Source organism: Talpa occidentalis, unplaced genomic scaffold (genome assembly GCF_014898055.3).
Source record: "Talpa occidentalis isolate TD23 unplaced genomic scaffold, MPIMG_talOcc4v2.1 talOcc4.14, whole genome shotgun sequence".
Classification (NCBI taxonomy): Eukaryota; Metazoa; Chordata; class Mammalia; order Eulipotyphla; family Talpidae; genus Talpa; species Talpa occidentalis.
Genome location: NW_023601433.1, coordinates 28,425,326 through 28,567,015, shown reverse-complemented (window position 1 = coordinate 28,567,015; position 141,690 = coordinate 28,425,326). Strand labels below are relative to the sequence as shown.

At 50.0% G+C, this 141,690-nt stretch overlaps 1 protein-coding gene, 3 pseudogenes and 10 gene segments (V, D, J or C); all 14 read right to left on the bottom strand.

Moving 5' to 3' along the window:
• Positions 1-12,173: 12,173 nt before the first annotated feature.
• On the bottom strand, positions 12,174-14,030 carry LOC119244109 (26S proteasome regulatory subunit 6B-like; annotated as a pseudogene).
• Positions 14,031-48,496: 34,466 nt separating this feature from the next.
• Positions 48,497-51,024, bottom strand: LOC119244108 (immunoglobulin lambda constant 2-like). The segment is given in 3 exon segments: positions 48,497-48,831; positions 50,113-50,164; positions 51,010-51,024. Coding segments are annotated over 3 exon segments (387 nt in total).
• A 1,096-nt stretch (positions 51,025-52,120) lies between these two features.
• On the bottom strand, positions 52,121-54,138 carry LOC119244107 (immunoglobulin lambda constant 2-like). The segment is given in 3 exon segments: positions 52,121-52,549; positions 53,837-53,946; positions 54,092-54,138. Coding segments are annotated over 3 exon segments (477 nt in total).
• Positions 54,139-57,444: 3,306 nt separating this feature from the next.
• On the bottom strand, positions 57,445-59,402 carry LOC119244106 (immunoglobulin lambda constant 1-like). The segment is given in 2 exon segments: positions 57,445-57,860; positions 59,270-59,402. Coding segments are annotated over 2 exon segments (453 nt in total).
• Positions 59,403-60,747: 1,345 nt separating this feature from the next.
• On the bottom strand, positions 60,748-62,730 carry LOC119244105 (immunoglobulin lambda constant 1-like). The segment is given in 3 exon segments: positions 60,748-61,072; positions 62,498-62,549; positions 62,689-62,730. Coding segments are annotated over 3 exon segments (414 nt in total).
• Positions 62,731-64,136: 1,406 nt separating this feature from the next.
• Positions 64,137-66,177, bottom strand: LOC119244104 (immunoglobulin lambda constant 2-like). The segment is given in 3 exon segments: positions 64,137-64,581; positions 65,866-65,917; positions 66,004-66,177. Coding segments are annotated over 3 exon segments (546 nt in total).
• A 1,817-nt stretch (positions 66,178-67,994) lies between these two features.
• LOC119244103 (immunoglobulin lambda constant 2-like) lies at positions 67,995-72,222 on the bottom strand. The segment is given in 3 exon segments: positions 67,995-68,314; positions 69,594-69,703; positions 72,125-72,222. Coding segments are annotated over 3 exon segments (528 nt in total).
• Positions 72,223-72,954: 732 nt separating this feature from the next.
• On the bottom strand, positions 72,955-76,478 carry LOC119244101 (immunoglobulin lambda constant 2-like). The segment is given in 3 exon segments: positions 72,955-73,424; positions 74,700-74,751; positions 76,425-76,478. Coding segments are annotated over 3 exon segments (426 nt in total).
• Positions 76,479-76,815: 337 nt separating this feature from the next.
• Positions 76,816-123,947, bottom strand: LOC119244483 (immunoglobulin lambda-1 light chain-like). The gene is made up of 5 exons (XM_054694879.1): positions 123,902-123,947; positions 123,249-123,536; positions 90,491-90,508; positions 88,083-88,106; positions 76,816-77,150 (listed from the first exon to the last, which is right to left on the bottom strand). Exons 1-5 carry the CDS (start codon positions 123,945-123,947, stop codon positions 76,831-76,833), a joined length of 696 nt encoding a protein of 231 aa, XP_054550854.1. The 3' UTR covers positions 76,816-76,830.
• On the bottom strand, positions 81,953-83,804 carry LOC119244914 (immunoglobulin lambda constant 1-like). The segment is given in 2 exon segments: positions 81,953-82,272; positions 83,675-83,804. Coding segments are annotated over 2 exon segments (450 nt in total).
• On the bottom strand, positions 102,166-102,960 carry LOC129145752 (immunoglobulin lambda variable 3-9-like). The segment is given in 2 exon segments: positions 102,166-102,535; positions 102,915-102,960. Coding segments are annotated over 2 exon segments (360 nt in total).
• On the bottom strand, positions 114,978-115,698 carry LOC119244486 (immunoglobulin lambda variable 3-9-like). The segment is given in 2 exon segments: positions 114,978-115,282; positions 115,653-115,698. Coding segments are annotated over 2 exon segments (351 nt in total).
• Positions 123,948-132,364: 8,417 nt separating the features above from the next.
• On the bottom strand, positions 132,365-132,956 carry LOC129145689 (immunoglobulin lambda variable 4-3-like; annotated as a pseudogene).
• A 7,606-nt stretch (positions 132,957-140,562) lies between these two features.
• The window catches only part of LOC129145688 (immunoglobulin lambda variable 3-25-like), a 2,234-nt pseudogene continuing 1,106 nt past the window's right edge, over positions 140,563-141,690 (bottom strand).

Genomic DNA, 141,690 nt, shown 5'->3' with positions numbered 1-141,690 from the left:
AAGAGACATTACATAAATTAAAAAGCATTTCTAAATTGATTCATAGCCCAAAGCATTTTTCAGATTTTTCTAGTATTTTTGCCATAGATTTACATAAATAACATAACTAATTACAATTTAAATCCTTGATACGTTGACTCATGTTAGGAGAATGTGTGAAACAGTTATTATTAATTCGTATTATGAAAATCAATATCAATATCAATATCATTTTGGATACTGGCCAGATAGGTTATGTTAGAAAAGAAGGAGGTCATGAGTATCAGACTGAAGCAGACTTTATTTAGCAAAGTCTTGGCTCCAGCACAGTGAGAGTCCGGTGAGTCCGGTGAGAGATTGGGGACACAATTGTAGGGTCGGGCTGCTTCCGGGATTTTTTGGAGCATGGGGTAGGGGTGGGGGGGTGGGTGGGGGACGGTGTGTGGGGTGTGGGGGGAATGGGGAGGTGTGGGGGGTTGGGGAGTGGGCTGCTGGAATTCTCCACTGCCATCAGCTTATCTCTGGTTTCTCAGCGCCTAGCCATGCAGGTTTACGATGCTCTTCAGGTTACAAATAAGTATTTCCTTTCCTTGACTCTTCCAATTTAGCTCATTCATGTACAGTACATATTAGAGAGAAATGTAAGTGCCATTTTTTCCTTACTTAATATTCAACAACCTTGCTTTTTGTTGCAAGAACATCTGGAATTGTAATTTATATTATAGTATTTCTTTGTAAAAGTTACCAAGATTCAACCAATGAGCACTGGCAGAAGCACATCATCAAATTCCATCATCAGATTCAGTTGCATAAAATGGTGATGATTCATATTATTTGCACATATATATTGAATGATTTTAACAACTGTAACCAGCCATGACACCGAATTTTAGGGCAAGAGAGAGCTCTTAGGGTCAGAATAAAAAAGTAAAAGCCTTGGAGGAAAAGGAAGTCTCCAGAGATTAGGGCAACAAATTCCAAAGGGAACTAATCAAACACTCCAGGACTAGGGACAACACGACATTGACATTCCATAACAAGGATGATAATGAAAAAGGATGTTAAGGGCTGGGCCACAGACTCTTAATTCTGGGCACAGAGACATTAAGGCAGGGTGAGTGAGACCACCGAGAACTAGCCAATCACAGAGAGACTGGTGGAGGTTTAGATTAGGGAAGAAAGGTTTATATTCCGTGAGGCATGACTCCCTTCATCTCCCTTGCCCCTCCACCTGCCTGGGAGTCCCACTTTCTTTCTGTTCCTTTTCTCCTTAATAAACCTTTTCTTTCTCTAAGCAAATTTGCCTCTTCTCGCTTGCTTGCCTGAACGTTAGCGAAGTTCCTGCTGCAGCTTCATGAGACACCTGGTACCCGTGGTGGCCTAGTGGCTGGGACTCAGCACTTCCACTGCAGCCTGGGATCCGTTCCTGGCTGGGAGACTAGGCCTGAAAACCTGAAACTACAGTATCAATACCTTTCATAGTTTGCTGCAAAGATTAAGCAAAAATGTTTTAATGTTATCACAGAGTGGAATATAACAATATAGGAAACATCAGCTCGTTTTCAAGTACCATTAAAACTGGGACTTTGACCTAATATAAGTGGAGCACTGTCAGGGATGATAAAAAGTATTTTTTAATATTTAACCAAAATTCTTCTTTGATAAATGGAAAAGCTTAAAAATATCAACCTACAAATTTGATATTTTAGGTCATGAATTGGTAACATTTCTTTATATGTTTGATGTCCTTAGAGACAAAATAGGTTCAAAATATTGAGTTTCACATCACAAGGCTCAACTAAATATTAAAAAATGTGTTTGGAAATATTTAAATTTTGAATCCATTCTTTTTTTGGGCATTGTTAGACAGGTCTTATATCCCATGGGAAATTGTTTTGAGGTTTAGTTGAAAATAGTTTTGCTTTTTATAAAATCCTGTTTTGAGGACATTTTTCAAAATTTTTAAATAAATTTTTATAACTGAGATAATTCTTTTGTCATCTTTTCATCTAAAATATTTTTCTTTTTAGAGCAAGAATTCAAGTTCTTTTAAAGCTTGCCAAAGCTATAAACTCAAATTCTGTTAAAAATCATGAAATTATTTTGGACATTTATTTCTACTTCAAGCAACTAAGAAAGTATAGTTCACTGTTGTTATTGAAAATTCATCTTAATACTGTTCACTTTATTATCTTTAGTAACTGCCTTCATATACTCGACCAATAGCTCTAACATAACATGATTAAAAAAGCCATGATTAAAAAAGCCATGAAATACATTTTTGTTTCCATAACCACTTCAGTTTCCTATTGATTATTGTTAACAAGGTATATCTTTTTCTATCCTTTGACATTCAGCCTTTTGTGTCTACATATTTCAAGTGAAATTTTTATGTCCAATGTCTGCTTGAATTTTGCTTTTTCATTTAATCAGATAATCTACTATTAAGGAGTGGGTCTGGATCATTTAAATTTAATGTGAGTATTGACATGGTTGTGTTAGAATATACCATCATGCTATTTGTTTTTTATTTGTCCCATGTGTTCTTTTTTTCTCCTTCTTTTGGGATAAATTGTGTGTGTGTGTGTGTTTGTGTGTGTGTGTGTGTGATTATGTATGTGTGTGCACCCACACCCATGTACTTTCATTTCATTTCCACTGATGGTTTATTTCTTATACCGCCTTGTTTTATTTCAGTATTTGCTTTAAGGTTTATGGTATATATTTCTAATTTATTTTCATTTACCTTCAAGTGATATTATTGCACTTTACATACAGCATCAGAAGTTTATGACAGTATGCTTTCATTTCTCCCTTCCTAACCTTTGCCATATTGTTGTCATACATGAACTTTACATGTGTGATATATTTTACATTTTTAATTTATAACTGTTGTTTCCCTTTTAAACATTTTATTGTCCTTTAAAAACACTTAAATAATCATAAAAAAGTCTTTTTATTTTCCCATGTAGTCACCATCTGGCATTTTTCTTTCCCATGTGTGGTTCCCAATTTCCACCTTGTGTTATTTTTCCTCTGCTTGAATGACTTCCTTTAACATTTCTTGCATTGCTAGTTTGCTGGTAACACATTTTTCAGCCTTTATATGTGTGAAAAATCTTTACTTCTTGAAAGATATTTTTTACTAGGCAAAGAATTCTAGGATAACATTTTTTTTCATTTAATAATTTAAAGATTTTCCCCAATGTCTTTTAGTTTGTACTGATTCTGATGAGAAATCTGCTACCACCCTTATTGCTGTTTCTCTGTACATAACACATATTTTTTCTTCTGGCAACTTTTATGATTTGCTCTTGAATGAGCTGGTTTAAGAAATGTGATGATTATGATGTGACATGATTTTTAAAAGTGTTTTTGTGATGATGGTTTGTTGAACATCTTAATATGTGGGTAAATAGTTTTAATCAAATTAAGAAAAATTGCGGCTACATTTTTAAATGTGTTCCCTTCCTCCCCACCTCCAGAGACTCTAAATACATGTGTATTAGACAACCTGAAGTTATCCAACAGGTCACTGAGTTATGCTTATCCAGGATATGGCACAGATTTACCTTGATGTTTTCTTTTAAGAGGATTCTAGTTTTAGCTATTAAATCAAGACTTTTGGCCTGTTTTAAATGAATATTTGTATGTGTTCGGATTTAATGTTTAAGTGTTTGAATATATTGTTTCCCCAGCATTGCTTGTTGAAAATTGTTTCTTTTCTTGCTGAATTGTTTTGGCACCTTTATCAAAAAACAATTGACCATAGAAGTGTGAGTTTATTCCTGTACTTTTATTTTTTTTTTTTTTAAGATTTATTTTTATTTTATTTATTTATTCAAGCACTGGGTACAGTCAGAAGCGCGGGAGGGTGAGAGAATTCACCAGAGCCAGAGCGGGGAGCAGAGCAGGCAGAAGGACCGAAGTACACTGCTGAGGGGAGCAGCGGGCGGCAGGAGAGGTCTGCGCGCCATGTGGGACCCTCCTCTGGTGGCCGGGGAGCAGCCGGGGATCGAACCAGCACTGCAGAGGCTGCGGGCAGCTTCGCAACCCAGCGCTCAACCGCTGCGCCAACTGGGAGGCCCTTATTCCCGTACTTTTAATTCTGTTCAATTGGTCTGTGTGTCTATCTCCCTGTCAGTGCTTTGTAGTAAGTTTTATTTTATTTATTTTTGAACCAAATTTTATTGGTTTACCATTCATTTACAAAATTATATATTTTCAGGTGTACAACATCATACCCGATATGTGTCCATGGTTCACTCGCCCACCACCAAAGTTTTTGTGCCATTATACTATTATAACAGGGTGGTGCCCAGGAAAAGGGGAGGTTCCAGGCTCCCTGCCTCACCCCAAGAAGGGTGGAGCTGAGCAGGGAGGAGAAGAAGGTGGAGAGGAGACTGGAGAAGAAAGGAAGCAGGATGGAGAGCCAGAAGGAGACCTGAAGGAGGCACATGGAGCAGAGAGAACTGTGAAGAAGCTGCAATGGCTTCTTGGTCCTGGACTGGTTGAAATAGATGTGGATGAGAGATCCGTGGGGAGGTGACAATGATAGCTTTTATCTTGACTTTGATTTTGCTCTTTTTTCTCCCAGTCTTGTCTGGCTGTTTCTGATCCTTTTCTGTGGGTCCCTGCCTGGAGGTGCTTTAGACTGTGGCAGGCTTTGGGGCCTTGTGCTGGGCCAATCCCGTTTGGGTGGACTTTTACCCACAAGGGGATGGGTAGCCTTGGGTGCTGATTTAGAAACTATATTCTTTCTGTATTGTTCACTAATTGTATTAAAGTTCCTTTCCATTCAAGGTCTTTTATGTTTTGTCTTGATGTGGCAGATGGTGGAAACTATTTAGACAGGCAGTTTTGAGGGTTCTGGGGTGCCCCTCTCCCTGCCCTGTAATGCTATCACATTGACCTCCTTCACCCTTTCTCTCTACTCCCCTTCCCCTTCAACTCTGGTAACCAACATATTTTTCAGAGTCTAAAAGTTATTTTTGTTTTGTTCTGTCTGTTTGGTTTTGGTTGTTTATATTCCACAAATGAATGAAACCATCTAGTAATTGTCTTTTACTTTATGACTTTTTTTTTAAGATTTATTTATTTATGCACACAAGAACTGGGGTAGAGGTCAGAGGTGTGGGAGGTGAGAGGATTCACCAGAGACAGAGTGGGGAACAGAACAGGCAGACTGACTGAAATACACTGCTGAGGGGAGCAGTGGGCGAGTCAGGAGAGGTCTGCTGTGTCATGTGGGTAGCTCCCTGGCGGGGGATCAAACTCGCGTTGCAGTGGCTGAGGATAGCTTCATAGGTTGCATCTTAACCTCTCGCGCCACCCGGGAGGCCCTACTTTATGACTTTTTCACTTTGTAAAATTACCTTAAATCCCATCCATATTGTCACAAAAGGCAAGATTTCATCTTCTTAAAAAACTGAGCAGTATTTATTGCATATATATGCCACAACTTCTTTATTCAGTCACCTGTTGATGAGCACTTAAATTGACTCATATTGTGGCTGTTGTGAATAATGCTGCTGTGAACATAGGGGTGTATCTTTTCATATTAGTATTTTCATGTTCTTCAGATAAATACCTAGGAGTACTGAGGGATCATATGGTATTCCCATTTTTGGCTTTTAAAAATTTTTCCATACTGTTTCCACAGAGGCTACACCAATTTACATTCCCACCAGCAGGGAATGAGAGTTCCTTTCTCTCTACACCCTTAATAACACTTGTTGTTTCTGGTCTTTGTGCTATAAATCATTCTCACAGGTGTGGGGTGATATTTCATTGTGGTTTTGATTTGCATTTCCCTTGTAATAAATGATGCTGAACATTTTTTCATGCAACTGTGGGCTATCTGTATGTCTTCTTTGGAGAAGTATTTATTAAGATCCTTTGCCTATTGACTTTTTTGTTGTTGAGTTCTTTATATATATATATTTTATTTTTAAAAATTTATTTATTTTTTATTCTTACAATGTTTGCTTTCTGTTCTCTGGTGTAGTCCCCATAGAATTTCTACCACCAATTCACCTGTGCACCATCACCATAGTCCCTTGTGCTCTTCCCTCCCTGTTTTGATCCCTCTCCTCCCTCCTCCCCCATAGAATGTCTCTGATTTATAGTTGTCTTGTTTATTTTCATTTTGTTTTGTTGTTATTATCATTTCCCCCCCTTGATCCCTTATATTCCTCCTGTATGTGAATCCATCCGGTATTTTTCTTTTTCCTTCTGTCTTATTTAACTGAGCATACTCCCTTCAAGTTCCATCCATGAAACAACATTTTTAAAAAAAAATTTATTTATTTATTTTAAAGATTTATTTATTTATTTATACAAGCACTGGGTATAGTCGGAAGCGAGGGAGGGTGAGAGAATTCACCAGAGCCAGAGTGGGGATCAGAACAGGGAGACTGACAAAATACATTGCTGAGGGGAGCAGCAGGCGCTGCAGGAGAGGTCTGCACGCCATGTGGGACCCTCACTGGTGGCCTGGGATGGAACCGGTGCTGCAGAGGCTGCGGGCAACGTCGCAGCCCAGTGCTCAACTGCTTCGCCACAAGGGGAGGCCCCAAAATTTGTTTATTTATATATATTTTACATCATTGTTCATTTTTAAACAATGTTTGCTTTTCTTTTTTCCTGTTCAGGTGGAGTCCCCATAGAATTTCCCTCCACCTTTATATATTTTGAAAGTTAACCCCTTGTCAGATGTATGATATGCAAATATATTTTTTCATTTAGTAGGTTGCTTTTTTTCATTTTTGTGGTGGTTACTTTTGCTACACCAAAGTTTTTTAATCTGATATAGTTCAATTTGTTTATTTTTGCTTTTGCAGTAGGAGTTGTATTCCTAACTATAGTTCTGAAATAAATGCCCAAAGTATATGACCTGTTTTCTTGCATGTATTTTATTGTTTTAGGTCTTAATCCAAATCTTTAGCCAATTTTAAATTAATTTTTATGTAGGTATTATTTTGCTTTTCTCTCCTTTACCTATAACTATTTGTTGATGAGGCTTTTCTTCCTACATTGTATGGTTTTGCTCTTTTGTTATAGAGTAACTGTCCAGATGTGTGTTGATTTATTTCTGGGCTCTCAATTCTATTTCATTGATCTGTTTTTTTTTTTTAAAGATTTATTTATTTATGCATACAAGAACTGGGGGACGGGCTAGAGGTGTGGACAGTGAGAGGATTCACCAGAGACAATGGGGAACAGAACAGGCAGGTTGACTGAAATACACTGCTGAGGGGAGCAGCAGGTGAGACAGGAGAGGTCTGCCATGACATGCGGTATCTCCTTGGCCTGCCGGGAATTGAACCGATGCTGCAGGCACTGGTCTGTTTTTCTTTAGTACTATACTGGTTTGGTTACTATTACTTTGCTTTATAGTTTGAAGTCAGGGAGATTTTATTGCCACTTATCTTATTTTTTCTCACAATTGCTTTGTTTACACAGGGCTTTTTATGGTTCCACACAAATTTCTGTTGTTATATTTTCTTGAACAATGTCATTGGTAATTGATAGGTCTTGTGTTGAATATATAAATTGCTTTAGGTAATATGGCCATTTTAACAATGTTTATTCTTCTAATACATGACCATGGGCTATTTTCCCATTTTTTTGTATACTCCCCTATTTCTTTTAATATGTCTTGTTGATCTCAGTGTGTAGTTTCTTTACTTCCTTTATTTTTTTATTTTTTATTTTTTTAATATTTATTTTTATTTGTTTATGCATTCAAGAACTGGGGTGAGAGGATTCACAAGACACAGAGCAGGGAACAGAACAGGCAGATTCTACTGAAATTCACTGCTGAGGGGAGCAGCGGGCAAGACAGGACAGGTCTGCTGCGCCATGTGGGTCTGCTCACTGGCTAGGGGATCAAACTCACGAACAGTGGCTGGACTTTAACCCCTGCATCATCAGGGAGGCCCTGAATAAGATTTTTTAAAAAGATTTATTTATTTATGCATAGAAAGCCAGAGATGGGGGAGGTGAGAGGATTCACCAGAGACAGTGTAGGAAACAGAACAGGCAGAACTGAAGTACACTGCTGAGGGGAGCAGCGGGCAAGTCAGGAGAGGTCTGTTGCACCATGTGGGTTGCTCCCTGGCCGACTGGGGATCGAACTCATGCTACTGAGGCTGTGGATTGCTTCATAGTGCGGTGCTTAGCCCCTTGCACCACCCGGGAGGCCCCTGTCTCTCAGCTCCATGTGCTCCCTCCAGGTCTCCTTCTGGCTCCATCCTGCTTCCTTCCTTCCTCAGTCTCCTCTCTACTTCTTTTATTAAGCTTGTGTCCAGCTATTTTTATCTTTTTTGATGTGATTATAAGTGTCCTCTTAATTTCTTTTTTCTCTAATTCATTGTGTATAGAAATGAACCAGACTTTTGGATATTGATTATATTGCCTGCTATTACATTTACTATTCTAGGAATATTTTGGTGGAACCTTTAAGATTTTCTATGTGTATTATTATCATGTCTTCTGCAAACAGTGATAGTTTTATTTCACTTTTTCCCATTTGGACTCCTTTATATCCTTTCATACCTAATTGCTCCGTGACTTCCAAAACTATGTTGAATAGTAGTTGTGAGAGTGGACATTCTTACTTGTTCTTGTTCTTAGGCAAAAGCTTTCAGTTTTTCACCACTGAGTATGAATTTAGCTGTAGGTTTGTTATAGATGACCTTTATTATTAGTTTCCTTTTATTCCCAGTTTATTGAAAATTTTTATCATAAATGGATACTGAATATTGTCAATTTTTTTCAGCGCCTCTTGATATGCTCATGTAATTTGTATCTTTCTTTTTGTTGATGTTGTGGATTAATTTATTGATTTCCATTTCTTGAGTTTCCTTTTATTCCCGAAATGAAGTCCACTTGATCATGATTTATAATTCTTTTAATCTGTGATTGGATTCGATTTGCCAAGGTTTTGTTGAGGATATTTTCATCAGATATTGCTCTATGGTTTGTTTGTTTGTTTTTGGTGCTGCCCTTGCCTAGTCTTGGGATCAGGATAATGTTGGCTTCATAAAATGTGTTCAGGAGCTTTACTCATTTTTTGATGTTTTGCAAGAGTTTGAGAAAGATGCGTATCATGTTGTTAGGAAAGTGGATGCTCGTGGGTCGGGGTGTGTACGCTGGTTGAAGAATAACAGCTGCCAGGCCAAACGTGAGAGCAAGCAAGTGTGGATTTATTGAAGCAAGAGGAAAGAACTCCTGACAGCAGGAGGGGGTCAAGGGAGGATGCCCGTTTTATTCCAGGTCTGTCTATGACTATATCCTGTCAGATTTTCTGTCGCTCAATGTGCCAGACTATTGATTAGGTACTAGGTGATCAGGAAGTTTCTTGGTGGTTGTTTCTTTTGTTTCCTAATTATCCTGTAACTGAATCTTATCTAGGTGGTGACTAGCTCAGCAATCTCTCAGTAAAACACTTCTATTTTCCTGGGAGCTGTTTTGTTCCTTCTGTGCCTATATTGTTTAATCACTGTCTTGTATCTCAGCCTTTCCCATACCCCAAGTTTGCCTGGTCTCAGCTCCTCTCCATGTCTTCATAGAAAGTTTAGTAGAGGCCACTTGTGAGGTTTCCTGGTCCTGGGCTTTTGTTCTTAGGGAGATTTTTGGTTACAATTTTGATTTTTGTACTTGTGATTGTTCTGTTTAAGCTATTTTGCTCTGATTCAGTGTGAAAGTTTGTATGATTCTAGAAATTTGTCCATTTCTTCTAGGTTGTCTGATTTATCTGTGTATTTATATGTCAATAGTAGCCTCTTCTGAACCTTTGTATTTATGCAGTGTCTGTTATAACAGATACTCTTTCAGCGCTGATTCTTGTTATTGGGGTTTGCTTTCTTTTTGTTAGTGAGCCTAGTGAATGGTTTATTAATTTTGTTTTTCCTTTCAAAGGACTAACTCTTGGTTTCTTGATCTTTTGTATAATCTCTTTGGGTCCTATTCATTTATTTGCACTGCAATTTTTATTTCTTCTTACTGACTTTGGTTTCAAGTTTTTCTTTATCTAGTTCCTTCACATATAACTAGGTTAAATTGCTCATATGAAAATTTTCTTTTTACTGATGTGGATCTGTATTGCTATTAACTTCCCTCCTAATATCACATTTGCTATATCCTATAGGATCTTGTCTCTTCGTTTTCATTGGTCTTGAGATGCTTTTTTATTTCTCTTTTGATTTCTTCATCGACACAAAGAGATAGTACTTCATAGATAGATTCAATTATATTTAGTCATTTGCTGGAATAGATTTTGAGTCAGTGTTTGCGGTTTGTTCTGTTTGAGATTAATTTTCTTTCCCTGATTGTTTCTGGTACCAGCTGATCTAGGATTTAGCTTGCATCTCTAAGAAGCTACAAACTCCTCTTAATTGCTTTTCACCACAAGCTTCATTGTTTTTAAATTGCCTTTAAGTTTGAGCACTCTGTTGCAAAGGAAAGCAAGTTCATCTGGGGAGGGTTTCAGATCTCTTTGTTTTGCCCACCTTTCTTTTTGTTTTATCCTGTCTTTCTTCCTGGGCAAAGTCTGAGTTGTAGGTGTAGGGCTGAGTGACACTATCTCTGAGGGACAGCCCTGCATTAGGACCTGGACACTCAGTCAGGGGCCCTTGGTTTTCTTGGCTTGGCTCTCCCAACATAGAATCGCCACTTTATAAATGAACCTGTATTTTCAGAGTGCCTCCCCCAAGGTGGAGTTTGGTTCATAAATGAAGGCTGAGCAGTAGAGAGCCCCCAGCTCTATTCATACCCATCTGAAATTTAGCTATTGCTGCAGGTTGTGTGTGTGTGTTATTTATATATTCTTGACAATTTTTAAAATATTTTGTATTGTTAGTTATAGTCACTTATACAAGCGTATATATATATAATAAAAATATTTTTTTAAATCAGTTTTGCAGTGGACCAGGTCTGTGGAGCATTCTAGAAGTACAACTCTCCCCTTTCGCAATTGGCTGGATGTGCATACATACCAAGTGGATGCTTACACTAATTCCCACTACAGAAAGACTCACAGATAAAAGCACCAGTGAGTAAAACCGTTTTTAATTAAACTTTTTTTTGTGCACACATTAGTTTGTAGAATGAAACTCTTCTTATTGTGACAGGGTAATCCCCAGGGAAAGGGGAGTTTCCAGGTTCCCTGCCCCATCCCAAGGAAGGGTGGAACTGAGCAGTCTAGAGAAGACTAAAAGAAGGAAGAAGATCAAGAAGAGGACCTGGAGGAGGCACATGGAGCAGAGACATGTGAAGAAGATGTGCTTGCTTCTAGCCTTGGACTTATCACAGGGATTTGGTGACATGGAGGGAGACTTTGAAAGAGACAGAGATGTGGGTGTGGGGAGGCTGGCAATGGCAGCCTTTACCTTGACTTGTGTTTTGATTTTGTTCCTTTCCTTCCAGACTTACCTGGCCTCTTCTGCCCCTTTCCTCTGTGTCCCCACCAGAAGGTGCCTTGGGCTTGTGGCAGGCTTTTGGTCCTCAGCAGTCCTGCTTTGGGCCAACCCTGTTTGGATGGACATTTGCCCATAAGGGGATGGATAACTTTGGGTGTTTTATGTGGAAACTATATTATCTATTCTTTCTCTTCTCTCCTTTCTATTGCACACTAATTGTATTAAAGTTATTTTCTATTGAAGATCTTACACACTAGAGTATGTTTTGATGTGGAAGATGGCAAACCCATTTAGAAGCAAGCAGGTTTGGGGGGCCCTAGGATGCCCCTTCTCTTGCTTGGTAACATTATCATGAACTTAAATGTCCTGAGCCCTTTTGAGGTAAGAAGTACTCTTAACCTAGTTAGCTCCTAAGGCGGTCTTTTAGAATTGAATGGGCTCCACCCCATTGGAAGACGGGACTGCGGGGGAACAAGCTACCTAGTTGTACGTGCCAGCTTCCTCGTGGCATTCATGCCCCCTGGTGGGCAAGTTTTGTGCAGCCTGCCTTGAGCCAGGTTAGGTTTAGTGGTCTCTGGTGCCCTCTAGTGATGAAACATCTCTGCCTGGTGTCATTTCATCACATTTAAGTTGTGAAAAGTGATGTTTTAAAAGTGATACAATCTTGGGGGAATAAACCAATCCTGGGTAAAGAGAAAAGAGAACTTGGTTTAGGGAGAAAATTGGGGGAGGTGAGAGGGGTCTCTGGCCCCTGTGGCTGGTGGTAAGGGATCACCTATAAAACTCCTGCTCCTGCCCCTCCTTGATGACAATCTTGTCAGCACGCTCCAAGTCCTTGGCCTGATAATGTAGCAGTTCTCATGGATGGCCAGCATTCCACTCTCCTGACTGATGGAGTTGATATGGGCTCCTGAAACCTGCCTGGGCTGGGCCTTGAAATCCTCCAAGTGAACGTTCTCAGAGAGAACGTTCATCAACTTGCTGGTGATAGTGGAGAAACTCAGTTTCTTCTGGTGGTGGTCTGGAGGTGGAAATTCTATTTTGGGGTCAAGGCATCCTGGTCACAGCAGGCAGGATCCAGGGTATCTGCCCTTTTTGTCTCCACAATCACCTTGATTGACACTGTCATTCTGGCGAATCCATCCAACTGATTTAGCAGCTTCAGAAGAGAGCTCTGAACCACCCTGCCTCTGTCTGGGCATTGAATTTCTTGGTGGTGATGGCCTCCATCTCACCTATGAAGATAATTGTGGGTGCATTCTCCTTGGCCAGGTGGAACACATCCCAGGCCCTGGTCTGTGGTTGAGTGGTGGCCTTCACCAGGAGGCGCCAGTACTTGAGGATGCCTAGGGGTATCCATGCAGAACTGTTTGCAGAGCTCAAAGTACCTAAGCAGGTGCTCCCCAGCCTCCTGTGCCTCCTGCTTTTGGATGTCCATGCCCCCCAGGTCTGCTTACATCACTCTAGTGTGAGCTGAGCATCATGATGTTGCACCCGACCCGGGAAGCAGAACAACCACCAGGGCATTGCTGTGCTTATGGGGGGCCACGAGGCATTGAACTTGAGAACTCCCAAGCAGTGTTGCTTAGTGATGGAAGCTAAGAGTAGGATATTTTGGGAAGGAGGCATTACAAGACCAGAAACTGGCTCACATGGGGTCAGAAGCTGGAGGTAGGGGTAGAAGTGATTAAGATACTCATTAAACAAGCTATATAGAAAAGTAAAGTATCAGAGATGCAGACTGAGGTGCTGACCAGGTGGAGATATGGAGCTTGGGGGCCACTGTAAAAGAATGACTGGTCCTTCCAAAGTGACCTGGTCAAACCAAATATAGAAAACATCCTTAGGTACCAACCCTAGAAATAATTAATTTAAAAGCAGTTAACAATCCCACAAGGGAGTGAGCTCCTCCCAGAGAGAACACTACAGCAGTGCAATTCTGCCCTGCAAGGGGCAGCAGCCCTCCTCCCCGCCTGTGACCATGCATGAGCTTCTCTTCTCTGACCTCCTTTTGCAAAGTAGCAGTAGCAGCAACTCCCTCCCAAGGCTGTGGCCACGCAGGCCTCTCTTCTAACAAACCCGTCCCTTTCAGGGGCAGCTCTTGCTGCCTGCTTGTGTCTGTGCAAGAGGCCTTTTCATCCCTTCTCTTTTTATAACAAACCTGCCCTTTTGAATATAATTAAATTTCTCTGCCTCGTGGGAAAACTCACCTGGGAAAACTTGCTGTGTGATACTGAAAGGGGTGCTCTGATGACACTTTTCTCAGAGGTAACTCACCATCAGTGAGGATGTGCAGCATAGCAGCTGGAGCCTGTGACGGAGCCCACAAAGGCTGAATTCTGACCCGCGGCCTCCAGGAAGTGCCGATGACCAGTGGCATGCTCTGGGTTCTCTCCATCTTCTCTTGGGCATGAAGGAATTCCTTCTTCAGGTTCTTTTGCTCACACCCCACATCCTCCGTCCTCCTCCTGCACCTCTTGCTGCCGCTTCTTGTAGCAGCTGTGCAGGTCCGCCAGGTCCTCTGGCCCAGGGCCCTGAAAGGACAGGTCAGTTGGGCTGTGACATAGATGGTGCTGGGACCTCATCCCCAGCTTTCTCCTCACTATGGAGGATGCCCATCTCTTCCATAAGGACTGGCTTCCAAATTGGCTTCTGTGTTGGAATAAATTTCTTTCTTTATTAATTTTTTTACTTTTCACATCATTGTTCATTTTTAAACAATATTTGCTTCCCCCGACCCCCCCCCCCAGGTGTAGTCCCCATAGAGTTTCCTTTACCAATGCACCCGTGCACCATCACCTCAGTCCCCTGTGCTCCTCCCTCCCTCCCTCTCATCCCTCTCCCGCACCCTCCCCTGCAGGATGACTCTGGTTTATAATTGTCTGTTTTTGCTTTGTTGTGTTTTGTACTGTTATTATTTTTTTTACACTGATGTCTTATTTGGTTCCCCTATATTCCTGCTATAGGTGAAACCATCCGATATTTTTCCTTTTCCTTCTGGCTTTGGAATAAATTTCTTGATTAGATGCAGGACTATGAGGAATGCCATGACGATGCCTAAAGCATCTCAATTCTCTAGGGAAGTATTTCAAGCAAATCCACAGCCAGAATTTGTACCTCTTCCATGATGGGAGGGGCAATGGACTCAATCTGCCACCAGGTGGCGGCTGGTCCTCTAGGGGAGAGCGCTATGTAGAGGGTTTCTTTGGGCCTTAGCTCTCGACTGATTAACCAGTAGGTGGTAGCAGTAGCCAATTTGGCCTTCATAAGGAGGAAAACCATGTAGAATTCATAGCTAGTCTCGCCTGCCACCATGGCTTTATGTTTATGAACCCTTTAGGCAAACACTGGGATGTGGGGTATGTCATTTTTGTCCACCTGATTACTGAGCCCTTCTCTACAGTGTGTTTGAATGCCACTGGGTGACATGTAATGCAAATATCTCCACATGTTGTCCATTCCAGAAGGTCCAGCCTTATACCTCTTCCCACGCTCCCTTGTCATGTATTTTCAAATACTGATTGTTGATCCGTCCCTGACTTAGTCTAGTTGGACTGCCATAACTAAATGTCATAGGCTGAGTGGCCAAAAAACCCAGATACTTATTTCTTACAGCTCTACAGGCTGGGAAGTCTGAGATAGAAGTGCCAGCGGATATGGCTCCCAGTGAGGCTCTGCTTCCTGACTTGCTGCTGGCTGCCTTCTCACTGTGCCATATTTTCCTTGGCGTGTGATTGTAGAGAAAGAAAGGAGGGGATCTCTACCCCTTCTTATAAAGGCTCCAGTTGCATCATGAGGACTCCCTCCTGACCTCATCTAAAACTAATTACTTCCCAAAGGCCCCATTTCCAAATACCATCATGTTAGTGGTAAGGGCTTCAACGTTTGGATTTGGGGAGGATATTAAACATTCAGCCAATAACACTGATCATCTGGTCATACCTCTGGTAATTCCTCTGAATCACGTTTCTTGCTTTCTCTGAATCCAGGCCAAGCAGACCTGAAATGTACCTCGCAATCTTCTGCCTCCCAGAGATCGCGCCTTCACTGCTGTCCTTCAGGGTCCCCCCTGAGGAGACCTGCGGAGTTGCAGCTGGCCACTTTCAGGAGGTCTCTCCTGCTGGAGACCAGGCTCAAGACCTGCTCATTCTTTGGATGTGCCCTGAGCAGGGGTGAGGCCCTGCTCTGCTAGAGTCATTTTGTCTCCTGGGATATTAGTCAGTGAGGGGATGAGGGTCGAATAGAGAGAATCTAGAGAAACAGAGCTAGGGCTCTTGGTTCAGGTGGCCCTGAGTGACCCAGGTCTAGATTGCCACTCTTTTGAGTCAATAATTCCTACTTTGAGGCCATTTTTTTGGTGTGGCCTGCAGGATCATCACTGACAGACACTGTCTATGACAGGTGCCTACACACACAATCTGGAAGCATAGAGAAGGGCCTGATAATTCTATGCTACCTCAAATACTGAAAAGGCCAGAAAATTCCATTATACTAAGGCCACTGACTGAAATGTAAGATGATCAGACATGACTCTGGAACAACATAAATGGTTAGTACACATTTCCCAAATAAATATTGTTGGAAGAAAGCCATTTAAAGGGAACCCCCATGTCCAGAAATGGTTGACTAGGTTGTTTAGCTCAGTCAAAAGTAAATGGATGGAAAAAAGAGATCCTGAAATTCTGACCCAAAAGAAAGCTGATATCAATGTCAGATTTAAAATCTTTATGGCTGGGGCCTCCTTGGTGGCCTAGGGATTATGTCTCATTGCTACCACCATGATGGCCTGAGTTCGATCCCTGGCCAGGGAGTTAACCCATATGGCACAGCAGACCTCTTCTGTCTCACCCGCTGCTCCCCTCAACAGCATATTTCAGTAGATCTGCCTATTTTGTTCCCCACTCTGGTGATCCTCTCATCACCCCCCAATCACTGGCCTATACCCTAGTTCTTCTATGCAAAAATAAATAAATAAAATATTTAAAAAAATAAAATCTTTATGGTTAAGAAGTATTATTTGAAATTACTTGAAGAAGAAAATAGCAGATTGGAAGACTTCATTGACTTGACATAGTGGACTTAAATACAGAACATCCATCCAGAGTTACAGTATGTATATTCCCTTCAAGAAGAAAAGGAACATTGACAAATGTGACCATATATTGGGTCAAAAATCAATCCTAAACAAATTAGAAAGGTCATCCAGCATGTGCTCTGTAGGCAAAACATTAGAAACCAATAAGAAACTGGGAATCAGTAACAAAGAGTACTAGAAATCCTCACGTTTGGAAATAAAGAAATAGGCTCAAAACAGTTTAGAGAAGCACTCACATTGAAAAGTATACAATATTTTGAGTGAAATAATAGCAAAACAACCACATAAAAACTTTGTGGGCTACAGCTAACATAGTACATGGGTGGGAATTAATATTTTTCCCCCTAAGTACTACATTATATTATGATGTTAAAAGGTATATAGAAATTTTATAGAAAATAAAAAGATTAAAAATTAATCAGCTAAGCATATATGTCAGAAAGCTGGAAAACAACAAAATAATCTTGAGGAAAATAGAACAAAGGAAAGAAAATAAGAACAAATATTAAAGAAATAAATATCAAACATCTAGTGGGGGTATTTAAACAAGAAAGCAGGGAGTTGATTCCTTTATGATTCAAACAAAATGGAAGAAAAAAGAAGACAAAAGTTACCCTTATCTAGAATGAAAAAGGGGACATTTTCACAGATATGGAATACCTCCAAATATAATGAGAAACTCTGGTAATAGAATGATGCCAATAATTTGAGACAAAATGAGAATATTCCTGGAAAAATATCATCAAACATATATATTTGACTCAAGAAGAAATTGAGACACTTGAGTCTTCTAAAGGTGTTGAATCAGTTGTCAAAAACCTTCCCACAAAGAAAACTGGTTCACATAGCTTCACTGGCAAGTAATTCCAATCTTATACAAATTCCTCCAGAGAACAAAACAATTCTTTCAGAGAATAATGTCTCATATTTGTGATGCTAAAAGCACTTCCATTATGAAACTGACAAGGACAGGGGAAAGGATTACAGCTCTTTCTCACTCAGGAATATAGATGCAAGCATTCTAAACAAAATACTAGCACACCAAATTCAGCTGTTGTGCAAGATCGTAGAAAATGGACAAGTCTGGTTCATGCTTTTCAAGAATGCACTTATTGTTTCAACATTAGGAAACACTGACACCAATTTGCAGCATTAAAAAAGAAAAGTCTTATAAAAATGCAGAAAAGGCGTTGAATAAAATCCAACAAATGACTTTTTAAAAGCCTCTTATCATACAAGGACTATAAGAGAGCTTTTTTAATCTAGTAAGGGAATCTTTAAAGAAAACTATAGCAAGCATCATTTCATAATGAAATGTTTAAAAGCATCCCTTTGTGACAAGACTAGGATGCCCATTTTCCTCGCTGCTGTTGCAATGGATCTAGAGTGGTTCTAGAGTACCACTCTAGGGGAGGTAAGGGAAAGATATGAAATGATGTATAAGAATTGAGAAGAGGCAGCAGTCCCTCTGCCCACCTGTGACTATGCAGGTGCCTCTTTTCACCAACTCTCTCCCTCTGCAGGGCAGCAGCCTTCCTGCCTGCCTGTGACCTGTTCCATGTGGGGACATCTCTTCACTGACCTCCCTCAGCAGAGGCAGCTCTCCTCAAGGCCTCCCACTTGTAACCATGCAGGCCACTCTCAGCAAACCTGCCCCTTTTGGGCAGCTCTTCCTGCCCGCTTGTGTCTATGCAAGTGTCTTTTATTCTTCAGTCCCTTTTCTAATAAGCCTGTTCTTTAAATAAAAAAAAAAAGAATTGAGAAGATGGGACAAAGTCACCATTCACAGATGATGTGTTTATGTACGTAGCATATCACACAGACTGTATGATAGAATCTATTGAAAAGTGTAGCAAATTCACCAGGTCCAACTTCAAATAATGAAACTCACCGATAACCTCTATGTATTAGCACATGAATAGAAAGTAACATTAAGGATGCTATTTACAATTGCATTAAAATTATCAGTTAACTAGGTAGGGATTGATCTACCTCGTCCAAGTTGTTTATGGGAAAAATTATACTTCATTGACAATTATTATTATTGTTGTTTTCCTGGCCCACCCCCCAATGACAATTATTAAAATCTCTTAATGGGAGAGAGAGGATATTCACCTATCAGTATGGTAAAGATGTTGGTTCTCCCAAAAAATGATTGGTAAATTCCATGAGAACTGGTCCAAAGCACATAAATTCTCTACCCTTTGTTTTTGGTGGTAGAAACTCAGATTCTCTGACAGAGAAGAGTGCTTTCTTCCTTCTTGGTCATCTTGACAGCTTCAAGGTCAAGACCAAAAGGACCTAGTTCATTGTCATCCATTCAGTAACCTGCCTCCCTCCCTGCCCAGAAATGGGTAGCCCTGCTCTTCCTCCACAACTGACGTGGTGACCTGGAGGGGTCTCTGCGATGGGCACACTCCAAACCCAGCTTTTGCCCAGAGTATGGATCATATGTGTGGCCCTCCAAGGGATCCCTGGGATCACTGTGGGTCACTCTGACCTGTATCCCTCTAACCTTCCAATCTTGCCCTGGTTCTGGGACTCACCTCATTTGCCTTTGCTCCCGGGCTCTCTGTCCCCTCAATAGAGGGGATGCTGGGAGAGGCCTCAGTGCCCACAGACCCAGAGGAGTGGGGACCAGGCGGTGAACTGACTTAGGTAACTCCTGATACCAGTAGGGAAACTGAGGCTCAGAGTCCAGGGTCACACCAGGTAGGAGCCAAGGAAGTGGAGTTTAGTGACCTCCAAGTGATGCCCTTCAGTTTTACCTGAATTCTGAGTGCTCAGAGGATTGTGCACTGCTGGGGACCACAATATCTGAGCATCACCCACACCGAGAAGGACATGGGGAATGGGAATGTGGCCCACTGCTGGACTGTGAATTGCCCCCACTGCTCTGGAGAGTGAGCTGCAGTAAACTTGAACATAGATGTCCTGTGTCCATCCAGGTCTAGAAGTGCTGGTGCGCCTGGGGATGCACAGGTGTTCACTGGACTGTGTTTGTGAAAGAAGAACTAAGACTGGCCAGTACCATGCTGTCCAGTCACACCTGGATCCATCCTGCTCTATCTATGTAAGTGATTGGATCCTGGTCATAGAGGTGCACGTGTAGAAGGAAAACCTTATGTTGACATGATATGGTTCCATTCAGGTACATTTGAAACTTGGAACAAAGCTCTAGTTCTTAGCATCATCTGAGATTTACCTGCTAGCTCATTCTCCTGCCTCCCTACTCCCATCCCTTCCAGGGATCTGGCCACACTGGTCTCCTATCTGTTCCTGCAACTTGTCAGATACATTCCACCTCAGGGCCTTTGCACTTGCTGTTCCTTCTGCTGGCAGCACTCCTTCCGGGCCACCTCTTCACTTGTCCACCTCTCCACTGGTTCTCTCCCTCTCCTCAAGGGAACCCTCTCCTGACCATCTGCCCATCAAAACTAACATTCTCTCTTACCTTAACCTCTTCCTTTTTCTAAAGAATTAATCACACCAATTATTATAGCTTAAGAAGTTGCTTACCCTGGCCCGTGTCACCCACTGTAACTTTGCTCTAGGACTTGGTCTCTGAGATTACTGTCACGTGCCCAGGGTTTAAAACAGCACCAGACTTCAGAGCTAATGGGTCTAGCTGTGGAATGAATGGCCCTTCCATGAAGGAGGGTGCTCCTGGGACTGGTGGGGCGTAGGGGGACACTGGAAATTGGCTTGGCCAGTTTTTCTTCTCTTAGTAAAATGTCTGAGCTAGTTGATGACAGGCTGCCAGGTGTGGCTTCTGTGGGCAGTCGTGTTCTGCCTGCCTGTGCCAGCATTCTTGGCATTCTGCATTTCAGCAAAGCCCAGCCCTCTCCCCTCCTAACATCCCAGACATCTAGATAGAGGAGAACTGTCTCAGGAACTTGCTGGTTTGTAAATTCCTCTTCCTCAAGACTGCTTCTTCTCTCCTGACGAGCCATGCAGCCTGTGTGGAAGGGAGATGGAGGTGCAACACCTCCCCCCAGCCTCTCTCTGTGACAGGGTCCAGCCTCTGGGTTCCCATTGTACTCTGGGAGTTGGAATAACTTAGAATATGAGTTGGGGACCAGGATTCCGCCACTTACCTGCTGTGTGACCTTGACTGAATGACATCCACATAGCCCTTCTCCACCTCCACCTCCTTTCCCCTCCCTGTGGAAGGAGAAAATGATCTTTGACTTATGCATTTGGGATTTTCGGTGAATGATCCCGATACTGTGACCTTTAGAGAAATTATGGCAGTGGCCACTAGAGGGCACTGGCAGCACTTTGGTGTGTGCACCTTGGGGGGTGTGTGTGAGTGTGAGTTGTGTGGTAAGAGTGAATATGTGTGAACAAGTATGAGTGTGAGCATGTGTCAGTTTGCGTGGCGGGTGGGGGAGAAGCAAGGTACAGGGACACTTGGGACACAGGCCAGAATGCCTCCCTGTGGCCCACAGGGGACGGTTAGGTGAGGGTGGTGACATCCTGTGTGGGTGACATCCTGCTGGGTGTGCAGTGACTGTCTGTCAGGGCTCCTGACAGTTTAGCCATCTTGTCTCCCCAAGTCTGCGCACAGGTCGAGCTCCTCTTCTCAGATTGGGCCTGAGCCCCTTGGGCTGGGACAGAGCTTGGGGTGGGACCTGGCCTGTCAGAAGGACGTGGGTCTGGGGTGAGTATGGGGTGTGGGGCATTGGGGTCACTCTTATTCCTGAGGCATGGAAGGAGGGGTGTCTTGAGGGGATGACTTCTCCCCTAAGACTCTGTATTCTTCATTTTCAAGACAAATAAGCACCAGGTTCCATTCCTGTGGGACCCCTCATCTGCTCAGGGTGATCTGGCCAAGATCCACCTATGGAGAGATCTCACAGGGTTTCCTGCTCCTGGGTGTGCTGTCCTAACCTGCTTCTCAGTTGGGGTTGTGGGTGGGAAGCTGAGAGACTGGGCTGTGATGTTCAGTCTTGAATGTGCTTCAATTCTTCAGGCCCAGAGGTAGGAAGGAAGGTGCTGGGTCTGCCTAAGCTGAGCCATGCTGGGGCTCATTGACCAGAGTGGATCCCGAGGCCAGGAGTGAAGGGGGGGAGTGCTGACTTGCTGATCTTGACTGCAGACACTGAGGGGTCTGAGACCAGGGTATGGGGGTGGCCTGCTCCGGAGGTACTGGGGTTGGAGCTCCCCAACTCTCCTTGTACCAAGGGAAGTCATCTAGGGAAGTCATATTGAGGACCCTGGCCTCAGAAACTGCGGGGCCAGTTATTATCATGGGCTGAGGAGGCCCTGACTGTGAGGAACATCACCGGGGCCTCTTGTGTTCTCCTTAGCCCCAAACATGTAAAGCCCACAGTCTCACAGCCCACTGAGCCAGATTGCACCCGGAACCCTTCACTCCCAGGACTCACCCTTTCAGCCCACCTAGAGGAACCCAGGACAGAGCTTACAGATGTGAGCTGCTCCCCTGGTGCTGGGGCTTTGTGCCAGGGAGAGACACGGTGGCTGAGGGGAGAGGCCCCAGGCCGTGCTGAGGAGGGATCACTATGGTGGGTGTTCTGAGGACATGGCAAGAGGCCTCGGGGCCCTCTCTGCCCTTGCCTCAGAGCAGATGTAGGGTGGGATAGCTGGGTCTTTGTCTATGCCTGGCTGCCTCTTCCTTAGGATCCATGGGCTCATTTGAGGGCAAGAGAGATGGTGCAGGCTCTTTCTGGAAGTTGGTCTGTAACCTGCTTCCAAAGCCTTAGATAGCAATGGCCTCTGATCCCTGCAGGGAGGACCAACCTGATGTCAGTGGCGGGGCCTGTGCACAGGGATGAAGGCCGGGGTGTCATCCCGTGGGGCACAGAGGTGCCTGGATTGTGTTAGAACTGCAGGTTCACAAATGTGATAATGGCCCATTTATCTATACCTGTGTGGGTGTGCTGCTCAGTGACAAAAGGACAAATGCTCTGTTTATTTGCTTGTCTCCTATCTATCTGTTTATCTATCTGTCTATTTATCTACCTATATCTATCATCTATCTCCATGTCTCTCTGTCCATCCAACGATCTGTCTTTCTATATGCCACCCCCTCTCTCTCACCTGTCATCTCTCTGTTATTTATGTGAAATTCCAGTCTGAATCTAGAAGGACATGCCCCAGATACAACCAGCCTGGATCTCAGGCTGTGCAGGCAACTTTTCTTTACTTTTTTTTTCTATTTATTTTGAAAGTATCTTTGTATTTTTATAATAATAAAAAAAAATAAGCTCACTCCATTTTTGACAAAGCCAAGGCAAATAACAGGGTCCTGGAGAAACACTCACTCCAGATGGGGGCCCTGCTTGGGGCAGGTCTGCGTGTAGCTAGGGGTGCATCCTCCATATCAGCAGCGACAAGACATATTCACCAGCAAGGATGGGTAGAAGAGGCGCAGCATGGAGAGGACAAAAACTGTCTCACTTGGCTACAGGACGTTCAGAAACAGGCCAAATTGGAAAATGGTTGAGGGAGCACACAGAGGAGATAAGAAGTATACGGAAAAATAAAGTTGACAAACTCAGCGGTTCTCAAAGTCCTGGCCATTTTCTTAGTCTGCAAGATTAATCGATGGGAACTTGACGTCACACGGAATTCACCCTTTCAGAATGAAAAATTAAGCCCCCCCCCAACATTCAGATGTTGTGCCACCATTGCCACTATTATTATTTCTGAACTTCACAGATGTAGTTTATTTATTTTGTGGTTGTTACAGTTTACAATTAAAATAGATTAAAATAGCATCAAAATATAAGCAGTTTTTCTTCTAGGTAAAATATGAAGAGTGATTTTTTTTCCTCCTGTTTATTTTTCTGTACTTTTCATGTTGTTGACAGCGAGCAGTTATTTTAAAACTAAAGACTAACACTAATAAACTATTTTAAGAGGAAGACAAACAAGATGATTCATCCTTACGGTGTCCTAGCACCTGTGCTGAGTAGTTATTTGCATCCTGTTGCTTCCACCTGGGTCTGGAGTTTCAGGGCCTCTGAGGCTTCTAGGCCTCTCTGTCAGAATAGCCTGGAAACAGGAGCGAAAGCTCTTCCATCCTCACAGCAATTCTTTTCCTGGATTGCTCCAGTCATACTCATGTTTGATAAAACTGTATTTTCTGTTGTTTTTGTTTTTCATATGGTGATTTTTGTTAGCACAAACTCATGAACTAGAGAACAGCAGGTTCCCTGGGGGAGTAGGTTGAGATATTTTGCCACTAATCACTACCTCTTTTTCCCTCACCTTTAATTTGTTAAAGGCCTTATTACAAGCTTGAGAGAAGAGTTTGAAAAGAAAGTTTAATCCCCCACAATCCTACTGCTCAATCCAAATGGTGGTCCCCTGCTGTTTTCACTTCCCACTGCTCCTCCCCAAGCTCTTGTAACCTCTACCTGGTTCATGCTACCTACCTTAGGCCATGGGATGTTCCCAGGCAAGCCCTGCTCCTGGTCAGGGAGGGCTCCTACTGGACTGAAGTCTTGTGCTTTCCTGTCGCCCGGCCCACTGTGTACTCCTGAGCAGTTCTCCAGTCTGTTTCCTAAACGAGGGTCTTGGATCAGTATAGTTGACCCTCTGTGGGTCATGGCCTCTTTTTGCACAAAGCCCTGGGCCTCTCCCCACAATGCAGATTAACACAGACACACACCAGGGTTTTGTGAATTCCAGAATTAGATGCCCCAGAAGGCCTTCCGGCCCCCCTACTGTAGGGAAGAAGGACTGGGCCTCTTTGTGACCCCAATAGGGCACATCTTGGATTCATCACTGCATCCCTGTCTGTGCTGAGTGTTTTCCAGAATTATTCCTGAATCCTTACAGAGCTCCAATAGTTGCCACTATCGTCACCTCCACACCACAGAGGAGGATGCAGACAGGATAGCCACCTGAACAAGATTGCACACTTGGAAAGTGGTTTAGCCGGAACTAGAACCCAGGTCTGTCTAGGCTCCAAGCTCAGGATCTTACACAAACTGTGATACAACCCCACAGCTCAACGACCTGCAAGAACCTTCTAATACTAAGAGTATTAGAACTAATACAGCTGAGAAGGCCTCTGGTTCAAACATATCTTCATCACATATGTCATCTCAGTGTGCTTTCTAGAAGTTTGTGAGGTGGGCTGTGTAGGACTAATGTCCTCTTTGCTTGTGAGGAGATAAGGCTTAAAGACATTAAGGAAATGGCTCAAGTTTATATCAAATCAGCATTTGATATATATCAGAACTCAAGAGTTGGATTCAGTAACCCTCCTTAGAGTTGTCAGGCATCAAAATTCTGTGTTTCTCATAGATAGGATTTACCCACCCACCCAAGTATCCAGCCATCCAATCTACCCAATCTACATGCCCACCAATTTACCCACTCACCTACCCATTCATCATACATGCATCCACCCACCCACCTACCCACCCACTCACTAATCTATCTACCATCGGTCATCCACCTACATCCTCCCTTCACTTACCCCCCAACTATTCATGCCTCCATTCACCCATCCAACTATTCACCCACCCACGTACCCACTAATCTACCCATTCACCTATCCACCCAATCGTCATTCATTAACCCAAGCACACATCCATTCACCAATTCATCTCTCCTTTCCTCCCTTATTCAGAGAGTTATTGAGAGCCTTGAAGTTACCAGTACTAGACTAGGTATGAGATGAAGCTTTTTCAGATGTGGGAGGGGGCTAAATCTTTTCCTTTAGCAATTAAAGTCCTGGAAGGAGGAGCTGAGACAAGAGGCATGTAGGCCAGAGAGGTGGCTGTTGAGTTCCTGTCCCGAGGCACTGTCATGGCACTAGACTCATAGAAATGGGTTTAAGTGTTTAAATGCATTTTTCTGTGTGGAGAAAGTAAGGCATGATCAAATAATATATGGTGTCTTATGGAACACATGGGCAATGACTTTAAGTGGTGAGTTGCTTTAAATAGATTTTATGAATATAGGAAGAGAAATGATGTATATACAAATTACTATATAACTAATATAAATATTTTTAGAATTAATAAACTACAGGTAATGTAGAGTGAATTCCAGTAACCATAGCTAATCCATTTCCACCATTCTTTGAATCAGACATTCTGTGAAACAATTTATGTGCATTTTCATGCACACCTCCTAATGAACATGTGAGGTAATAATTAATTTTATTAACATTGACTAGATCAGAACGTGGAGAGAGAGATTAATTTCAAAAGTCAGTTTTGACCTGTGTGGCAGAGCCATTTATCAGGCAGACTTCCCCATATAGCTACACATAGCTTCCCACGTATATGGTGCCCTGAACTGCCACACAATTCTTCCTGTCTTTATGTCTCTCTGGTTGGCTTTCTTTCACAACTTTTGCTAATCATGAACTAATCTCAGCCTATGCTAATCAGCTTCATTTGTAGGAAGGATTTTGCCACTGTTTATAGAAATTGCCTAAACTTTTGTGGTGTCCACTCTTGTTTTTAACTATATTTAAAAGATTAGTTTTTCTCTGATCTTCTTTGCTAAATGCCTTCTGCTAGGTACTCAACATCCCTGGAATATAATCTCTCTCTTTTTAAAAAAAGATTTATATATTTATGCAAACAAGAACTGGGGTACAGGCCAGGGGTGCTGGGGGTGAGAGGATTCACCAGAGACAGAGTGGAGAGCAGAACAGATGGATTCACTGAAATACACTACTGAAGGGAGCAGCGGGCGAGACAGGAGAGGTCTGCTGCGCCATATGGGTCACCTCCCTGGTGGGGGATCGAACTCGGCTGCAGTGGCTGTGGATAGCTTCATAGTGCTGATGCTTAACCCCTTGCACCACCAAGGAGTCCCAATAATCTCTCTCTTTTTTAATGGCTCGGTAACTTTTCCTCTGCCTCCTACTTCTGTGTGGAGCTGGAGCTATGAAAGAGCTAAACGGATTTGGACAAGACCTAAGACTTAGTGGTAAGAATCCATGTGAGTCTTGTAGTGACTCCTCTCCATTTCCATTTCCCCCATTTTACCATCGCCCAAAGATAGCACAGTTCCCAACCCACACTGTGTTCTTATGAATGTAGCAGGCCAGCTATGAATATTTATTGGATGTTAAGTGAATTGGAATAAAAATGCTTAAGTGAAAACAACAGTTGTTTTTCATAATTATTCAGTGAATGTATATAATCACTGTGGAAAAATCAGAAAACTCCAATGTGCAAAATGAAAATCAACATTACCAACAGAGTCCCAGTAGCCCCAGTCACTAGTTCACCTACGTACATAGAGACACAAGCTCGTATATCTTGTCTTGTGACTTCTTCAGGATAACATTATGTTCAAATCTTTTCAGCTTCTGTTGAAATCTTCTAAATACATTTTTGAGAGACTCATTGACTTTAAATCAGCTTATTGTTTTGTTTTCTGATTATAAAAGTAACACATGTTCTTTGAGCTATCAGAAAATACAGAGAAAATAAAAAAGCAAATAAAGCAAACCATCAGATTTCACTACCCTATTAAAAAGTTGGTGTAATCCTTCTAGTCTTTTCTGTATATTGTCATGTCCTTTTCATGGAAGATAGCCTAGGATGGGCGCCCATGCCAGCCATCTGCTCTCCCACTGTCCCTGCTATGGACATTGGTCCCTGCCTGTCTTCAAGCCTGTGCCTACTAGACTGAAGTATGCCAGTTACGAAAAACACCACAGGGCACCCCTTGGCATCTCCCCGTGCTGAACCAGCACTGAAGGGATGAATTCCTACTGACAGGACTGCTGGGTCAAAGGGGAGCATGTTCCCAGACTGTGACACAGGGGACAAGTCCCTCCTGAAAAGCTGGGTGCCTGGACCACCCCATCATGGCTCAGAATCAAGAGGTGTCTGATAGGATGCTTGTTCTCACTGTTGTTCTGGGCCGCAGGTCTGGGCCTGGAGCTGAGTTCTGGCCCTCCCTCCAGAGCTGACTTGCTCTGTGACCCTGGTCATCCTCCTCCTGGGAGCCTCTGCCAGTGAGGACTACCAATGGCCAGTTCTGAGACCCCTTGAGTTCAGGCCTTCCAGGATTCAGGGTGGAGCTCAGGAGGACACGAGGAGGCAGCCAGGGGGCAGCATCAGGTACAACAGGGCTGGAGGGGCGGGGTATGGGGGGCCAGCTCTGCTACCCCCACCTGTGAACCACACAAACATCCTGTTACAACCCAGAAAGTGCCCTATCCTGCTCCCAGCCCACACCTGGCTCTGTTTGTCACTGTCCCACGCCCTACTGACTGCAGGCTGGGTTTCTCTTCCCCTTATTTCACCCTTTTTGGTCACCCCAAGTTCTGGTTTCAGCCACCTTGGGGTTAACTTTAGCCTGGGGATTCCCAGGGGCTGCCAGCTGCAGGCAGGGCCACGACTGGCCTTGCCCTGGACCAACCCCTCATCCCTTTCCCCACCTCACTGCCCCTACAAGCCCAGCACCTCCCTGCCCAACCCCATCATTTTGAAATACTAGGTTGCCTAGTTTCTGGATCATGGGGCTGCTCATCCAGCTCCCCTTGAGCAGACAGAAAGGGGACAGGACTTACTCAGGGTCACATGGCATGTCAAGACAGGCCACGGCCAAATCTGGAGATGACTACTGTGTCTGGGGGCTGGCATAGCTATAGGCCCTGTACACCACACACATCTTTAACTCCCAAACCCATGCTGTGAGGGAGAGATTCGGTATCATGCCTTTACAAGATGAGAAAAAAACCCAAGGCTCAAAGATTACTATGGTCGAATACTGGGAAGTACTGATCATGATGGGGACTCTAGCCTGTCCCACCCTAGAGTCTATGTTCCCCACTTGGAGGCCCTTTGCCAAGCAGCCCTCCCTGTTCTCAGCCCTGGGGCAGAGGGGCTCACTGGGGTTGACAGCTGTGGCTCTGCTGAATGTCCACCCCGGCCTCCTCCTGCACCTTGAAAGGAGGTAGGGGCTGAGGAACGGTGGAAGGGGGTCAGCCCGTGTAAGCTGGTCTGGGGCTTAGCAGAGGGTAGTACTTCCTGCAGACATACCCGTGTGAGCTTCACCAGACTCCTGTCTCTCCTGGCCTCACTTTCCATATCCATTAGATGGAGGCCCCAGGCTGGGGGTTGGGACACCCAGGAGCTGAGTCTGTCTTGGCCTTTGAGATGTTCATCATTTTGAGCCTTGGATTTCCTCCTTGTGAAAGGGGACGGAGATCCTGGCTGTCAGCCTCACAGAATCCATGTGTTTTATAAATGTGGGGGGGACAACAGTTCAGGCAACAGTGTCTCAGGTAGAGCTGCCTTTGGAATAGTGGTCAGTGCTGAGATCTTCAGTCCCCATCCTTGCCCTCTTCTGGGCACTGGGGCCCCATACACTTTTATCTGCTGGCTGAGCTCAGCTCCTTTGACCCAACCTGCCTCAGCCTGTGGTACTGACCACTCCTCCACCTCAGAGAACCCCTGGCCCCACTCTGGACCACCTCCCAGCATCGTTTTGCCCAGCTTTTTCTCCTTTCTCCCCAAAGGCAGGGCCTGGCCATATGGCAGAGAATCTGAGGGTTTTCTGGGTTATGAGCAGAATAATTGGCCAGCGTGGGGGACAGAAATCTGGAATTTTTCAGTGGAGAGATCAGGGTGCTTCAGAGGGGACCTATGTGCCATCTGGGAGGTGCTGCAGTTGCCCCATCTGCCTTTGGTCTAGGGCACCCTCCCCCTTTTAGTCCTGGGGTCCATTCCCTCGCACTGCCTTTGTTCATGCTGACACCCCCAGATGCTTTTCCTCCCATCCCTTGGGCCCTGGGGTCCAGCTCCCAGGCCCTGTTTTGAGATTGCCCAAATTGTTGCTGCCACCAGACTACCCCTACCTAATGCGCAGGACTCCTGGTACTGCTACTCCTTGTATTCTCCACTAATGTTGGGGGGACGGTCTCTGCATTGTGAGCTCTGGGCAGGATGAGTGACCACATCCTTGCATTCACCCCAGGACCTCACATGGCCCTGCTGTGTGTGGGGAGGTGAGGGGTGATGTGAATGAACAGCTGATTGTCCATGGCTGGGTCGGGGGGGTGGTGGGGCAGAAACCACATTCCTACAAGCTTGCATGTGGACCACCTGCCCCAGGTCTGCTCACTGGACACTGAATCTCATGTGTGAGGTGTCTGGTGTTATGGTCCAGCCAGCAGGCCTGGCTCCTACCTTCCCTGAACTGGGGGAATGTTGGAGAAATCACCCAAGAATGAGTTGGTGAAATCCCACCAGTAGACAGGACTTGCCATCTTTGGGAGTAAATCCAGGCAATTGTGACCAGGTGGGGGTTTCCCACATCCCCCTATTCCACCAGGATCTCAGCATCCTGGAATGTCTTGGGAAACTCTCTGATTTGAGGAGAGGGAGGAAAAGAGAAAAAGAGCATCAGTCTGGAGAGTGGATCAAGGAGGCCTGTAATGGGCAATGGATCAAGGAGGCCTGGACAGTGGATCAAGGGGCCATGGTGAGTGTGGTGTCTTATGGTATCTGGGCTCATTATGCTGGCTTGTCACACCTTTGCTCTGAGCATTTAGGCCCAGCCCCTAGTACTGAGGCAGGTGGGGCAGGAATGGGACACCTCAGTGTCTGAAGCCCCCTCCTCCAAAGGTGAAACAAGCATGTTCCAGATTTCACTTTGACCCTGGCTGGGCCAGACCCACCTTGCATGGGATGTGGGCAGCTGAGCGCCCCACCCAGGTCAGGTCCCCTGGAGTCCTCTGGGAGAATTTGTGGATGGATGGATCCATAGATTGTGGATGGATGGGTGGAAGGATGAATGGATAGATGGATGGGCAGATGGATGGACAGGCAGATAGATGAGTGGCTACGAATCTTGGGTCCTGTCCACTAAGGAAGGACCCTGTGAGGTCTCTTGGGAGACATCTTGTTGAGACCCTGGGTCTCAGGGTAGCAATTGTGAGGGACCAATTTCTCTTTGTCCCTCTAGTTGGCTCAGTCACTTCAAAGAATCCCAAGACCAGGAGCAGCAGATGAAGTGTGACCAGCTATTATATCCAGCCCCAGGCATCTTGCCTACCCAAGGGCTCCTCTTTCTCTCAGCTGCAACTCCATGCCTGACATTTAAAGTGGTTCCTGAGGCTCTCACTGAGGAGGGGTAGGATCCCACATGAACACAACATTCTGGAACAGAAGATAAAACATCTGACTGTTGATTGACTGGTCTCTGGCAACTCCGGCTGGCTCAGTCCTGGGCAAAGGACCTTGGTAGGCCTTGTGGGGTGGTGAGGTCCTCTTTTCCAGCTGGGTTCATGGAAGATTCTGGAGTTGGAACCCCTCCCCCTTCCTAACCCCCCAGGGAGGTGCAGACACCTGCTGCCAGTGTTAGTGGTCAGTAGGGGTTTCCCAGGCTATTTTGGGTGTAAGAACTCTTGGTTTCATCAGGCCAGCTGCACTGGGGTAAGGATGCCAGGTTTGTGGGGAGACTGGGGTGCTGGCCTGAGGTTGGTGGGGGCTGGAACAGCCCAATGACAACAGAAACAAAAATCAACCACAGAGATCAGCAAAACATCCATTTTCCGTTTTGACTGCCCCTCCCTTCCCTCCAGGTAGTGGGGGTCCATCATTAACAACCTGTCTGCACAGAGGGGAAACTGAGGCTCCCAGCAGACAATTTCAGCCTCAGGGACCTGACCTGGAGTTAGGGCTCTTCCCTGCCCTCACTGGCTCTGATGTTGCCCTTCTTGAGACCCCAGCTGGAAGCTCACTGGTCCCTCATCTTAGGACTTGATTTTCTCCATAGCATTGTTCTTGCCTCCAACACGGCATCATCACATCCTTGTTGACTAGGCTTATTCCTGTCTTTCCCAAGCATGAGAGCTCGGAACAGGGCTGTGCCTGCGTGGTCTGCCACCATGACCCTGCTTTGGGTAGTGTCTTCCCTGGGCCTTGTCTATCTGGACCTTGGTCCAAACTGGAACTGAGCTGAAGCTCCTGGCTGGCCAGAAACCTGAGACAGGGGTTCATCTAGCTAGCCTGGGGTCCCACCTTTCCCAGCCTACTCTTCTCTGAGCCCCTGAGGCCCAGGACCCCTTCCTCAGAAAACTGCTCTTGGCTGCCTGGTCCACTGCAGCCTTTCTGCCCTCTCTTGGGAGCCAGGCTGGGTCTAGTCGTGGCTTTCTCCCTCCTCTCTGGGCTGTCAGAGAAGCCTGATATTCCCATGCCCCTGCCCCATAGGCTGGCACTGGGAGAGACTATCCTGGTAAGGACTTGTGGGTGGCCCAGCTCTGGTGTCCAGTACAGCCCTGGGCACTGTGGCCACTCAGTGGATGTCAGTCCTGACATGAGATGTTTAAGGACAAGACTCAGAGGAGCATAAGGGACCTGGGACTAAGTCAGAGGTGTTGGTGTGGCCTCAGGAAGAGGGTGTCCCTGCAAGGGGGTGCATTGGCTGCAGTCTCCAGAATGGATGTAGGGACATTAAAGGACCCAAGTTCTGGTCAGGAGTCACCCAGTCCCAACCTGGCTCCTGGCCTAGTTACACCAAGACATCCTCCCTGATTCCTGCTGGTTTCCTAGGCCCTGTGGCTGAGGTGCCATTAGACTGAACACCACACACCAGGTGTTTGAAGTAGGGAAAGGCCTCAACTGCCATTATTGGAAAATGGCACCACCCAAGGTGACGGGTGGATCAAATCCACACCCCAAATGAAGAGGTTTCGAGATTTTGATAGGAGTGGGTACATGCTGGGATAAGGAAAAGGAATGAGCTATTTAAGAAAGGCCCAAAATTTGGACTTCCCTGGTGGCACAGGGGTTAAGCACAGCATTATGAAGCTATCTGCAGCCATGGCAGCACGAGTTTGATACCTGGCTGGCCAGGGAGCTGCCCACATGGCGCAGTAGACCTCTTTTGTTTCAACCACTGCTCCCTTCAGCAGTGTATTTCAGTCAATCTGCCTGTTCTGTTCCCCACTCTGCCTCTGGTGAATCGTCTTACCCCTGGCACCACTGGCCTGTACCTCAGTTCCTGTATACATAAATAAATAAATCTTAAAAAAAGAGAAAGTACCTAAATTCATCAAGGGGCTTAAGGGAGAAGCCTCTTTCTGCTGGACCAAGTTGTAATCTCTGTGACTCCAGAGTCATCCCATCCTATGATGACGGCAGCCCGGTTTCCTCTTTTATCATTCCTGATCATCTGACTTCCTCAAACTGGAAACAAACAAGTTTGTGCAACTGAAAATTTTACCTTCAGGGAGGTTAGTTACAGGGTTATTAGTTAGAGGGTGTTTCACCTTGGTTTATATTGAGGCCTATATTAAAGGGCTGCCAGCCGACCTGTCCATCGCTGGTCCATGGGCAAAATGTGCCATCATTGGGCAGAAAATGGTGTCAGGGACTCTCGTGGGCTGGGTTGGTGTGAGCTCACCCCCAGGGCTCCAGTGGGCCCACAGTGATCAGAAACCCCATGGTGACTGCCTGGGTGTGGCCTCTCATGTGGCCTTCCTGGTGGCCTCTGTCACGATCAGATCCAGAAAGCACTCCATGGGCCACATAGTGTCTGCGGGGCTGGCTGCAAGGGGGTTGCTGGGTGGACCATGGGCCTTCCTCCCCCACTATAAACCATTCTAAGAGCATCATTTATTCATTCAGCAAGATAGTTACTCTGAACTCAGTCAACCAAAAATTGTCCTCCAAACTGGGACATTTCCAGGAGAGGAAGTGTTGCTATTAATAATTACAACAGGGCACAGACATGGACTGGGGTTGTCTGGGGAAATCCAGGACACAGGTCATTCCCCAGAGCCGACTGGGGGAACTGTCACCAGAAGACTGGAGTTCAGGCTACCTGTCACCTCCGTATACCAATAAAGTCAAGACAGGAATTGAATCTTCAATGGGAGCTTTAATCAGACAGCCAGCAATCTGGAAGATGGGAGTTTAACACCTTAAAGAAACCTAAGCATTTTATCAGGCATTTCAAACCTAAGCATTTCAAAAGGCAGCATTCCAGCTGCCTTTTTATAGTGAGTTGAACAAAGACAGCTTGGCAGTAGCAGGCCTGCCAGGAGTAGCACCACTGCCAGAAGCCATAATGTCCAGTCCTGGAGCTCCTTATCGCCCTCCTGGCCACCGGGCCTCATGCACCTCCCAGGGTGCTGAGGCTGGTCTTCAGATGGCACTGGCTCCCTGCACTTCTGCTGATGTGTTCTGGGGCTCAAAAATTAATTCAGACAGGCCATAAACACTGTGTGTACAGATTCCCTACTCCACCATGCTTAGTATCTCCCTCTATCAGATTGAGTGTTCTGGGAGCAGCTGTCACTGTGGGATGACCAAAGGCGGTTAGGGTAGCCATGGTCCCAAATGAGTAACAGGCTTTTCAGAAAAGCTATTCCAAAGACCTCCCCTGCCCCACTATACATTCAAGGTCATTCTGCATTTCCTCCAGGTGACCCGATAGGAGCAGACATTCCCCCAGGTCACCCCAGAGGGAGCGAGTGCTCACAAAGTGGTCCTGCATGGGTTGCCTCCCTGGGACTTTGCACAGCAGAGTTCTGGAAACACCCAACTAGCCCGTGGCTGTTGGTTTGGGACCAGAGCTGTGGTAACAGTCAGGACTCCTTTCCCTTACACATCTTCTTTGGGAGCCACCAGAGTGACTGGGAAGAGTCTGATGTGTTGGGAGAGGGGGCAAAGGGAGATCACTCCTAGAGATGTGATAGTCATTGAATTGCGTCTTATGCCACTAAACCAACACGCGTGAGAGTGGGCAGCTAACAGTTTTGTTGACAACCCCGGGAGCCTGTATTTTCAAGGTGGATCGGAAAAATTAACATTACCAAAATGGCCATCTTACCAAAAGCAATCTACAGATTCAATGCTATTCCAATTAAAATTTCAATGTCGTTCTTCAAAGAAATAGAAAAAATATTGATGAAATTCATATGGAGCCACCAAAACCCCAAATAGTCAAAACCCTCCTGAAAAAAAAGAAGGGAATGAAGGTATCACTTGCCCAGATTTCAAACTATACTATGAAGCCATAATAATCAAAACTGCATGGTATTGGACCCAGAACAGACACATGGATTAATGGAACTGAATAGAAAATCCAGAAATAAACCCACAGATTTGGTCAACTAATCTTTGACAAAGGAGCAAAGAACATGCACTGGAGCAAAGAAAGTTTGTTCAATAAATGGTGCTGGGAAAATTGGGTCCCTACATGCAAAAGAATGAATCTTGACCACTACCTCATACCATGCACAAAAATCAACTCAAAATGGATTAAAGAACTAGACATAAGACCTGAAACCATAAAATATATAGAAGGAAATATAGGTGAAACACTACATGACATGCACCTCAAAGACATCTGTACAGACACATCATCCAAAGCAGTGATAGTGAAGGCAAAGATAAACAGCTGGGACTACATCAAATTAAAGAGCTTCTGCACAGCAAAAGAGACAATAACCAAAACAAAGAGAAACCCCACCGACTGGGAGAAAATTTTTGCACCCAACACTAATGATAAAGGACTGATCACAAAAATCTACAAAGAGCTGATGAGACTCAACAAAAAAAAGAAAATAATCCAGTCAAAAAATGGGTTTGGACCTTCTTGTTGGGAACTGGACTTCACTTTATTTTGAGGCATCTGGTTCAGGTCTGTTTCCTGGTGAGTGTCTAAGCCCTAAAAAGGCCAGACCTCCATCCAGACTTATTACTACCTCTAGCAGTTTCAACCTTTCCCAAAAGTGTCATCCTTAACCAGTCAATCTGAAAGCACAGTCCGAGCCACTAGGCCACCAGGGACTTTAACCAATCAGTCTGAAGTTTCCTAATCAGCATAAGACTCTGGAGGGAAGTCCCAGAGAGAAGGTGTCTTTATCTGAAATAAACTCTTTTGTAAAAACTTTGTCCTACCCTCTTTCTGTCTATACACGCCCCTCAGTATCTAGATGGGGTGTTGTCCATTCTTAAATCCTTTAATAAAGCCAATTAGATCTTTAAGTGTGCGAATTTTGTTTTTCAACAGTCTCCGAGAGACACAGGCTGGGGTAACTTCTTTTGCTAGTGCTGCTGGACTTAGTGAATTCTGTGGGGTGAAGGGCTAGGGTGCTCCAGCCCAGGCCTGGCTGCAAGGCCTCACAGTGGGGTGGAGCATAAAGGAGAAGCACCCAGATCAACTTGGTAGGAGAATCTTCCCCTGCCATCCCCTCCCCCAGGGCCCTGAGCAGTCCCCTCCCCCAGGGCCCTGAGCAGTTCCCTTACCCTCCCCTCTAGGAGGTTATTCTGGGTTCTGACTTTTTGTGGAGGAAGCCACAGGCCCCCTCCCCCATCCCACTCAGTCACAAACCTCAGCCCTGGCATCTAGCAAGGAAGCCCAGCAGGGAGGTGACTCCCCAGGGCCAAACAGTGAGGCAAGGTGGGGCCAGGCCCAGCCCCCTCCCTGCATTTGCCACTCTGTTCTAGGAGGAGCTCTGATCTGGCTCTCAGGTGGGCAGCAGTCCCACTGGCCCTTATTATGGTTCAGTGTCATCTCTTGAAATGAACAGTGATGGCCTTACCCGGATTTATTTCAAGGTTCCATGTGGGGCTATGACATGTGGAGGGGCAGCAGGGGCACCCACTATGTGTGTGTGTGGGAGATGCTCCTATCGTATCAGATACTCCCTGTGCTAGGAGCTAACCTGGGTTCAAGAATGGGGATGTGGGAGGGGGGTTAGCATTGGTGTTCACAATGTCTCCCCCAATGATATCAGCTCTGTCGGGGAGGGTGGTCCTTGTCTCCTTCTACTGGCCCATCTCCTGGCTCACTGAGAGCTACTTGAATAAATGAGTGAATGACTGACTTATGTGTCATGCAGGACTGAGGAACTATGAAAAGAGCCTGCGCCTGGGTGGGAGGCTGGTCAACCAGCTTATTCACTACTGGGACTCCAGACAATTCATCTGCTCACCCCTCGTTAGTGGGCAGGTGAATGGGCACCATGAGACCCCCAAACCTGTCTGTTCCAAACAGGTTCTGCCATCTACGTATATATATTTATTTTTTAATTTTTTTTATAGAGGCATGTTTTTTATTTATTTGTTTGTTTGTTTTGTTTATACATGCACTGGGTACAGTCAGAAGCGCGGGAGGGTGAGAGAATCCACCAAAGCCAGAGCGGGGAGCAGAGCAGGCAGAAGGACCGAAGTGCACTGCTGAGGGGAGCAGCGGGTGGCAGGAGAGGTCTGCGCGCCATGCGGGACCCTCCTCCGGTGGCTGGGGAGCAGCCGGGGATCGAACCGGCGCCGCAGAGGCCGCGGGCAGCTTCGCAACCCAGCGCTCAACCACTGCGCCACCGGGGAGGCCCCCATCTACTGTATAAAGACAAAACATTCTTAGTGTGTACGACCACCAAGAGAAAAGAACTTTAATACAATTATTGTGCATTAGAGAGAAGAGGAAGAATATAATCCATAGAATGAAGCACCCAAATTTACCTATCCCCAAGTGGGTAAATGCCCAGCTAATCAGGGTTCGCCCAAGCAGGGCCACTGAGGCCTGAAGGCCTGCCACAACTCTAAGGTACCTTCTGGTGGGGACCCATTGGGAAGGGGCAGAAGGGCCGAACAAGTCTGGAAGGAAAGGAGAAAAATCAAAATGTTACAAGGCGAAGGGGGTGGGGTTTTCTCTTCCCCGTCCCCCAACCCCCGCCCCCTCCAGCGGATGCTGTGCTGTGACTAGTAGGAGGGCAGCTGCGGTGAGCCTTGAAGCCTAGGGTGCAGCCCGGGTGGAGCCACCTCCGGTGCAGATCTTGGTGGTAGCAGCAAATATTCAAACAAGAACTTTGAAGGCGGAAGTGGAGAAGGGTTCCATGTGAACAGCAGTTGAACATGGGTCAGTCGGTCCTGAGAGATGGACAGCCCAGAACCCCCAAACCTGCCTGCTCTAAATAGGTTCTGCCATCCACTGCATCAAGACAAAACATATAGACATTTAATGGAAAGGAATTTTAGCACAATTAGTACGCAATACAGAAAAGGCAAAGAATATAGCTTTCAAATCAAGTACCCAAAGTTACCCATCCCCTTGTGGGTAAAAGCCCACCCAAATGGGATTGATTGGCTTTGCTTGTAGATTCTCAGAGCCCTCCCATGACTCCTCTCCTACCTGTCTCCTACCCCCACCAAGCCAAGGTAGGTTGAGGAACTCAGGACCCTCCCATCCCAAAGAGGCTTAAGGATGATGATTTCTGGGATGGGGATCTGAGTACTCACTACCTTCTGGCCTGGCACAGGCATGACCTTCTCACAAGGGCCAGTGATCTCGGGTCAGGGACCTCCGAACACCAGTGGGACCTGGGCAGCCAGAGTCTCTTCATTTTGGCATTGGGGATGTACAGTTGTTTTGGGTTGACCTTGCTTCGGGAAAGCTCTGGTGCCTACCATCCACATGGCTCTGATCAGTTTTGGGACCTGGGCAGGTTGCCTTGACTCTGAGAACCCGTCTCAGGTATGTGTGTGAATGTTGAGAGGTGGCGGAGGGTATTAGTATCTCCTGCGTTGATTTGAGATAAAGTATGTCAGACCGCAGTGCAGAGCTCCCTATGAAGTAGAGCTCAGCCAGGGGTCACTGCGGTTGTGACAGGTGAGATAACACTTGCAACAGAGCTGCGCAATTCAACATTGAGCAGCCATCATCAAGGGGTTCAGTTATGCTGCCCTCTAGTACATCATGAATCTCTGAAAGGCTGAGGAAATGCAGCTCCTACCCTTAGAACACCCACACAGTCACCCAGAGATGGTGACTCAGGCTGGTGAGCACTGCCAGGGTAGACAAGGCACCCACTATCTGGAGAGAGGTCAGCCGCCTGGGATTTTCAGGCTCAAGGCAAGGCTGGAAGAATGGGTGGAGAAACAGTGAAGCTCTTTCATATCCAGCCAGTTGATGACTTGCAGAGAGAAAGGAGTAGTTAGACGTGCCAGCTCCTGTGGCCTTGAGGAGTTTCAGCATGGAGAGAGTCATGTGAGGTGTTCAAGACCCCGAGAGGTCACGGTGAGGAGGACAGTGAGGGACAACTGGAATGTCAATGGTGCCTTGGAAAGTGCAGGGGAGAGATGGAGTGATGGGAAGATCACCCAGTTTGGAGGAGGAAAAAGGGGTCATGGAGCTCTGGTTGCTCCAGAGACATGTAGTAAGGGCAGAAGATGGGTAGGCACAGGAAGACAGAAGGTGGCATCCAAGATGGGTTCTGGATTGGTATAGAGTAGACTTAGGATCAGACAGATAGGCGAGGATGATGAGAAAATGGATTGACTCAGAAGTGCCTTCCTTGAGGGTCAGGGTTTAGTGAGGGGGTGTGGGTCTGCTAGACTTCAATGGTCTGCTCAACCGCCATTTTGGTTATGTGCAGCTCTGCGTTCAAATGCAAGGTCAGTCCAGACTGGCCAATTAGTTATCTAAAAGAATGTAGGATGCCAGACCTTACAAGGCTTCTTTCAAATTTAACAAGTGCAGGATGCTTGATCATCCTGGAATAATGGGTATCATCACGAGGTATGACCGGGAACCTCCTGGCAGCCGTTGTCCCAGACACTGATTAGCGGAATGCTTTGTTAGTAAGATTGGAACCATGAGTAGTGGGTCTTGGGCATAGTTTCCATCTCAATACCATGTTACCAAGTAGATAAAAAAATACCTTGTCAGCAGACTCGCCTTCTACCAGAAGCCCTAGATACATATGCACATCTGCTCAGTTTCACCTATCCTTTTTTCTTTGTTTTCCTATCCCAAGTAATTGATGCTGGATGATTATTCCATCAATACAGAGGCCAGGATTGGGCCTCTCTGGTGGCCCAAGGGGTTAAATATCAGCATTATGAAGCTATCAGCAGTCACTGAAGCACAAGTTTGATCCCTGGCCAAGGAGCTACCCATATGGTGCAGCAGACCTCTCCTGTCTCACCCGCTGCTCCCCTCAGCAATGTATTTCAATCAGTCTTCCTGTTTTGACCCCACTCTGTCTCTGGTGAATCTTCTTACCACTCCACACCTCAGGCCTACACCCCAGCTCTTGTGTGCAAAAATAAATAAATCTTTTTTTTAAAAAAAGTCTAGGATCTTGCTTGTACATCTTGCTCCAAGACTCCTATTTGTCACTGTGGTGTTGTCAATGCAACGTACAAGATGGGTAGTCTAGGTGAGTCAGATGATCTTCCTTAAAGTGACTAGGGTGCCTGATAACTGACGGAGGTCAAAGATCAGCGGAACTGCTGGAATGCCCCATGTCTCAGCTTTAGGGGCCCTTAGGACTCCCTTAGAGGGTTGGCTCACACACACATTGACCTACTGTTTTCATGTCAGGAAACACAATCCTCAGGATCACGTCAGGTCCCATTCCATTTCATTTCTGGTTCATCTCTGTAGGATCATTGGTCCTATGATGGTCCTATGATGCCACTGGAACAGATTCTGGTTCTTCACATTTAGATGTGGGGATGGAAAGTTGGCGCTGGGACTGGAGATTGCCCTTTGGTAGAGATGGAATAGGGGACTCCATGGGAAGTCCTGGCCCTGCCTGACCCTGAAGCAGCTCTGTTGTTCTGGGCAGAGTCCACCGTAACTGCTATAGTGGGGCCAGGCAGGGCCAGAACTGTGTCCCGAGGAGGGCAGGGCACACTCAGGCACTTGGGAAACTGCTGCTAATTCATGTACCAGTCTGGGACCTGCGTGGACTGGAGTGGCTCCAACCATGGCATCAACCTCGATTCCATGGGGAAGGGGACTGGAGTGACATGTGGTTGCAATGACCACAGGTAAAGAAATGAGGATTTATTGAACGGGGAGGTCATGAGAGGTTCTGGGAGGTGGGTCCGAGAGGATAAAGTACCCCCCATTCCCTGACAGCCTGACCTCTGTGCTTCTGGGCAGCTGCTGTATTGCCTGGTGTGGGCCCACCTTGGGGCCTGAGGTCCCAGAAGTCAGGTCCCCTCCACTGGCTGCCTCTCTATACCTTCTCCTGGGGCTTTGTCTGTGTCTCTTGGAGGAAATGGCAGCCCCAGAGGGTTCTGGATGGATTTGGGCTAAGAGGGGTCAGCAAGGAGAGAAGGAGAAAACAGTTTAGTGCTCTGGCCAGTTGGGGTGTCCTGTCTTGGCCCACACTCAGGAAGTTCTGCTCAAGGCAAAGTCACCATTCAGCAGCCATCCGAGCACCTGCTATACTTGGCAGTGGGCCCCCTTTCTCTGGACTACCCCCCAGACCGAAGACTCTGTGTGCTTTTCCCTCAGAGAACATCCCCTGACTGAAGGTGTTCCTGAGACTTCTTGGATCCTAAAGGAGAGCAGCTTGGACCAAGGAGTGGGGGGATTCACCTGGGTCCCAACTGCTTTCTCTCAGAGCAGGGGTGGGGAGAAGCTATTTGCCAGGGACTGACCCTCCAGCTGTTGAGGTGATGAAGGATGTGCCCCACGGTGATCCTCACCTCCCAGAAGCAGGACTGGGGTGGGGGTCTCCAGAAAAAGGTGACCCTCTTGTCTTTCCCCCCAAGTTCCCTAATCTGATATTTGACCAGAGGAGTTGGGATGAAAGCTGGACACGCTGATCTGAGGTCCCTGTTACCCTTGGTCCCTCATTGGCCCCAACAATGCTCTCCCTTTAGGCCTGGAGCAGAACATTTATCTGGGAGCTGGTAGGAAGAAATACCCCAACGCTGAGATTAAAATCAAAATCCTTCTCCATGATGGCAGGATAAGAGGCCACAGGAGGCCAGGGAGGAAAGAGGTCTGTGCCAGGGTTTGGAAGGCCCCTAGTGTGGCGCAGACCAGGGACTGGGTTGGGGGCAGTGAGGGAGAGTGAACTCCCTAGAAACCAGAAAATGGGACTGTTATCAGCTAAATAAAGCTCCCCATCTGTGTTCATGTCCTAATCCCCAGAACCTATGAATGTCTCCTGCGTGGCAGCAGGGGCTTTGCAGAATTAATGTGTTCTGGAGTTAGGACTTTGAGATGAGGTTACCCTGGATTATTTGAGCGGGAGGAGGTGGAAGGGTAGGATTTGAAGACACCATACTATGGCTTTGACATTGGAAAAGGGGCCACAAGCCAAGGAATGCAAATGGCCTTTAGAAGCCATTTCTAAAATGGTTTCATGAAAAGGCAAAGGAACAGACTGCCCCTTGAGCCTTCAGGATCGTGTCCCTGCTGACAGCCTGATTTTAGCCTATAGAACTTATTTTAGACTTCTAGCCTCCAGATCTATAAGAGAATAAATATGTGTCTTTTTAAGTCCTTGACTTTTCAGTGACTTGTTACAGTAGCTACAGGCAACTAGTGCAGGAGCTGAGGGAAAAGACCTAGGATGCTCAGAGCAGCCCCTCCATGGCCCACCATCCATGGCGACAAGTGTGTGACCACAGCCACTGCCCCCATGCCCCTCTAACCACTCTGTGTGTGAGGAGCTGGAGCCCAGAGGCCTGGCATGGAGGTCTGGAAGGGCTGCTATGTGGGTATGAGAGAGTGGCTAGAGTCCCCTGGATCCCAGAAGCCTCACAGAGACAGTCCCTAGAGGGATAGTCCATAGGGGGAATCTGGTTTTTCAGCTGATATCCTCCTGGGAAAGTGACTTTTCCGTGCCACATGACTGAAAGAGTATCACACCCCAACTTGACTCTGTGTGACAGAGCTGGGATATGAGTTGGGGAGAAGCTCAGGGGTCTCTGGACACCAAATGGGGCATCAAACAAGGTGGGTCCTGTATGTGCAGGGTGGATCCACCCTATGTCCAGTGGCAGGAGGGTGACTGACTAAGCCACCCTGGGGCAAATCAAGGGACTGTTACTATCCAAACACTCACCAGAGATGGTGATCAAGTGGTAACAGAGACAGTAACACAGAGGGCTCCCTAGAGGTGCTTGTATGAGCTCATGGTTATAGCCATGTCTTGAGGTCGCTGGACTCTCATTGGTATGTATTTCACAGTCTGATTTCCATCATTGCTGTGGCTCCTGGTAAAGCATGTCCCTACTTTTCTTTTTTTTTTTAAGATTTATTTATTTTTATACAAGAGCTGGGGTACAGGCCAGAGGCACGGGAGGGTGAGAGGAGTCACCAGAGACAGAGCGGGGAGCAGAACAGGCAGATGGACCGAAATACACTGCTGAGGGGAGAAGCGGGCGCGAAAGGAGAGGTCTGCAGTGCCATGTGGGAATCTCTCTGGCCAGCCAGGAATCGAACCCGCACTGCAGACTCTGTGGACAGCTTCACAGCGCTGTGCTCAACAACTGTGCCACTGGGGAGACCCAAACACATCCCTACTTTTAACTGAGGTACAAATACGTGGTCTTAGTAGTGAGATGCTAGCTTCTGTCCCACAAAGACAGAAGCTTTGTTTAATAACAGAAAAATTATGAGGCACCTATTTTCTTCTTATTTTGGTTCCTGGGGAGTTCAGAGATTATTTTGGCAAGTGTCTGGATCTCCTGAGAGGCCACTTGGGTGACAGTTTCTTTCTTGGCTTCCTCTTAACCCTCTTATATCTCAGAAGCTGTGGACAGGTGAAGAGTTAGTGTGTTCTGGATTTAAGAGCCTGTGGTGCCAAGACTGCCAGTGTCTTGGCCTCTGTGGGAGTCCAGCCTCAGGAGGGACAGGGAGGTGGTGAAGGTGGACAGGAACTGAGCTGGCAGGTCGGGAGGAAGGCATTCCAAAGATTGACGGCCAAGGGCAGAGGGGCCCAGTCCAGAAGCAGGGCCTGCAGGTGGAGGAAAGAGAGGGCATGGAGCATAGAGGGCACCACCAGGGCAGGGAAGGAGGTCTTACCTGCAGGTGAGTGGCCATGGCCGTGGTCAGCCAGGAAAGTGGAAGGAAGTAGGCATGGCCCTGTGCTGGGGCAGGAAGGAAGGGAGGAGAGGGGAAAGGTGCTGATAGTCCAGTGACCAGATTCCTCCTATCCTGAAAAGTTTCCTGGGAGAGGCTCCAGGGGGGACTGTGAGCCTCTCTCAGGAGGCTACTTTCCCACTGGGTGCCAAGGACATCCCCCACCCCTTCCAGCACCCAAGAATCTTGGGGTGGTAAAAATTCAGTATGAGAGTCTTCCTCAAAAAGAACAAATAAATAAACAAAAAAATTGAGCAGACGGCATGCTTTCTGAGTGACAAAAGGGGATTTTATTGAAGGCTTATTGGGTGTAGGGGCAAGGGTTATGGGTGACTAGACTGGGGCATAGAAGACCTTACCCTATCTGTTGGGGAAGCTCAATGCCCTAACTGTGGTGCTGACCAGCTCTGTGACCTCAGGGACTTTCAAGGATCACAAGCTGTATGATTCCCCTCAGCTCCCATAGTGCAGCTTGGCAGAAATTTTGAAGTACCCATCTGTCCTGGGCATCCGCCTGTCAGAGATGTCCACAGAGGTTTTTCTCTCTGGTGTCTTCATACTAAGGCACCCCCTGCCTTCCTTTCAGGCTGCCTTTCCTTAGTGGGGGCCTTTCTTGTCCATGGTGCCAGACTTGCGACCCAGGATTCCATGGCAAGGGGCTCAGACATTTTCACAGAGCCCATGGGGAACCAAGGGGAGATGGTTCTGAGATGGCTGGAGGTGGACATGACCCTCCCAAAAAAGCAAGGACAGGGAAGGTTGGAAAGCAGGTCCAATTTCCCTTCTGGAATTTTCTTTGGCAATTCTGTGCCAGGAGGCAATTCTTCCTAAGGAGGAAGAGGAGGGACAGCAGAAGGGAGTCCAAGCAGCACTCTGGGTCACACTGAGAAGGGGGAAGAAAGGGTCACTGGGATAATCCCATCTGCCACCACCAGGTACCTGACACCTGGCGGCCACAGAGAGTGAGAGGGTCAGATAAAAGGGTAAAGGTTACACTGTCAGAGTGATTCAGATTCCAGTCCTTAGGCTCTGGGGAAGGAGAGGAAGGTCCACACAAATTTTATCTCAGGTGGCAAGGAGGAAGGAAACCATGAACCCCACCTCAGGTGGTCAGTTGGGCATCATCAGCCACAAAGTGACACAGTGGCCAGCACACCCTGTCCTGTCACCCAGGCCCCAGTCCCAGGATACCTGCAGGCTCAGAGAGCATGCAAACTAAATCTCCCTCCTCTCATGAGGGTGGGATTGGTTAATAGGAGCATGAGAGGGGTGATCTCTCCCCACCAGCAGCTTCACACATTAGGGGGGGAGTGTACCAAAACACCCATTGGGGAGCAGGCAGGAGTGAATTCTGGGGTCACATCATTTCCAAGGTGATTTTCATTCCTGAAGGAGCTGTGTCCCAGGCTCAGCCTGCTAAGGGGGGCCAGGAGGAGGGGGTCCCCTGGAGGAGTGAGAGGGCTGCTTGCGCAGAGAATGAGGAAGACTGTGCCCTGTGCAGGGCTGAGGCCCCGGGAGGGTCCTGATGCCAGTGGGTCCTAAAAAGAGGCCAAGCAGACCTGAGTCAGTAGCTGGTGTGTGTGCATTAGAGTTTATGTGAGTGGTGTGTGTGCACACTTGTGTATGGGTGTACAATATCTCACATCCCTGCCCTTCTTCTCCACTAGGACAATTGTCTTCCTTCTTCTTAGATCCCAATTCAGTTCCTAAGAAGTTGAGTCACTACACAGACAGGTCGAAGCCCATTCCCGGAATCTGATTTTTTATTTTGAACTCGGGGCCCTCAACCATCCATGGACATGGGGGCACAAGAGGAGAGCCGGTCTTTAAGATTCAGAGACACTACATCTGGCTGTCCCTGGGAGCTAAACACACATGAGGTGAGGGGTCCCCAGGTGGATTGTGGAAGTGAGTGCCAGACACAGGTAAACTGTTGTTCCTGTGGTGAGTTGACAGGGAGGACACTGGTGAATGAAGCAAGGGGCAGTGTCCCTGGGGAGACAGGGTAGGCCAGGCCTCTGAGAAAGGGAGGATGCTTTAGGTTGAGAAGATGCAGAATTTTCAGGTGAGTCCATGTCTCCAGGTGCTGGGCAGGGACAGTTCTGGATCCTTGTCCCCCAAGGTCAGGCAGCTTTGGGTGAGGTTTCACACATACCACTCACATACACTCCAGCACACAAATACCAGCTACTGACTCATGCCAGCTTGGCCTCTTTTGAGGACCTGGTAGAGTCAGAGAGAGACTTCATGCTCTGATCTCAGTGCTAGGCCTTCAGTGATCTTGTTCCCCCTGGTGTTCCCATGTCTCATCTTACTCTCTGTCCCCTGTGTCTGGTGGCACCCACCCTGAAGTCCCCTCTTTCCCCAGGGAATCTGTGTGTTCTGGGCCTTCTGTCTGTCTGAGATCTCCCCAAAGACCCCAGCTCATCTCTCTTTTTGGTTCCAGGCTGCCCTGCCAGTCATGCTGGGAGTTTCTTGCCCATAGTCTCTGAAACCATGCTAAGCCCCTACTCTACTCCCCATAGAGGAGTCCCTAGGCTGCCAGGGGTAAGGGTGTCAGCCCAGGGACTTGACCCCAGAATTCTGGTAGGTGGTGGATTACCACGTGAGGTGAATGCTCTGTTCTGAGGCTGAGGCACAGTCTACCTCAGGGGTCTGTGTGTCCACACAGAACATTCCTCCAGCAGACCCCATACCCACTTCATGGAGCAAATGTCTCTCTCAAGGGCTTCTGGATCAGCCAGGGTGAATCCTCCACTGTTCTTTGGAGGCCCAATCCTGGGCCTATGCTCTGAGGTTTGTCCTCCAGTGGTGATGCTGCTGGGGTGAACTTTGGCCCGAGTACCTTGACTCCTGACCTATAGGGGTGTCCCTTGTGTTCTGGAGGAAGAATGACTACACCCCCGGGCAAAAATCTCATAGGGGCCTCCCTGGTGGCGCAGCGGTTGAGCGCTGGGTTGCGAAGCTGCCCGCAGCCTTTGCAGTGCCGGTTCGATCCCCGGCTGCTCCCCGGCCACCGGAGGAGGGTCCCACATGGCGCGCAGACCTCTCCTGCCGCCCGCTGCTCCCCTCAGCAGTGTACTTCGGTCCTCTGCCTGCTCTGCTCCCCGCTCTGGCTCTGGTGAATTCTCTTACCCTCCCGCGCTTCTGACTGTACCCAGTGCTTGTATAAATAAATAAATAAATAAATAAATAAATAAATCTTAAAAAAAACAAAATCTCATAGGAAAAGCCCCTCTATCCTGTGACCCTTGTACTGCTTCTTTCCCCTTCACTCATGACCCCAAAGGCTCCCCCACAGCCCCTCACAGCTTCCATCAGAACCCAATGGAGCCGGAACTGAAGAGATTGGGCCTTTCCTCCAACCTGACATTGTTGGACCTGCTGCCCATGATTCCCCCACCCAGTCCCGGGCACCTCATCCCTGAAGGCCCCATCAGAGTATCAGGAGAACATGCTCTGCAGGCCAAGCTCAGGTGACAGACACTGCAGAGGAGCGAGGTCCAGAAGGACAGACTGGGGAGGCCTCCTGCCTGGTCTGGTGCCATAGAGTGAGAATGGGCAGGTGAGAAGGGCCACACAAGGGTGCAGGCAGCAGGCCCCATGGGATTCAGACCCTGCCCCAGCCAGGACAGAAAGGAGAGAAAAATTGAGCCAAATTTGATCCCAGAGCCCAAAGAAGAGGGAGAACGGGAGACTCACCTCAGACGGTCAGCATGGTTCCTTCACCGAACATAAGACACAGTGATACATCCTCATACAGAAACCCTCCTGACAGCCTCCCCGGTCCCCCATCCACGCTGTGTGTGCCCCTCCTGCCCCAGGCCCACCTGCAGCTGCCTGGGAGCTCAAAGCCCAGCCTCCTCTCATGGATTGGTGGGCCCTGACCCCACCTGCAGCTTCATCCCTTGGGGAGTGGGTCCATCTAGTCCCATTGTGGAGGGGGCAGGAATGAATCCTGGGTCATATCATTTTCAAGGTGACTTTCATTCCTGAAGGAGCTGTGTCCAGCCTCAGCCTGCTGGGGGGTCCCCTGGAGGAGTGGGTGGGCTACTCACTGAGAGAATGAGGCAGCCTGTGCCCTGTGCGGGGCTGAAGCTCTGGGAGGGTCCTAAGGCCACCGAGTCCTGAAGAGGCCAAGTGGGCCTGAGTCAGGGCTGGTGTGTGTGCACTTGAGTTTATGTGAGTGGAGTGTGTGTGTGTGTGTTTGTGTGTGCGTGCGTGCGTCTGTGTTGTCTCTACGTTATCAGCTCAGATCCCTGTCCTGTTTCTTCACTAGAACATTCGAGTCCCTGATTCTCAGATCCCTTCCGTTCCTAAAATGTTGAGTCTGTCCATAGACGGGACAAGGCCCATTTCCAGAATCTGATTGTTTTCTTTGAACTTAAGGTCGCTGGGCACTTGGGCACTAGGGACTGTGTTGGATCCATGGAGAGTTGGTTGCTAAGGTTGAAAGAGAGAACGTCTGAGGTACACACACCTCCCATGTGAGGTGAGGGGTCCCCTGTTAAACTGTGGAAGTGAGTGCCAGACACAGGCAGGAATTCTGTCCCTGTAGTGAGTTGACAAGGAGGACACTGGTGGGAGGAGCAAGGGCAGTGTCCCAGGTGCCAGGCAGATCAGGCCCCTGGGGAAGGGAGGATGAATTAGGTTGTGACAACGCAGAATTGTAAGTGTGTATGGAGCTAGAGAAGGCATAGACTAGACGGAGTCCTTCATGGAAGGAGTCGGGACATGAGACCAGAGGACCTGTCCCAGACTGTGTGGATCAGCATCCAGAGGCAGAGCTCAGACAGGGACCTGGAGCGCATGGAAGTGACCTGGGTGTGGATGCACCTGGTCATAATCCACACAAGAGATGCCAGGATGGAGCAGGTGTGAGGGGGGCTCTCATGTCTCGGTCTCATTTTCCTGTTCTGGCATATTCTATTGACATCTGAAAGTGTAAAATACCCTTCAAGCAAAATTGGAAACCCCACTGATGGTTCTTTCTCAGAAGGGAAAAGTATTTCATGTGTTCTTCCCTCAGAATGGTTTGTTCAGGACACAAAATCTTAAACAAAAGGAACAGAGAGCAGGATTCTGTTTGAGAATGAGGACATTTATTGAGAGTGGATTGTTTGCAGGATGAAGGGTGGAGATGGGTGGGGTGGGAAGGGAGATCCACAGGGGTCCTGAGGCTCCAGGCCCCTGAGGGTGGGGAAGGCTGAGGGGCCTAAGAACAGGCTTTGGTGTCCACTGTCTTCTCCACGGTGCTGCCCTCGTGCGTGACCTGGCAGGTGACACTCTGGTGGCTTTTCCACTGGCTGGAGGTCAGGCTCAGGTAGCTGCTGGCCGCATACTTGCTGTTGCTCTGCTTGGAGGGCTTGGTGGTCTCCACGCCCTGGCTGATGGTCTTTCCGTCCGCCTTCCAGGCCACGGTCACCGCGCCGGGGTAGAAGTCATTGACCAGACACACCAAGGTGGCCTTGTTGGTGCTGAGCTCCTCAGAGGAGGGCGGGAACAGAGTGACGGAGGGTGCGGACTTGGGCTGACCTGCAGGGTGCGGGAGGGCAGGAGGACAGAGGCTCAGAGTCCTGGTGGAACTCAGGCCCTCAATGCTAATGTGCAGCCATGTCCCCAAGTGCTGGAGCCTTGTTCCTGGAAGCAGGCGGCTGAGAGTTGGGTCACACCGTTTCCTTTGGGAGAGACTTCATGCTCTGAGGCCAGTAGTCTGTGCCCTCAATGCCCTAGTTCTCTCTGGGGTTCCCTTGTCTCATCTTGCCCTCTGCTCCCCTGTGTCTCACTCGCATCCACCCTGTGGTCCTCTCTTCAGCAGGGAATCAGTGTCTCCTGGGCCTTCTGTGTGTCTGAGATCTCCCCCAAGACCCCAGCTCATCTGTTTTTTGCTTAGGGCTGCCCTGCCAGTCATGGGGTGGCGATGTTGTGCCCACAGTCCCTGACACCATGTTACGCCCCCGACTTACTCCCCACTCAGGAGTCCCTAGGCTGCCACAGGGAGGGGTGTCAGCCCAGGGCCTGGACTCCATGGAGGCTGGTAGACAGTGGGTTACCCTTCCGAGGTGAGTGATCTGTCCTGAGACTGGACAGCATCTACATCAGGGTCTGACTGTCCTGTGAGGTTTCCGGGGAGCTGTCCTTAGGACATCTCAGTGTGACTGAGCCCGTCTCCCTGAGGTGCCCCTCTCCTGCACATCTACCTGCGTCCTCCACTGCAGTGCTGATATTCGAGAAGTCCCTTGGGGTCCAAGCTTCCTGTCACCTGTCTGTGGGGTGGTCCCACCTGTCCTGGTGTCCTGGGAGTTGGAGGAGGAATAGGCCACTCCCTCCTACCACCTTCCCTATGAATTCCTTCCCTCACCCTTACTGTGCACTGTTCTCCCTTCTCCCCAAGTCCCCAGCCAGGGCCCCATTAGCCATCCCTCACCACACTGGGTGGAGCGTGAGTGACACACACATGGGCTGGGCCGTGTTCTCAGAATCCCTGCAAAATCCCAGGACCCGGCCAGAACACTTTTCCCTTAGATTCTTCCCTTAACTGTTCTCAGACCCTGGGTTGGGGACCCTGAAGAGTGAACTGAGCATCCCAGAGTCTAGAGGTGAAGCTCCCCTGGAGATAGGGCTGGGGACAGCGAGACCTGAGGACCAGGGGAATGTTCTGTGGGGTGGTCCCAGCTTCCCAACCAGACCTCAGAAAGGTGGGACCAGCTGGAGAGGATGAGGGTGAAGGTTACAGACCCCGCAGCCCAAGTAGGAATAGACAGGAGGAACAATACACCCCGAGTTCACTCTGGAGGAAGGAGCAAGGAGACTCACCGAGGACGGTCAGCTGGGTCCCTCCGCCGAACACAGCACACAGTGACACAGCCTAGAACACAAACCCTCTGTTCTCCCCACTTGCCCGCCCCCTCCTGCCCCCAGCCCCCCTGCAGCTGCAGGAGAGACCCAGGTCCAGCCTCCTTCACGGGTGCTGGTCAGGCAGCTGGGGGCGGTGGTTAGAGGAAGGTGTGTGTGCAGACCTGGGATTTCAAATCCATGGATTGTTAGGGCCACACCTGCCGTCGGGCGGGACAGGTGGCAGAGAATTCTGGGATGGAAATGGAACACCAGTTCATCCCGTTCTTAGGTAGGAGCCGTGTGCTGACAGTTCACTTGGGGTACATTGCTGGCCGGGTGAGGAGGTCTGGTCACACCACAGAATGATAGACGGGGTCACTTGCAGAATTGGCACTTGTGGGGAGGGACCTGGATGCCACCTGGTCCTCAGCAAAGAACTCTTAAAGCGCTGGGTGGGAATGGGGAGTCTGGGTGGGGAGGAGAATCAGCTTGACCTAGAGCGTGCAGTTCCCCGGGCTGGGTGTTGAGCTCCTGGGTCCGGGCCCCAGGTAGGGCCGGCCTGAAGTTTCAGTGTCGTGGTCACTGTTAAGTCCCTTTGTCAGCTGCACCCTTGTACAGGGCTGGGATTAGAGGCGTGAAGGCCTAGAGGGCACCCCTCAAGGGCAGTGAGGGAATCCCTGAGCTCTACGTGTGTGACTCCCTGCTGTCTCCTGCACATCCCTGGCTCACACATGCCTCACACATGTGAGTGTCCCTGGCACAGAGCACCCTGTCCTGACACACCACACCCCTACGAGGACATGCATGCTGTGAGCGAGCCCTAACATCCACGTCCTCGCGAACAAACTGACCTGGTTTGTTGCCTGCAAGACTCACACAAGGGACTCCCATGCTGGGCAGTCTGTTTTCCTGACACAGTCTCCCCCAATCTGCCCACTGGCAGCAGTCAGCCGGCCTCCCACGAGCCTCCTCAGAGCCTGTCCTGAGTGTCCCGGCCCTTCCGCTCTGACACTGCTTGGCCCTGGTTGGCCAGAATCCAGGGTCAGCAGTGACTGACTTCTCTTTGCTCATGGCCCAGCCTGGGCCCCTGGGCCACCCTTGCTCATCTGCCCAGAGATGCCTGCCACTGCAACACTTGGAACTGGCCTTCTGTCTTGTTATCATGTTTTGTATTCATGCTTGAGAGTGTGTGTGTGAGTGTGTTAAGTGTGTGTGTGGGTGTGTATGTGTTTATGAGTGTGAGTTACAGCTCAGATCCCACAGTGAACTCTAAAGAGGACTACAGACTCATGGACACCCCTAGATCTGACCTTGATTTTGAACACACAGGACCAAGAAAATCATCTGAGAAGAGAGGACATTTGATCACTGGGTCTGTGGTGTAAAGAGCAGAACGGATCTCTGTCTCTCAGTGTTCAGAAAACACCAAGTAGTCTGTGAGACATGTGGTATGAGGGATGCCAGGGAGACTATGGGGGTGAAGACCCAGGGCCAGGGGCTGAATGTGCTGTGGTTAGAGTGACAGAGAATACCTGTGGGAGTAGCAAGGACAGTGCCCTCGGGGAGGCGGGAGCAGAGGGTTCCAGAAGACATGAAGACCATTTATCTGAGACCATGGTGACTCCCAATGAGGTAGAAACCAATTAGAACGTGAATGTAAAGACAGATGTTTCCAGGGAAGGGTCTCTCACAGGATCCTGAGGCCCTGGTCCCCAGGGCAATGTCCTGGGTAGGGCTGCACATGGTCACGGTCCACACAGGAGGAGCCAGGATGGGGAAGGTATGAGGGTGGACTCTCCTGCCTCTACCCAAATTTCCTGTTCTGGAATATTCCTGGACACTGGAATGCACAACACCTTTGAAGTGAAAATGAAGACCACAATGATGGCTTTTTACCTTCACTTCTGGAAATGGATTTTCAACACCAAAAATACTAATAAAAAAATGAGAGGAGAGCAGGATTCTGTTTGAGAATGAGGACATTTATTGAGAATGGATTGTTTGCAGGATGAAGGGTGGAGATGGGTGGGGTGGGGAGGGAGACCCATGGGGGTCCTGAGGCTCCAGGCCCCTGAGGGTGGGGGAGCCTGAGGGGCCTAAGAACAGGCGTTGGTGTCCACTGTCTTCTCCACGGTGCTGCCCTCGTGCGTGACCTGGCAGGTGACACTCTGGTGGCTTTTCCACTGGCTGGAGGTCAGGCTCAGGTAGCTGCTGGCCGCATACTTGCTGTTGCTCTGCTTGGAGGGCTTGGTGGTCTCCACGCCCTGGCTGATGGGCTTTCCGTCCGCCTTCCAGGCCACGGTCACAGCGCCGGGGTAGAAGTCATTGACCAGACACACCAAGGTGGCCTTGTTGGTGCTGAGCTCCTCAGAGGAGGGCGGGAACAGAGTGACGGAGGGTGCGCTCTTGGGCTGACCTGCAGGGTGCAGGAGGGCAGCAGGTAGACAGGTTCAGAGTCTAGGCTGGAAGCGCCTGATTCAGAGTTGATGTGAATCAAGTGGCCCCTGAGCACACATCAGGGCTTCTAGTTCAGAATTCATTTGGAATCTGAGGGTTTTTTGTCTGAAATGGCAGCTTGCCATTTTCTCCAATAACCCCCCAATTAAGGAATAATGAGTTGAACACCTGCCCTCACCTGTTCTGAGACCCTCCTTTACTCTGTTCTCTCATGGAGCTAACTTGCCCACCTTTCCGGCCCTCCCTTCTCACTTTCTGCTGGGTCTCTGAGGGCTTCTCTCTCTATGTGGTTACTTGCTGTCCACCCCTTGATCTCCTGGGTTGTTGTCTTGAGATGCTTCTGACCTTATGTAGCTGCCCTGGCAATTGGTTTGCTTTCCCCCAAGTCTGAGTCCCCTAGAGACTCTCTGGTGGGATTGGAATTTGCTGACAGGAACCACGTCTCTCCTGTCCTTGGGGCTCTCTCATCTGACAGTTGCTTCCCCTAGGTCTCGATTAGTCTGAAGGGTCCATGGCCTGATAGGAGCCCTCAGATCTCTCAAGGATGGTTCATCTGACCTGTCTCCTGTGGGACTCAGCAGCCACCATTGCCTCTGGCCTGGCTTTTGAGTTTTCCTTTTCTAGTTCTTAGCCTGGCGATTGATCTCTTAGATCCTCAGGCCTCCATCCTGCAGAGGCCCTTTGTCCCAAGCAGGCCGAGACATGGCTTCTGCTGGAAACCTAGGGGAGACCTTCCTACCATCAACTTTCTTATTCCTGATCCTGAGTCCCACAGTCCAAGGATTAGTCCTTAACCTCTGACTTTGTGTCCCCAGCCATGGCCCTGATCGGCCTGGGTCCCTTTAAAGTGTGCCTGTGGTGTCTCCTGAGCATTTTGGTGCCTTCCTCCCTTTGAGGTAGGTACCCCCATGAGACCACTAAGACAGTGCTAGACCAAACAGCAGCCCAGGTAGGGACAGTGAAAACAGAGCAAGCCTGGGGACTCGACATGGCCTTAAGAGACAGGGCATAGACCTCAGCAGGTCATCCTGTCCATACCCCTCCCCTCTGGGTCAGAGGGGAAGGCTGCTGGTGACCACAGAGGCAAGCAGGACAGTGTGAGCAGGGAGGGTGGAGCTCGGGGTGCCAGGGCTGAGACCCTGTCTGATAGCTGGACCCCAAAGTGAGACAAGACAAAAAGCACAAATATGGCAGAAAATTGCCCCAGGCCTGGAGAAAAGCAGGGAACTGGGGGGAAGAGACTCACCTAGGACGGTCAGCTGGGTCCCTCCGCCGAACACCCAACACAGTGACAAAGTCTCATACAAAAACCCTCCCTGGGAGTCCCTGCCCCACCTCCCAGCCCCCAACCTGCAGCTGTGATGGAGGAAGTCAGGTCATTGCCCCAGGCTGGTGATGCTCAGCCTGGGTGGGGACATGGTGGGTGGGTGGGAGGGGAGCCCAGAGCCTTCACCCCATGCCCTCCCCAACATGTATCTGGATAGGAGACCCATGGACTCACCGTAGGGATATGCAGGAGCTGAATGAATTTGCTCTCTTGGATCCCATATTCCAAGCCCTTCCCCCTGGATGGGGACTGCATGTATTGGGGAAAATTTGTCACTGAAAAGTGAAGTTTCATGAAGAGAGCAGCATGTCTGCTCTCTGTGGGTTGACATGGTCAAAGTGTGATTATTTTGGTCATAACTTTTTGCGATTGTTCCTTTGCAGATATTACTTTGTTTGTGAGTATGAAATAATTGAAATTGTCACTGGAGAGCAGGTTGTTTTGGGACCATGTTGGAATGTAAGGAACTCCCCAAACGGTGCTGTATTCCCCGGTGTAGGAGGGAGAGGATGGCCCAGCCTCCCCAGCGGTGACCGCGAGGTTCTCCCTGGACTTGCTGATATCATGGGGCTGGGGTTTCCCCAGTTCTTGTAGGGAGACACAGCTTTCCTCATGGAGTAGTGGACACTGGAATTTTCCCACTGGCCCAAAATGGACAGCAGGGATCAGAGCCTCACCTTCCCTAGAGAGGGCCTCATCTGGGTTCTCCTGAAAAGTCTGGGCTAGTCCCACAGAAAATGCCAAGATTTCTATCAGGTTGACCTCGTAACCTCCCTGTTCTTCCTCTTCGTCTCATGTTTGGGGGTTTCAGGTGGCGATTGTTTCTCAGCCACATTCAAGTGGGAGACATGAACAGCACCCTGACTACATCCCACGTCCCCGACAGGGAGCCCAGATTGGGGACCCATTACAGGTCTGGACAGGCCAGGCACAGATGAGCTACAGCAGTTGTCATCCAGGACCAGGAGTGATGGTGTTTCCTAGAGTTTCATGACCCCAGGAGCCGCCTGAAGAGGCGCCCAGTGGCCAAAGCTGAGACACGCTCCTCAGTATTATTTAACCAAGGTGGACTGTCCCCTCTCAGAACACTCACATCCGAGGGTTCACAGAAGTCGCAAAGATAGTATCCCCTACGGAGGATGCAGGGCTCACATCATCACTGTCAGGAGTTCAATAAAAGGAACAGTCTGTTTAGTTTCTCTTTAAGTGGAGTGTGAAATGCACTACAGGTGAGCAGAGCGCAATCGAAGGCGCCGCCCTCCTGGACACGCTGCCTGAGAAGGGAAGGAGCCCGGAGCTGAACATACAGGGCGCGGGAAAGGGAGTTGAGGTCAGAAGAGGAGCCACATCCCAGCACGGGTGTCTTTGATGATGTGTCCAGTACTCCTGGGGACCCGTCTTGCCAGAAGTCCCTCCTGAATCATACCTTCTAGTCTCCTAGAACCACCTTGTAGAAAATCCAGGGTGAACCTCGCGGTCACCGCTGGGGAGGCTGGGCCATCCTCTCCCTCCTACGCCGGGGAATACAGCACCGTTTGGGGAGTTCCTTACATTCCAACATGGTCCCAAAACAACCTGCTCTCCAGTGACAATTTCAATTATGTTGTACTCAGATACAAAGTAACATCCACAAAGGAACAACGGCACAAAGTTATGAGCAAAATAATCACACTCTGACCTTTGTGAACCCTTTGATGGGAACCTATGAATGATTTGTTGATATTATGAAATCAGCACTATTTAAGCACTGTGAATCTCACCATCAGAACACTGTCGTCCAGAGTTCCCCGAGATACTGGCTTCCATGTGCTTGTCATGATTTTATTTTTTCAGGTCCTTGTCTGTCTAGGACCCCAATGGAATATTTTCAGCCACATGGTGTGAGGTCGGGAATCTGTGGTGCATGTTGCATTAGGGAGGCACTGCTGGGGGGCCGGTGGCAGCGCCTGTAGGAGAAATGATCATTTTGAAGGTGGAGTGAGGGTGACGTGGCTCATTTGTTCTTTTGTCTTTTCATTCTTGTGTTTAAAGTTTTCTCCAATAGAACAACACAGAAAAGGAAAGGCTAAGCTCGGGACAGGACTCGGTGGGTGTGGGTGACGTCATTCTACATAGCTGGTCCCAGATTTTGAAGACCTAGGTTGTCCTCTCTCCCACTGGGACTCACTTTTCACCTTGTAAGTGAGGCCACAGAGTGCTGTGGGACAGCAAAAACCTTCAGTTACTTCACATGTGACTAGGGGGAACATGGGCTCGGGTGAATTTCAGGGGGAACCCTGTCCTCTCATTTGTTGTGGCCCCAGTGTTCCCTGCGTCTTAGGCTCTTTCCTTGTGTGTCTGGCCACTCCAAAGCTCTGGCAAAGTCAACTCTGGGTCCTTGACGAATCAGAATGACAGACAGGAATCCAGGAAATGCAGAGGAAAGAGCTGCAGCAGAGCAGGCCAAGCCTGGACCTCCACAAGGCTGAGTGCACCTGCCAACACGGACCCGGGTGCGAGTGTCTCTGCGAGCAGACCTTGCATCCGGGGATGAGCTACACTGAGCCATGGGAGGTGTGCTCAGGGCAGAAGGGGTCATAGTCCTGCTGGGAGGGGATGTCACCATCTGACACATTCACTGGCCCCCATAGTTTGCTGGAATCAGCTGAATGAGAACTGATACTAACTTGGGGACACTCGCTGCGTGGACTGTGGCCTTTCTTGTGAACCCAGTTGTCCATGTCCTCCTTCTCGCCAGCTGACTTCCAGCTCCCTCCATAGCCCAACCATAACATGAACACTCCCTGAGAGACACTCCTTAACTGAGGTGCCAAACACAGACAGTGTCACCCTGGGTCCAGCCTGACCAGAACCTGCAGATCATAGACTCAGCGACCTTGTTCTCAGCCTCAGCCCACATTCCAGCCCCAGTGACCAGAAACACTAGTGTCCCAAAAGTGTTCAGGCCTCCTCAGTTTGTGTGGAGTGTCAACCAGCCTGGGGATTGTTGGGCTGTGTGTGTCACCCTGAGTCCTGCTGCAGGATGCGGCAGTGTGTGGGCTCAGCTGGGTGTACTGTGAGGCCTGAGGACCGTCCTTGTGTTTTGCAGTGTTCACAGCTTTCCATGGCTCTGGTAATGTAGGCGCAGGGGCCATTCACCTGTATCACTGTCCCACTGGGCCCGTGGATGGATGGAGGAGTTTCAACCTCAGACAACTACCATGACGTTCCCCCACGTTCTAGCTCTAGCTGACTCCAGGCGCATCTTGGGCCATTTCCCTTCCCAGGGGGTAGCACTGCATCCCGGGGCTTTGGGGAAGGACAACTTCTTGCTCTGGGTGCCGGGTCCCTGTGCCCATGGAGCTCACCAGCACCTACACGGGTGTCTGGTGGTGATGGGCAGGTGCAATCTCAGTCCTTGTTGTCTGATGTTCATTACAGACCCTTTACCCCAGAGACATGACCAGACACAGCTGCACGTTGGATGAGAAATGGTGAAGTCTTTATTGAGGAGCAGTAGTAACTGTGAGGGAGGGGAATTACTGGCCTGAGCACAAGGTGGGGGGCTCAGGGTTCCAGCAGAGAACTGGGGCAAGGGTATGTGGGTGAGGAGGATCCCCCAAGGATGGGGGAGGCTGAGGGGCCTAAGAGCAGGCTTTGGTGTCCACTGTCTTCTCCACGGTGCTGCCCTCGTGCGTGACCTGGCAGGTGACACTCTGGTGGCTTTTCCACTGGCTGGCGGTCAGGCTCAGGTAGCTGCTGGCCGCATACTTGCTGTTGCTCTGCTTGGTGGCCTGGGTGGTCTCCACGCCCTGGCTGATGGGCTTTCCGTCCGCCTTCCAGGCCACGGTCACCGCGCCGGGGTAGAAGTCATTGACCAGACACACCAAGGTGGCCTTGTTGGTGCTGAGCTCCTCAGAGGAGGGCGGGAACAGAGTGACGGTGGGTGCGGACTTGGGCTGACCTGCAGGGTGGGGTGCGGGAGGGCAGGAGGGAGAGGCTCACAGATCTGGCAGGACCCCCAGACCTCAGTTGAAATGATTCCATGTCTCTAGGTGCTGGACAGGGACAGATCTGGATTATCGTCCCCCAAGGTCAGGCAGCTTTGGTTGAGGCTTCAAACATACCACTCACATACACTCCAGCACACAAACACCAGCTACTGACTCATGCCAGCTTGGCCTCTTTTGAGGACCCGGTAGAGTCAGAGAGAGACTTCATGCTCTGATCTCAGTGCTAGGCCCTCAGTGGCCTTGTTCTCCCCTGGGCATCCCTTGTCTCATCTTACTCTCTGTCTCCTGTGTCTGGTGGCATCCACGCTGTGGTCTCCTCTTTCACTAGGAAATCTTGTGTCCTGGGCCTTCTATCTGTCTCAGATCCCCACAGGACCCCAGTTCATCTGTCTTTTTGGTTCCAGGCTGCCCTGCCAGTCATGGTGGGGGTTCCTTGCCCACAGTCCCTGACACCGTGCTGAACCTCTGCCTTATTCCCCATAGAGGTGTCCCTAGGCTGCCACGGGTAGGGGTGTCAGGCCAGCGTCTAGACCTTGGATTTTGGTAGATGGTGGGTTACCCTGTGTCATGAGCACTCTGTTCTGAGGCTGAGGCACTCTCTCCCTTGGGCGTCTGTGGGTCCATCGAGAACATTCCTGCCAGCAGCCCCCACCCCTTTCACGGAGCAGATGCTGATCTCTAGGGCTTCTGGTGGCACCAGAGTGAACGCTTCATGATTCTCTGGAGCCCCAAGGCTGAGCCTCTGCTCTGAGGTCTGTCCTCCAGAGGTGATGCCTCTGGGGTTACCTTTGGGCCTGAGTGCCTTAACTCCTGACCTATTGGGATGTCCCTTGAGTCATGGAGGAGGATTGAATGCACCCCATGGCAAAAATCTCATAGGAAATGCCCCTCCATCCCGTGACCCTTGTACTGCCCCTTTCTCCTTTACTCACGGACCCAAAGTTTCCCCCATATTCCCTCATGGCTGCCATTGGAACACACTGGGGTCAGAACTGAGGGGACGGGCTTACCCCAGCACCCTGACATTGCTGGACCAGCTGTCCATGGTGCCCCCACCTAATTTCCGGAACCTCCTCCCTGAGTGCCCCATCTGAGAGTCAGGAGGAGAACCCGCTCTGGAGGCCGGCTCAGGTACAGACAGTACAGAGGAGCGAGGCCCAGAAGAACAGACTGGGGAGGCCTCCTGCCTGGTCGGGTGCCACAGAGCGAGAGTGGGCTGGTGAGAAGGGCCAGACAGCAAGGGTGCAGGCAGCAGACCCCTTGGGATTCAGTCCCCAGCCCCAGCCAGGACAGAAAGGAGAGACAAATTGAGCCCAATTTGATCTCAGAACCTGAAGAGGAGGGAGAAGGGGAGACTCACCTAAGACGGTCACCTTGGTCCCTGCGCCGAACACATAACACAGTGATACATCCTCATACAGAAACCCTCCTGTCAGCCACCAGGGTCCCTGACCACACTGGGTGCGCCCCTCCCGCCCCAGGCCCACCTGCATCTGCCTTGGAGCACAAAGCCCAGCCTCCTCTCATGGGCTGGTGGGCCCGACCCCACCTTCAGCTTCAGCCCTTGGGGAGTGGGTCCATCTAGTTCCACTGTGGAGGGGGCAGGAGTGAATTCTGGGTGACATCATTTCCAAGGTGACTTTCAATCCTGAAGGAGCTGTGTCCAGTCTCAGCGTGCTTGGGGGGTTCCCTGAGGAGTGGGAGGGCTACTCGCTGAAAGAATGAGGCAGCCTGTGCCCTGTGTAGGGATGAAGCTCAGGAAGGGTCCTGAGGCTACCAGGTCCTGAAAAGAGGCCAAGTGAGCCTGAGTCAGGGCTGGTTGTGTGCACTGGAGTTTATGTGAGTGGTGTGTGTGTGTTGTCTCTATGTCATCAGCTCAGATCCCTGTCCTGTTTCTTCAGTAGGACAATCGAGTCCCCGATTCTCAGATCCTTTCTGTTCCTAAAATGTTGAGTCTGTCCACAGATGGGACAAGGCCCATTTCCAGAATGTGATTGTTTTCTTTGAACTCAAGGTCATTGGACACTTGGGCACTGGTGCTTTTGTTGGGTCCATGGAGGTCTGGTCGCTAAGGTTCAGAGAGAGAATATCTGACCTGTTCCCAGGGTTATGCACACCTCCCATGTGAGGTGAGGGGTCCCCTGTTATACTGTGGAAGTGAGTGCCAGACACAGGCAGGAATTCTGTGCCTATAGTGAGTTGACAAGGAGAACCCTGGTGGGAGGAGCAAGGGCAGTGGCAGGCCAGGCCCCTGGGGAAGGGAGGATGTTTTAGGTTGTGACGATGCAGAATTGCAAGTGTATATGGAGCTAGAGAAGGCATAGACTGGACGGAGTCCTTCATGGAAGGAGTCGGGACATGAGACCAGAGGACTTGTCCCAGACCATGGGGATCAGCATTCGGGGGCAGAGCTCAGACAGGGCCTTGGACCCTATGGGAAGTGACCTGGATGCGGATGCACCTGGTCATGATCCACACAAGAGGAGCCAGGATGGGGCAGGTGTGAAGGGGTTTCTCATGTCTCGGTCTCAATTTCCTGTTCTGGAATATTCTCTTGACCCCTGGAAGTGTAAAATATCATTCAAATGGAAAATGGAGAACCCTCTGATGCTTCTTTCTGAGAAGGAAAAAGAATTTCATTTTGTTCTTCCCTGAGAACGGTTTGTTCAGGTCACAAAACGTAAAACAAAACGAGCCGAGAGCAGGATTCTGTTTGAGAATGAGGACATTTATTGAGAGTGGATTGTTTGCAGGATGAAGGGCTGGAGATGGGTGGGGTGGGATAGGAGATCCACGGGGATCCTGAGGCTCCAGGCCCCTGAGGGTGGGGAAGGCTGAGGGGCCTAAGAGCAGGCTTTGGTGTCCACTGTCTTCTCCACGGTGCTGCCCTCGTGCGTGACCTGGCAGGTGACACTCTGGTGGCTTTTCCACTGGCTGGAGGTCAGGCTCAGGTAGCTGCTGGCCGCATACTTGCTGTTGCTCTGCTTGGTGGCCTGGGTGGTCTCCACGCCCTGGCTGATGGTCTTTCCGTCCGCCTTCCAGGCCACGGTCACCGCGCCGGGGTAGAAGTCATTGACCAGACACACCAAGGTGGCCTTGTTGGTGCTGAGCTCCTCAGAGGAGGGCGGGAACAGAGTGACGGTGGGTGCGGACTTGGGCTGACCTGCAGGGTGGGGTGCGGGAGGGCAGGAGAGAGAGGCTCACAGATCTGGCAGGACCCCCAGAACTCAGTCCTGAAATGAGTCCATGTCTCTAGGTGCTGGACAGAGACAGCTCTCGATCCTTGTCTCGCAAGTTCAGGCAGCTTTGTATGAGGCTTCACACACATACTCACATACACTCCAGCACACAAACACCAGCTACTGACTCATGCCAGCTTGGCCTCTTTTGAGGACCCGGTAGAGTCAGAGAGAGACTTCATGCCCTGATCTCAGTGCTAGGCCTTCAGTTGCCTTGTTCTCCCATGGGGTTCCCAATCTCATCTTACTCCCTGCTCCCCTGTGTCTGGTGGCATCCACGCTGCAGTCTCCTCTTTCACTAGGGAATCTGTGTGTCCTGGGCCTTCTGTCTGTCTGAGATCCTCCCAGGTCCTCAGCTCATCTGTCTTTTTGGTTCCAGGCTGCCCTGCCAGTCATGGTGGGGGTTCCTTGCCCACAGTCCCTGACACTATGCTGAGCCCCTGCTCTACTCCCCATAGAGGAGTCCCTAGGCTGCCAGGGTTTGGGGTGTTAGCCCATGGTCCACACCCCGAGATTTTGGTAGATGGTGGGTTACCCTGTGAGGTAAGTGCTCTGTTCTGAGCCTGAGGCACTTTATAGCCCAGGAGTCACTGTGTCCATCCAGAACATTCCTGCTAGCCGCCCCTGAACCCCGTTCACGGAGCTAATGTCTGTCTCATGGGCTTCTGGTGGTACCCAGGCTGAACCCTTCACTGTTCTCGGAGTCCCAAGTCCCAAGGGTCTTTACTCTGAGGTCTGTCCTCCTGTGTTCATGCTGCTAGGGTGACCTTTGGGCCTGAGTGCTTTGACTCCTGAGCTATTGGGGTTTCCCTTGTGTCCCGGAGGAGGATTGACTGCACCCTGGGGAGAAAAATCTCATAGGAAATGCCCCTCCATCTTGTGACCCTTGTACTGCCCCTTTCTCCTTCACTCATGGCCCTAAAATTTCCCCCATAGTCCCTCACGGCTGCCATCAGAACCCATTGGAGACAGAATTGAAGAGACTGGGCCTTCCCCACCCCCCTGACATTGCTGGACCTGCTGCCCAGAGTGCCCCCACCCAGTCCTGGGCACCTCGTCCCTGAGGGCCCCATCAGAAAGTCAGGAGGAGAATATGCTCTGGAGGCCAAGCTCACTCAGGTGAAGGACAGTGCAGAGGAGGGAGGCCCAGAAGAACAGACTGGGGAGGCCTCCTGCCTGGTCGGGTGCCACAGAGCGAGAGTGGGCAGGTGAGAAGGGCCAGACAGCAAGGGTGCAGGCAGCAGACCCCTTGGGATTCAGTCCCCAGCCCCAGCCAGGACAGAAAGGAGAGAAAAATTGAGCCAAATTTGATCCCAGAGCCCGAAGAGGAGGGAGAAGGGGAGACTCACCTAAGACGGTCACCTTGGTCCCTCCGCCGAACACAAGACACAGTGATACATCCTCATACAGAAACTCTCCTGTCAGCCTCCCCGGTCCCCAGACCACACTGGGTGCACCCCTCCCACCCCAGGCCCACCTGCAGCTGCCTGGGAGCTCATGGCCCAGCCTCCTCTCATGGGCTGGTGGGCCCCAACCCCACCTGCAGCTTCATCCCCTGGGGAATGGGTCCATCTAGTCCCATTGTGGAGGGGGCAGGAGTGAATTCTGGTGACATCATTTCCAAGGTGACTTTCAATCCTGAAGGAGCTGTGTCCAGCCTCAGCCTGCTGGGGGGTCCTCAGCCTCATCAGGGGGCAGAGCTCAGACAGGACCTTGGATCCCATGGGAAGTGGCCTGTGTGTGGATGGACCTGGTCATGATCCACACTAGAGGAGCAAGGATGGGGCAGGTGTGAGCGAGCTGCTCACAGAGAGAATGAGAGAGCCTGTATCTGCGAAGGGCTGAAGCTCCGTGAGGATCCTGATGCCACCCGGCCCTGAATAGACGCCAAGCAGGCCTGAGTCAGGGCTAATGTGTGTGCGCTGGAGTTTATGTGAGTGGGGTGTGCGTGTGTGTGTGTCTGTGTTGTCTCTACATTATCAGCTCAGATCCCTGTCCTGGTTTTTCACTAGGACTATCTAATTCCTGATTCTCAGATCCCTTTCTTTTTTCAAATGTTGAGTCTGTCCTCAGACAAGGCAAGGCCCATTTCCAAAATCAGATTGAACTCAAGGTCGTTGGACACTTGGGCACTGGTGCTTGTGTTGGTTCCATGGAGGGCTGGTTGCTAAGGTTCAGAGAGAACATCTGACGTGTTCCCAGGGTACACACACTTCCCATGTGAGGTGAGGGGGGCCCCTATTAAACTTTGGAAGTGAGTGCCAGACACAGGCAGGAATTCTGTCCCTGTAGTGAGTTGACAAGGAGAAACCTGGTGGTAGGAGCAAGGGCAGTGTCCCAGGGGCCAGGCAGGCCAGGCCCCTGGGGAAGCGAGGATGTTTTAGGTTGTGACGATGCAGAATTGCAAGCGTATATGGAACTAGAGAACGCATAGACTTGATGAGTCCATCATGGAGTCAGGACATGAGGCCAGAGGACTTGTCCCAGACTGTGGGGATCAGCATCCAGGGGCAGAATTCAGACAGCGCCTTGGAGCCCATGGGAAGTGGCCTGTGTCTGGATGCACCTGGTCATGGCACTTGGTCATGGACTCTCGTGCACTAGTGCTTGTGTTGGGTCCATGGAGGGCTGGTCGCTAAGGTTCAGAGAGAACATCTGACTTGTTTCCAGGGGTACACACACCTCCCATGTGAGGTGAGGGGGACCCCCATTAAACTGTGAAAGTGAGTGCCAGACACAGGCTCGTCCAATAGAGGAGCCAGGATGGGGCAGGTGTGAGTGGGGCCCTTAGGTATCACTTTCAATTTCCTGTTCTGGATATTCTCTGGACATCTGGAAGTGTAAAATACCCTTCAGGTGAAAATGGAGCCCCCACTGGTGGTTCATTCTCAGAAGGGAAAAGAAATTTGTTTTGATGTTCCCTGAGAATGGTTTGTTCAGGTCACAAAATGTTAAAGAAAATGAGAGGAGAGCAGGATTCTGTTTGAGAATGAGGACATTTATTGAGAATGGATTGTTTGCAGGATGAAGGACTGGAGATAGGTGGGGTGGGGAGGGAGACCCATGGGGGTCCTGAGGCTCCAGGCCTCTGAGGATGGGGGAGGCTGAGGGGCCTAAGAGCAGGCTTTGGTGTCCACTGTCTTCTCCACGGTGCTGCCCTCGTGCGTGACCTGGCAGGTGACACTCTGGTGGCTTTTCCACTGGCTGGAGGTCAGGCTCAGGTAGCTGCTGGCCGCATACTTGCTGTTGCTCTGCTTGGAGGGCTTGGTGGTCTCCACGCCCTGGCTGATGGGCTTTCCGTCCGCCTTCCAGGCCACGGTCACATAGTCAGGGTAGAAGTCATTGACCAGACACACCAAGGTGGCCTTGTTGGTGCTGAGCTCCTCAGAGGAGGGCGGGAACAGTGTGACAGAGGGTGCGGACTTGGGCTGACCTGCAGGGTGCAGGAGGGCAGGAGGACAGAGGCTCAGAGTCCTGGTGGGAACTCAGGACCTCAGTACTAATGTGCAGGCATGTCCCCAGGTGCTGGAGTCTTGTTCCTGGAAGCAGGTGGCTGAGAGTTGGGTCATACTGTTTCCTTTGGAAGAGACTTCATGCTCTGAGGCCAGTGTTCTGGGGCCCTCAGTGCCCTAATTCTCTCTGGGGTTCCCTCGTCTCATCTTGCCCTCTGTTCTCCTGTGTCTCACTCACATCCACCCTGATGTCCTGTCTTTCAGCAGGGAATCAGTGTCTCCTGGGCCTTCTGTGTGTCTGAGATCTCCCCCAAGACCCTAGCTCATCTGTTTTTTGCTTCAGGCTGCCCTGCCAGTCATGGGGTGGCGGTGTCGTGCCCACAGTTCCTGACACCATGTTACGCCCCCGTCTTACTCCCTACTTGAGAGTCCCTAGGCTGCCACAGGGAGGGGTGTCAGCCCAGGGCCTGGACTCCATGGAGTCTGGTAGACAGTGGGTTACCCTTCTGAAGTGAGTGCTCTGTCCTGAGACTGGACAGCATCTACATAAGGGTCTGACTGTCCTGTGAGGTTTCCGGGGCGCTGTCCTTAGGACATCGGTGTGTGACAGAGCCCGTCTCCCTGAGGTGCCCCTCTCCTGCACATCTACCTGCGTCCTCCACTGCAGTGCTGATATTCGAGAAGTCCTTTGGGGTCCAAGCTTCCTGACACCTGTCTGCGGGGTGGTCCCCCACGTCCTGGTGTCGTGGGAGTTGGAGGAGGAATAGGCCACTCCCTCCTACCACCTTCCCTATGAATTCCTTCCCTCACCCTTACTGTGCACTGTTCTCCCATCTCCCCAAGTCCCCAGCCAGGGCCCCATTAGCCATCCCTCACCACACCGGGTTGAGCATGAATGACACACACATGGGCTGGGCCTTGTTCTCAGAAACTCTGCAAAATCCCAGGACCCGGCCAGAACACTTTTCCCTTAGATTCTTCCCTTAACTGTTCTCAGACCCTGGGTTGGGGACCCTGAAGAGTGAACTGAGCATCCCAGAGTCTAGAGGTGAAGCTCCCCTGGAGATAGGGCTGGGGACAGTGACACCTGAGGACCAGGGAATGTTCTGTGGGGAGGTCCCAGCCTCCCAACCAGACCTCAGAGAGGTTGGGACCAGCTGGAGAGGATGAGGGTGAAGGTTACAGACCCCGCAGCCCAAGTAGGAATAGACAGGAGGAACAATACACCCCGAGTTCACTCTGGAGGAAGGAGCAAGGAGACTCACCAAGGATGGTCAGCTGGGTCCCTCCACCGAACACAGCACACAGTGACACAGCCTAGAACACAAACCCTCTGTTCTCCCCACTTGCCCGCCCCCTCCTGCCCCCAGGCCCCCTGCAGCTGCAGGAGGACGGAGCTTCACCTCCAGGTCCAGCCTCCTTTCACGGGTGCTGGTCAGGCAGCTGGGGGCGGTGGTTAGAGGAAGGTGTGTGTGCAGACCTGGGATTTCAAATCCATGGATTGTTAGGGCCACACCTGCCGTCAGGCGGGACAGGTGGCAGAGAATTCTGGGATGGAAATGGAACTTGCCGTTCATCCCGTTCTTAGGTAGGAGCCTGTGCTGACTCAGCTCACTTGGGGTACATTGCAGACAGGGTGAGCAGGTCTGGTCACACCACAGAATGATAGACGGGGTCACTTGCAGAATTGGGACTTGTGGGAAGAGACCTGGATGCCACCTGGTCCTCAACACAAGAACTTGTGCAGTGCTGGGGTGGGAATGGGAAGTCTTGGTGGGGAGTACAATCGGCTTGACCTAGAGCCCCCAGGTCCCCAGGCTGGGTGTTGAGCTCCTGGGTCCTTGTTCTGGGTTGTCAGCCTGAAAGTTCAGTGTGATGGTCAATGTTTAGTCCCTTTCCTCAGCTGCCTCCTTGTACAGGGCTGGGATTAGAGGCGTGAAGGCCTAGAGGGCACCCCTCAAGGGCAGTGAGGGAGTCCCTGAGCTCCACGCATGTGACTCCCTGCTGTCTCCTGCACTTCCCTGGCTCACACATGCCTCACACATGTGAGTGCCCCTGGCACAGAGCACCCTGTCCTGACACACCACACCCCTACGAGGACATGCATACTGTGAGCGGGCCCTAACATCCAGGTTCTCGTGAGCAACCTGACCTGGTGTTGCCTGCAAGGCTCACACAATGGACTCCCATGCTGGGCAGTCTGTTTTCCTGACACAGTCTCCCCCAGATCTGCCCACTGGCGCAGTCAGCTGGCCTCCCACGAGCCTCCTCAGAGCCTGTCCTGAGTGTCCCGGCCCTTCCGCTCTGACACTGCTTGGCCCTGGTTGGCCAGAATCCAAGGTCAGCAGTGACTGACTTCTCTTTGCTCATGGCCCAGCCTGGGCCCCTGGGCCACCCTTGCTCATCTGCCCAGAGATGCCTGCCACTGCAACACTTGGAACTGGCCTTCTGTCTTGTTATTATGTTTTGTATTCATGCTTGAGAGTGTGTGTGTGAGTGTGTTAAGTGTGTGTGTGGGTGTGTATGTGTTTATGAGTGTGAGTTACAGCTCAGATCCCACAGTGAACTCTGAAGAGGACTACAGACTCATGGACACCCCTAGATCTGACCTTGTTTTTGAACACACAGGACCAAGAAAATCATCTGATGAAGAGGACATTCGACCACTGGGTCTGTGGTGTAAAGAGCAGAACGGATCTCTGTCTCTCAGTGTTCAGAAAACACCAAGTAGTCTGTGAGACATGTGGTATGAGGGGATGCCAGGGAGACTATGGGGGTGAAGACCCAGGGCCAGGGGCTGAATGTGCTGTGGTTAGAGTGACAGAGAATACCTGTGGGAGTAGCAAGGACAGTGTCCTCAGGGAGGCAGGAGCAGAGGGTTCCAGAAGACATGAAGACCATTTATCTGAGACCATGGTGACTCCCAATGAGGTAGAACCCAATTAGCACGTGAATGTAAAGACAGAGGTTTCCAGGGAAGGGTCTCTCACAGGATCCTGAGGCCCTGGTCCCCAGGGCAGTGTCCTGGGTAGGGCTGCACATGGTCAGGGTCCACACAGGAGGAGCCAGGATGGGGAAGGTACAAGGGTGGACTCTCCTGCCTCTACCAAAATTTCCTGTTCTGGAATATTCCTGGACACTGGAATGCACAACACCTTTGAAGGGAAAATGAAGACTTCAATGATGGCTTTTTACCTTCCCTTCAGGAAATGGATTTTTCAGGACCAAAAATACTATTCAAAAAATGAGAGGAGAGCAGGATTCTGTTTGAGAATGAGGACATTTATTGAGAATGGATTGTTTGCAGGATGAAGGGTGGAGATTGGTGGGGTGGGGTGGGAGACCCATGGGGTCCTGAGGCACAGGTCCCCGAGGGTGGGGGAGGCTGAGGGGCCTAAGAACAGGCTTTGGTGTCCACTGTCTTCTCCACGGTGCTGCCCTCGTGCGTGACCTGGCAGGTGACACTCTGGTGGCTTTTCCACTGGCTGGAGGTCAGGCTCAGGTAGCTGCTGGCCGCATACTTGCTGTTGCTCTGCTTGGAGGGCTTGGTGGTCTCCACGCCCTGGCTGATGGGCTTTCCGTCCGCCTTCCAGGCCACGGTCACAGCGCCGGGGTAGAAGTCATTGACCAGACACACCAAGGTGGCCTTGTTGGTGCTGAGCTCCTCAGAGGAGGGCGGGAACAGAGTGACGGAGGGTGCGCTCTTGGGCTGACCTGCAGGGTGCGGGAGGGCAGCGGGTAGACAGGTTCAGAGTCTAGGCTGTAACCGCCTGATTCAGAGTTGATGTGAATCAAGTGGCCCCTGAGCACACATCAGGGCTTCTAGTTCAGAATTCATTTGGAATCTGAGGGTTTTTGTCTGAAATGGCAGCTTGCCATTTTCTACAATAACCCCCCATTAAGGAATAATGAGCTGAACACCTGCCCTCACCTGTTCTGAGACCCTTCTTTACTCTGTTCTCTCATGGAGCTAACTTGCCCACCCTTCCTGCCCTCCCTTCTCACTATCTGCTGGGCTTCTCTCTCTTTGGGGTTACTTGCTGTCCACCCCCTGATCTCCAGGGGTGTTGTCTGGAGATGCTTCTGACCTTATGTAGCTGCCCTGGCAGTTGGTTTGCTTTCCCCCTTGTCTGAGTCCCCTGGAGGCTCTCGGTGGGATCGGACTTTTGCTGACAGGAACCGCTTCTCTCCTGTCCTTGGGGCTCTCTCATCTGACAGTTGCTTTCCCTAGGTTCTCGATTAGTCTGAAGGGTCCATGGCCCGATAGGAGCCCTCAGAGATCTCTCAAGGATGGTTCATCTGAGCAGTCTCCTGTGGGACTCAGCAGCCACCATTGACTCTGGCCTGGCCTTTGAGTTTTCCTTTTCTAGTTCTTAGCCTGTAGATCGATCTCCTGGATTCTCAGGCCTCCCTCCTGCAGAGCCCCTTTGTCCCAAGCAGGCCGAGACATGGCTTCTGCTGGAAACCTAGGGGAGTCCTTCCCACCATCAACTTTCTTGTTCCTGATCCTGAGTCCCACAGTCCAAGGATTAGTCCTCAACCTCTGACTGTGTGTCCCCAGCCATGGCAGTGATCGGCCTGGGTCCTTTTAAAGTGTGTCTGTGGTGTCTCCCTGAGCAGGTTTGGTGCCCTGTTCCCTTGAAGGTAGGTATCCCCAAGAGACCACTAAGTCAATGCTAGACCAAACAGCAGCCCAGGTAGGGACAGTGAAAACAGAGCAAGCCTGGGGACTCGACATGGCCTTAAGAGACAGGGAATAGACCTCAGCAGGTCATCCTGTCCATTCCCTCCCCCTAGGGTCAGAGGGGAAGGCTGCTGGTGACCACAGAGGCAAGCAGGACAGTGTGAGCAGGGAGGGTGGAGCTCGGGGTACCAGGGCTGAGACCCTGTCTGATAGCTGGACCCCAAAGTGAGATAAGACAAAAAGCACAAACACGGCAGAAAATTGTTCTAGGCCAGGAGGAAAGCAGGGAACTGGGGGGAAGAGACTCACCTAGGACGGTCAGCTGGGTCCCTCCGCCGAACACCCAACACAGTGACAAAGTCTCATACAAAAACCCTCCCTGGGAGTCCCTGCCCCACCTCCCAGCCCCCAAACTGCAGCTGTGATGGAGGAAGTCTGGTCATTGCCCCAGGCTGGTGATTGCTCAGCTGGGGTGGGGACATGGTGGGTGGGTGGGAGGGGAGCCTGAGCCTTCACTCCATTCCCTCCCCAACATGTATCTGGATAGGAGACCCATGGACTCACCGCAGGGATATGCAGGAGCTGAATGTATTTGCTCTCTTGGATCCCATATTCCAAGCCCTTCCCCCTGGATGGGGACTGCATGTATTGGGGAAAATTTGTGTCACTGAAAAGTGAAGTTTCATGAAGAGAGCAGCATGTCTGCTCTCTGTGGGTTGACATGATGCCTTGCTGATATCATGGGGCTGGGGTTTCCCCAGTTCTTGTAGGGAGACACAGCTTTCCTCGTGGAGTAGTGGACACTGGAATTTTCCCACTGGCCTAAAATAGACAGCAGGGGTCAGAACCTCACCTTCCCTAGAGAGGGCCTCATCTGGGTTCTCCTGAAATGTCTGGGCTAGTCCCACAGAAAATGCCAAGATTTCTATCAGATTGACCTCGTAACCTCCCTGTTCTTCCTCTTCGTCTCATGTTTGGGGGTTTCAGGTGGCGATTTTTTCTCAGCCACATTCAAGTGGGAGACATGAACAGCACCCTGACTACATCCCATGTCCCCGACAGGGAGCCCAGATAGGGGACCCATTTCAGGTCTGGGCAGGTAAGGCACAGATGAGCTACAGCAGTTGTCATCCAGGACCAGGAGCGATGTGGTTTCCTAGAGTTCCCATGACCCCAGGAGCCGCCTGAAGAGGCGCCCAGTGGCCAAAGCTGAGATACGCTCCTCAGTATTATTTAACCAAGGTGGACTGTCCCCTCTCAGAACACTCACATCCGAGGGTTCACAGAAGTAGCAAAGATATTATCCCTTATGGGGGATGCAGGGCTCACATCATCACTGTCAGGAGTTCAATAAAAGGAACAGTCTGTTTAGTTTCTCTTTAAGTGGAGTGTGAAATGCACTACAGGTGAGCAGAGCGCAATCGAAGGCGCCGCCCTCCTGGACACGCTGCCTGAGAAGGGAAGGAGCCCGGAGCTGAACATACAGGTCGCCGGAAAGGGAGTTGAGGTCAGAAGAGGAGCCACATCCCAGCATGGGTGTCTTTGATGATGTGGCCAGTCCTCCTGGGGACCCGTCTTGCCAGAAGGCCCTCCTGAATCATACCTTCTAGTCTCCTAGAACCGCTTTGCAGAAAATCCAGGGGGAACCTCGCGGTCACCGCTGGGGAGGCTGGGCCATCCTCTCCCTCCTGCGCCGGGGAATACAGCACCGTTTGGGGAGTTCCTTACATTCCAACATGGTCCCAAAACAACCTGCTCTCCAGTGACAATTTCAATTATGTTGTACTCAGATACAAAGTAACATCCGCAAAGGAACAACGGCACAAAGTTATGAGCAAAATAATCACACTCTGACCTTTGTGAACCCTTTGATGGGAACCTATGAATGATTTGTTGATATTATGAAATCAGCACTATTTAAGCACTGTGAATCTCACCATCAGAACACTGTCGTCCAGAGTTCCCCGAGATACTGGCTTCCATGTGCTTGTCATGATTTTATTTTTTCAGGTCCTTGTCTGTCTAGGACCCCAATGGAATATTTTCAGCCACATGGTGTGAGGTCGGGAATCTGTGGTGCATGTTGCATTAGGGAGGCACTGCTGGGGGGCCGGTGGCAGCGCCTGTAGGAGAAATGATCATTTTGAAGGTGGAGTGAGGGTGACGTGGCTCATTTGTTCTTTTGTCTTTTCATTCTTGTGTTTAAAGTTTTCTCCAATAGAACAACAAGGAAAAGGAAAGGCTAAGCTCAGGACAGGACTCGGTGGGTGTGGGTGACGTCATTCTACATAGCTGGTCCCATGATTGAAGAAGACCTAGGTTGTCCTCTCTCACACTGGGGGCTCACTTTTCACCATGCAAGTGAGGTAGGGAGTGCTGTGGGACAGCAGTAACCTTCAGTTTCTTCACATGTGACTTGGTGGAAGATGGGCTCGTGTGAATTTCAGGGGGAACCCTGTCCTCTCATTTGTTGTGGCCCCAGCGTTCCCTGCTTCTTAGGCTCTTTCCTTGGGTGTCTAGCCACTGCAAAGCTCTGGCAAAGTCAACTCTGGGTCTTAGCCGAAGCAGAATGACAGGCAGGAATCCAGGAAGTGCAGAGGAATGAGCCAATGCAGAGCAGGTCAAGCCTGGACCTCCACAAGGCTGAGCGCACCTGCCAACACGGACCCGGGTGCGAGTGTCTCTGCGAGCAGACCTTGCATCCGGGATGAGCTACACTGAGCCATGGGTGGTGGGCTCAGGGCAGAAAGGGTCATAGTCCTACTGGGAGGGGATGTCACCATCTGACACATTCACTGGCCCCCATAGTTTGCTGGAATCAGCTGAATGAGAACTGATACTAAACTTGGGAACACTCGCTGTATGGACTGTGGCCTTTCTTATGAACCCAGTTGTCAATGTCCTCCTTCTCGCCGGCTGACTTGCCAGCTCCCTCCATAGCCCAACCATAACATGAACACTCCCTGAGAGACACTCCTTAACTGAGGTGCCAAACACAGACAGTGTCACCCTGGGTCCAGCCTGACCAGAACCTGCAGATCATAGACTCAGCGACCTTGTTCTCAGCCTCAGCCCACATTCCAGCCCCAGTGACCAGAAACACTAGTGTCCCGAAAGGGTTCAGGGCTCCCTGGGTGGGTGGGGAGCGTCAAGCAGCCTGGGATTGTTGGGCTGTGTGAGGTCACCTGAGTCCTGCTGCAGGGTGTGTGTGTGTGCCAGTGGGTGCACTGAGAGGCCGGAGGACCATCCTTGTGTTTTGTAGTGTCCACACCTTTCCATGGCTCTGGGAATGTAGGTGCAGGGGCCATTCACCTGTATCACTGTCCCACTGGGCCCGTGGATGGATGGAGGAGTTTCAACCTCAGACAACGACCTTGATGTTCCCCCCACGGTCTAGCTCTAGCTGATTCCAGGCGCCCTGCTCACTTCCCCTGACTCTCTCTCACTTGGGCCATCTCCCTTCCCAGGAGGTAGCACTGCATCAGGGGCTTTGGGGAAGGACAACTTCTTGCTTTGGGTGCCGAGTCCCCGTGCCCACGGAGCTCACCAGCACCTACAGGGGTTTCTGGGGGTGATGGGCAGGTGGAATCTCAGTCCTTGTTGTCTGATGTTCATTACAGACCCTAATCCCAGAGACATGACCAGACACCTGCACGTTGGATGAGAAATGGTGAAGTCTTTATTGAGGAGCAGTAGTAACTGTGAGGGAGGGGAACTACTGGCCTGAGCACAAGGTGGGGGGCTCAGGGTTCCAGCAGAGAACTGGGGCAAGGGTATGTGGGTGAGGAGGATCCCCCAAGGATGGAGGAGGCTGAGGGGCCTAAGAGCAGGCTTTGGTGTCCACTGTCTTCTCCACGGTGCTGCCCTCGTGCGTGACCTGGCAGGTGACACTCTGGTGGCTTTTCCACTGGCTGGAGGTCAGGCTCAGGTAGCTGCTGGCCGCATACTTGCTGTTGCTCTGCTTGGAGGGCTTGGTGGTCTCCACGCCCTGGCTGATGGGCTTTCCGTCCGCCTTCCAGGCCACGGTCACCGCGCCGGGGTAGAAGTCATTGACCAGACACACCAAGGTGGCCTTGTTGGTGCTGAGCTCCTCAGAGGAGGGCGGGAACAGTGTGACAGAGGGTGCGGACTTGGGCTGACCTGCAGGGTTCGGGAGGGCAGGAGGACAGAGGCTCAGAGTCCTGGTAGGAACTCAGGCCCTCAGTGCTAATGTGCAGGCATGTCCCCAGGTGCTGGAACCTTGTTCCTGGAAGCAGGTGGCTGAGAGTTGGGTCACACCGTTTCCTTTGGGAGAGACTTCATGCTCTGAGGCCAGTGTTCTGGGGCCCTCAGTGCCCTAGTTCCTTCTGGGGTTCCCTTGTCTCATCTTGCCCTCTGCTCCCCTGTGTCTCACTCGCATCCACCCTGATGTCCTGTCTTTCAGCAGGGAATCAGTGTCTCCTGGGCCTTCTGTGTGTCTGAGATCTCCCCCAAGACCCCAGCTCATCTGTTTTTTGCTTCGGGCTGCCCTGCCAGTCATGGGGTGGCGGTGTCGTGCCCACAGTCCCTGACACCATGTTACACCCCCTGCTTACTCCCCACTCAGGAGTCCCTAGGCTGCCACAGGGAGGGGTGTCAGCCCAGGGCCTGGACTCCATGGAGGCTGATAGACAGTGGGTTACCCTTCTGAGGTGAGTGATCTGTCCTGAGACTGGACAGCATCTACATCAGGGTCTGACTGTCCTGTGAGGTTTCCGGGGAGCTGTCCTTAGGACATCAGTGTGTGACTGAGCCCGTGTCCCTGAGGTGCCACTCTCCTGCACATCTACTTGCGTCCTCCACTGCAGTGCTGATATTCGAGAAGTCCTTTGGTGTCCAAGTTTCCTGACACCTGTCTGCGGGGTGGTCCCCCATGTCCTGGTGTCATGGGAGTTGGAGGAGGAATAGGCCACTCCCTCCTACCACCTTCCCTATGAATTCCTTCCCTCACCCTTACTGTGCACTGTTCTCCCAAGTCCCCAGCCAGGGCCCCATTAGCCATCCCTCACCACACTGGGTGGAGCGTGAGTGACACACACATGGGCTGGGCCTTGTTCTCAGAATCTCTGCAAAATCCCAGGACCCGGCCAGAACCCTTTTCCCTTAGATTCTTCCCTTAACTGTTCTCGGACTCTGCGGTGGGGACCCTGAAGAGTGAACTGAGCATCCCAGAGTCTAGAGGTGAAGCTCCCCTGGAGATAGGGCTGGGGACAGCGAGACCTGAGGACCAGGGAATGTTCTGTGGGGTGGTCCCAGCTTCCCAACCAGACCTCAGAGAGGGTGGGACCACTGGGGAGGATGAGGGTGAAGGTTACAGACCCCGCAGCCCAAGTAGGAATAGACAGGAGGAACAATACACCCCGAGTTCACTCTGGAGGAAGGAGCAAGGAGACTCACCGAGGACGGTCAGCTGGGTCCCTCCGCCGAACACAGCACACAGTGACACAGCCTAGAACACAAACCCTCTGTTCTCCCCACTTGCCCGCCCCCTCCTGCCCCAGGCCCCTGCAGCTGCAGGAGAGACCCAGGTCCAGCCTCCTTCACGGGTGCTAGTCAGGCAGCTGGGGGCGATGGTTAGAGGAAGGTGTGTCCTGCAGACCTGGGATTTCAAATTCATGGATTGTTAGGGCCACACCTGCCGTCGGGCGGGACAGGTGGCAGAGAATTCTGGGATGGAAATGGAACTTGCAGTTCATTCCGTTCTTAGGTAGGAGCCGTGTGCTGACTCAGCTCACTTGGGGTACATTGCTGACAGGGTGAGCAGGTCTGGTCACACCACAGAATGATAGACGGGGTCACTTGCAGAATTGGGACTTGTGGGAAGGGACCTGGATGCCACCTGGTCCTCAGCACAAGAACTTGTACAGCGCTAGGTGTGGGAATGGGAAGTCTGGGTGGGGAGTACAATCGGCTTGACCCCGATCCCCCAGGTCCCTGGGCTGGATGTTGAGCTCCTGGGTCCTTGTTCTTGGTTGTGCCAGCCTGAATGTTCAGTGTGATGGTCACTGTTTAGTCCCTTTCTTCAGCTGCCTCCTTGTGCAGATGCAGGACTGTGATTAGAGGAGCAAAGGCCTAGAGGGCACCCCTCAAGGGCAGTGAGGGAGTCCCTGAGCTCTACGTGTGTGACTCCCTGCTGTCTCCTGCACTTCCCTGGCTCACACATGCCTCACACATGTGAGTGTCCCTGGCACAGAGCACCCTCCCTGACACACCACACCCCTACGAGGACATGCATACTGTGAGCGGGCCCCAACATCCAGGTCCTCGCGAGCAACCTGACCTGGTTTGTTGCCTGCAAGGCTCACACAATGGACTCCCATGCTGGGCAGTCTGTTTTCCTGACACAGTCTCCCCCAGATCTGCCCACTGGCAGCAGTCAGCCGGCCTCCCACGAGCCTCCTCAGAGCCTGTCCTGAGTGTCCCGGCCCTTCCTCTCTGACACTGCTTGGCCCTGGTTGGCCAGAATCCAGGGTCAGCAGTGACTGACTTCTCTTTGCTCATGGCCCAGCCTGGGCCCCTGGGCCACCCTTGCTCATCTGCCCAGTGATGCCTGCCACTGCAACACTTGGAACTGGCCTTCTGTCTTGTTATTATGTTTTGTATTCATGCTTGAGAGTGTGTGTGTGAGTGTGTAAGTGTGTGTGTGTGTGTGTGTGTATGTGTTTATGATTGTGAGTTACAGCTCAGATCCCATGGTGAACTCTAAAGAGGACTACAGACTCATGGACACCCCTAGATCTGACCTTGATTTTGAACACACAGGACCAAGAAAATCATCTGATGAAGAGGACATTCGACCACTGGGTCTGTGGTGTAAAGAGCAGAACGGATCTCTGTCTCTCAGTGTTCAGAAAACACCAAGTAGTCTGTGAGACATGTGGTATGAGGGGATGCCAGGGAGACTACGGGGGTGAAGACCCAGGGCCAGGGGCTGAATGTGCTGTGGTTAGAGTGACAGAGAATACCTGTGGGAGTAGCAAGGACAGTGTCCTCAGGGAGGCAGGAGCAGAGGGTTCCAGAAGACATGAAGACCATTTATCTGAGACCATGGTGACTCCCAATGAGATAGAACCCAATTAGCACGTGAATGTAAAGACAGAGGTTTCCAGGGAAGGGTCTCACACAGGATCCTGAGGCCCTGGTCCCCAGGGCAATGTCCTGGGTAGGGCTGCACATGGTCAGGGTCCACACAGGAGGAGCCAGGATGGGGAAGGTATGAGGGTGGACTCTCCTGTCTCTACCCAAATTTCCTATTCTGGAATATTCCTGGACACTGGAATGCACAACACCTTTGAAGGGAAAATGAAGACCTCAATGATAGCTTTTTACCTTCCCTTCAGGAAATGGATATTTCAGGACCAAAAATATTAATCAAAAAACGAGAGGAGAGCAGGATTCTGTTTGAGAATGAGGACATTTATTGAGAATGGATTGTTTGCAGGATGAAGGGTGGAGATGGGTGGGGTGGGGAGGGAGACCCATGGGGTCCTGAGGCACAGGTCCCTGAGGGTGGGGGAGGCTGAGGGGCCTAAGAACAGGCTTTGGTATCCACTGTCTTCTCCACGGTGCTGCCCTCGTGCGTGACCTGGCAGGTGACACTCTGGTGGCTTTTCCACTGGCTGGAGGTCAGGCTCAGGTAGCTGCTGGCCGCATACTTGCTGTTGCTCTGCTTGGAGGGCTTGGTGGTCTCCACGCCCTGGCTGATGGGCTTTCCGTCCGCCTTCCAGGCCACGGTCACAGCGCCGGGGTAGAAGTCATTGACCAGACACACCAAGGTGGCCTTGTTGGTGCTGAGCTCCTCAGAGGAGGGCGGGAACAGTGTGACAGAGGGTGCGCTCTTGGGCTGACCTGCAGGGTGCGGGAGGGCAGCAGGTAGACAGGTTCAGAGTCTAGGCTGGAACCGCCTGATTCAGAGTTGATGTGAATCAAGTGGCCTCTGAGCACACATCAGGGCTTCTAGTTTAGAATTCATTTGGAATCTGAGGGTTTTTGTCTGAAATGGCAGCTTGCCATTTTCTACAATAACCCCCCATTAAGGAATAATGAGCTGAACACCTGCCCTCACCTGTTCTGAGACCCTCCTTTACTCGGTTCTCTCATGGAGCTAACTTGCCCACCCTTCCTGCCCTCCCTTCTCACTTTCTGCTGGGTCTCTGAGGGCTTCTCTCTCTTTGGGGTTACTTGCTGTCCACCCCCTGATCTCCTGGGGTGTTGTCTTGAGATGCTTCTGACCTTATGTAGCTGCCCAAGCAGTTGGTTTGCTTTCCCCCAAGTCTTAGTCCCCTAGAGGCTCTCTGGTGGGATTGGACTTTTGCTGACAGGAGCCGCGTCTCTGCTGTCCTTGGGGCTCTCTCATCTGACAGTTGCTTCCCCTAGGTTCTCGATTAGTCTGAAGGGTCCATGGCCTGATAGGAGCCCTCAGAGATCTCTCAAGGATGGTTCATCTGAGCAGTCTCCTGTGGGACTCAGCAGACACCTTTGCCTCTGGCCTGGCCTTTGAGTTTTCCTTTTCTAGTTCTTAGCCTGTAGATCAATCTCCTGGATTCTCAGGCCTCCCTCCTGCAGAGCCCCTTTGTCCCAAGCAGGCCGAGACATGGCTTCTGCTGAAACCTAGGGGAGACCTTCCCACCATCAACTTTCTTGTTCCTGATCCTGAGTCCCACAGTCCAAGGAGCAGACCTCAACCTCTGACTGTGTGTCCCCAGCCATGGCCCTGATCGGCCTGGGTCCCTTTAAAGTGTGTCTGTGGTATCTCCCTGAGCAGGTTTGGTGCCCTGTTCCCTTGAAGGTAGGTATCCCCAAGAGACCATTAAGACAATGCTAGACCAAACAGCAGCCCAGGTAGGGACAGTGAAAACAGAGCAAGCCTGGGGACTTGACATGGCCTTAAGAGACAGGGCATAGAACTCAGCAGGTCATCCTGTCCATTCCCTCCCCCCAGGGTCAGAGGGGAAGGCTGCTGGTGACCACAGAGGCAAGCAGGACAGTGTGAGCAGGGAGGGTAGAGCTCAGGATGCCAGGGCTGAGACTCTGTCTGATAGCTGGACCCCAAAGTGAGACAAGACAAAAAGCACAAACACGGCAGAAAATTGTTCTAGGCCAGGAGGAAAGCAGGGAACTGGGGGGAAGAGACTCACCTAGGACGGTCAGCTGGGTCCCTCCGCCGAACACCCAACACAGTGACAAAGTCTCATACAAAAACCCTCCCTGGGAGTCCCTGCCCCACCTCCCAGCCCCCAAACTGCAGCTGTGATGGAGGAAGTCAGGTCATTGCCCCAGGCTGGTGATGCTCAGCCTGGTTGGGGACATGGTGGGTGGGTGAGAGGGGAGCCTGAGCCTTCACCCCATGCCCTCCCCAACATGTATCTGGATAGGAGACCCATGGACTCACCGCAGGGATCCTGGATATGCAGGAGCTGAATGAATTTGCTCCCTTGGATCCCATATTCCAAGCCCTTCCCCCTGGATGGGGACTGCATGTATTGGGGAAAATTTGTGTCACTGAAAAGTGAAGTTTCATGAAGAGAGCAGCATGTCTGCTCTCTGTGGGTTGACATGATGCCTTGCTGATATCATGGGGCTGGGGTTTCCCCAATTCTTGTAGGGAGACACAGCTTTCCTCGTGGAGTAGTGGACACTGGAATTTTCCCACTGGCCCAAAATGGACAGCAGGGATCAGAACCTCACCTTCCTTAGAGAGGGCCTCATCTGGGTTCTCCTGAAATGTCTGGGCTAATCCCACAGAAAATGCCAAATTTTCTAACAGGTTGACCTCGTAACCTCCCTGTTCTTCTTCGTCTCATGTTTGGAAGTTTCAGGTGGCGATTGTTTCTCAGCCACATTCAAGTGGGAGACATGAAACACCCTGACTACATCCCATGTCCCCGTGGGAGCCCAGATTGGGGACCCATTTCAGGTCTGGGCAGGTAAGGCACAGAAGAGCTACAGCAGTTGTCATCCAGGACCAGGAGCGATGGGGTTTCCTAGAGTTCTCATGACCCCAGGAGCCGCCTGAAGAGGCGCCCAGTGGCCAAAGCTGAGACACGCTCCTCAGTATTTAACCAAGGTGGACTGTCCCCTCTCAGAACACTCACATCCGAGGGTTCACAGAAGTCGCAAATATATTATCCGCTATGGAGAATGCAGGGCTCACATCATCACTGTCAGGAGTTCAATAAAAGGAACAGTCTGTTTAGTTTCTCTTTAACTAGAGTGTGAAATGCACTACAGGTGAGCAGAGCGCAATTGAAGGCGCCGCCCTCCTGGACACGCCTCCTGAGAAGGGAAGGAGCCCGGAGCGGAACAGCACAGGGCGCGGGAAAGGGAGTTGAGGTCACAAGAGGAGCCACATCCCAGCACGGGTGTCTTTGATGATGTGGCCAGTCCTCCTGAGGACCCGACTTGCCAGAAGGCCCTCCTGAATCATACCTTCTAGTCTCCTAGAACCACCTTGTAGAAAATCCAGGGAGAACCTCGCGGTCACCGCTGGGGCGGCTGGGCCATCCTCTCCCTCCTGCGCCGGGGAATACAGCACCGTTTGGGGAGTTCCTTACATTCCAACATGGTCCCAAAACAACCTGCTCTCCAGTGACAATTTCAATTATGTTGTACTCAGATACAAAGTAACATCCGCAAAGGAACAACGGCGCAAAGTTATGAGCAAAATAATCACACTCTGACCTTTGTGAACCCTTTGATGGGAACCTATGAATGATTTGTTGATATCATGAAATCAGCACTATTTAAGCACTGTGGATCTCACCATCAGAACACTGTCGTCCAGAGTTCCCCGAGATACTGGCTTCCATGTGCTTGTCATGATTTTATTTTTTCAGGTCCTTGTCTGTCTAGGACCCCAATGGAATATTTTCAGCCACATGGTGTGAGGTCGGGAATCTGTGGTGCATGTTGCATTAGGGAGGCACTGCTGGGGGGCCGGTGGCAGCGCCTGTAGGAGAAATGATCATTTTGAAGGTGGAGTGAGGGTGACGTGGCTCATTTGTTCTTTTGTCTTTTCATTCTTGTGTTTAATGTTTTCTCCAATAGAACAACACAGAAAAGGAAAGGCTAAGCTCAGGACAGGACTCGGTGGGTGTGGGTGTCGTCATTCTACATAGCTGGTCCCATGATTGAAGAAGATCTAGGTTGTCCTCTCTCCCACTGGGACTCACTTTTCACCATGTAAGTGAGGCCACGGAGTGCTGTGGAACAGCAAAAACCTTAAGTTTCTTCACATGTGACTTGGTGGAAGATGGGCTCGTGTGAATTTCAGGGGGAACCTTGTCCTCTCATTTGTTGTGGTCCCAGCATTCCCTGCGTCTTAGGCTCTTTCCTTGGGTGTCTGGCCACTGCAAAGCTCTGGCAAAGTCAACTCTGGATCCTAGACGAAGCAGAATGACAGGCAGGAATCCAGGAAGTGCAGAGGAATGAGCCAAGGCAGAGCAGGTCAAGCCTGGACCTCCACAAGGCTGAGCACACCTGCCAACACGGACCTGGGTGCGAGTGTCTCTGCGAGCAGACCTTGCATCCGGGATGAGCTACACTGAATCATGGTGGGTGGGCTCAGGGCAGAAGGGTTCATAGTCCTGCTGGGAGGGGATGTCACCATCTGAAACTCTCACTGGCCCCCATAGTTTGCTGGAATCAGCTGAATGAGAACTGATACTAACTTGGGGACACTCGCTGCGTGGACTGTGGCCTTTCTTGTGAACCCAGTTATCCATGTCCTCCTTCTCGCCAGCTGACTGCCAGCTCCCTCCATAGCCCAACCATAACATGAACACTCCCTGAGAGACACTCCTTCTGACTGAGGTGCCAAACCCAGACAGCGTCACCCTGGGTCCAGCCTGACCAGAACCTGCAGATCATAGACTCAGCGACCTTGTTCTCAGCCTCAGCCCACATTCCAGCCCCAGTGACCAGAAACACTAGTGTCCCAAAAGTGTTCAGGCCTCCTCAGTTTGTGTGGAGTGTCAACCAGCCTGGGGATTGTTGGGCTGTGTGTGTCACCCTGAGTCCTGCTGCAGGATGCGGCAGTGTGTGGGCTCAGCTGGGTGTACTGTGAGGCCTGAGGACCGTCCTTGTGTTTTGCAGTGTTCACAGCTTTCCATGGCTCTGGTAATGTAGGCGCAGGGGCCATTCACCTGTATCACTGTCCCACTGGGCCCGTGGTTGGGGGAGTTTCTGCCTCAGACAATGACCTTGATGTTCCCCCAAGGTCTAGCTCTAGCTGTCTCCAGGTGCCCTGCTCACTTCCCCTGATTCTCTTTCTCTTGGGCCTTCTCCCTTCCAGGGGGGTAGCACTGCATCTGGGGACTTTGAGGAAGGACAAGTTCTTGCTCTGGGTGCCGGGTTCCCATGAACATGGAGCTCACTGGCTCCTGCTGGGGTGTCTGGAGGTTTATGGGTAGGTGAAATCTCAGTCTTTGTTGTCTGATGTTCATTACAGACCCTTTACCCCAGAGACATGACCAGACACAGCTGCACGTTGGCTGAGAAATGGTGAAGTCTTTATTGAGGAGCAGTAGTAACTGTGAGGGAGGGGAACTACTGGCCTGAGCACAAGGTGGGGGGCTCAGAGGTCCAGCAGAGAACTGGGGCAAGGGTATGTGGGTGAGGAGGATCCCCCAAGGATGGGGGAGGCGGAGGGCCTAAGAGCAAGCTTTGGTGTCCACTGTCTTCTCCACGGTGCTGCCCTCGTGCGTGACCTGGCAGGTGACACTCTGGTGGCTTTTCCACTGGCTGGAGGTCAGGCTCAGGTAGCTGCTGGCCGCATACTTGTTGTTGCTCTGCTTGGTGGCCTGGGTGGTCTCTACGCCCTGGCTGATGGGCTTTCCATCCGCTTTCCAGGCCACGGTCGCCACGCCGGGGTAGAAGTCATTGACCAGACACACCAAGGTGGCCTTGTTGGTGCTGAGCTCCTCAGAGGAGGGCGGGAACAGAGTGACGGTGGGTGCGGACTTGGGCTGACCTGCAGGGTGGGGTGCGGGAGGGCAGGAAGGAGAGGCTCAGTGACTTTCTGGACCCCTTAGACCTCAGCGCTGAAATGTGTCCTTGTTTCTAGTTGCTGAGCAGGGACAGTTCTGGATCCTTGTCCCCTGAGGTCAGGCAGCTTTGGGTAAAACTTCACACATATCACTCACATACACTCCAGCACACAAACACCAGCTACAGACTCATGCCTGCTTGGCCTCTTTTGAGGATCCGCTAGAGTCAGAGAGAGACTTCATGCCCAATCTCACTGCTCAGCCCTCAGTGGCCTTGTTCTCTCCTGGGGATCCCATGTTTTATCTTACCCTCTGTCCCCTGTGTCTGGTGGCATCCACCCTGACTTCCCCTCTTTCCCCAGGGAATCTGTGTCTCCTGGGCCTTCTGTCTGTCTGAAATCTCCCCCAGTACCCCGGCTCATCTGTCTTTTTGGTTCCTGGCTGCCCTGCCAGTCATGGAGGGGTTCCTTGCCCATAGTCCCTGACACCATGCTGAGCCCCTAACCTACTCCCCATAGAGGACTCCCTACGCTGCCATGATTAGGGTTGTCAGCCCAGGGTCTAGACCCCAGGATCTGGTAGATGGTGGGTTACCCTGTAAGGCTCTGTTCTGAGGCTGAGGCACTCTCTACCCAAGGGGTCTGTGTGTCCATCCAGAACCTTCCTGCCAGCAACCCCCATACCCCGTTCACAGAGCAGAGGTCTATCTCAAGGGCTTCTGGTGGCATCCAGGGTGAACCCTTCATGGTTCTCTGGAGCCCTAAGACTGGGGCTTTGCTCTGAGGTCTGTCCTCTAGTGGTGATGCCGCTGAGGTGAACTTTGGGCCTGAGTGCCTTGACTCCTGACCTATTGGAATGTCCCTTGTTCATGGAGGAGGATTGACTGCACCATGGGGCCAAAAATAAGAAATGCCCCTCCATCCTGTGACCCTGGTACTGGTTCTTTCTCCTTCACTCATGGCCCCAAAGTTTCCCCCATATCCCCTCACGGCTGCCATCAGAACCCAATGGAGACAGAATTGAAGAGACTGGGCCTTCCCTACCACCCTGACATCGCTGGACCTGCTGCCCATGGTGCCCCCCTCTCCAGTCCTAGGCAACTTGTCCCTGAGGGCCCCATCAGAGAGTCAGGAGAACCCGCTCTGGAGGCTGAGCTCAGAAGACAGACAGTGCAGAGGAGCGAGGCCCAGAAGGACAGACTGGGGAAGCCTCCTGCCTGGTCTGGTTACACAGAGCAAGAGTGGGCAGGTGAGATGGGCCAGACAGCAAGGTGCAGGCAGCAGACCCCATGGGATCAGCTCCCAGCCCCAGCCAGGACAGAAAGGAGAGAAAATTGAGCCCAATTTGATCCCAGAGCCCGAAGAGGAGGGAGAAGGGGAGACTCACCTAAGACGGTCAGCTTGGTCCCTCCGCCGAACACATAACACAGTGATACATCCTCATACAGAAACCCTCCTGTCAGTCTCCCCGGTCCTCTGACCACGCTGTGTGCACCCCTCCCACCCCAGGTCCACATGCAGCTGCCTAGGAGCACAAAACCCAGCCTCCTCTCATGGGCTGGTGGGCCCCGACCCCACCTGCAGCTTCAGCCCTTGGGGAGTGGGTCCATCTAGTCCCATTGGGGATGGGGCTGGAGTGAATTCTGGGTCACATCATTTCTATGGTGACTACAACCCCACTAAGGGCTTGGATGGAAGTTGTCAATTATCCCAGGAAGTTGTCAATTATCCTAGGAAGTATACTTGCCAAAATGTCACCCCCTGAATCCTGTGAATCTTTCTATTCCAAAACCACTTTGTAAGAAAGCCAGAACAGAGAGTAGCTTGTCATATAGCTCAGGAAGCCCTGTGCTGTAGCCTGATCTTAGCACAGTCCCTGCACCACAGCTCAGCTCCTTCGGCCACTTCCTTTCACGAGATTCTCGAGCCATTTGGGACACACTTACAGACACAACAGGCCCAAAGACACACAAAAATCACAGCTTCAGATCTAATTTAATTCTCATAAAGGAAACAGTAAACCACAAAAAATTACAACAGCACCAAGAATACATCCAAGTAAATACACTTATGATCTTTATGAGGCATTTGATAAAAACTGACCATTTTTGATATTAAGGAATTGGATTTTTTTCTGTTTGGGTCTGATAATGGTGTGGTCTTATGTTTCAGGCTACTAATGGAACATTTACCGATAAAAAGATATGATATCTGAATTTATTTTCAAATGTTGCAAAAGGGAGGAGATTCTGCTGTGGGTATGCCAGCATCACCATCATTTTGGGAGACATTGACTATGTGAGAATATGAGAATCATTTTTTTCACCTGCCAAATTATTTTTGTGCTCAAAGTTTTCCACAACACAAACTTACACAAAAGTAAATGAGAGATTCATCTTGGCAAAGCAGAAAGCATGAAGTTGGAGTCTGATTTCTATCTAGCGGGGCTAGTGAGATGAGGGACACCTGCATGGTCTCCTCCCCAGGGGACCTCAACATTCACATCGTGATTGGGGACATGGAGGAGATGGAACCTAGAACCTCTACTTTTCCCTCTAAATTAGAGGTTGAGCTTTGGGGCTGGGGTTATCTGAATCAAGCCTTAGGCGGTCCCTGTCCTTTGTGTCATTGTGGCCCCAGAGCATCCTGTGTGTGGCACACTAGTTGGCTCCTGGGGCACTCAGGAGCTCTGGTGAAAGCAGCTCTGAGATTCTGAGTAGCTGGAGGCACACACAGGGCGAGACTCTATTTGCTCACAGAATTGCCTGAGCCTGCACGTTGGGCGGGGCTGACAATGCCTGCAGGCAGGAAGCAGGGAGTGAGGAGTGGCTGACACCTGGCTGCAAGCCCTGTGAGTTAGGGGAGAGGACTTTCTTAAGCAGGAGTCCTGGAGTTCTGAGTCTGTTGGAAATCAACCTTGCCCTCAAGTCAAACTCACCTGCTTGAGCTATTCTGATTTGCCCTCATACTCTACTCCTGAATTCCTGCTTCCTCCATTCTTTGGACACCACTGGTACCCTTTCTTGCCTGGGTTAGTGTCCTGTCTCATTAACCTGGTTCTTTCATGTCTTCCCTCATGCTAGCTGACCTCGCCAGGACCATCCATAATCCAACCATAAACTCTTTCCCTGAGAGACACTCCTTATGACTGAGGTGCTAACCCTGGACAGGTCGCCCAGGGTCCAGTCTGACCAGACCAAACAGAACATAGACTCAACATCCTTGTTCTCAGCCTCAGCTCACATGCCCAGGCCCAGTGATCAGAAACACTAGTGTCCCAAATAGGGCTCCCTGGGTGGGTGGGGAGCATCAAGCAGCCTGGGGATTGTTGGGCTCTGTGAGATCACCCTGCGTCCTGCTGCAGGACGTGGCAGTGTGTGTGCTCCGCTGGGTGTACTGTGAGGCCTGAGGACCGTCCTTGCATTTTGCATTGTTCACAGCTTCCCATGGCTCTGGGAATGTAGGCGCAGGGGCCCATTCACCTGTATCACTGTCCCACTGGGCCCGGATGGAGGAGTTTCAACCTCAGACAATGACCTTGATGTTCCCCCCACGGTCTAGCTCTAGCTGTCTCCAGATGCCCTGCTCACTTCCCCTGATTCTCTCTCACTTGGGCCTTCAACCTTCCCAGGGGGGTAGCACTGCATCTGGGGGCTTTGAGGAAGGACAATTTCTTGCTCTGGGTGCCGGGTCCCCGTGCCCACGGAGCTCACCGGCGCCTGCTGGGGTGTCTGGGGGTGATGGGCAGGTGGAATCTCAGTCCTTGTTGTCTGATGTTCATTACAGACCCTTTACCCCAGAGACATGACCAGACACAGCTGCACGTTGGATGAGAAATGGTGAAGTCTTTATTGAGGAGCAGTAGTAACTGTGAGGGAGGGGAACTACTGGCCTGAGCACAAGGTGGGGGGCTCAGAGGTCCAGCAGAGAACTGGGGCAAGGGTATGTGGGTGAGGAGGATCCCCCAAGGATGGGGGAGGCTGAGGGGCCTAAGAGCAGGCTTTGGTGTCCACTGTCTTCTCCACGGTGCTGCCCTCGTGCGTGACCTGGCAGGTGACACTCTGGTGGCTTTTCCACTGGCTGGAGGTCAGGCTCAGGTAGCTGCTGGCCGCATACTTGCTGTTGCTCTGCTTGGAGGGCTTGGTGGTCTCCACGCCCTGGCTGATGGTCTTTCCGTCCGCCTTCCAGGCCACGGTCACCGCGCCGGGGTAGAAGTCATTGACCAGACACACCAAGGTGGCCTTGTTGGTGCTGAGCTCCTCAGAGGAGGGCGGGAACAGAGTGACGGAGGGTGCGCTCTTGGGCTGACCTGTTTGGATAGAGAAGGGAATTTTAGATGTAGGGGAGAGTCCAGGACATTGGGTCACCCCACCCAGACTTTTATAGCCTCTGTAATGTTTCCTTTTTTAACCCAGGGACCCTCCACTCCAACCCCTGCATAGGTCCCACTTTCCCAGAAGACCTACAAATCACTTTTCTGGGGTGAACACCTGGTCAACTACCCCATCTGCAGCCTCTGTGCCCCCGTGTGAGTCCTGGCAATGCTGTCCTCTCTCCTTCTGGTCTCTAAGTTTTTGTTTGGAATCTGGCCCCAACCTCCTAAGCCCGTAGCCCTGGCATCAGGCTCCATCTCACTCCACTCTTATTGACCCCTGGGGCCTCCTCTGTGTTTGCCATCCTGCCAGGCTGGGCCTGCTGGTGTGTGGGGAATGCCTAAGCCTGAACTTGATGTACAGTGGGTGCTAGAGCCTTCTTTACCTCTGGAGCACCCACCTCTGGCCCCCATCCCCCAAACAACCACTCTCCTTGAAAGGGTTTGGTTCTTCCAGCCCAAACCCTGGGGTCTGTTTGTTTATCTTCCATGTCCTTACTGTCCTGACTTTAGGACCCTTTGCCTGTGCTGTGTTTTGAGGTTTGGTAGATTGGTTGGTTGACCCCCCAGAGGATGGGCATGAAGCCCCCATGGCCATCCCACAAACTCTTATGACTCCTGATTTTACCTTCCTGCTGTGTAGCTCTGAGCAGCCCCGTTCACTTCCCCTCCATCATCTCCTACATCCAGTGTGCCTTTGAGGGAGGGAGGAGGCTGACCCTCAGCTCGGACAGGTGAGTCACCTGGTTCCCAAGATTTATGAACTCCATGGACAGACAAGTCTGCCCCATGGGACCTGCTCCTTTCTGATCACTGTCCTGAGGGCCTGGCTTCTGGTCACTGCCTAGTCTCACTGTGCTTCTGTGTCCCCACAGCCACAAGGCCCAGTTAAAGCCAGGCGTGCTTCTGCCTGGAGCAGAGCAGAGTTTGCTGTCTGCCTGCCATTGGAAGATTGTCTGACTGCTTTCTGTGTCCCCGAAAGCTGGGGTCACAGGCCCAGTCCTGTCCCTGGCCTCTTGTGTGGTCCTCCCAGCCTGGATGGGCGTTGAGCCCTCAGCCCAGACCCCAGGGGTTTGGGACTGTCTCCAAGGCCATCCAAGCATCCCCAGTCAGAACTGGCCTCTGGACCCCATGTGGATGTCAGAGGAGAAGGAACCCCGTTCCTGGGTCAAACCCCTAGCTCGGATCCCAGACACCCGGCAGAGTCCAACTGTCAGACTCTGAAGACAGCTCCTGTCACTGGGATCCTTCCTGCCAGGAACCCAACAATAAGTCCAGCTCTCCCTGACCCCACAGAGAAAGGTAGGGGTCAGTCCTTAAGGCTGGAAGGACAGAGGGAAAACAGTCCCCAGAGAGAGAAAAATGAGTTTCTCAAGACAGCAGAGGGGTAGGACAGGTTGAGAAAGGGGTAAAAGCCACTTACCTAGGACGGTGAGCTGGGTCCCGCCTCCGAAGACAATACACAGTGACTGAGACTCGGACCAAAACCTCTGGGGTGTGCCCCCCGAGGACTGAAGCAGAGCAGGAACCTGTTGTGTGTGACTGGCAGGGCTGCAGTGGGGCGGGGCTGTGTCTTCAGGCCAGGCAGCCAGTTCCCCAGGGGCCAGAGCACATCCAGCTGGGCCCATGACCTGACACCCCCAGTGCCAGTCCCCTGTTGTGTGGAGTCCCCCAGTGACCTTGGAGTCCCCGAGTGTATGTCCTTCTCTCTCCAAAATTGTCTTGGTTCCCAGTCCTCACTGCTGGCAAATACACTGAGTGTAATATCCCCTCAGATGGTTGTGTGATGTGACAGAGTGACTCCTGTGCTGACCTGGACCTACCCTACCTCTCCTGGCTTCATTTTAGGACTTCTGAGTGTTCCTGCCCATCAGTTTCCCGTGGTCCATCCTGGTGGTTTCCTCCCTGTGCCTGTGGGCACCAGGCCATTCCTGACTCCCAGTGCTCCCACATGGAGAAGCCCTCAGCTCTATGTTTTCCTTGGAGCTTCTCTGAGCTGTCAGACCGCTGTATTTTTTCGCATCTATTTGTCCATAGTCTGTCTATCTCTCCATTCATAATCCATCCACCATCTTTCCATCCATCTGTCCTTCCATCTGGCAATGGCTTCCAAGCACTCATCTGTGCCAAGCATTGTTTTACAAGTTAGGACACGATAACACGGTCCCTGAATCTCACTCCCATCTCTCCCTGAAACCTCTCAGGTCAAGGCTAACAAGGTCTTCATGCAATTCAAGTTTGAGATCCCTCCCCACTCCCCTGACACCTCTGTACAAGGCTCCTCTTTCTGGTAACTGTCCTCCCCGGGGCATCTGAGTCTGCCCACTCCCTCTGTCCTCTGCTTGCCCTTTCTCCCTGGCCCCTACACGACTGCTACATGCCCCCCCTCCCCGCTGCCCCAGATTACCTCCCCGATTTCAGTCTCCCTGTCCGCTCCCATCCTCTCTGTCTCTGACCCATATGGTGTACTTCAGTGACTACCCAGGCATCTCCTATCCCTACTTCCAGCTCCCCCTTCTCTTCAACTCTAGACTTACACACACTCTCCCTCTCGAAAGCCCCGTAGCACTTCAAACTCAACTGGTCCCAGCTAAACTCCTCACACTTCCCTGCAAACTTGCTTTCCTCCTTCTCCATTGTCCTCACTTCCACAGATTTTTCTCCAAATCAGAAGGCTGCAGTTGTCCCAGAATCTCTTCCCCCCACTGACTCCATGACCTAGATGAATGTGCCATAACATAAAATTGCCTTTTGCATATCTAGGAAAAGATCGAGAAACATCCAACTCATAGACTAAGACTTTATGACCACAGGAATCCTCGGGCTTCACCGAATCTAATTTTACCCCCAGTATAATCTATCTACATGGGAAGAGAACCCTTGTCTTGGGGCCACCTCAACAGCACATGGTTATATTTATGTGCACACAAGATTTTTGAAACAAATTTTAACATAATAATAATATAAATTCTTGTTTTTATTTTAAAGGAAACAAATGTCCAATCTTTTATTAAGTTAGTTATCTAAGTAAAGGTCCTCAATACCACAAGGAGAATCTCTCAAAACTTATAGCAACCTTCACATTTAAAAACAAAATCTCCTTAAAGTCAGGTTGCCCATCTTGTGGTTTTTCAACCTACTCCATAGATTCTAGCCAGTAAAATGAGATGAGGGGAAAAAAGGTCGTATTAGGAAAAAAGAGAGAATATTATTCTTTGCAGTGATATCATTATCAACTTTTAAACAATCCAGAGACTAATACAAGAGTTAAATAAGACCATTGAACATAAGAGCAGCCATACAAAATCAATAGGTTTCCTTTTACATGAGCAATAACCATTTAGAATATGAAAGTGGGGGAAAATTTACAACTGTACTAAACATTATATTAAAAAAATCTCTGGGAGTAAATATGACACAAAATGATAATATCTGCATAAGTGTGATAGAAGAAACTTGTCTGAGGGTGTCTGGGGAGTGTACCGTGTTTCTGAACGAAAATACTGAGCATTGTCAGTTCTTCCTAAATTAATCTCTATCTTCCATGCAATTACAAACACAACATCCAAGAAATGATTTTCCAAGATTAGTGAACTGATTCTAATATCTAACATTAAAATAATGATAGAGAATTAACACGTATATTTTGTAAAACAGAAAGAATGACATGTTCTTTCCCTATCAGATACCAAAACATATCACAAAACTAAAATAATGAAAACAGGGTTAAACATATGGAGGGCTAGACCATTCAATATTAGAACTATAGAGGATCAGTAATTTAGTATTTGATGAAAGTTTTATTTACAGGCCCATTTTTAAAAACAATACCACCGAAAACCACACATGCTGGCGAGGACTTGATGAAAACATTCTCTTCTGGAGGGAATGCAAATTGGTCCAACTACTACAGAAAGCTGCAAAACACTAGTAATGGATCTACCACATGATCCAGCAATTTCACTCCTAGGAATCTACCCAAAGGACACAAAAACACTAATTCAAAAGGAAACCTACACCCTTATGTTTATTGTAGCAAAAGCTAAGATATGGAAATAGCTAAGATATGGAAACAACATAAATGCCCCCAAACAGATGAATGAGTCAAAAAGATGTAGTATATATACACAATGGAATACTATTCAGCAATCAAAAAAGATAAACTCAGGACATTTACGGCAACATGGATGGAGTTTGAAGGTATCGTGCTAAGTGAAATTTGTCACGAGGAAAAGATAAATATTGGATAGTTTCATTTATATATGGAATATAGAGAAACCAAACAAAGGGTGGGGAAAAAAGACAAAACTTGCAAGCTGACCATGGATCTGAGGCACACAGATGGGAGGGAGAGGGATCAAAACAGGGGAGGGAAGAAGATAAAGGAGCGGGGAGATGGATCACAGGTGCTATGGTTGTGGGACAACTACAAGGACTACCTCTCAGGGGAGAAATCAAATACTGTCCAAAAATTAACAAAGATGTAAGATAATAAATAAATTAAACAATTAAAAAATTAAAATGGCTTCAAAACTAGCAATGTAAACTTTATAGCTTGTTTCATGTAAATAGGTATATTAAACTATGTATAGTTCTCATTATAAAACATGATGCATTAACATTCAAAATGTATAGTTCTCATTATAAAACATGATGCATTAACATTCAAAATATATGTGACTCTCCATTTGGAAAATTAATAAGGTTATATTCTGATCTACACAAAACTGAACTCCAGGTGAAGTAAAAACAAACACAACACAACAATGCAGTATTGGAATGAAATCGAAAAATGATCTTGTAATAGTGCAACAAAGCTACCTTTCCTATGCCCGGCACAGACCACAGAAACCATAAAGAAGAAGTTTAACCAGTCTGACACACAAAACTAAAATTAACTTTTTAAAAAAATGCATAAAAGAGGTCAGGGAAAATGTTTACAACATATAAGTATAATTAGGGCCTCAACATCCCAAATATATGAATATTTTTTTACAGATCTACAAGAAAATGCAAGTGACCAAATAGAAACACAGACACAATTATCACCAGTAAATTCACAAAAGACATAAAATCGGTCAGTAAAAATATGAAAGGAAAACAAGTTTTACCCATGATCAAATAATTCAACAACAAACATACTCTCACTTTTGTCCATCAGACAGGCAAAACACGTAAAGATCAATATCACATTATTTGAGGATGGAGAAGAAAGGGCACTGTCATTTACTATAGTTCGTGTTCACTTGGAACAGTCTTTTGGGGGGTACGACTGGGAAATATCTGTGAAAATTTCAAAAGCGCTTTCTGATCCAGCAATTCCACTTTTAGGCCTCTGCTTACAGAGAGACAAAATTGCACTTTACACATGCACACTCAACACACGTGCGGGGATCTCCACTACAGCATCATTTCTATCAATAGTTCCTATTTTTAAATGGAAACAACCTAAGTGCCATTAATAGTGATTAAGGGGAGTGATTAAATACATTCTGGCTCATTTGAACCTCCATGTCTTACAAAGGCATTATGAGAACATGGACCAATAGAGAAAATGTCCATAGCAGGTTGTTTCAAATGCCAGTTGCAGGCTGCAATGCAGATGGCATTGCTCCATTATTGAAAACTATGGAAAAATATTATTTTGAGATATAAACTAGAAATATATACAGTACATATTAAATATGTATTTGATTTTATATATTATATAAATAGAATCCATATGAATTATTTTGAAAAATAAAATCCCAACACCAGTGAGGTGGGTGTGCACTTTCAGGGACTTAGACCCACAAGAGAATGTCTGGAAGTGTAGAAACCCACCGGACAAGGGGTTTCAAGTGAGAGGCGGGAGGATGATAAGCTCTTTACTTGGTATACTTCTGTGCTTAATCTTGTATTAAAATATTATTTATCTTGATGACTGTATACAAGTAAAATACAAGTATTTTTAAATATATAAAATACAAGTATTTTACTCTTGTATTAAAAGTTAGTTTACAGTTAAACTGAATATATGAAAATGAAATCTATCTTTTTGTGAACACCTTCCCCACTACAGAAAATTATAAAGCAAAAATTAGGTGAAATCCCTCCAGCTAGCAACACACCATTGACATTTTGCTGATAGACTTTTGAAAACGCACATGTACTTAAAAAACACAGTTTTGGAAACATGATCTTGGCATTTGTGTAGGATTCCTTATGGTGGAAGTTCCCTTTCATATTCAGTTATACCCTTCTCCTGGGTATTCAGGTTGTTTCCAGTTTTCTCTCATGGTTAATAATGTGGTGCTAATCTTTCTTGTTTGTGACCCTTTCATTACATCTTTCATTATTTTTTTCTCTCAGCATAGGCCCCACAAGTGGAATTACACAAATTAAATAAATTCGCTTTTTTTATGACTGGTCTTCGTATTGCTGAAATGGGTGTACGTTTGCCTGGTATCCACAGTGCATGAGAGTGCCCATTTCTCCCGATCAACCCTCTGGTATCATCACTTTCAATCCACTTGCCAATTTCATAGGAGATTTTGGTACCTGATCTCAGTGTGAACAGGTCCCTCCCTCATCCTGGGGGTGCAGGCTCTGGCTAGAGCCCTTTCTAGCTCTTCCAATTTGACTTCACACCAGTCTCACATCCGAAGACATTTTTCTAAAACACGAATTGTATTCTGACAGTCCCCTACTTAAATCCCCCAACAACTCCTTGCACCCCAGCACAAAGGATGGGCAAAAGATGACCTTCTACCCCTGTCTGTACCCCCTCATCCCTAACTCCCTCCTGCACCCGTGCCCCTTGCTCTCCTCTCAGTCCAGCTTGTTCCCTTTGCCTGGAGTCCCCCCATTACTGGGAGCACCCTTCACCCCTCTGCCTGTAAAGCCAGGTTGGGCCTCCCTTCTCCCATACCTCACTGTCTCTAAAATGGGCCCTGGGTCTGTTCCCACGACTAGACATGTCTCCTCTGGTTTACATCCCCATCCTGCACCCCTAGGCCTGATTCTATAACCATCTAAAAATGAGCTGAGGAGTTGGTGTTTTGGGGGGAGACCAAGCCAAGTCCTTCTTCCTATTTCTGGGTGGCTTGCAGACCACTTCTCTCTTGGGTCATTTTGTTAAAACAGTGCATGCTGATGGGTGCTGAGACTATACCCACATGCTGTGTTGGGCAGATTGCCTGACTTCCTGGGCCTCTTATCTCATCTGTAAGGTGGGGATGACATTGGGACCTGCCTTGTGGCCCCACTGAGAGGGAAGATCTGCCATTAAAACTATTAGTGCCTGCTGGGTACATCCTACCCCTGCAGCCCTCTTTCTGTCCGACTCAGAGAGCCAAGGTGAGGTGGGTGAGTCACAAGCATTAGGCACAAAATTTTAGAGGTGCCAAAAACTCAGTCATCAAGATAAATAATATTTTAATACAATAGTAAAAAATTAAAATCAATGCAAACCAATCCTGGCTGGACAAAATGTCAACACTTTACATGAATTCAGTATCTGCCCAGGTCCCTGCTTTCGGGGCTCATTTCTCTTTCTCCCCCTTCTTCCCCTCCCCACTGCTATCCCTTCAGGTTCCTGCATCAAAAAACTCAGCATTGTCTCCCCATGATTGTCACGACTCCTTACCTGCATCACTGGCTCCGCAGGCTGGATGGCGGCTTCCTAGACCAGCTGTGGTTCCCTGGGCTCTGCTTCCCGTCACTGCTCCTGGGGCCTCACAGTCCACCTGGCCTGGACTGAGCCTCATCAGCATTTAGGGTCAGAGCCGCTGAATCAAGCCAGTTTGCTACATGGGGTCCCTGAAGGGGAGGGTTGGCAAGTGCCACAGGCCCATGTGGCTCCATCCGCTGCATGGACCTTCTCTGGTTGCTGCCCCCAGTGCCGGACCCTTCAGGGTGCATAGTGGTTACCCCTGGAAATCTCTCAGAATGGCATCTGCCAACAGCTGCTGGCTCCACCCCTGGGACCTGGGCGGGGCACACCTGCTCCGGCCCATTCCCTGAGGGCGGGTCTGGGTCTGTGGTGCATCTCTCTGGGGGAGGGGAAGTGTGGAGGGGGGCCTGCAGGGCCTCCGGGTGCCCAGTGGATCAGAAGTCACCAAGGTCTGATTTCCTTGAGGTGGAGCTAGGGCTTCTCTTTTCACCAGTCCCCTAGACTGCACCCCAGCACACTCCACTTCAGCAAGTTGAGACAGAACTTCTTCGCTGGATTGGCCAAACCTGGCCAGTGCCCCTGGTCATCTCCTGGCTCAGCTTTCAGCCAGGCAAGGGCCCTGCCAGGAATGATGCTGTACCCCCCACTTGAGGAGTTACGTCAAGCTAATGAATTTTGGAGACATTCAAACCTCAGTTTCTTTATCTGTCAAACTGAGAGAGCTCCTTTGCCGCAGGGAGGTGCCGGGCATGAATGGCTTTAGCACATACAGGTGGTGAACAAGCACCTGCCCCCTTACTACCCTTTTACTTTTCCCTTCAGAACAACCCCTTGGCATGGGGCAGGGGTCCCTCTTTTCCAAATGAGAAAACCGAGGTCCAAGGACAATAGGCCAGGGCTCAAGATCATTCCTGGAGTGGGGTGAAGGGTGAGCTCAAATCTAGGAATGAACTTGCCTTCTGCATTTCTAGACCCCTGCCCACCTGGAAGGCAGTGCTTTGCTCACAAGATTTGAGTCGTGTTGAATAGAGGTGCAGGGGCCACAAGCTGTACAGGTGTTTTAGGTTGAGGTCTGTTTCAAAGCTCAGGATTATAACATCAAATAGTGATGAGCGTGATGCTGTTTAGTGCTGACACCGGGAGGGAGTGGCAGCAGCTGAGCTAAGATTGTCTCCCCCACCTGAAGATGAGGACTCTGCTGTTTCAGCACGTTCAGTACTTTCTGGATGCCACTGAGCCACCAGGTCTGGGCCTTGCTCGCTCCAGGGCTGTGTTGGTGACTATGCCACTCTGGCTCACGCGCTCCAAGTCTGGGGGAACTCAAAGCAGCCGACTTTCCCTTCTGAGATGCCCCTGGGCTGGGCAGGTCACAGGTGCTGCCTGTCACTCTGAGCGCCTGCCCTCTCGCTTTTTTTTTTGTGGTTGCATTTTCTAGTACAAGAAGCCCAAATCTGCAGCTCCCTCATGGCCCAGTTTCCTGTTTCAGCAACTCTATAGGATTCTCCCCAGGCTACCAAAGCGACTGCACTGGTGGCCCCCATCGAGTTGCCTGGCAGTGTTTTGAATCCCACATGCCTTAACTTTGTTGCTGCAACTGGTGAAAATGAGTCCAGCCTATTTCATGGGATGTGGCAATAGACAAAAAGCCTGAGACTTTCTTTCACTGAGATGGGTAATGATTGTGGGGTCAGGGTCTCTGGGTCTCGGGAGGCTGGCCTTGATTGCCTGCTTTGGACCACCTTCTCGAGGATGTGTGTATAGTGAGCAACCTGGCTGGTAGAGACAAAACTTGTTTATCAGTCAGTATAAAAGATTTGGTATCCCCAAGCCGGGATGTGCAACTGCCCCCTGGCCTTTTCTGCATCACCCTGTGCAGGAAGATGCTGATACTTCGGCTGCTGTTATTGCTGTGAGTAATAAACTGGCCATTGTCTTTGCCCCAGCGGACTTGTGTCTTCTGTCCCCATCCATGAAACGGTGCAGGCTGACCTTTTAGTGTGCAAATAGGGCAAATTCCCAGACTCTTCACAGTCCTTGAAATTGTTGATAATGAGGAGGAAGAAAGAAATGATGTTGCTGGTGGTAATCATGATTCAATGGTTAAACCAAAATCATCAGAGCAAGCTTCAAGGACCTCCAGGCTGGCTCTTTCCACTCCACAGACACTGCTTCTGTGCTGTGGACTGGGTCACACAACTCCCCCCACCCCACCAGTGTTGGAGATGTTGCAAGGCACAGAATGGTATTGGCGTGAGGGAACCTAAACATTATGCAGGGTATGGGGAAGCCCTTAGGAGGCCCCTGATCCACTCTAGCTTCTCTTTGTCACTATGCCTGACCACTCCTGCCTCTTACCTGGGCTCCTTGATCATTGGGGGCTGAGGCAAGGGTCCAAGCTGAAGCTGATCCCTCCCTAGAACCACTGTGTGGGAGTGACACTCACCCCAGACCAGGACCCAGAAGTTATGGTTCTCCTGCTGCATTTAGGGACAGCCCCAGGTCCTGGGGAAAAGAAGGGGCTGTCCCTAAATGCAGCATGCCTGGCTGCTCTCCCCCTCCTGCCTGCACCTGCAACAAGCTCAGGGCAGCCGCTGTGGCAGACCACATCCTTCTGTGGTTGCTGCGGTCGGAAATCCGAGTCTGGTTGAACCCTGGGGACCCTTGAGGGATGTGCTGGGCCTTCCCAGCTGTGAAAACCACAACCAGCTCCAGCCCCCTGACACCAATTCCTCCCTGGCCTGCATTCAGGCCAGGGCCAGAGGAGTCAGCTTTCAGCTGTTGTGTTTGGCGGACACCCCGCTCAAGGTCCTGGCTCCTCTGTGTCCCACTGTGGTCGGAGCAAAGGGGGTTTCCCTGCCCAGTCCCTGTCCTTGTTCCACATCAGAGGGCACCCCTGCCTCCTGCTGGTCAGTTCCCAATGACCATGCTCCAACCCACAGGTCCCAGAGACTGCCTGTGGCCACTGTGGACATCTCTATCCTGGCACAGGTGCCCCCTCCCTGCCCTCTCTCACTCAAGGTCTGGCCCTGCTCATCTCATCTGGACCATCTCAGGGATGGGGCTTGGAGGTTCTGAGGCAGAGGATGACCGAGTATCCATCTGGGCATGTCAAACGTCAAGGAATCTCTCAGTCCTCAAAGTCAGATCAGTTCTGCAGCGCCTGAACCAGCTCTGAGGGGTTTCCATTAACCTTGGAGACTGCAGCAACTCTGGTCATTCTGGGGGTGAATCCCTACCTCCTCATGTCCTTTGCAAATGGGGAGAGAATCCTGCTCCTTCTGTAGGTGTTACGGATTCACCAACCTGGCGAGGAACTTCTAGCGCCTGCTGATGAGGAAGCTAAGGCACAGCGACTGAGAATGTCTTTCGCAGGACACACAGGTGTACAGACTGTGTCCTGCGACTCACTGGCACCAGCCAGGATCCGGGAGGACCTGCCCTTATGGACACGGGCCAGGGCCAGACTGGAACCTGAGTGTATGGGGCTTTGGAAAATTCTTTGACCTCTAATTTCCCCAGCCAGCTTCTTGGAGTGCAGCCTTTAGGGAAGAGTCCAGTAGAGGGCAGCAGAGACCAGCAATAGAGAGGGACGAGAAGCCCTAGAATGGACCAGAGATCAGAGCCTGAAGGAGGCAGACTGGCACAACTCCAGTGTAGGAGGGCAGAAGAGGGGATCTGGAGGTGGGACTCTGGTTCTGCATCTTCCCCAGCACCCACATGACTCCTGGAACGGGGGAGGGGGCAATCAGGGAGGAGGCCATTGAAGGGTGTCACACAGTCTCGGAACCTAACTTTACCTCCAGTTTCCCCCCCCCCTAAGATTTATTTATTTATTTATACAAGAACCGGGGTACAGGCCAAATGCATGGGAGGGTGAGAGTATTCACCAGAGACAGAGTGGGGAGCAAAAGAGGCAGACTGATGAAATACACCGCTGAGGGGAGCAGCAGGTGCAACAGAAGAGGTCTGCGGCCGCCATGTGGAATTCTCGCCTGCCGGCTGGGATTGAACCAGCACTGCAGAGGCTGCGAACAGCTTCACAGCACTGCGCTCAACCGCCTGCGCCACCAGGGGAGGTCCTACCTCCAGTTTTGATGTTTTCTTTACAATGGAATTTTGTTTTGCATTGATTTCCATTTTTAAAAATATTGTATTAAATGTTACTTGTCTTGATTACTGAGTTTTGGGGCACTCTCTTAAATTTTGCATGCAAGCAGAGTGTCTTACTAGTTTCACTTCTAATCCTGACTCTCAGGAACTCCCAGAAACCTGTTACTGCCTAGAAGCCACAGAGCCAGGAACTGCCCTCCATCCACAGGGTCTCTACCCAAAGGGGAGGGGGACGGGCTATGGGAAGAGAGGGAAGGGAGAAGCAAGAGGGAAATGGGTGAGTAGGGATTCAGGTGGGGGTCAAGGGATGGGTCCAGTACCCAGTGGTTCCTGCCTTACCTGTCTATGTGGGTTTACTCCTGACCTGAAGCCTGGAGTCCTTAGCAGGTGGTCCAGTTTTCCTTGCTATATTCACACAAAATGCTCCTTTCCTGATGCCTAACAAAGCGAATGTGATTTATATTCCATTTTGATGTCATTATTTCTAGAAGCCGAACAATGCCCTCACATTTATTTGTAACTATATACCTGTGGCACCTAATAGTAGTGATTGCATTGTATATTGAAAAATAATGATATATATATAGCCTAAGGACTTTCCTGTTTTCAAGATTATCATAATGTAGACAAGTGATCACCGAGATCTACATGATTTTAATGTTTTCACCATACACATTTTTAAATTTTCAGTCATGTTATGATACTCCTCAAAATGCTCATCAGCACATACATATTATATACAAATATATACATATATATAGAGACAAAGTGTCAGGCGATTTCTAACAGAAGTATGTATTAATAATACATTTGACATTGACAACTTGCTTTGGCATTTAGTTCACATGGTTGGATTATTCTAGAGATGGAATGGTTCAAAGCAGCAACCCTGCATTTTGAAGGAAAAAATATACTGAAAGCATATGAAAATAGGAAAGCAGTTTTCTCAAGATACTATATTGGCAAAGATGCAATAGGGCTGCAAATATTTTAATTTTCCCCAATCTTTTAAAATATATCATTTTATACAAGTGGACTCTTAGTGAAAGAGTAATAGGTTTGACTACTAAGTTCTGGTCAAGACTTCTTGGTGCAGATCCCAGATTTGAGAACATAGGTGACAAATGGCTGGTGGATGCCACTGCAGGTGGTGTCCCAAGACCTGAATCTGGGGTGGGATCAGCTGGTAGGAGGTTTACAGGTAGAGTGCTTGGGCCACCCCTGTGCCAGGGATGGGTCAGAGAAGGATGGGCAGAGGGAGGGCTCAGCCGGACCTTCGTCCTCAGAGATCCCACAGGACTCTGCTGCTCGGATGCCCCTTCTGAGCCCTCCCAGGTGTCTGTGGGTCTGGTCTTCAGACCCTCACACTGATCAGGCTTGGAGGCCCTACTCTAGTCCAGGGATGCTGCACAGAGGGAGGTGGCTCGCTTCATGGGGAGGGCTGGCCCACGATGCCAGGCTGTCTATGGGCAGTTCCCCCAGCAGGTGGAGCAAGGAACCCTCCTTTTCAGAAAGGGAGTTGCTACTGTGAAAACTGTCTACCACAGTAACACTTGAAATCTTAGCCTTCAGCAAAAGTAGAATAGCATGAAAACTGTCAGTTAATAGGCTGTTGACAATAAAGTTTGTCCATCGATGACTAAGATTTTTGGCATGGAACTAGGAAGGAGTTCAGGGTGGTGAAAGTCACTGTATTCTACAACTCCTGCTTTTGAGACTGAACTTTCTCTGAGTCTCATATGAAAGTAGAAGCAAGAACAGACTGAAGTCAGACTCTGCTGCATTATTCAGAAAGTTGCATTGAGCAGTGTATCCATGAGCCAACATTATTTAATAATTATTTATGAAACTCTTAATATGTTAATCTTGTTTTGATTAAATTTTGCTACTAAAAGTTATGCTGCTATCTCTAGGAGGAAGAGAATCGATGAACACTTAAAATCACAGGATAGTAAACACATATTTAATTGCATATTTTTAAGACTGATGTATGAAGGGATAATGAATAAGAGATTTCCAGTTATAAAAAAATATGCATAGATCAAATCAGTAAGAAGTGTGGTATGGGGCAAAATTCAAGAAGGAAAGATGAAACCATTGTAAATGACAGAGAAGAATTTTTCAAAAGAGAGACCATCAAAACCTGATAACATTTGCTTCCATCTAATAATGTAAAAGAGTGATGTGAACATTTTATAAATTTCTTTTTTTAAAAAAATGTTTATTTATTTACACATACAAGAACCAGGAAGTAGGCCAGAGTTGCTGGGGATGAGAGGATTCATCAGAGACAGAGTGGGGAACAAAACAGGCAGACTGACTGAAATGTACTGCTGAGGGGAGCAGTGGGCAAACCAGGAGAGGTCTGCTGTGCCATGTGGGTCACCTCTCTGGCTGTCCTGGGATCCAACTCTTGCCTGGGACCGAACTTGTGCTGCAGTAGTTGCAGATTGCTTCATAGTAATTATGCTTAACCCCTTGCACCACCAGGGAGGCCCTTATAAATTTCTGATAAAAATGCTCAGATGTCTATCTCTTTTTTTTTTTTTTTTTTTTATATATATAGAGGCATGTTTTTTTTTTATTTATTTATTTGTTTGTTTGTTTGTTTTGTTTATACATGCACTTGGTACAGTCAGAAGCGCGGGAGGGTGAGAGAATTCACCAGAGCCAGAGCGGGGAGCAGAGCAGGCAGAAGGACCGAAGTACACTGCTGAGGGGAGCAGCGGGCTGCAGGAGAGGTCTGCGCGCCATGTGGGACCCTCCTCCGGTGGCCGGGGAGCAGCCGGGGATTGAACCGGCGCTGCAGAGGCTGCGGGCAGCTTCGCAACCCAGCGCTCAACCGCTGCGCCACCGGGGAGGCCCTCTATCTCTTTTTGATTGCCGAATAGTATTCCATTGTGTATATATCAAGAAGACATGGTATATACACAATGGAATACTATTCAGCAATCAAAAAAGATAAACTCATGCAATTTGTAGCAACATGGATGGAGCTAAAAGGAATTATGCTCAGTGAAATAAGTCAGAAGGGAAAAGAAAAATATCAGACAATTATAAAACAGAGACATCCTGCAGGGGAGCAGAAGGAAGAGGGATCAGAGGGAGAGAGAGAGGAGAACAAGGGACTGAGGTGATGATACACGGGTGTGTTAGTGAAGGAAATTCTATTGGGACTACACCTGTGGCGGGAGCAGGGGGTGGGGAAAAACATGATGTAAAAAATATATAAATAAAATACTAAAAAAAAGAAAAGTCAAGAAAAAATGAAGATAAACGCAAAATTAACTTAAAAAAAAAAGAAAAGAAAATGCTCAGATGTCAACCTACAAAGGAGCAGGGAGTCTGGAGGACACTGCTGCTGCCCCATCCCCACCCCTCCCATGGGGCCCTTCTCCAACAAGCGGGCTTGGGCTCCAGTGCAGGGTGATCCTAAACTAATAACAAGAATGACCACCAGAGTGAGGGGCCGCCCAGAGCCAGACACTGTCCTTCCTGAGTCTTGACTCCTCTCAGCACCCCCGGGACACGTGAAGAGACTGAGCTTGGAGAGGCCTTGGCTGCCCTGGAGGCCTTCCCTGAGGGACCTTGAAGAAATGGATGCTGACAAGAGTCTCAGAGCTCAGATCAGACTCCCACCCTCTCTATTTCAGCAGGGGAACAGCAGCCCTGAGAACAAAGAAGCTGCTCAGAGTCTCCCAGCCCTGAATGGGCCCCCACAGGATGCCTCTGAGGTCTGTGGGAGTGAGCGCCAGGCCTGGGAGGGAGGTTCTTGTTGCACTTCCCCATCTGTCTGTGTCACCGTGAGTAACGCCAGCTGCTCCCACTGCCATCACCTGCTGCACAGTAATAGTCAGCCTCGTCCTCGGCCAGGGTGCCGCTGATGGTCAGGGTGGCGGTGTTCCCCGAGTTGGAGCCAGAGAACCGGTCAGGGATCCCTGAGGGCCGGCTGCTATCATACATGACTAGCACAGGGGCCTGGCCTGACTTCTGCTGGTACCAGTAAGCAACTTTACTTCCAATGTTGTTTCCCTGACATGTCATCCTGGCCGTCTGTCCCAGAGACACCGACACTGAAGAAGGCTGAGTCAGCTCATAGGAGACCACAGAGCCTGCAAGGGAGAAAAGGAGAGGGGGGTTTAATAGCAGGACCCATTCGCAGAAACATCCCCTTGCCTGGCCTGAGATCCAGTGGTTGTCAGGCTGCCCTGTGTGTCCCCTTCCCTCAGTCTCATCCTCAGTGCCCCTTGAGCCTGACTGATGTATGGTGATTTTACAAAAGAATAAACAGCCCTCCCTTTCTATTGACCATCCAAGCCTGCAGGCTCACACCAAACAGTGAGCATAGTTGGGGGTCTCAACCCCCAACCCCCTATTCTGCACAGGGTCATGAGTACCCTGCCCCCACAGGCAGCCCTTGCTGAACTCAGAGTCAGAAACAGGCTTGTCCAAGAGCCCAGAGGCTGGGGTGCAGAGAGTCTGGCTCAGCACCTGTGCAGTGAGCCAGGAGGCCCAGGAGGAGAGGTGTCCAGGCCATGGAGGGGTCCCTGATTCTGCTCCCTGAGGCTGAGGCTGGGCAGTTTCCCCCCCAGGTCTGTCTTATCCCCTTGCTGGAGAGAGCTGCTGGGTATGCAAATCAGCCAGGCCCAGGCTGCTGCTTGGGGAGGTTTGTGGTTTCAGAGAAGACTCAGCCACCAGGGACACAGGAAAGGGAGGGATAATTTCTAGAGTCCCCACCCTCAGCTTAGGGATCCTCCTCTGCTAGTCTCATGCAGTTGTCATCCATCTCCTCCCCAGGCATAGCTCAGCGTGGAGTCTCTCTGTGTTTGTGATCCTGGTCTGTAGGTGCCATTAGGAGGCTTAGTGGGACCAGGTCCCACCCCAGGGTGTAGTACCTGAGTAGTGGAAACTGAATAAACCTCCTCCTTGCAAAGTACACATGGAGTCATTGAGGTTATTAACTTTATGTCCAAGTGTGTGTCCTGAGGCGGGCCATAGGGACTGTGCCCAGTATCCGCAGAGTGTGCTCATGAGATAGATGTCATGTGCTCCCAGGAAAAGCTTGGAGTCTATGTGCAAACTCTACGAGCAGTCCAACCAATGTTCACCATTGTTAAGTGTATTTAATTGCCTGGGGAAAGGTAGTAATAAATGTCTCAATTTATAATCAAGAGAACAAAGGTTTACAAGGAATTTCTTGGTGTCAGGCTTTCATCCAGAAAGACAGAGCAGTGTGTCTGGTGGGACAAGAGGATCTCAGAGCAAAGTGAGGGAGGGGGCTATGACCACAGAGAAGTCAGATGAGGACTGTGATGTTCTTTTAGCTGGACTGGTCTGTGTGTGTTTAGGGGCTTGGTACTGATGTGTCTGAACCTGTGCCATTGAAACCAGCAGTTCTGTAAGATTCAAATCAGAAGTCCATGGAGTCTGAAAATGGATGCACGATTGTCAAGGATGAAACTGTGATAAAATGTCACCTATTTACTCTGTTGTTTCCTCGTGGTGACTAACCCTCCTGTCACCCTCTCCAGGATGCTTTAAAAACCCTGACACATGTGGCTCTTTCCTGCCTCCTGGTGGCTACTCTGCACAGGCTGCAGGAGGTCAGGGGCATCTGAGTGGATTCAGAAGCAGCATGTCAGGTAGTGTCTTCCTGCTCCGTGGGCTGCTGACCCAAGGGTGAATTACTCTTCCATATGTGGCCCTGGTTTACCTCAAGGTGATGTACAGAGGCCTCAGATCAACAAGGAAAATCTGAGCATGTCCGTTTAGAGGAAGAAGGTTCCTGACCTACCTGAGTCATACCTGCAAGGACTATCAGGTCACAGGGTGGCACTGGGGAGAACAGGATTCAGGGAATGGCTTTTTTTTTTTTTCAGTAGGTTACTTCTTTTTTTTAATTTATTTATACATATACAAGCACTGGGTACAGTCAGAAGCACGGGAGGGTGAGAGAATTCACCACAGCCAGAGCAGGGAACAGAACAGGCAGAGGGATGAAATACACTGCTGAGGGGAGCAGCGGGCGTGGCAGGAGAGGTCTGCGTGCCACGTGGGACCCTCGCCGGTGGCCGGAGATTGAACCAGCGTTGCAGAGGCTGCGGCTCAACCACTGCACCACCAGGGGAGGCCCTCAGGGAATGGCTTTTAAAGGGGCCAGCTGTGTGTGCAGAGCCATCATGGGGCCTCGGTGGTGACTGTACTCAAGAGAGAGAGGAGAACGTCCTCCTGCAAATGTTGTGACTCCCACTTCAGTCTTGCACACATTCCTTCCGGGGTCTATGGCATGATTATGACATGCCTGTGCTCTTAGGAATTTCCATGTTGTGGTTGGAGAGAGCAACGACATAGCTGGTTTTCAGAAGAAGCAGAGAGTCCTCACTAATCTCCCTGTGTGCTGTTCCATCTATCTCTAACCTGGTCACTCTTCACAGGTTCTTTTAGCCTGGCAACCACATGGCCCAGTTCTGGCAGAAGTGTTGTCAGTGTCATTTGACTAAAATGAAACCTACCACCATCCTCCAGTTTCTGCCTCCAAACACCCCAGTTCTAAGCAACCAGATAAGTTTCTGTGTCTCTCATTACATGTCTCTATTCAGGACTTTTACATAAATAGAGTTGCAGAGTGTGTGGACTTTTTTTTTTTTAATATTTATTTATTTATGCAAGCACTGGGTACAGTCAGAAGTGCGGGAGGGTGAGAGAATTCACCAGAGCCAGAGCGGGGAGCAGAGCAGGCAGACTGACGAAATACACTGCTGAGTGGAGCAGCGGGCGTGGCAGGAGAGGTCTGTCGTGCCATGTGGGACCCTCGCCAGCAGCCGGGGATCAGAACTGGCGCTGCAGAGGCTGCAGGCAACTTCGCAGCCCAGCACTCAACTTCTGTGCCACCAGGGGAGGCCCACATAGTGTGTGGTCTTAATGCTGACTCCTGTCATTGACACAGCATTTCCTGGATTCAATTCCACTGTAGCATGGAGCAGGATTTTATTTCACTTCATGGCTGAGGAATATTCTGTGTTAGGAACACACCATGGTCAGTTGATCTATTCATTCATTGATGGGAATTTGGGTTGTTTCCATCATTTGGCTATTAGGAATAATAAAACTGCAACAAACTTTATATATATATATATATTCTTTTTTTTTAATTTTACATCATTCTTCCTCTTGTACAATGCATACTCTCTCCTCTCAGGTGTAGTCCTGGCAAAATTCTCACCACCCAATTCACCCATGCACCATCACCATAGTCCCTTGTGCCCTTCCCACCCCTCTTCTGATCCCTCTCTCTTCCCCTCCCCTGCAGAGTGTATCTGATTTATAGTTGCCTGTTAATTTTGTGCAACAACATTTTTATACAAGTTTTTTTGTGGGTATGTTTTCACTTTTCTTGGGTATATGTTATGAACAGAATTGTTGGATCATCTGTTACCTTTAGGATTAGTCATTAGGGCAATTTCCAGACTGTTTTCACTTTCATGTCAACATTGTTATTATCTGAATTTTTAATTTATACAAGCTAGTGAGGGTAAAGTGTACCTAATTTTGGTCTGAATTGCATTTCCGTAATGACTAACAACGGTGAGCACATCAAAAGCTTATGGCTGTTTGGACATTTCCCCACAGAGAGATCTCCTTACTATGATTAGCTCTGTCATACGGGTCATGTTCTTCTGTCCCCCATCTTCCTGGTGCTCTGTGATTACCTGGACCATCACTACCTGTTTGGGTCCTGAGGGTTAGTCATGTGCTGTGATGAGTGTCCTTCTGGAGTGCAGTTCCTTTTTCCCCAAGTTGTGTGTTGAGCTGAGCCCCTTCATGGTTGTGCCACCTTGTGCCAAATCGGGGCGGCTGTGTGGGTAGGGCTGTCAGTCCTGCCAGACACTGGCACTTAGAATTTGACCCCAAGCCCCCTCTCAGGTGTGTTCAGGGGTTGGTGCTGCAGGTGCACATTGGCCCATGGCTGCCCAGTGTAGCTACAGGATGTGCCTTGTGAGTCTGGGTCACCTGCTGCGTGGTGCCCTCTAGGTGCAACCATGTGCAGTGCCAGCTGCCAGCTGCAGGGTAACCAGGGAGGCTCACTGTTTTGGTGTGAGCCTGCTCACTGGTAGGTTTGCTGCATGTGCTTTGGGGCTGCTGGGCTTCTGGCAGGGGTGGATGCAGCACTGGCACTGCCTCCCTGTGGCTGTGGGTTGTGGGTGTGGCATGGACCAAGAGGTGGGCCTTGTAGTGTGACTGGAACCTCTCACCCTGGTGGTGTGTGGTGTGTGGGCTGGGCCCACTGGTCTGCCGGAGGCGGCTCTGGAGGCTGGAGGCATCTGTGGTGAAAGAGTGGGAACTGGGCTATGCCCCCCTGCTGGTTATTGGGGAAGAGCACACACACATGCTGAAGGGGTGCAGTCTGTGGGGGAGCACAGACTCCGGTGGGGTCCACTACTAGCTGGCACATGAGAGATCAAGTGAATTTGCTAGCACGCAGGTGGTTGTTATCAAGGCCAGGCCTGCTTGTCTGCCAGGTGTCACCCCCGTGATGGTTGCTCCTTGGCTCCCAGCCAGCTTGGTTATTTCCATGTGTGGCCAAGCCCTCAGGAGGGACTTGCCTTCAGGGTCTGGTGTGGGAAGGGTGGGATCCAGGAAGGCACCAGCTGCACTGTTATCAGCAATGTGGTAAGAGGCTGCTACGATGGGACCAGTGGTGACCCTGGATTATATTTTCAAATTCCTGGGCTCCCAGGCCCATGCTGTAATGTGGGATCAGGGTCAAATGCTATTCACCAGCAGGTCAAATGGTGTCCAGACTGGTGTGATTACTTTTGTAGGGTAAATCAATTTTAGGCTCTTTGGCCCACTAGCCTTTGTGGCTCTCATCTGCGGCCTTGATCCTGTTGGCACAGAAAGTGCTTGGGCACATGGGCGAGGGACATGCCTGCCTGATTGTGGGCACCTGGAGTAGGTGTGTGACATGCCTCAATAAGTGTGCACACCTGGCCTAGAGGTCAGGGCTATGAGGGTGGCGTCACTCAGAGGATGACACTACGAGGCACACCTGCAAGGTCACAGAGGGCACACGAGAGAACGCCAGCGAGGGCCCAGGGAAAAGCAAGCTCAGAGATTCCTGGGGATTGGGGGGCTTGTAGCGTCCTGGCCCTGCAGTCCTCCTGCCCGCCCTGGACATGGTTGGCTACTGCACTTTGAATCCCAGGCGCAAAGTCACTCATCACTCATCACTCATCAGGTCTTCAGGGTTCAATCCTTGTCTCTGTTTTCTCCTTGGTTCCTGTGCTCACTGTGTGGCCTCAGTGCGGCAGCTTCAGGTGCTTGTCTTCATGTTTAATCCAGACTTGCAGAGCCGGAGGCAGGTGCACACACTTGCATGGAGAATCTTCAGTTTAAGTTTTGGGAAAAATCTTGCAAGGACTGCTGTGCTCCACACTGCACAGCAGTCACCTTCCCAGGACAAGAGCTGCCTGTGGGCTCCTCCTGCCCCTGCCCCTGTCATAACCTTGACATGAGAATCATGTCTCATGGGCACTTGGTCCCATCTGACCTGGGGTTGGCAGTGGCAGCTCCCTCCCTGCTTGGGCACCATTAAGAGGACAGAGAATGACCTTCATCTGGCTCCCATTTACATTCTCATCGTCACGTCTACATCAGCTCGTTGGTCCAGAGGAGGCTCCTGTGTCACTTTATTCCAAATTATAACCCACAAACCCCAGGTGGCGTGGATGTGTGAGACGTACGTGGAGTGTGACACATGTCCCTGCAGTCCCCTGACGCCCCCTCCTACAGTGGAAGGACTGCAGGAAACCCCCACTGGAGGGGTGCATGGAGACCTTGTTTGGGACACAGTGACTATAAAATTTCAGTCAGAATAACTGGTCACTGGAGTGGGGCGGGGGGAGATTCTCTTTGCCCCATGACTCTGTGATCCTGGTGTCAGGATCCCTGCAGAACTGAGCCCTGATGTCCATCTTGGGTCCTGCTCCCCTGCTCCCTGACCACCCATCCCCAGCCCCAGCACCCCTTCCTCTCCTGCCCAATTAGGAGTCACCCAGGCCCCAGGCAGCTACTAGACTCCCTCAAGCTATAACCTTGTGAGACAGTCAACAGGGGTCTAGTCTGATGCCCTCTGACCCAGATAAGGTCAGGGCCTGGGACCAGGGACACTTAGTCACTATGTCTGCTGTGGAGAATCAGTGTGTCCAGTGACCTGCTCCCCACCCAACCACATTCATTTGAGGTGGGTCCCCACAGGTTGAGACATGGTGGGTCTACATTTCTACCGTGAGCATCTACTCTCCCTCATCCCTGCTGCTGGGCTCCCTTGATGTGTCCTGGTCAGTCCTACAAAGTTCTGTGGGCAGATGTGGAGCCATTTTCAGCATCACAAGCTGATAATCTACCCCATTAGAATCCCCAATGTGCCCCTATTCTCCCATTGCAGACCTTCTCACAGGTTCTTTGATGCCCAACTGTTGCCCAGTCTGCTCCCTCCATGGGGCTCAGAACTCTCTGTCCAGCCTCCCTTGGAGTCAGATGTTTTCTGCTGAACCTCAGTCCTGACAGGAGTCCTGCTCCCTCCATAGGGACCAGGAGGCAGGACACTCCCTGCCGACAATTCCTTGAAACTCTGAGACTCCACACTCTTCTCTGAGCCGAACCCATGCTGTGGGCACGGGCTGTGAGTTCTGGGTTATGGTCATTGTCCACACCCTCTCTCAGGGTCAGGATCCTTCTTGTCTCTCCCAGCATCACCCCACAGGCCTGAGGGAGGACACAGATGCTGTGTTGTCCAAATGACCTCAGTGATAACCTCTGTCCCTCGCTGTCCTGGTGTCTGGGAGGAGGTCATAGCCACAGGGATGGAAGGAGAAGAGTCAAGATCTCAGAGTCCTGCAGGGAGATGGGGAGTAGCTCATCCTGAGCCCTGTGGGGAAGAGGGGGCGGGGGAGGGAGGTTTTGGCCTCACTTCCCCTTTGTCCACCAATATAATAGCCTGCGCCACAGTAATACTCAGCCTCGTCCTCAGGCTGGATGTTGGAGATGGTCAAGTAGCGGTCAGCCCCTGAGCTGGAGCCTGAGAAGTGATCGGGGATCCCCTACCCCTTTTCGTGGCTTCCATCACTATCAACATTCATCACATGCCGCGGGACCCACCCTGGCAGCTGTTGAAACCATCTAATGGTGAATGCGCTGTGCTACCTACTCAGGGTGCAGGTGAGCTTGGCTGAGGCCCCCAGGGAGGCAGATGCAGAAGGGGTCTGGGTCAGCACAGACCCAGCACAGAGACCTGGAACAGAAGATTCAAGAATCACGGTGAGGGAGATTTGAAGGATTTACCGGGGAGCGGAATCCCTGAGTGTCTGGGCTGCTCTGACCTGTGGAGACCATGAGGGGCAGGAGGTAGAAGGACACCCAGGCCATGGTGGAGGCTTCCAGGAGCTCTGCCCTGAGGCTGCCCAGCTGCACTGGCCTCTCCAGGCTCCTGTCTTGTCCTCCCTGCCTGCAGCTCCAGGAGGCGGGGCAGTCAATGCAAATCTCTCTCCAGTCCCCAGGGTGTGTGTCTCAGTCTTGTCTGAGCCCTGAGCCTAAGGGCCTCAAGCTGAACCTGACCAAGGTCTCAGGTCCCCATGTCCAACCCACACAGATTCTGTGTTTTCTGCCATGGAAGGAGCAGGAGGAGGGTCCCCAGCTCTGGCCACAGACCGACTCAGACTTAACTGGGAATCAGATTCCAGCACTGTTATCAGCTGAGTGTTCACTGCATAGACTCAGGGAGGACAGATGCTTGAATACAGTAGCTGGGGCCCTGACAGGAGTGCTCAGGAGGCCTGGGATGAGGAAAGGAGGAAAACATGACGCCAGTTATGTTTCCGCATGGGAATTCTGGGACAGAGAATCTGCTGTGGCCTCAGTCCCTCTCCTAGTTCTGACTTGAGTAAGTTGCACGTCACTCCATGCCTCAGTTTCCCCATCTGTGAAATGGGTGAAATGAGACAATTATTCTCGGGATTGCTACAGAAGGATTTAATAAGTATGAATTGTTTTCAATGGTTAGACATGTGTTAAGAACATAGAAATTTTTTCTTCCTCCTCTATTAAAATTCATATCCACGTATCTCTTAATATAAACATGGATACTGAGCACACAGGAATAAGTAAAGTGAAGGAATAAAATGTTTTGGATTTGACACATTGACATGGTTTTATTTAACTGTAATACCAAATTGCACAGGCACAACACACACTCACACTCACACTCACACTCATAAACAGGCTAACCTATTTAATGCCCTTTGCATAGATAGCAGAAGTAATATCCTCTCAGATCCCTGTCCTAGTTACTGGGCCTTTATGCCCATGGGCAGGATCATGGTTCCCTAATGTCCTGGCAGAACGAGGGCACATCTGCCTCATGCTTGACCAGACTCTGTGCAGACTGTTATTTCATTACCATTGTGACCACCCCATTCTGAGAGAGGGGCCCTCATCCCATAGATCTGCAAACCTGTCCTGCATGAGGGTATCACACAGCCCAGTGGGCAGATGAGGCCCGAGGAGGCTCCGGGTGGGCTGCCTTCACTGAGGGGAGGGGAGCTGGGGCACAGGTAGCAGATGGGCACAGGGCACAGGTAGCACCTGATTCTGATCCTTCCCAGTCGGTCCACAGAGGCGCATGGCGCTGCAGAGGATCTGAGGGATGAATGAGCACATCAGCGCTGAGCTGGCAGGCTAGAGATCCAAGACCTGCAGATGGAAAAGAGAATAGCAGGTATCCTGGGGGCTCCTCATCCAGTTAGCAGCTGTACCAGAACCCCTCCTCCACTGAGACAACAATGGGCTTGTCTCTTTTGTCCTGATGGGAGGCCAACGAAGTCACCTCATCACCTGTCAGAGGTTTGTCACCATGTTAAGGTAAGAGAGCAGGATGGAGCCATGGACAGTCATTAGTGGAGGGTCAGTGTCCTTGTGGGCCTCCAGTCCTGCCCACCTGATTGATCCCTAAGAGCTTGGTGATGTAACGTCCATCTGCAGTGTCTTCAAGGAGAGGGAGGCCTTGACCATGGAGGAACTGGGCTGTGGGTTGAATTGGGTTGACAAGCTAAACCTATTCGCCTGGTCTTTGCAAGAAGGGTCATCTGGAGACAGATACTCCCAAGGGAGAGCCCATGGAAGAAGGGGGCAGAATCTACAAGCTGAGGAAGCACAGCAAAGTAGCCATTGCTGAAGAGAGGGACAGACCACATTCTCTTCACAGTACACAAAAAATCCAAACAAAGCAAACCAAAACCAACATTGCCAATGCCTTCATTGATATTATCTTCAGAACTGAGTTAACACATCTCACTTGTCAGCCCCTAGTATGTGGGTCACTGTCATTGCAGTCCTAGTCACCCCAAGTGCCTGCCCTGAAGGTGTCAGCTGTCTATCCTTCCAGAATCTTCTGTCTCTGGCATCACCAGCCCCAGGGTTGAACCTGCTGCCATGTGCTTCTCTTCCCTCAATGTCTGACCGTCCTCCCAGGAGCCTGTCTCCAGCACCTAGTAAGCAAACCATCCTCTGTGGTCAGAGATCCTTTGACCCCCTGCCTGCTCTTTCTAGGGTCACAGTGGAGAGAGATGCCCATGGTCATTAGGGTCCTGTCCTGTTCCACAGAACAGTCTGCTGTTTCCATGTGAGTTGTCAGCATAACTGTGTAGAATCAGGCACTAGTTTCCTGGGTCCTGCGCACAATCTGAAATTTCACAGTGTGTCTCTATGGGATAGAGTTGTGAGGAGGGGTGACCTGTGCTGAGGGATCGCAGGGTGTAGTGTCCTGAGAGAATATTCAGTCAAGTGTCTCACTGGGTCTTTATCTTGTAGATGGATCCATGGGGATGGGACTTTGGAACAGAACACGGAAGGGTCATTTTCTGTTTAAGATGTCGGATCAGTTGCCAAGGGACGATGAGGACAGGGGGTTGTCATAATACATGAGGTGGAGGGTAGGGAGCGATGTGACAGCAGAAGTGGCCTCTGATATAGACTCAGGCCTATTCAGGTTTCACTGAGCAATACCCCCTCCCTCATAATTGGGTCGTTTTATTTCCTTGTTGCTGAAGGTGTCCTAATTTCTTAGTTTTGTGCCCTTATTGTTGCCAACAAAGTCTGAGTATTTTTAGGCATTATTTTTTCAAAGACCTGTTCTACCTACACAACCCAAGCTTCTCTCACTATTCTCTCCATTACACACGCTCGCTGAATTTGACTCCAACTCAAAGATAATCTGGTCATTGATTGCATTTACTGTCTTTGTTTCTTTTGAGTTTTTCTACTGTAGTGTCATCAATTTCAGTAGGTTTTCACTTGTAGCATCTCCTATGCTGTTACTCCAGACACTGCATTGTTTAGTCTGAGATATTTAGTTTCAATTCTAGGAGTTTAGTTGCCATTTTTAAAATGTATCTTCTTGTCTCCACCTAGCAGGTTCCCTCACTCCCTGACCTCAGGAAGGTGGACTATAGCAAAATAACGACTTCTGATACGATCTCCAAATTGTACCTTCTGGGCACATTCTGGGACAATCTGAATAAATGACTGTAGCACTTATTACAGCTCATATGTCCTGTTCTGTGCAGGGCATTTTGATAAGGTACCAGGTGTGGTGAATTTCCTTTTAGGTCCCGGGTGCTTTGCATTCCCTCTCCCTGTGCTTTTGAGAGACACCGGAAATTCTGTTTTCCTGGGCACAGGAATTTCTATTTTCCTTTACACTTTAGGTGGCACCTGAGCAGTCTTTGATTTGGGTGAATCTACTACATGTTAAGGTGAATTCTCATGATTTCTCAAACTAACTTTGGACCATTGTCCTCTGCCTGGGGAGCAGGCACTAGTGATGGGGTGGGGGTGAAATCTGTGGGGGTTACGCTATTGTCCTTGGGTGGGTCTTCTGCCTTGTATTGCCAGCAAGGCACAGAGAAGGTTTTCTACGATCCAAGAAGATGGGTAAAGGAGAGTCCTGGAGCCCTCGGTGGCTTTTTCAGGCTCTGAGCTTTTCACATCATTTGTTGTGTGGCAACCAGGTACATAGCAGGTAGGAACCCCCCAATCCCTCCTACTGGTGAATGTTTACCCTTTCTGGGCTCTTTGTTTTTGCTCATGGTCTCTATTCCTCTGCTCCTGCTCCTGCTGCTGTTTCTCTTTCTCCTACCACTGTCATCTCTGTGACGCCGCCCTTCTATGCCCAAACTCTCAGCCCACGTGCGCCCACGTACGAACACCCACACCCTACTCCAGGTGTCTGCTATCAGGCACATGTGCATGCTCACAGGTGTGGGTCTTACATGCCAATGGTGGGAGGGGGGAAAATCCTGACAATTTCCTCTTACCCTACACTCCTCTAGCAGTTTCCTCCCACACTATCTTATCTGGGCTCTTAGGAAAGTTTCCATACTCTGCAGTGGTCTCTGTGCTGTTCTTTGGCCTCCTAAGGTCATTTGACACGCAGGTCCATGCATCGGTTTTGGGTGATGGGCAGGAAGGATACGGCAGGTAGAGCAGACACCGCCATATGTGCTTATAACTGAGACTCAGCTGGGAGACCCTGCAGGGTCCTCCTGACGGAGGCGGGGCCTGGGACCTGGCATGAGGGCATCATTGGCCCTGAGTCTCTCAGAGAGGAGGCATCAGCTGGGAAAAAGCTTCTCTCAGACCAAGGACTCCCAAGAGGGCACATTGGTGAGCAGCCAGGGGCCCCCAGCAGTGTTGGGGAGGTGCTGTGTGTGTCTCTGTGTGTGTGTGTGTGTGTGTGCATATCAAGACTTTAGAGGTCCTACATTCATTCTCCGTTGTCCACAACAATGGTTTTCTCTATTCTAATTTCAGAGGCGCACTGGAGTGTGCTGCTTCAAGAGGTTGGGGAAGGTGGGAGGTTCTGGGGATTCATCAGGACATTTGGCCAATACTCCCAGTCACCACCAGAAGGACATCAAAGGGCCGTGACAACTTGTTAAACACACAACACAAGTTGTCCATGAGGCTGCCTCAGCCGTGAAGCCTGAGGGACAAGTGTCAGCACCAGAGCCTCGTCCTCGTGCCCTCAGGTTTCAGACCAACATCTGAGGCCCAGGAGCCCACGAGACTCCCATATCAAGGCACCGCTCACATCTAGGCCAGCAAGTCATATGTTTGCTTGGCTTCTGCCTCTTCCCTATAAAAGCCTTTCCTCAGTTCCCTTGCAGGAGTGTCCTGACTGTGAAGTTTTGTGTTACTCGCTCAAATATAGTGACTATTTCTTGAGTGACTCATTTTATGTTTTAACACAACAGAGAAATGTTCCTCTTTCTGTCCTTCCTGTCATTGCTGTATCTTCAATTCAAAGACTTGCTCGGGACACCCTGCCCTGACACAGACACTGCAGACCAGCCTGGGGGCTGGCAGAGGAGGAGCCTGGGGGCTCAGATCTGGGGCCAGGTCAGAGCAGCTCATGGCTGTGTCTCCATCCCCCTTGGGCCGGAGGCGTTTGTGACCAGATGGGGAAGGGGTTTGTGTCTCACTTCTCCATGGCCCCTGTCACTGTGGATGTTTACTGCTGCTGTCCCACACCTGACAGTAATAGTCAGCCTCATCCTCGGCCTGGGTTTTGCTGATGGTCAGGGTGGCGGTGTTCCCCAAGCTGGAGCCAGCGATCCGGTCAGAGATCCCTGAGGGTCGGGTGCTATCATACATGACCAGCAGAGGGGCCTGTCCTGGCTTCTGCTGGTACCAGTAAGCAACACTATCTTCAATGTTGTCTCCCTGACACGTCATCCTGGCCGTCTGTCCCAGAGACACCGACACTGAGAGTGGCTGAGTCAGCGTGTAGGAGACCACAGAGCCTGCAGGCAGAAAAGGAGAGGGGGGTTAATGTGCAGAACTCATTTCCAGAACATCTCCACTTGCCTGGCCTGGACTCAGATCCAGTGGTTTCTGGATACCCTGGGTGCCCACATCCCTAGTCTCATCCTTAGTGTCCTATGAACCTGGATGTGTATGACGTTTATGACATATGATTAAATTCCCCACCACTTCTCTTAGCAGGCACAGGCCCTCAGGCTCACACCAAGCAGTGAGCACAGCAGGGTCTACCCATACCAGGCCCCTCCTAGGCAGAATCATGGGATTCTGGCCCCCACAGCAACCTCACTAAGTCAGTGCCAGGCTGGTCCCTCAGCCTAGGCTGGGGTGCAATGAACTTGGGTAAGGTACCTGTGCAATGAGCCAGGAGGCTCAGGAGCAGAGGGGTCCAGGCCATGTTGGGGTCCCTGATGCTGCTCCCTGAGGCTGAAGCTGGGCAGGTTCTTCCCAGGCCTGTCATATACCCTTGCTGGAGAGAGCTGCTGGGTATGCAAATCAGCCAGGGTCAGGCTGCTGTTTGGGGAGTTCTGTGTTTCAGAGAAGACTCAGGGATATTATTCTTAAAGTCCCCACCCTCAGCTTAGGGATTCTCCTTCCCTGATGGTCTTATGGTCTGGTTGAATCTCCTCCCCAGACTCTGTCCTGGCCTCTGTGCTGGAAGCCCCTTCCCAGCAGAGCTCAGTGTGGAGTCTGTCTGTGTTTTCATGTTCTTGTCTGTAGGTGCCGTGAGGAGGTTTAGTGGGGGAAGTTCCCACCGCAGGATGATGTTTTGGAGCAGCAGAACAGCATAAACCTCCTCCCTTGCACAGCACACGTGGCGTCATGGAGATAGATAGATATCATGTCCTTCCAGGAAATACTTGGTGATCCCTGTGCAAACTCTACTAGCAGCTGAGATGAATGTTCACCCTAATTAACTATATTTAATTCTTGGGAAAGATATTAATAATAAAAGTATTAATGTATAATCAAGGGACAGAAGTTTTTGCAGCAATCACTGGGTGCCAGGCTCTCCTCTAGGATGTGGATGGTTTTGTATGGCAGGGCAGGAGGGTCTCTGAGCAAAAGGTAGGAGGCGGAATGTGTGAGTACAGAGAAGTTGGGTGTGAAGAAGCAAAGTCATTTTAGCTCGTCCGGCTTGTGTGTGTTTGGGAGATGATTCCTGATGTGTCTGACCTTGTGCCAGTGAAATTGCTAATTCAACACGTTCAGATCAGGACTTGAAGTCTGAAGATGGTGCATGATTGTCAAGGATGAGACTGTAGGAAAATGTTACTGAATGACTCTGGTGTTCCCTCATGGTGACTAACCCTCCTATCACATCCAAGGGAGAAAAGGAGAAGGGGGTTAATGTGCAGGAACCATTCCCAGAACGTCTCCTCTTGCCTGGCCTGATTCAGATCCTGTGGTTTCTGGATCCCCTTTCCTCAGTCTCATCCTCAGTGTCCTGTGAGCCTGGATGTGAATGATTATGACAAATGATTAAATTCCCCACCACTTCTCTTAGCAGGCACAGACCCTAGGGCTCACACCAGGCAGTGAGCACAGCGGGGGTCTACCCAACCAGGTCCCGCCTAAGCAGAATCATGGGAATCGGCCTTCAATGTAGCCCCACTGAGCACAGAGTCAGTGCTAGGCTGGTCCCTCAGCCTGGACCTGGGGTGCAATGAGCCTGGGTAATGTACCTGTGCAATGAGCCAGGAGGCCCAGGAGGAGAGGGGTCCAGGCCATGGTGGGGTCCCTGATCCTGTTCCCTGAGGCTGAGTCTGGGCAGGTTCCCCCCTGGCCTGTCTTATCCCCTTGCTGGAGAGAGCTGCTCGGTATGCAAATCAGCCAGGGCCAGGCTCCAGCTTGGGGAAATTGTGGTTTCAGAGAAGACTCAGGGATATTATTTTTAAAGTCCACACCCTCAGCTTAGAGATTCTATTCTCTGCTATTCTCTGCTTGTCTTGTGGTCTGGTTGGATCCCCTCCTCAGACTCTGTCCTGGCCTCTGTCCTGGAAGCCCCTTCCAGGGCAGAGCTCAGGGTAGAGTCTGTCTCTGTTTTCTGGTTCTGGCCTGTAGGTGCCATTAGAAGGCTTAGTGGCGGGGGGGTTGGGGGGGCGGGGGTCACCCCAGAGCGCAGTACCCATAGCAGACAGAATAATCCTCTTCCCTTGCACAGCACACGTAGCATCATGGAGGTTTTAAATTTTCTTCCTGGTTGCCTGAGGCTGGTGATAGGGGCCATGCCTCGGTATCCCCAAGTTTGCTTAGGTCAGATAGATATTATATCCTCCCAGGAAATGCTTGGTGACTCCTTTGCAAACTCTAATAGCAGCTGAGTTGAATGTTTACCCTAATTAAGTGTATTCAATTAATGTATAATATATTACTAATAAAAGTATCAATTTATAATCAAGGCAACAAAAGTTTTTGCAGCAATCACTGGGTGCCAGGCTCTCATCTAGGATGTGGATGGTTTTGTATGGCAGGGCAGGAAGGTCTCTGAGCAAAAGGTAGGAGCGGGAATGTGTGAATACAGAGAAGTTGGGTGTGAAGAAGCAAAGTCATTTTAGCTCGTCCGGCTTGTGTGTGTTTGGGAGATGATTCCTGATGTGTCTGACCTTGTGCCAGTGAAACTGGTAATTCAACATGTTCAGATCAGGACTTGAAGTCTGAAGATGGTGCATGATTGTCAAGGATGAGACTGTAGGAAAATGTTACTGAATTACTCTGGTGTTTCCTCATGGTGGCTAACCCTCCTGTCACATCCTCCAGGGTGTTCAAAACACCCTGACACATGTGGCTCTTTCCTTCCCCTTGGTGGACAGTCTGTAATGGCTGCAGGAGGCTCCAGGGCATCAGCTGCTCAGGTTTGCATTCAGAGGCAACATCTCAGGTGGTGATTCCCTGGTCCGTGGGCTGCACTTTCATATGAGGCCTCTGTTCATCTCAAGGTCAGGGACAGGGGCCTCAGATCAACAAGGGTAATATGAGCATGTGTACTTATAGGAGGGAGGTTCAGGACTCACCTGAGACACACCTGGAAGAACTATCAGGTAACAGGGTGGCACTGGGGAGAACAGGAGTCAGGAAATGTCTCTTCATGGTGCCAGCTGTGTGTGCAGTGAAATCATGGGGCCTTGGGGTGACTGCACCCCAGACAGATAGGAGAACATCTGTCCAGGAAATATTTGTGATCCTCACTCCACTCTTGGACACACTCCTTCTGGTCTATTGCATGAACATGGCACTGTCCTTGCTCTTGGGAGTTTCTGTATTGTGGATGGAGCAGAGCAAGAGCATCGCTGGTTTTCAGACACAGCAGATGGTCCTCACGAGTCCCTTGTGTGTTGTCTCATCTATTTGAAAGCTGGACACCATTCACAGGTTCCTTGTCTGGATTGACAACGTGACCCAGTGATGGCTGAAGTGTGATAAGTGCCATTTGACTGTGATGCTTTTCAATGAAGTTTTGGTGTGAGTTCAAGGGTCATACTAGATTCATACAGCAGCTTTCCCCTTGAATGAGGATGTGAAGGCTGCAGCTGCAGCAGCCACTCCCAGGTCTCATGTTAACAAAAGGAGAACAATGTCTCCATAAGGCGTGGTTGAACCAGAGAATAAGCCGGATCTGGGATCTCATGGAATGGGTGGGTCTCTGTGGAAAAGCCATCTCCCTCCAGAGTTCTTGTAGGATAAAAAAATGCCTTTTGTATTTGCTGTGCATGTAAAAGACCTGTCATTTCCTGGCTATTGGGAAAATGATTCATAGAAATCAATTCATTAATGAAAATGATGGTAAAGATGAGCAACCAGGTAATTAATATCAGATGAAAAATGACCCATAGGTGTTGAGTGATGACAGTCTGGAGGGGCCCTTTGGAGCTTGTCAGGAGAAAAGATGGAAAAAGTAGTAGGAAGTGTCTCCAGACACACTTGATTCAGTTTCTGTCTGATGATGCCAAGGCCAATGCACCCTCACAATCCTGGACCGTCAAAACTTATCTAACTCCATATATGTATATCTTTTTCTTTTCAAAAACAGGGGTTCCAGTTGGGGTTTTTGGCCCCACCCTTGGATCTGCACAGAGCCAGTCTGCAGGGGGACATGCTCCCTTTCAAGGCCGGTGGAGAGACACTGGGCAGCATCTGAGAGTGGTGTGTTCGGGCCAGAACCCTCTCCAGGCACAGGGATCTGAGGCTGCAGAGCCCACATGCCACCATAAGGTGGGCACAGGGACCTCTCTTGTGAATGCTTGTTGGGAGAGTCTTCTCGCGCTCCTGGAGCGGAGCATGAGGTCAGACAACCTGAGCATGTGCTAAACATGACTGACCTTCAGCTAATTTCCAAGCCCATAGGAACCAAAGCACCCTGTGCAAAATGAAATTACTTGGGAAAAAACCTTTCCATGTCGGGGCTGATTTTGGTCTGACTAATGAAACCCTGTCAGGCTTTCACTTTACTCTGGCCTAGCTTTCCTCCCTTTTCCTTTCACTGCCATAAGCCTGTCTTAGCTCCAAGATGGTGGAGACAGATTTGAGCCTTGAGTCACCTGTGTCCTTGTGGCCTCAGTTTCAGGTGCTTGTCTTCCTTGTTGTTAATCCAGAGTGTAGTGGAAAAGCTCCACACCTCAGCGATGTCTTTCCTATTCTCCCTATTGCCCCAACACTGGGGTGTCTTTCTTAGTGAGAACCATCGAGGGAGAAAAGGAGGTGGGGTTTAATGTGCAGGGCCCATTCCCAGTGCACCTACACTTGCCTGGACTCACATCTAGTAGTTCCTGTGCCCTGGGTGTCCCCTTCCTTCAGCCTCATCCTCAGTGTCTCCTGAGCCTGGCTGAAAGATGTATGGTGGTGATTTTTGAGAAATGAATGAACACCACCCTTCCCCTAATCTTGGGAGGCACAACCCCTCAGGATCACACAAAACAGTGAGCACAGTGGGGTCTACCCACAATACATTCCCCCCAGATCATGAGATTCCTATCTCCACAGGCAGCCCTCACTGAGTTCAGAGTAACAACGAGGCTTGTTCCAGAGCCTGGAGGTGCATGAGGAGAGGTGTCCAAGCCATGGTGGGGTCCCTGATCCTGTTCCCTGAGGCCTGGCAGGTTTCCCCTTCTCCCCCAGGCCTGTCTCATCCCCTGTTTGAGAGAGCTGCTGGGTGTGCAAATCAGCCAGGCCTGGGCTGCTGCTTGGGGGGCTTTGTGGGTTCAGAAAAGACTCAGACTCAGCCCCCAGAGACACAGAGTGGTGGGACACTTCTCTGGAGTCTCCACCCTCAACTCAGGGGTCCTCCTTCCCTGCTGGTCTCATGGTCTGGCTGAATCTCCTCTCTTAGACTCTGTCGTCTTTTTTCTCTGGGCGGGTCTTGCCACAGCAGAGCTCAGCTGATGTCTGTGTGTTCTGATCCTGTTCTGGAACTGACATTTCCAGGCTGAGATTGGGTCAGATCCTCCTCTCCCCACAGCCACTGAGCAGCAGATCCTGAATGAGGATCGTTCCTCACTCGCACACACTCATGAGACATTGATCCATCATTTCTCTTGCCTGGGCGAGTGGGAAATACACTGGGCTGTGCCTCAGTACCCTCGTGTGCACTCAGGTCACATGGAGATCACGGGGTCCAAAATACTGTGTGAGAGTGAGGCCTGGAAAGGAATCTAAGAGCTGTGCCCCCTGTGAGATCACTATAATCCAGTGTGTTTTGCTGATGAGGTGAGGGTTTAAGTGACAAGCTGTCTTCATTTGTAATCAATTCAACATAAGTTTATCAAACACCTGCTGTGTCCAGCTCTCGTCCAGGGCCTGGACAGTGAGGTCATTTTAGCAGGACTGAGCTATGTGGAAGAACAGAAATGTCTGAATACGAGCCAGAGAAACAAGCCATTTCGATAAGCCCCAGACCGCAGCCATGGAGTCTGAAATGGGGACATCATTGACAAGGGTGATCCCTGTCACTTAGGTTTTAGCTCCTGGTGGCTGCTGCTCCCCCTGTCACAGCTGCCTGGAGGCTGGAACATCAGGATGCAGGTGGCTCTCTGCTGCCCCCTGGTGGCTCCCTGCTCTGGGGGCAGCAGGCACAGAGGCTTCCAGTGTTCAGATTTGGATTCAGAAGCTGCAGTTCAGGAGGGGATTCCCTGAGACATGAAATGCTAGTCCCGTGGGTGAATTACCCTCTCCGTGGCCCCTATTTTTCACAAGACTAGCCACAGGGTGTTCAGTTGATCACATGGAAAACAAGCATGAACGTGGCCCTGGGGGAAGAAAGGGCTGGGGCTAAATGAGATCCTGCATGTCACCGTCAGGTCGTGGACTTGGCACTGGGGACACCTTCCTGGGGCAGATGCCAGAACCTGAGAACGTAGGTGACAAATGGCTGGTGGACGCCACTGCAGGTGGTGCCCCAAGACCTGCCTCTGGGGTGGGATCAGCTGGCAGGAGGTTTATAGGGAGAGTGCTTGGGCCACCCCAGTGCCAGAGATGGGTGAGGGCAGGATGCGCCGAGGGAGGGCTCAGCGGGACCTTCATCCTCAGAGATCCCACAGGACTCTGCTGCTTGGCTGCCCCTTTGAGCCCTCCCAGGTGGCTGCGTGTCTGGTCTTCAGACCCTCGCACTCATCAGGCTTGGAGGCCCGACTCTAGGGCAGGGACATGGCACAGGTGGAGGTGGCGCCCTTCATGGGAGGGCTGGTGCACGATGCCAGGCTGTCTGCGGGCAGCTCCCCAGCAGGTGGAGCAATGACTCCTCCATTCCAGAAGGGATTTGCTGCTGCTACAGACTGTCCACCACACCAACCCTCTTGAGATCTGGTGGTTTCCAATTCTTAGCGTTCAGCAAAAGTGGAAGAGCATGAAAACTGTCAGCTAATAGACTGTGGACAATAAAATGTGTCCATCGATGACCAAGATTTTTGGCATGAAAGTGGGAGGAGCTCAGGTCGGTGAGAGACACTGTATCACACAACTCCTGCTTACAAGACTGAGCTTTCTCTGAGTCTCATATGAAAGTGAAGCAAGAACAGACTGAAGTCAGATCCTGCTGCATTCTACAGAAATTTCAGTGACAGCAGATCAATGAGCCAACACTATACTATAATTATTTATGATGCTCTTAATATTTTTGTTGCTTTGATTAAATTTTGCTACTGAAAGTTATGCTGATATCACTAGGAGGAAGAGAATCAACGAACACTCAGAATCCCAGGGGAGAAAACACTTTTTTAATTGTCTATTTTGATGACAGATTTATAAAGGCATAATAAATGAGATTTCCAGTTATAAAAATATGCACAGATCAAGTGACCAAGAAGTGTAGTATGGACATAGAGCTCAAAGAGGAAAGGAGAAACAGTTGTGCATGATAGGCAAGAATTTTTGAAAAGGAAAGAGTGGCCCCCACACCTGATGATATTTGCTTCCGTTCGCTGTGTGTAAGGGAGTGATGTGAAAGTTTTCTATGAAAATGCTCAGATGTCAACCTACAAAGGAGCAGGGAGGCTGCTGCCCCTCCCTTCTCCTCCCAGGGCGGTCCTTCTCCATAAAGCAGGCCTTGGGCTCCAGTGCAGGGTGATCCTGAACTAATAAGAATGACCACGAGAGTCAGCGGCCACCCAGAGCCAGACACTGTCCTTCCTGAATCTTGACTCCTCTCAGCACCCCCGGGACAAGTGAAGACAATGAGCCTGGAGAGGCCTTGGCTTTCCAGAAGGCCTTGGCGCGAGGGTCCTTGTGTACCAGGATGCTGATAAGAGTTTCAGAGCTCAACAGACTCCCACCCTCTCTAATTCAGCAGGGGAACAGCAGCCCTGAGAATAAAAATCTGCTCAGAGTCTCCCAGCCCAAAGGGCTACCTTAGGAGGCCTCTGAGGTCTGTGGGAGTGAGCACAGGCCTGGGAGGGAGGTTCTTGTCCCACTTCCCCATCTGTCTGTGTCACAGTGAGTAACGCCAGCTGCTCCCACTGCCATCACCTACTGCACAGTAATAGTCAGCCTCGTCCTCGGCCTGGGTCCCGCTGATGGTCAGGGTGGCCGTGTTCCCCGAGTTGGAGCCAGAGAACCGGTCAGGAATCCCTGAGGGCCGCTTGTTATCCTCATAAATGACCAGCACAGGGGCCTGGCCTGCCTTCTGCTGGTACCAGTAAGCATATTTACCACCAATGTTGTTTCCCTGACACGTCATCCTGGCCGTCTCTCCCAGAGACACCGACACTGAGGAAGGCTGAGTCAGCTGATAGGAGACCACAGAGCCTGCAAGGGAGAAAGAGAGGGTGGGCGAAGATGTAAGTCCTATTCGCAGGAGACCCCCACGCTCCTTAGACTAAGGACCCAGGATTCTCTGGTTCCTAGGTGCACCTTCCCTTAGCCTAGTCCCAGTGTCCCATGAGCCTGGTGGTGAATGGAGGCCTCAGCCAAAGAGAAAACACTCCCCTTCTCCTGGCAGCTAGAGGCCCTCAGACTCACACCAAATAGCCTTGGTGGCTCAGTACCCAGGCTCCCACCCTGCACAGGGTCATGAGCAATCTGGCCCTAAGGCAGCCCTTGCTGAGCTCAGAGTCAAGGCCAAGCTGGTCCCAGAGCCCTGGAACTGGGGTGCAGTGAGCCTGTTAAGATACCTGTGCAGTAAGCCAGGAGGCCCAGGAGGAGCGGGGTCCAGGCCATGGTGGGGTCCCTGATCCTACTCCCTGAGGTGAGCCTAGGCAGGTTCCAGCCAGGCCTGTCTTATCCCCTTGCTGGAGAGAGCTACTGGGTATGCAAATCAGCCAGGCCCAGCTGCTGCTTGGGGAGTTTTGTGGTTTCAGAGAAGACTCAGCCTCCAGGGACTTGGGGAGGGAGGGGTGATTTTTGAGTCCCCAACTCAGCTTAGGGATCCTCTTTCTCTGCTGCCTCATGGTCTGGTTGAATCTCCTCCCCTAGTTCTGTCCTGGCCTCTCTGCTGCGCAGCTCCTTCCCAAGCAAAACTCAGTGTGGAGTATAGTTTTCTGATTCCCATCTGTAGGTATGTTTATGAGGCTGAGTTGGGCCACCCCAGGTGCAATACCCGAATATAGTAATGGAATATACCTCCTCCCTTGAACAGCTCATCTGGAATCATTGATGATTTTAAATTTTCCTCCAGGTTCCTGAGGCCAGTGATAGGGGCTGAGCTTCAATATCCCCAGAGTGTGCTCAGGTCAGGTAGATGTCATGTGCTCCCAGCAAATGCTTGGAGCCTCTGTGCAAACTCTAAGAGCAGCTGAAATGAATGTTCACTCAAATTAAGTGTATTTAATTGCTTGGGAAAGGTATTTATTAATAAATATCTCAATTTATAAACAAGGGAAAAAGATTATGGGCAACCATGGAGTCCAGGCTCTTCTCCAGGAGATGGATGATTTTATCTGGTAGGATAGGAATGTCTTCTAGTAAAGGGAGGGTGGAGCCTCTGTGACCACAGAGCAGGCAGGGGTGAGGACAGTGGCTTCATATTAGCTGGACTGGGCTTGTGTGTGTTTGGGGGGAAAATTACTGTTGTGTCTGAACCTGTGCCAGTGAAATTGGCCATTCTACAAGTTCAGATCAGCTCATGGAATCTGAAGAGGGCACATGATGGTCAAGGATGACACTGTAGGAAAATGTCACCCATTTACTCTGGTGTCCAACCCTCCTGTCACAACCTCTAGGGTGCTTGAAACACCCTGACACATGTGGCTCTTTCCTGTCCCCTGGTGGCCACTCTGCACTGGCTGCAGGAGGCTCAGGGGCATATCTGTTCAGGTGAAGATTCAGAAGCAGCTTCTCAGGTGGTGATTCCCTGATACGTGGGCTCCTGACCCAGGGGTGAATCCCTGTTCCATATGTGGCCTCTGTTTACCTCAAGATCAGGTATAGAGGCATCAAATCAATAAGGAAAATATGAGCATGTTTATTTAGAGGAAGAGATTCAGGACCACCTGAGACTGCACTGCAAGTCTGGACTGTCAGGTCATAGAGTGGCACTGGGGAGAACAGGAGTCAGGGAATGGCTCTTCATGGTGCCAGCTGTGTGTGCAGTGCCATCATGGGCCTCGGTGGTGACTGCACTCAAGGTAGACAGGAGAACATCTGTCCAGGAAATATTTGTGACCCCCCCCTACTTCAGTCTTGCACACATTCCTTCTGGGGTCTAAGGCATGAACATGACCCTGTCCCTGCTCTCAGGAGTTCCCATTCTCCATTGTGGATGGAGGAGAGTAACAACACAGCTGGTTTTCAGACACAGCAAACGGTCCTCCCTAACCCCTGTTTGTTGTCTCATCTATTTCAGACCTGGACACTGTTTACAGGTTCCTTCAGTCTGGATCGAACATGTGGACCAGTTCTGGCAGAAGTGTTGTAATTGTCCTTTGAATGGGATTCCTTTCAATGAAGCTTTGCTGTGAGTTAAAGAACGATACTAGACTTATACAGCAGCTTTCCTCATGAATGAGGATGTGATAGCTGGAGCTGCAGCAGCCACTCTGAGGTCTTATGTTAACAAAATGAAAAGCAATGTCTCCACAGTGGGTTGGATGAAGCAGAAAATAAGAAGGATCTGGGATCTCATGGAATGGGTGGGTATCTGTGGAACAGGCATCTCACGCCAGAGTTATTGTAGGAGGAAAAAAAGCCTCTTGTCTGTTCATTCTTCAGGCTGTTTTGTAATTGCTTTCCATGTAAAAGACCTGTCCTTCCCTGACATTGGGAAAGTGGTTCACAAAAATCAATCATTTATTTATTAAAAATATGTACTTACTTTTCTTTTTCTTACACACACACGCACACGCACACACACACATCTTCTCTTTTTCAAGAACAGTACCCTGAGTGTGGCTCTTGGCCCCATGCCTGCATCCACACAGCCAGTCTGTGGGGGGGACATGCTTCCCATCAAGGACAGTTGAGAGAGACCGGGCAGCATCTGACTGGTGTGTTGGGACATGAATTCCTGTCCAGACCTGGGGATCTGAGGCAGCAGAGCCCAAATGCCACCCTGGGCGGGTGCAGGGACCTCTTTTATGGACCCCAGGGTGGGAGAGTCTTCTCATGCTCCTGAGCAGAGATGGTGTCAGACAGCCTGAGCATGTGCTACACATGACTGCCCTTCAGCTAATTTCTAAACCAGTTGATACCAAAACACCCCTACTCAAAACTAAATTATTTAGGGAAAAAACCTCTCCATGTCTGGACTGATTTTTGTCTGACTAATGAGATTGTGTTAGGCTCATACTTTATCAGCCCTGACTTTCTTCCTTTCTTCCATCACTGCCATAAACCTGTCTTAGCTCCCAAATGGGGGAGGCAGATGTGAGCCTTGAGTCCTCTGTGTCCTTGTCTGCCAGCTCAGAAACAACTCTTTCTATTGTCAGTAGTCAGAGTCAGAATATTGGCTTCCATTGTGCTGGCAGTGAGACCATTGCTCTGCAACAGGGAAAGTTCTGGGTTTTCTGAGGATGCAGCCCGTGACACACTCAGATGTCTATGCTCAAATCCAGTTCAGTCCCACTGTGACAGGTTTTCATGAGAGCTTTGGGGTGATGATCAGTGTGTCATCAGGGGGAATCTGCAGGTGACACACAGTTCTCACAACAGAGCAACATAGAGGGGACCTCCAGGATGAGCCCTATTTTGACTCAGGTGGGTTGAGTCCAGCCCTTTAGCTGATCCTGTTGGGATCCTGAGGTGAAGACAGGGGAGTGGTCACCTACCCCCCTCTTTGTACGGGTACCCATAATGTGGCCATGTGGGGATAAAGGTGCTGCCTGTGCATCCTGTCCTGGGCATCTCTCAAAGGTCCAATAGTAACAGCAGGGTGGCGTGTGTACTGGACAGCAGAGACCACACCAACATGAACACTGATGCCCGGGGTGCAGTGTTACTCAGGGGCCCAGAAGGCGTTTCCCTGGAGACTGGATCAGGTGCCCGTGGCCTTGGCATCATATGAGGTCGCACACTGGTAAAGAGCCTCCATAACTTTATAGACCAATATTTGAAGAACGGAAAGGTGATTTTTGAAACAAAATGTCAGAAATGGGATTTATCTCTCTTGTGGGAATGTTTTGTAAAATTTTCGCAAGTGTGAAATTTTGTCAGACTTGAATGAAATACATTCCACCTTTTGCATCTACATCACTTATTTTGAGATATAATTCAAATACATTGTTTTAACCATGAAAGTCAATATAAACAGTAGGTTTTGGTATCTTTACCATGGTGCTATGATCACTACAATCAGTTTTCCATAATTTTAACACTAAATGAACCCCATCCTCCAGTTCCTGCCTCCAGACACCCCAGTACAAAGCAACCGTGGTAAATTTCTCTTTCTTTATATTTCTCTGTTCAGGGCTTTTATACAAGTAGAGCCGTGTGGTATGTGGTTTTTTTTTTTTTTTTTTTTTTTTTTTTTTTTATTTTTTTTTTATTTTTTTTTTATTTTTTTTTTTTTTTTTTTAGATTTTTTTTTTTTAAATTTATTTTAAGGGCATGTTTATTTATTTATTTGTTTGTTTGTTTGTTTGTTTGTTTTATACATGCACTGGGTACAGTCAGAAGCGCGGGAGGGTGAGAGAATTCACCAGAGCGGGGAACAGAGCAGGCAGAAGGACCGAAGTACACTGCTGAGGGGAGCAGCGGGCCGCAGGAGAGGTCTGCGCGCCATGTGGGACCCTCCTCTGGTGGCTGGGGAGCAGCCGGGGATCGAACCGGCGCCGCGGAGGCTGCGGGCAGGTTCGCAACCCAGCGCTCAACCGCTGCGCCACCGGGGAGGCCCGGTATGTGGTCTTAATGCTGACTCCTGTCATTGCACAGCATCTCCTGGCTTCAGTCCCACTGGAGCATGGAGCAGGATTTCATTCCACTTCATGGCTGAGGAATATTCTATGCCTTGGACACCCCCTGGTCAGTTGATCCATTCATTCATGGACAGATTTTGGGGTGTTTCCACCATTTGGTTATTTGGAACACTAATCCTGCAACAAACATTTTATATGCATATATATATTTGACATCATTCTTTATGTTTGTGCAACGCATGCTTTCTCCTCTCAGGTGTAGTCCCCGTGTACAAGAAACATTTTTACACAACTTTTCTGTGGGTATATGTGTTTTCATTTTTTTTGGGGGTCTAAGTTGTGAACTGTGTTTTTGGACCATATGTTACCTTCAGAATTAGTTATTGGGGCGATTTCCAGACTGTTTACCAAAGTGGCTCTACCTTTTCCATCCTGCTATGTGTGAGGGTTTCAAGTCTTCCAAATTCATGTCATCACTAGTTATTATCTGTTTTATCCACACCAATTTGTGTTAAATTGGTTTTTAATTTTGGTTCTGAATTGCATTTCCTTAATGACTGATAACAGAGAGCACATCATGAGCTTATGGCTGTTTGCACATTTCCCCACAGAAAGATCTCCTTACTATGACTAGCTCTCTCACACCGGTCATGTTCTTCTGTCCCCCATCTTCCTGGTGCTCTGTGATTACCTGGACCATCACTACCTTTTGGGTCTTGAGGGTTAGTCTTGGGCTGGTGATGAGTGTCCTTCTGGATTGCACTTCCTGTTTCCCCAAGTTGTGTGCTGAGTTGAGTCCCTTCATGCATTTGCCACCTTGTGCGTATCAGCACACTGGCACTTAGGGTTTGACCCAAGCCCCAACTCAGGTGTTATCAGGGGTTGGTGCTGCAGGTGTACATGTGGCCCATGGCTGCCTGGTGTAGCTATAGTATGTGCCTTGTGAGTCTAGGTCGCCTGCTGCATGGTGCCTGCTGGGTGCAGCCATGTGCGGTGCCAGCTGCCAGCTGCAGGGACACGAGGGAGGCTTGCTGTTTTGGCGTGAGCCTGTTTGCTGGTAGGTTTGCTGCATGTGCTTTGGGGCTGCTGGGCTTCTGGCAGGGGTGGCTGCAGAAGTGGCACTGCCTCCCTGTGGCTGTGGGTTGTGGGTGTGGCATGGACCAAGAGGTGGGCCTTATAGTGTGACTGGAGCCTCTCACCCTGGTGGTGAGCGGGCTGTGCCCACTGGCCTGCAGGAGGTGGCTCTGGAGACTGGAGGCTGCTGTGGTGAAGGTGTGGGAGCCGGAGGCTGTGCCCCCCTATGAAGACTTGGTTGTTGGGGCAGAGCACACACACAGAGGCTGAAGGGGCTCATTGTCTCAGCCTCTAGGCTGTGGGGGAGCACAGGCTCTGGTGGCGTCCACTATTAGCTGGCACGTGGGAGATCGAGTGAATTTGCTAGCACACAGGAGGTTGTTGTCAGGGCCAGGCCTGCTTATTGCCAGATGTGACTCCTGTGATGGTTGCTCCTTGGCTCCTGGTCAGCTTGGTCATTTCCATGGGTGGGGAGAGCTCTCAGGGGGAACAGCCCTCAGGGTCTGCTGTAGGAAGGGTGGGATCCAGGAAGGCACCAGCTGCACTGTTATCAGCAATGTGGTAAGAGGCTGCCATGATGGTATCAGTGGTGACCCAGGATTATATTTTCAATTTTCTGGTGTCCCAGGCTGTAGTGGCAGGGAGGCCAGAGTAGGATCTCTATGATCCGAGCAGACTCATGGAGGAGTGAGTCCTGGAGCCCTCAGTTTGGCTTTTCAGGCTTTCATTAGGATTTACCAGGTACACAACAAGAAGGGGTGCTGGGGGGCCGGGAGGCTGGCTGGCCTTCAGCCCCCAGCAAGTCTTCACTCCATCTGGGCTCCCTGGCATTCCCTTGTGGCCCTCTCTTCTCTGCTCCTTTCGCTCTCATTCTCCATCCTTCTCTGCTCTACTGGCATCCCGGTGACGCAGCCCTTATAGGCCCAGTCTTAGCCCAAGTGTACCCACTTACGCATGCCCACACCCTACTCCAGGTGCCCGCCATCAGGCATGCATTCAGGACCGCAAGGATCCATCATCTATCCTAAGGGCAGGAGGGCAGAAAAGCCTGGTACTTTTTTATTTACCCTATACAGATCCAGGCTACAAGGTGGGGATCAGGGTCAAATGCTAATCACCAGCAGGTCCAATGGCATCCAGATGGGTGTGATTACTATTGCAGGGTAAATCAATTTCAGGCTTTTAAGCCACTAGCCTCTGTGGCTCTCATCTGCAGCCTTGATCCTGTTGGTGCAGAAGGCGCTTGGGCGCGTGGGCGAGGGGCATACCTGCCTGATTGTGGGCACCTGGAGTAAGGGTGTGACACACCTCCATAAGTGTGCACACCTGGCCTAGAGGTCAGGGCTATGAGAAGGACGACACTATGACAGAAGACCTGTAAGGCCACAGAGGGGACACGAGAGAACGCCAGCGAGGGCCCAGAGAAAAGCAAGCTCAAAGATATCTGGGGATTGGGGGGCTTGTAGTCTCCTGGCCCCACAGTCCTCCTGCCCCCCTAGACATGGTTGGCCACTGCACTTTGAATCCCAGGTTCAAAGTCAGTCTGGTCACAGGTCTCCAGGGCTCAATCCTTGTCTCTGTTTTCTCCTTGGTTCCTGTGCTCACTGTGTGGCCTCAGTGCGGCAGCTTCAGGTGCTTGTCTTCATGTTTTAATCCAGACTTGCAGAGCCGGAGCCAGGCGCACACACACGCCTGCATGGAGCATCTTCAGTGTAAGTTTTGGGAAAAATCCTACAAGGACCCCTGTGCTCACACTGCTCAGCAGTCACCTTCCCAGGACAAGAGCTGCCTGTGGCCTCCTCCTGCCCCTGCCCCTGTCATCACCTTGACCATGAGAATCCTGTCTCAGGGCACTTGGTCCCCGTCTGACCTGGGGTTGGCAGTGGCAGCTCCCTCCCTGCTTGGGCACCATTAAGAGGACAGAGAATGACCTTCATCTGGCTCCCATTTACATTCTCATCATCACGTCTACATCTGCCCGTTGGTCCAGAGGAGGCTCCTGTGTCACCTTATTCCAAATTATAACCCACAAACCCCAGGTGGGCGTGGATGTGTGAGACGTACGTGGAGTGTGACACATGTCCCTATAGTCCCCTGATGCCTCCTCCTACAGTGGAAGGACTGCAGGAAACCCCCACTGGAGGGGTGCATGGAGACCTTGTTTGGGACACAGTGACTATAAAATTTCAGTCAGAATAACTGGTCACTGGAGTGGGGAGAGGGGGAAGGGTCTCTTTGCCCCATGCCTCTGTGGTCCTGGTGTCAGGGCTCCCTGCAGGACTGAGCCCTGATGTCCATCTTGGGTCCTGCTCCCTTGTTCCCTGTCCACCCCTCCCCAGTCCCAGCACCCCTTCCTCTCCTGCCCACTTAGGAGTCATCCAGGCACCAGGCAGCCCCCAGACTCCCTCAGAGCTATAACCTTGTGAAATAGTCAACAGGGGTCTGGCCTGATGCCCTCTGACCCAGCTAAGGTCAGGGCCTGGGACCAGGGACAGTGAGTCACTGTGTCTGCTGTGGAGAATCATTGTGTCCAGTGACCTGCTCCTCACCCAACCACGAACATTTGAGGTGGGTGCCCACAATGTTGAGACATGGTGGGTCTACGTTTCTACCGTGAGCATCCACTCTCCCCCATTCCTGCTGCTGGGCTCCCTTGATGTGTCCTGGTCAATTCCTAGACAGCCTGTGGGCAGATATGGAGCCATTTTGGCCACACAAACTGATAATCTACCCCATTAGAGACCCCAATGAGCCCCTATTCTCCTGCTGCAGAAGTTCTCACAGTCTCTTTGACGACCAGCTGGGCCCCATTCTGGACCCTCCATGGGGCTCAGAACTCTCTGTCCAGCCTCCCTTGGAGTCAGATGTTTTCTGCTGAACCTCAATCCTGGCAGGAGTCCTGTTCCCTCCATGGTGACCAGGAGGCCAGACACTCCCTGCACAAAATTCACTGAAACTCTGAGACTCCACACTCTTCTCTGAGCAGAGCCCATGCTGTGGGCACAGTGCTGTGCGCCCTGGGGTATGGTCACTGTCCCCACCCTCTCTCAGGGTCAGGATCCTTCTGTTCTCTCCCAGCATAACCCAAAGGCCTGAGGGAGGACACAGATGCTGTGTTGTCCAAATGACCTCAGTGATGACCCATGTCCCTCGCTGTCCTGGTGTCTGGGAGGAGGTCAGAGCCACAAGGATGGAAGGAGAAGAGTCAAGATCTCAGGGTCCTGCAGAGTGACAGGGAGTAGCTCACCCTGAGCTCTGTGGGGAAGAGGGGACTGGGGAGGGAGGTTTTGGCCTCACTTCCCCTTTGTCTGTGTCACTGTGGCTTACCCGTTTGCCCAGCAATATAATAGCCTGCGCCACAGTAATGCTCAGCCTCGTCCTCAAGCTGAATGTTGGAGATGGTCAAGGAGCGGTCAGCCCCTGAGCTGGAGCCTGAGAAGCAATCGGGGATCCCCTGTCCTTGCTGTAGCTTCCATCACTCTTCACATACATCACATACCGCGGGGCCCACCCTGGCAGCTGTTGATACCATATAATGTAGTAGTTGCTGTGCTCCCTGCTCAGGGTGCAGGTGAGCTTGGCTGAAGGTCCAGGGTGGCAGATGCAGAAAGGGTCTGGGTCAGCACAGGCCCAGCACAGAGACCTGGAGCAGAAGATTAAAGAATGATGGTGAGTGAGATTGGACAGATGCCCCGCGTGACTGTGTATTTGCAGGATATACCAGGGAGGGAGACCCCTGAGTGTCTGGGCTGCTCTGACCTGAGGAGACCATGAGGGGCAGGAGGTAGAAGGACACCCAGTCCATGGTGGAGGCTTCCAGGAGCTCTGCCCTGAGGCTGCCCAGCTGTACTGGCCTCTCAAGGCTCCTGTCTTATCCTCCCTGCCTGCAGCTCCAGGAGGCGGGGCAGCCAATGCAAATCTCTCTCCAGTCCCCAGGGTGTGTGTCTCAGTCTTGTCTGAGCCCTGAGCCTAAGGGCTTCATGCTGGTGATTTCCTGAATTTAGAAGAATGGCAGGTGTGAGTTTCAATTTGGGAGTTGATTTTACAGCAGAAGTGTCTTCAAGGGAACATCAGTCATGCTCAGTGCACTTGAGGACAGCCCAGTGCCTTGGACAAATTAGGTCTCCAAACCAGGACAACAGCGCCCCCTGGTGCCCAGGATGAATGTCATCCTGCATGTGCTGACAGTCACCAGCATGACTGCTTCTGACCCTGATGGAGACCAGGCCCTGGGTGAGTGTGACATGGGCCCCTCACCAGACACTCGGAATAACCCACTGCAGCCTCCGCCCTCTTCTACAAAATGGGGAAGCAGGGAAAGGCTAAGTGATTTTCTCAAATAACCCAGGCAATAGGAGTGGGTTAGAATTCCCAACGTCTTGAGCCCATTATTCACCCTCCTGTCCTGCCCTCACCTGGCCCCAGGTCTTCCCTCTTCCCTTGTCCCAGCATACTGGGCCCCTCCTCTCAGGACCCAGCTTCTGTATTCAGGAGTCTGTCCTCCCTGCATCCATGCAGTGAACACTCAGCTGCTCACGATGCTGGAATCTGATTCCCTGTCAGTTGTGAGTCTGTCTGTGCACAGATGTGGGGACAGTTTTTCTGTTCCCTGTGGGGCAGACAGCACAGACACTGTGTGGGAAGGACATGGGGACCCAAGATGCCTGCTCAGTCTCCTCGTGCCAGACTCCTTTATGCTCAAAATAGCGTGAGGATCCCCTTCCAAATGGTCCAGGCCGGGGCATTTGGGGAACTGTCAGGAGGAACAGAACGTTATTTATTTATTTATTTATTTGTTTGTTTATTTATCTATTTATACAAGAACTAGGGTTCAGGCCATATGTGCGGGATGGTGAGAGAATTCACCAGAGACAGAGCGGGGAACAGAACAGGCAGACTGAGAAATACACTGCTGAGGGCAACAGTGGCGCGACAGGAGAGAGGTCTGCTGGGCCATGTGGAACACTCGCTGGTGGCGGGATTGAACCGGCACTGCAGAGGCTGCAGACAACTTCACAGTGCGGCACTCAACCGCCTACGCCACCAGGGGAGGCCCAAAAGTCATTTCTTTTTAATAAACATTCTGAAATTTGCACTTTCCTGTAATGTCCTGAACAAATATATTTGTCCTCAGGCTCCTGCTGCTGAAAATGTACAATGTGACTCACTGACACATGCTGAGATGCTGCACCTGGACCCCCTGAGAGGCCCCTGTGCCCCTGGGCATAGACACCCCTGACACGCTGCCCCTCCCAGTTGTGTGTAAAGAGGTGACTGAGACTGGACAGGGCCATGGCCTCAGGCCTGTCCATCCTGCTACCAGCTGAGCACCCCCCACAGCCCCTCTCCTAATGCCTCCTCCCCTCCACGTGCCCCTCAGAGTCTCCAGGGGCTGCTGGCTCCTCAGGGCCAGTCTCACACCTTCACTCTGGGTCTCTGTGCAGCCTGAGGCAAGTTGGTAGCACCATCCTGGGAGAACAGACTTTCCCAAAGTGACCTGAGCTTGGGAACTCCTGTGGAGAGGACAAGTCATCTGACTTCAGTAACATTTCCTGATGATCAGCCACCACCTAAATCTATTCTAAAATATAACATGATAATTTGTCATGGGATTTATAGAAATGACCTTCCCTCTAAAGGGGATTCTTCTTCCACAAGGTAAGTAATTGACAAGGACACTAAAGGGATTGTGAGGCTAGTACAAGTCCACATGCCTCATACAGGCACGATTATGTTGCACTTGGGAATTCTGGGAGAGAATCAGCTCTGGGCTCAGTCTGTCTTCCAGTTCTGACTTGAGTAAGTTGCACATCACTCCATGCCTCAGTTTGTCATAAGATATATGGGAATTACCTCTCTGAAAGGGATTGTTATACCATAGTATATGTAATTAACAGGGACACTTGTCATTCCTTATGCTGATTCATAATACAAGTGTTTGATGCTGACACTCATTGTTAACATTATCATTGTATTGAATGTCTTGTCTTTGAGAGTGTAATTAGTGTGGACACATGTTATAACAATTCCCTCATTGCGGGTAGCCTCAGGATCGTGGTTTGCGAGGAGAACGGAGCTGTCATTGCCCCTACTGAGGCCTCTGCTTTGAGGGATACTCCATAGTCCATGTGTCTGCAGGGACAGTTGCCTCAAGAAAACACACCCTCCCCCCTGTTTGGACTCCTGTGGTGACCTCAAGACACTGGGGGCTATACCCAAGGTCAGGTCATGCTTCTCCAATATAGACATTATGAGGTGACCCAACAGAACTAGCTGCTTCATGTTTGTCCACATACCATGAGGTATGTCATTGCCTCCCCATTGTGAACACCCAATCTGAGCAAGTGTCCCTCGTCCTGCAGAATCTGCAGCTCCATTCTGCATGAGGCTTTTCTAGTGTGTGTCTTCTGTCCCCTGCACAGAGGGCATCAAGTGGCCTGCAAGGGCACGTGACGCCTGCGGAGGCTCAAGGTGGGCTGGTGGCATGAGGTGAGAGGAGCTGGGGCACAGGTAGCAGAATTAACCTGATTCTGTTCCTTCCCAGTCAGGCCACAGAGGCACAAAGTGTGGCAGAGACTCTGAGGGATCCATGAGCACAGCAGAGCTGAGCTGGCTGGAGACCTGGGACCTGAAGAGGGAGAAGTTACAGCAGGGGTCCTGGGGGCTCATCCAGGAAGCAGGTGAGGCGTCTCCCCTCCCCCAGTGATACAGGAGACTGTGGGCTTGTTTCATTTATGTCCTGAAGGGAGGCCACGGAGGCCACCTCGTCACCAATGTGTCACCATGTTAAGGTAAGAGGCAGGGTGGAGCTGGCAACAGTCATTGAGGGGAGGGTCAGGGTCCCTGGGGGTCATCAGTCCTACCCACATGATTGATACCCCAGAGCTTGGTTGGTGTAACCTCTACCTGCCGTGTCCCCGAGGAGAGGCTGAGCCCGACCATGGAGGAGACAGTGTTGGGGGTTGAATTGGATGGACAAGCTTATCCAGTTTTCCTGTCTTTATAAGATTGGTCAACTGGAGACAGATGCTCACAAGGCTGCCATGTGAGAAATGAGGTAGAATCCACAAGCTGAGGAGCCACAGCAAAGCAGCAGAGGCCAAAGGGAAGCATGGACCATTTTGTCCTCAGTGTCCTTAAAAATTTGAAACAAACAATATGAAAACCAACCCTGCCAAATCCTTGCTTGATCAGATATTCTCCTCAGAACGGAGTCAATGAGTCTCTTTTGTCAGCCCTAGAATGTGCCTCTGTCACTGCAGCCCTAGCAATGACCCTGTCACCCCAGGGTGTCAGGGTTGAATCTTCCAGGACCCTGTGTCTTGGCATCACCAGCCCCGGGACTGACCCTGCTGCCATGTGCTTCCCTCCCCTCATGGTCTGACCCTCCCCCAGGAGCCTGTCTCAGCGCTCAGACAGCAACCTGTCCTCTGTGGCCGAGACCCTCTGTCCCCTGCCTGCTCCTTCTGGGGTCACAGTGGGGAGTGATGTCCATGGTCTCCAGGGTCTGTCCTGTCCCACAGAACGTTCTCCCATCTCCATGTGATTGTCAGCATGATTGTGAAGATTCAGTCACTATTTTTCTAGTGCCAGCAGACACAGGGCAGCTTCACTATGGATTCAGGCAGAGGATGGAGAGAGTCCTGGAGCCCTCAGTGGATTTTTCAGGCATTAATGCTCTCAGGAACCAGTGCACAGGCACGCCAGGTGGGGAGGCTGCATGCAAGGAGGCAGAGACGGGCTGGGCAGGGAGGTGCTGGGAGGCAGGCAGGCAGCCGAGCCTCCTTGTCCCCCATGAATCTTTGTACTCTTTCTCTGGGCTTCTCCGGCGTTCTCTCTCTCTCTCTCTTTCTCCCATGTCACCTCGTGGTCACACCTCTTCGTCAGTCACGCTGCTTGTCCTGTCATGGCCGCTGCTACCACAGCGGCACGCTTATCCTCAGGTCTCGTTTCAGGTGTGCACACTTACACATGTGTGTACACCAGTTCCCTAGGTGTGCACAACCGGGCCCTTGTGTCCCGTGCCCCTGGTCCAAGCGCCTTCTGCATTAACACGATCAGGCCCAGGTGATAGCCACAGAGTCTAGTGGCATAAAAAGCCTGATAATTCATTTACCCTTCAAACTAGTTTCATGGGGCCTGTGCACCTTCTACCCTCACAGAAGTGATCTCCAGGTGAGAGGTGTCAGGAGAGGTGACCTGGGGGAGGGATTGCCAAGAGGGACAGGGTCCTGGGAGAATATTCAGTAAAGCATCTCACTGGGTCTTTTGATGTGGATGGATCCATGGGGATGGGACTTTGAAGCAGAAGACAGAAGGGTAATTTTGTGTGAACGAGGTCAGTCCGGTGCCCAGGGATGGTGGCGGTAGGGGTGAGATTGCCTGGGAGTGGGGGATAGGCAGGGATTTGCTGGCAGAGGAGGCCTCTTTGATGGTGGGACCCAGGCATGTTCTGGCTGCTGGTTTCACCTGGCTTTACCTCCCACTCCCCATAAATTCATTATGGTAATTTCTTCTTTGTTTTCTTCATTTTCTGGTAATGAACGTTTTCTAAGTCTGGATAGACACATTTAATGTATCCATCAAATTCTGAACATTTTTACTCATTAGTTCTTTAAAGAAAAGTTTTAGCTACAACCCCAGCCTTTTCTTCTGGTCACTTCCAGTTTCTCACACTCACCTGAATTTGACCAATAACTCAAAGAGAATCTCGTCATTTATTGCATTTTCCTCTATTTCATTTTGAATATTTTCTACTGGCTGTGTTACCAATTTCACTCTTTTAATTCATAACATCTAATCTATTACTCCAGCCGCTATTTATTTAATCTCAGATACTATATTTTATTTCTAGGAGTTCAATGTGATACTTTAAAATGTAAAGTGTAGTACAATAATGACTTTCTATGCCTCTGTCAATATTCTATCATCCGGGCATCTTCAGCACCAGTCTGGGTAAAGACTGTTGCACTTAGTACAGCTAATACGTCCTGATTCTTTGCGGGACATGTTGATAGACGCCTGGTGTGGTGAATTTTCTTTTTTAAGTCCCGGGTGCTTTGCAATCCCTCTCCCTGTGCTTTTGCTTGAGATTTTTTCTTTTAATTCAGTGAACCTACTCGGACACAGGAAATTCTTTCTACTTGCCTTTACACTTTCGAGGTGGCACCTGAGCAGCCTTTGGTCTGTGTGGTTCCCCGGTGTTAAGGCAAATTCTTCTGAGTCATCAAACTGACTTTGGAGTGTTGCCTCTGAAGGGAGCGCACAGTGCTGGTGTGGGTGTGAGCTCTGTGGGGGTCACTCTGTTGTCTTTGGGTGGTTCTTCCTCGTCCTCAAGCTGTTTCCTCCCACATTGGTCTCACCAGTGCCCTGGGGTTTTTCCAGAACTTCGGAGGTGTCTCTGTGCTGCTCTTGGCCCACCCAAGCTCATTTGACTGGCAGAGTCCATGCTGTCAGGTTTTTTAAAATTTTTATTAATTATATTTTAAAATTCTTACATCACTGTTCTTTTTTAAACAATATTTGCTTCCCCCCGCCTCAGGTGTAGTCCCCATAGAATTCCCTTCACCAAGGCACCCGTGCACCATCACCTCATCCCCTGTGCTCCTCCCTCCCTCCCTCTCACCCCTCTCCCTCCTCCTCCCCTGCTGGATGTCTCTGGTTTATAATTGCCTGTTTTTGCTTTGTTGTGCTTTGTCCTGTTATTATTTTTTACACTGATGTCCTATTTGGTTCCCCTCTATTCCTGCTATAAATGAAACCATCGATATTTTTCTTTTTCCTTCTGGCTTATTTCACTGAGCATAATTCCTTCTAGCTCCATCCACGTTGCTGCAAATGGCATGAGTTTTTCTTTTTTGATTGCTGAATAATATTCCATTGTGTATATACACCCCATCTTCTTGATCCAGTCATCTATTTTGGGGCATTTGGGTTGTTTCCAAGTTTTGCCTATAGTAAATAGTGCTGCAATAAACATAGGGGTGTAGGTGTTCTTTTGAAACAATGTTTTTGTGTCCTTTGGGTAGATTTCCTAGGAGTGGAATTGCTGGGTCATGGTAGCTCCATTATTAGTAGAGTGAGGAACCTCCAGACAGCTTTCTACCGTGGTTGGACCAGTTTGCACTCCCACCAGCAATGTAGGAGAGCTCCTTTTTCACCACATCCTCATCAACATTTTGTTGCTTGTTTTTTTTTTTTGATCTGTGCCATTCTTACTGGTGTAAGGTGGTATCTCAATGTGGTTTTGATTTCATTTTCCTAATTATAAGGGATATTGAACATTTTTACATGTATTTGTTGGCCATTCGCATTTACTCTTTGGAGAAACGTTTTCTAAGTTCTTCTGCCCATTTCTTGACTGGATTGTTTATTTTGTTTTTGTTGAGTCATGTGAGTTCTTTTTATATCTTTGGGATCAGTTCCTTATCAGTTGAATGGAGTGCAAAGATTTTTTTCCCAATTAATGGGGTGTCTCTCTGTTTTGGTTAATGTCTCTTTTATTGTACAGAAGTTTTCAGTTTGATGTAATCCCAGATGTTCATCTTTTCCTTGACTTTCTTTGCTTTGGGTGATGAGTCTTTAAAGAGTTTACTGAGATGTATGTCTTGTAGTGTTTTACCTATATTTTCTTCTATATATTTTATGGTTCCAGGTCTTATGTCCAGTTCTTTCATCCATTTTGAGTTGATTTTTGTCATGCTGTGTGTATCAGGACCTAAGAGAGTTTAGGTTCATTCGCCAGTGTCCACTGCAATTGGGTTTTAGGTGATCTTTCTGGAAGGAAGATGTACTACCCATTATGTACATGGGAAAATGGAGGTAAGCCAGACATTGTCCCGCCTCCCACAGCCAGCCTCTGTGGCTGTCAACTGTGGCCTTGCTTTCCTCCTAGGTATCATCGCCACACGTGATAACGTGTTTGTGCCAAAAGCACTTGGGTGCGTGGGCACGGGGCACGAAATGTCACCCAGACCGAGAGGCTTGAACACGGGTCCCATATGCCTATAATTGTGGCACTCAGGCCAAGAAGCGAGAATATGGGGCACCCTACCTACAAGTGCTGATGCTCAAGGGAGATCATTATCACCAGACTGAGAGGAAATGAGACGAGACTGAGATAGAAACTGAGAGGAGAACCAAGGGAGTATGGAGATTTATGTGGTGTGGGGGACTCAGTGGCTGCCTGACTCCCAGCCCCACTGTCATGCTGCCTGCTGGTCTGCCAGTGCTCAGTTCCTTCCTTCATATTTAAAGGCCTATCAAATCTATCCAGGGCTCTAAGACTATCTTTTCTGTCTGCCTGAAGCCACAGAACAGCCCGTTGCTACGTCTTCAACCTCCTGGTGCTGGAGGACAGTGTGACCCAGATGGGGAAGGAGTGTGTGTCTCAGTTCCCCCATAAACCTGTGTCACTGTGAGTTCATATCATCAGGATCCCACACCTGACAGTAATAGTCAGCCTCGTCCTTGGCCCGGGTCCCTCTGATGATCACGGTGGCCATGTTCCCTGAGGCTGAGACCTGGTCAGAGATCCTTGAGGACTGGTTGTTTTCCTCATAAATGACAGTCACAGCGGCCGGTCCTGGCTTCTGTTGGTACCAGTTAGCATATTCACCTCCAACGTTGTCTCCTTGACACATCATCCTGACTATCTGTCCCAGAGACACCGACACTGAGGGTGGCTGAGTCAGCTCATAGGAGAACACAGAACCTGCAAGAGAGAAAAGGAGAGGATTAAGGTGTTGGAACCATTCCCAGAGCATCTCCGCTTGCCTGGCCTGAACTTGGATCCAGTGGTAGTCTATGTCCGCATGTTCCCCCTTCCTTCAGCCTCATCCTCAGTTCCAATTCTATAGGCCTCAGACCACAGGCCATGGTGTCTGAAATGAAGACATCATTGACAATTGTGATAACTGTCACTCAATTTTAGCTCATGGTGACTGATGCTCCCCATGTTACATGAGGACATCATTGCCCCTGAGTCTCTCAGAGAGGAGGCATCATCTGGGAAAAAGCTTCCATCAGACCCTGGACTTTCATGAACGCTCAGGTGTGAGTGACCAGGGGGGCTCCCACAGTGTCTGAGCAGGTGCTCTGTGTGCGTGTGTGTGTGTGTGTGTGTGTGTGCATTTCAAGTCGTAAGAGGTGCTACATTCATTCTCCAGTGTCCATTGCAATGGTTTTCTCTATTCTCATATCAGAGGAGCACTGGAGTGTGGCACTTCAAGTGGCCAGGTCAGGTGTGAGGTTCTGGGGATTCATCAGGACATTTGGCCAATACTCCCAGTCACCACGCTAAGGACATCAGAGGGCCGTGACAACTTATTAAACACACAACACAAGGCGTCCATGAGGCTGCCTCGGCGTGAAAGCTGAGGGGCTCAGCACCTGAGCCTTGTCCTGTGTACCCTCAGGTTTCAGACCAAAACCTGAGGACACACAATCACAATTGCCACGGGTCTCCCTGTCACGGCTCCACTCCCATCTAGGCCAGCAAATCATGACTTTGCTCTGCTTCTGCCTCTTCCCTATAAAGC

Bases quoted from the DNA above. Each gene is read 5' to 3' on its own strand.
- LOC119244483 (XM_054694879.1), bottom strand. From the start codon at position 123,947: ATGGCCTGGACCCCGCTCCTCCTGGGCCTCCTGGCTTACTGCACAG. The intron at 123,537-123,901 runs GTATCTTAACAG...TCTCCCTTGCAG, and splicing joins CCTCCTGGCTTACTGCACAG to GCTCTGTGGTCTCCTATCAG. The intron at 77,151-88,082 runs GTAAGTGGCTTT...CGCACCCTGCAG, and splicing joins GACCCAGCTCACCGTCCTAG to GTCAGCCCAAGAGCGCACCC.